This window comes from Syzygium oleosum, unplaced genomic scaffold (genome assembly GCF_021117445.2).
Source record: "Syzygium oleosum isolate NSW1041296 unplaced genomic scaffold, Sole_v2.1 Sole_v2.18, whole genome shotgun sequence".
NCBI lineage: Eukaryota > Viridiplantae > Streptophyta > Magnoliopsida > Myrtales > Myrtaceae > Syzygium > Syzygium oleosum.
This window is the reverse complement of record NW_026607502.1, coordinates 2,701,687-2,845,865: the sequence shown is the minus strand read 5'-3', so window position 1 is coordinate 2,845,865 and position 144,179 is coordinate 2,701,687. Positions and strand designations below refer to the sequence as shown.

The window sequence follows — 144,179 nt, the reverse complement described above, 5'->3', positions numbered from 1 at the left end:
CTCCCTCATGGGGTTGGACAGCTTCCTCTCCGACGCCTGCAATTCCCCCATGGCTTTAGTCCCACCAACCACAACCTCAACACACACGCACACACCCACAAAGCGCAAACACACACAGAGCACACAGAGCACAGAGAGAGAGAGAGAGAGACCATGGCGGTGCAGAACAGTAGAGCAGCAGGAGTTGGCGAGCGGTGATGGAACTGGAAGTGAGGAAGGGCGGAAAGCTAGGGTTTTTGTGAGTTGGTGCGTGGGCCGCTGGGGTGGGTGAGGACGAACCGGGTCATCGCGATGACCCGACCCGACCCGAGATGGTTGCGTCGGGTTTGACCCGCTCGTGCTTATAATGTTCTAATTGGCGGGAAATGGGTGAGGATGGGCGATCAATACGACGAATCATTTTGAGCGAACCTGTCACCGCCGGCACGACCGGACCGGATGCGAGTTTTGAAGAAAGCCGGAGCTATCTTTGCATCTGGTGCATCGGTCAAACCTACGCTGAAAATCGGGATTTTTCCGAGATCGAGGAGTAATTGACAGATTCGAACTTATGGCTAATAGGGTTTCGAAATTACAGGAGGAGTAAGTATTATTCAATATGGCGAACCACCTCGGAGGTACTTGATGAGGTGTAAGTTATAACTACTTAAAAGTGTTTTTTACTATTTTTTTCATCACCGGTGCTCGAAATCGACTCGGCTCAATTCGTCGCATGAGAAATTTTGATAATGATGTGTTTGTTTGGAATTAAATTTAAATAAAAGTTTTTTTTTTTTTGCGATCCAACCGCAATTGAAAATATATATATGAATCTATGTGTTAATATTTGTATATAGCGAAAATTATAAGTATACAGGGTTGAAATAAATCGAAGTATGTCCACAACGAAATTTAGATTAAACAAAAAGGAAAAATCTATCCAAACAGGTTATAGATTGCTTAACATCAATGTTACAATCCATGGCCTATTTATAGGCACAAACTAAACTATAAATTTCCTATCAAATGTACAATATAATGAATCTAGAAGTTGACCATGTACAAGGTTAGGATAAATCAACAAAAATTTCATGAATGAATTAAAATCCCACAATAATCTTATGATCTGCTTGCATCCCTTCAAGCTCAAGGTGGTTGTTTAGGTTATTGGTCAATTCCCTTTACCCGCAATATGGTATGGCCATTTAGGAGGCAAATTAAAGCATAGGAGATCGCCTTACTTCTATGAACAAATGCTGCCAACCTAATTTGGTGCAATTAGGAGCCGTTTAAGCGGAGGAGAGATCGCCCTATTTTTACAAACGGAGTTTAGAATCCAATTTTGTTGCTCGATATATTTTTATTTTGAAATAAGTGCAGTAGAGGTCCTAAAACTTATCGTAAAAGTATGGAAAAAGTTTTAAAACTTTCAAAAAGTGCAACCGACTCATTAAACTTGTTAAATTGGTGTGGTCAAATCCTTTCGTTAACTCTCCAATTTGACTAACGAAAAATGCTTGACATGATTTTTTTTTATTTTCTCTTTCCTACGTGGCGATAAGGTTAGTTAAAGCCCAAAAATGACATCGTTTTTATCCGAATCCTAATTTTTATACCAAATCTTAATTAAATTAGGTTGCAAACCAAAAAAAATATTAAATTAGGTTAAAAAATCCGAAAGTTTTTTTTTTAAAAAAAAAAAGACAAACTGAAAACACAAAAAGGAGAAAAAAAAACACCAACGGATGCAGGCTAGGCCCTCCTCCGCTTGTGGCCGCCGATCGACGGTGGGGTGTCAGCAATGACCGGCGAGGGTCGATGACCCTCACCCAGATCGAGGAGAATGTCACAGCCCTCTCTCGAATCTAGCCCGGCCCTCACCAAAGGTGCCGGCGACCCCGCCGGCCATCGTCGACGCCCCACCGGCGATAGGGCGGTGGCCACAGGTGGGACGGCTAGCTCAAACCCTCTGCCCTATATTTTCTTCTTCTTCTTTTAAATAAGCTTTTTATTTTTTAAACTAATTTAACTAAAATTTAGTTTAAAAATCGAGATTTTAATCAAAACGACGTCGTTTTAGTGCTTTAACTAACCTTAACACCTCATAAGAAAAGAGAAAATAATGAAAAATTTAGCTACGTCAACATTTTTCGTTAGTCAAATTGGACAGAGTTAACGGAAGGATTTGATTGTACCGATTTGTAAAATTTTAGGACTTGATTGCACTTACTGAAGGTTTTTGGGAATCAATTGCACTTTCATGACAAGTTTAGGGACTTCAACTGCACTTATCCCTTTTATCTTTTATGAATAACTTCTATTATGTTCTTGGTTCATTTTATTCTATCTACGTGTCCATGCACGCATATATTCGGCATAAAAGCACGAGTGATCCCTGAGCTTATGTACATTAGGTCCTTAAATCATTTTTTTGTGATTGGATCCCTAGATAATATACTTTTTAGTTCGAGTAATTTGTTCCTATAACAGAAAAAAAAACGGGAAATTGCTAAAGTTACAGTTTTTTCGCAATTAAAATTTACATGGGCGATGCGCATGCTTATAACCCACCAATTGGAGATGTGATTGGAGGGACGTTGAAAGGAAAACATAGCCGTTGCTAAAGTAATTTGTGCTGTGAATGACTGAGATCTTCGCTACAGAAAATGAACAAAAAGCTCAACCAAGATGCGAGTCCTGTACTTTGCTTTCATGTATAGGGGGCTTGTGGGTTGAAGTCCAGAGCACCACCATTGCAAGTCCAAAAAAATGCAGCAACTGCAATTGATGAAGGACTGACATTTACATATACATTCAGACAAAGCGGTTTGAGAGGGAAAAAGGGCTGCGCTCCAAAATTTGCAGTAAAATCTGTAGATGATCTTGTAAAGAACTCACAGTTATATGTACAGACGAAGTATGAAGAGACAAAAAGCACCCGACAAGGCAAATCCACGAGGAGACAGATATCAAGTTGTAAGGAACGACTTCCCCAGTTTTTTCTGCGAATCAAAGACATCGCTGTCGAGCTCCTCTTTGTAAAATGTAAGAAAATTTCGAGAGTATACTGACCCGGATCGCCGCTACCATATCGTTTCGATCGAGGGAGTCGATCCATGCATGCGGCGATTTCGATGTTCGGGAGAAATTGCCGAGACTAACAATAGCACGGTTCGTGCCAAGACCCCCCCAGAAGCAGCACCGTGCGGCGACGACGAGTATAGATATCCAAGAATTTAAAAAGAATCTCTCTACCATCACCCACACCACCTTCTAGAACATATTTACACGGAAGAACCACGGGAGTACGAAAGCTATTACCAGACACGCCATCAAGAAGTTACAAAACGGCTGTCCCCGCCAACACCCTCCTCCTTCCGGCGAGTTAATATCGGTAGATCTTCTTTCGTTCCACTCCTCCATAAACCTATCATCTCCGACTCCGGAGATATTTTGAGCAGTTTCGCCACATATTTCACAGAACCTGCAGTGAAGAAAAAGTTTTAGGAAGAACAATAAGCTTGAAAGCAACTTGCCCTTCATACGCCTCGAAGTTCCAGCAATATGTTGAGCTTCGAAGAACATTAAAGCAAAAGGACGGTTCGAGTCCATGAGATAAAATGTGTAAGCTTGATCACAAGAACACATGAATAGATGTGAACTGCACAATTAATTCATCCAGAATCTCTCGGACACATGCAACCGAACACTTCTTCTACATCTTCTTTGCATATAAGAAGCCACAAAATTGGTTAAACGAACAAAGCAACAGATCTCTAAAGCAAGTGCAGGTCTTCTAAAATTAGGAAATAAGATTATCCAAGCGCGGCTAAATTATAAATGACATAACCAACAAGCAGCAGCTACTACTATAAAAATGTACTAATCCAGAAGAAGAGCAATAAGCTGTTTCATTTCTCGGACATACAACTTTTACAGGCCACAATTTAGTACCATCTCAACAATGACTAGAAAAAAAAAAAAACTATGAACAAAATAAAAGGGCGTAAACAGCAAAGATTCGCCAATAAGTACTGGCTAGCACGTCTAAGCGCGGAGAATATCGAACATGAGAAATTGCAATGACCAAACTGCTACAATAGGAAGCCTAATTAAAAGAGTAGCCTGTAATACTAGATTCCCACATCATTTAGGGCATCTCTTTAAGATTCTCACATCCACAACTAAAATTGACAAAAATATCAGTAGCCATTGAAAGTAGCAAACAGATCATTGAAGGAAAAGGTCCCATAACCACATGATTAGCCCCATAGATTGATGAGCTGAATCGTCAAAGAAAAGTAGTTATCTGTCCTAACATGCTAAATCCATATTCCTGACAATCCTACCTACCCCTACTATTCTTCAACTAATCCCAAAGGATAAAACGATAACAAAAATAATAGGAGACAATTGACCATCCCAGTTAATAACAAAACATGCCCATATTCTTAATATCGTGGCCAAATGTATTGTTTTCTTGTTAGAAGAACCAGATCCTGGAGAGTCTTCACTGATGCCAACAAACTTGCTGCCGGGGCTTCATGAGCAGACTCTAGAAATAATTGATGGTGTAGGTTGATCTCCTGTCACCAGTATGGTCAGTAGATGTATACTATAGCTAAGGATAAGAATGCCTATGTTACTCAATTCAGTACCATGTAATCTGGGCAAATAGCCCCCCTTTAGCCTCATAGAATGTAATAACAGCTATTTCATAAGACAGTGACGCAAGAGTCAACCTAATCTAACATTACTGCAACTAAATCATCAACTTCTTACCATGATAAGCTCTTAACACAATATAGTCAGTAGATGTGCTATAGAATACCTAATAGCCAAGGATAAGAATGTCTTTGTTACTCAATTTAGACCATGTTATTTGGGCAAATACACCCTTTTAGTCTCACAAATGTAATAACATCAATCTCAAAGACGGTGACGCAAAGTCAACCTAATTGGGGCATCTCGCCTTCTATTTTTGTATAACCCTCTGCGGTGGTTTAGATTATTGTCCTTTCATTTCTGTGGGCTATTGTTTGGCCTTGTTTTGCAACGCTTGTGTCGCTGCTGTTGGCTAGTCGGTACACCCTTGCACAGTCGGGACACACTCGTGTCTCTTCATGTGCGGGGTTTTTGTGTTCGGCTACTCTTTGTAAATTGCGTTGAAAAGTTATATCAATACTTACCTTACCAAAAAAAAAAAAAGTCAACCTAATATACCTCTACTACCACCAAATCATCAACTCCTTACCACGCTAAGCTCTTATCTCCAGTATGGTCAGTAGATGTGCAATACTTATATCTAAGGATAAGAACGTTTATGTTACTCAATTGACCATGTGATTTGGGCGAATACCCCTGTAAGCCTCATAGAATGTAATAACAGCTATTTCATAAGACAGTGACGCAAAAGTCGACCTTATCTACCTTTACTGCTACCAAATCATCAACTCCTTACCATGCTAAGCTCTAATCGCCAGTATGGTCAGTAGATGTGCAATACGAATATATAAGGACAAGAATGTCTATGTTACTCAATTTAGCACCATGTAATTTGGGTAAATAACCCTTTTTAGTCTCACAGAATGTAATAACAGCTATTTCATAAGACCATGGCGCAAAAGTCGACCTAATCTACCTCAACCAATACCAAATCATCAACTACTTACCATGCTAAGCTCCTGTTTTCCAATTGTACAATGCGTGTTGCAAGATCTATCTATTTTTTATAGTGCTCTAATCGAAAAACAAACAAAAATACCATCCAATCTCGTAATGTTACCCTCAGTGATTTCAGAAACTTGTTTCTAGCACAGTAGGTCGAATTGCAAGCTGAAAAAGCCAACCAAAGAAAGATGGTTTTAGTTGACCCCAAAAGCTAAATTGAAACCTCCTTCCCTCTCAGACATAACAACACACGTATCATTTCAGAAGAAGACTCAATGAGAAATAGAAAATTTTCATACGCAGCTCGAAAATTAAACTAATACCTATTCCCTCTCAGTTTAAACCATGCCTCGGCACAGTGACCGTGCGCAATCCCGAGCTCATCTTTGCACCCACATCCTAGCTGAATCAATTCCATACTCGTTATTGCAGAAGTCATACCATCGTCCATGGTCATCCCCGGAATAGCATCCACCGATTGCTCAGAACTCAGATGACAAATCCTGCAAACTCTCTCCCCTTCACCGTTTTCGCCACAGCCACCGTGAATATCAATCAGATATGAATCATCCCCTTTTGCAGAGACATTCTTCTTTAAATCCTCCTCCAGTACCGTCTCGGACTTCGATTCTCCGGACCCCTTTGCTTCCGATTCTTGATTGACACCGTCCTCCTCAGAGCATCTACTTGTCCCTTGATCACCCACTTGCCCAAATGACCCATCACTTCTCTCTTGATGAACCCCAATAGCATTATCAGCCACTTCAACAGCAACCCCACTTGACCCCAAACCATTGCTTCGACTCTCTGATTGCCCAGCTTGTGCACTTGCCCTGGGACCATCCTCTAAATCAATCACAACATCGTAAGGCTCATCAACCGAATGCTCAGAATGCTCCCCTGTACCAGAACCAGCTTGATTCAAGCTTCCACCAGTTTCTGGATCATGTCTCATCTGATCCATCACACCACACATACCACCAAACAATGGACTCAGAAACTATGAACAGTCTTCCATCAAGAAAATAAGCATCATGGTACCGAATGAAGCCAGCAACATTTGGAATGCACTCACAGATCCATATCCATATCTACCAACAAACTCTTTCCCTATACAACAGTTTCTTGGAATGGATCGAAGAAGAAGCAATTTAACGCAGCACAGAAAGAGAGAGAGAGAGAGAGATAAAGATTGAATCTTTCTCTTGTTGAGAGAAAGTCAATGAAATCCCAAGCCGTCACTGACCTCCACCGTTTACTCCTCCCTCACGTTCGCCCGCATTGGCCCCCGTCACACAAACTGTCAAGAAACGGGTCTGTCTCCCAAGAAAACACATAAATAAACAATATTTGAAGGAAAACAAGATGTGGGTCGGGCTGCAATCCAACAGCTGCACCAAGTCCCTCCCTCTCTGCTCTCACGGGAGGAGACCCTTTTGCTCTGACCTCACGCACTCGGGAAGGAGAGGACGCACAGTGGGATTAGGTGAAGGAGAGCAGAGGAGAAAGAGCACAGAAATATAGGAAGGAGGAGGAGGAGGTCTCGTTGGATTTTCTTGAGTGGCGAGCGAGCGAGAAGGGCAACTGAAATTCACGTAATTATGGGGGGGGAAGGCGCAAAACAGGACAAAAGAATCTATCTTTTCAGGCTTCGAAACCAAATCCAGCGCCTGTCAAATGATGGCTGCTGTTTGGTTTTTATCTCTTCCATGAAAGCTTCTTTCTCGTTTAAGGTCAAATTTCCCGTTTTTTGGTTATTTTCGTGCCATGCCTCTTGTTGTACCACTTTCTTACACGATTTTTGTTTGATTATTATATTCATGTTCTATCTGAACTTCAAGGCGACCGAACGTTCATTGCCGAGCACGACCCGATGTCTACTGTAACGGATCGAATGGCACGATGGTCTAGCGAGCATCGCGCCATGTATCACCAGATTTTGCGGAGATGCGATGGTAGCACGGTGATTAATGAAGTCACGTGACTTAACAACGTATCATATGTCATTCAGGCATTCGTTCGGCGGTCTAAGACACCAGAACAACCTTATTTTTGTCCCAAAAAAAAAACTCGAATTATGTTTATGAATTGCCTTCGTAAATTACGGTCATTAATACTGTCGGTGGTCATTTTTCACGGTATTTATTTAATTTCTTCATTTAATAAAACTATACGTCGATCATTAGCTAGTAGGCAAATCAATTTGAACATGTCATGTTCATTAGGCACAGTTGAATCACGTTGAATGTGGCCGGCACACCAGGCTATAGCTGGACTTTGGAGATTTCTTGCAACCCAACAAAATTAAATAAATAAATTATATCATCACCGTTAATCAACTTGTTCATCTGTAGCAAATGGAGATTTTACCTATACATAATATAATATTATATATTGTATATTGTATATAGCATGTAGGAGACGACTTTTGCAGATCAGGGAATGACGTTTTCTGACTTTGGGATAAGAGATGATGGGAAGTGTGAATTTTGGTGATGAGATGATGTGGTGGATGGGATTGGGATTCGCGCCCAGTTATTTGACCGATCGTGTGATTAGGGGCTCTTAAGAATCCCTAAATACGTCACATCGATTGGCTTTTTGACCATTCCTTTTTAGAGTGCTCAATTTGATGATTATTAAATCACAAATATCGTCGTCACCCAGGATTTTTCCCTATGTTTGACCATACTTTCACAACGTGGCAATATTTACGGGCAATAAAGTTTGTGCCGCAGTTCAAGTCCGACGCGAAAAGAAGAAGCTATAAGAGAAATCGACGAGGAATGATAAGAACGCTAAGGATTTACGTGGTCTGATCAGAGTGTCGGCACTTATTTCACGAGAATGGCTAGCTGCTGAGGATTGGGAAAATATAAAGTTTACGATTGCTCGGTTGCTCAAGTGTTTCCTTAACTCTAAATTACAGAAACCCACAAGTGTCGTCTCACAATCTCTTACGAAGAACTCACCCGGAAAACTCACGGAGAGAAAAAAAAAATACCCTAATACTCGTCTCTGTTCGCTTCGGCGTATCGTACTCGGATAAAAATCACAACCCTTCAAGAAAATCTACTCGAACTAGAAAAACCCACCCGAATTATGAAATCACCGAAGCTAAGTAAACCGACTCGAATCGGGTTTTCACCACGGGCTCAAACTCGAGGCATCTGCTTAGCAATTTAAGCTCCTCAGATAATGACAATCACTAGGATCAAACTGCTGCGAACATCGAGAGAACTGCCAGCACGCCAGAACAGGCTCGCTCGCACGTTGAGGACAAGACCCGAAGGAGTCCCAAAGTGGGGTTTTGGTAATCCTCTGGCGGCTACTGAATTTGGGGCACGAATTGGATTGGAGTAAAAACGATGGCTGCGAAAAGCGGGTTTCGCACAAGACGGCTGCCATCACATTTTAAGTGGGGAAGTTGTGCCTATGATATTTTATCATTGGTTTCCCAGCAATTCCGTGTTGTTTATTTTAGGATCCGTTTGGTTCGCGAAGATTGATCGATTTGGAAAATATTTTTCCGAAAATAATCGCTCATGCCGCTCGAAATAATTATCCAATAAAAAATGTTTTCGTTATCGAACGACCGTCTTATGCTTCATCATTTGTGCGGAGGACGAAAAATATTTTGTATTCATGGATTGTTATAAGTGATACGGACTCGCCTTTAACTTGCCTCTTTTTATTCTTCGAAACAGAGGGGGGGGGGAATCTAATTGCATTTCTCTAAGGAAAATAAAGATCTTTTGTCTTGCCGATGAACTGGGATTGATATTATCTCGCGACGACATTGATACGACATGATTCTAGAGTGCTGTCGATTGAAAGGTCGCTTTTGGATGGCGGCCGGACGAGGATAGCGAGAGCCAATTTCTGTCACGGGAGGCCACGAATATTCAAATGACCTAAGTCCTGTCGAATTTTGGACACGAATCCTATGTGAATCAAGCAAGTCCATGCCCCACTGATATCTGGCCTCCCATTCCACTTGTGAGGTCCATAAATTAGAGAGAGAGAGAGAGAGAGAGAGAGAGAGAGAGAGAGACATGGGATTAAAAGGGAGTCACGCCCCACCCCCTTGTACACGTTAACCACTCCATTTATGAAAGACAAAAGGACAAATCAGCTTTGCCACTTTAACACGCAATTGCATGTGCAAGTCGAATTAGAAATGATAAGTGAAATGTGACGAACAGAGGATCACCGCATGCGAAATGAACGGGGCCGAAATATAATTTTGATACCATGTAAGAATGTCCGATCCAGAAACTTAAATTAATAGATGAATGAAGATTACGTCTATATTAAATTCTGTAGAGATGTGATGTGAGATACTTTAACATGAGGTCATGAAGAGATAATTACACACAGATGGTCCATGAATTTTGGCATAACGTGTAATGTTATCACTGAATTTTTAATTTTTTCAATGTTGTCCCTAAATTTTTTTTGTGTAAATGTTCAATTTAATCCCTAGATTACATGAAAATATCCAAATGTTATCATTCCATTTATTCAAATTCATAGACAACATCAAATATTTTCATATAACTTAGAGACTAAATTGGACATGTACCAAAAGTTCAGGAATCATATTGAACAAATTAAAAATTCAAAAACCACATTGCATATTAAGTAAAAAGTTTACGGACCATTTGTGTCATTTTCCCGGTCATGAATTAGAGAGAGAGGGAGAGAGAGTAAAATTGTGTGTCGCCAACTTGTCCACGTTAACCCCTCCACTTACGAAAGACAAAAGACAAAATGAGCTTGCCAACAACATGTCTCAAAAAAAAAAAAAACAAAATTGTGCATGTGCTATTGGGACTATTCATGTGCAAAGTCTGTAATTAGAAATTAATTGGTAGCTATTGAAGATTTTTTTAGCTCTTCATAATATCTTTGCAAGGACAGATATGGATTGGAATTGGCCCAAGATGATGGATAAAGAGGTCATTACATTCCATGCCTCATTATTTAAAATCGTGTAAATGTAAAATATGAAGAAGAATGGAGATATCACACGAATAATGAATTTACCAACTTCGATCGGACTAAACGTTGAATACTAAATTACATAAATAGTTCCTAAACTTTGACCTAATGTGCAATATCGTCTTAGAACTTTCAATTTTATCAATTGATCCTTTAACTACTCCTAAATGTTCGATTCAATCCTTAAAATGTCAATTTGTACAATTTTGCTCCTCAACTTTTCATAAAAAGGTGAAAAATTTTCATAATCATATTATTGTCCAAATTTTAGAATATCATTTCATTTCAATCTATTTTCGACATCGATGAAAAATATGGCTATCTTTTTATTACTTTTTATCTTTTTTTGGTCTTTATGAATATTAGGAGAGTTCAATTTACACATATTTTAGCTTATGATCTCAATAATAGTAAAAATAGAACCTCATTAGAGTTGTATCGGGTTAATAATCGTGCTACTTTGATTTGCTAATTTACAAATATAACTAAATTTAATGAAGAAAATACGAAACACAAAAAAGTGATCATCGTATCAATCTAAAAAATTAGGAATAAGATTTAGATTAATATAAATACGAGAAATCTATAGAAAAATTGACGTTGTCATTAAATATTCTTATGAGAAAACTTATTTTAAAAATAAAAGGAAAATGAATTCGATACGACTCTAAATGATATTTTTTTTAACTATTGTATAGATCACAAGTTAAAATAATATTAAATGGAACTATAGTAATGCTCCTAAAGACCAAAAAGGTAAAATGGAATAAAAAGATCAGGGCAATAATGTAATCGTAAAAACTTGTGAAGAGTATCGAAGGATTGATTTGACTTTGTGATGAAAAGTTGAGGAATTAGATCGAACAAATCGAAAGTATAAAGACTAGATTGAATATTTATATATAGTTTAGGGACCACATTGAAAAAATTAAAAAGTCCAAATAGATTAAAGTTGAGAGACTGTTTGGTCTATCTTCCCAAAAATCAATAAAAAAAACCCGTGATGTCACGTGAATCTATGACGTCATCAATGTGGTCCTTATGTTTATTTATTTATCTAAAATGTGGTCCCTGTGTTTGAGGGAGTTAACCAATGTCGTCCTCCAGAGAGAAAAAATACGTGTTGGACACTTCCAAAAAAGCAATTAACTTATGATTAGAGAAAAGACTAGGGGCATCAAAGTCGTTATCTCCACGTTGTTCATCCACTCCCATAATTAATTAGGTGTCAATTATACTTTGTGTGCTAAAGTTTGAAATAAATAAAAGGAGAGTGAGCCATGGTGAAGTAGGGATTTTAAATGAGGGGGAACGAAATTCTAACTACGATGCAGTTAATATTTTAGTTAATTTTCGGTACTAACGGGTACCTTAACGAAATCGACTCAATGAATTGGTAAAAGTCCAAAAGAAATTCACTAAAATGAAATTGAATTTGATGTACTAGCTTCTAAATTTTCCTAGTTTTTTTTTTTGAAAAAGGGTTTTGTAGTCTCGCTTTTTCCCATAATCGATTAAACCATAAGTTTCTTGAATTTTTTAATTAAAAAAAAACCGCCCCCTAAGAGCACAAATTTATAACATAAAACTTGCAAAAAAAGAGTGAACAAATTGCTCAAAGTAAATAAAAAATTACCTAAACGTGTGAAATTCTAAAAAAAAGTGCTGAACATACCTATTAGCTTTTTGGTCATTGTAAATTTTTTTATGTCGCCATTTAAATGGTATTTGCGATTATTTATAAGATGATACGTGGTGCTGTATGAAATATTTACGTATTAAAGTGGTTGGAAGTATTCCTTTTTTCTTTTAATTTTCATCCGGTGTTGGGTGGGGCTTTCTTGAAGTTCTGATTTTAGTGATTATGACTATTAAGATTGCCAACTTTGGTTATTTGGAGGTGCTGGATGAAAATGATTATAGTCAAAAGTTTTACATTAATCTATAAGTGAGGGTGCGTTTCTTTTTTCGACCAAAAAAATGTTAGGATTAATTGCACAAACACAACGAAGAATAGAGAGTAGAGGCAAATAAGAGAAATCGAAACATAAGATTTTATCCTGATTCACCCTTAAACTAAGGCTACGTCAAGCAGAGGATTCTACTATTTTTAGCACCTCCCACTTCTCTGTGACATCCCTCATTTACAAGAGAAAGAAATTATATATATACTCAGTAGCTATTCATGAGCTCAAGCCCAAATATTAATAAAATACAGGCTCAAATTATAAAAGTCCTCTGGCGTTGCAGGACTTCCTTGATTTCCTGTCGATAGGGAGTACAACAAAAAAAAGGTGCGTTCGTTTCATAAAAAACTCACAATTTGGAAAATATTTTCCGGAAAATGATTAGTTATATCGCTTAACAAGTCTAGTCAATTAAAGATTTTTTCATTATTAACAACAATTATGCCTAATTATTTTCGTGGATGATGAAAATATTTTTCTCGTTCATTCATTTTTGTGAAGGGTATAACCAAGTATTTTTTGGGCCAAATCTTAAGTTTTCCGTGAAATAAATACACCTTAATACTAAGATCATTCATCTTATTTTAGGAGTAAAATTTGTGTATTTGCTTGGGTGGCTATAAAACCTTCGTAGTAAGTTGTATATTCTTATTTTATCAAAATGGAAAATATTAGCTAGCAAAAAGTCGAAAAAAGTTTAGGTGACCGATCGAAAGAATGGTTTGCTATGTCATCTTTTTAAATCATCACTATAGTTAATATTAATCTTATAAAAAAAAACCATGCATTTGATGTTTTGAAAACCCTAAGTGTCTTTGGTCAATTGAAACTTTTAAAGTGGCGATTTCAACACCAATATTTGATCTAGTGGAGCCTTGTTGGCCGATATTCCCTTCTCGAGACCGACCCGTTTTGACCCGACCGGGTCAAACTTTTTTTTTATAGAAAAAAATAATTTTTTTTTAAATCATCATGGGCAAAGATGGGTGTGGATGATGTCTCGCCACTAGATTCGGTCCACTTTGGTCTACTTCGAAAAATCGTAGATTTTTGTTCCTGCGTATTTTGGTTTAGAAAATAAAAATTATATTTCGATGACAATTTGATTCCATTGGCAACGTGCCGGCAAATATACTAGTACCATATGGAAGTACAACTGACTCAGTTTGACCCATTCAATAATGACAGAAAAAATATACGAACAAAGGGAAAAAAAATTGAATCAAGTTGCGAATATCTTTGAATGGAACAGCTCATCGTGAAATATCTTAAATACGCGTTCGACTTATCGCTTTCGATTAGAACAATTGTGATGGATCAACAACCTCACGATTAGAACAATTATGATGGATCAACAACCTCACCTGATCAATTTTTCCAACTCGTGATTATTTGGAAAGTCCTAAGTAAAGTGGAAGTCAATTCAAACTTTGGATACATAAACTGTCCAATGTCACATCTTCATTATTTCGATAGATCTCTCAAATAAAGGGAAAAACTTAAATCAAGTTGCGAATATCTTTGAATGGAACGGTTCATCGTGAAATATCTTAAATGTGCGTTCGACTTATCGCTTTCGATTAGAACAATCGGGATGGATCAACAACCCCACTCGATCATTTCTCCAACTCGTGATTATTTGGAAAGTCCGAGTAAAGTGGGGGTCAATTCAAACTTTGGATAACCTCTCCAAAGTCACATCTTCATTATTTCGGTAAATCTCTCGTTTTAAGCTATATATACACGGAATAATAAATGGAAACCCTAGAGAATAGTCATGTTAAATTCACGAACCACGAGAGGTGAGACAATATATTTGAGAAAAGATATATTTGTACGTGTTTAGCCAATCATTTCTGTCGATTCAAAACATATATATTGGTAATGATTTTAGCTATTTTTGGGAAGCTAATCACTCAGAAGGTTTAGATAAAATGATGTACATAGACTAAATTTATGTAAGACCATTGACAAATTGAGGGTCTATCTTTTCAATCGGATCCCTGGATTATCCGAATAATCACTTCATTTCAATGCACCTCTTTCTCGTTGTTTGCCAAGAATTGAGACAGCAGAAAAAGGAGGGAAAAAATAAACAAATTTATTGCATTAAACCCATATATAATAGTTGGGTTAAACACATATATAGTAAGTTCAATGACAGGGGTGACCAAGGTTTCACATTGAACTCTGTTCCATTCCATCACACCTTTAACTAGATTAACCACACACAGCTCTCACACTACCCTCTGGAAATGATGCTTTTCCTCATACAAATTCATCGGCAATCACAGACTGTATTACTTCACGACGGCGGGAAGAAACGGTTGAGGTTGAAGGGAAGAGTGTAGAACTCCTCGTTCCGGCTGTCTCCTTTGAACGTCCGGAACTTGGCCCACCACGGCATTCCCCGATCTTTGGCACTGTCCTTGTACTCTAGAGTGTTGTCTAAGAACACGGCCACGATCAGCGCGACCGTCGGTGACGAGAAGAAGATGGTGTTCAAGAAATCATTGAACTGCAGAGAGAGATAGAGAGAGAAGGCTTAAGGTAAGTCTACTTGCTGCCAAGTTATACAGACAACAAAGAACAGTACTTTTTATGAGAATTATCTACAATTGCTTGTGCCATCAAAAGGGTCATACTAAAGGTCCAGACGATGAGCTCTTACCCATATTGCCTTGGTATGAGCAGGACCATGGAGGGCCTTGGATGTGTATTCTCTGAAGTACTCGGGAACAGACAAGCCCAAGAAAAGAGATACGCCCACAATGAAGAGATTCCTCATTGAGTTCATGTTTGTGAACTGCAAAAATGACAGCCCCACAGAAGCTGGAAGAAGGCAAATGCAACTGTTAAATAATAATCAGATGCTAAACTCAAGATACTAGGATATTAGATGTAAACGGTTGGGTGGATTATCACTGTGGTTGCACTTACCAACAAGACCAAACAGAACGCAGTACACAGCGGCGAAGATCGTAAATGGTATTGAAGCAAACAGTGCTCCAAATTTTCCTTCAATAGAAAGAAAGTATGTCAGAGAAGGGAGACGAAATGAAGAAGTCACAATAAGTTAATAGTTGAAGTATTATCCCACATCAATTGACAACGGGTCCTAAATGCTCTTTATAATCATGTAGTCTTCTCCACCTATCAACTTAAGTTTTTAGGTTAGACTTTCTAACATTAATGCTCTATGACTCACCAAGTATCGAGAAGAAAATCATAAAGCCTGCAGAAATCTGAATGACCCTACGGCTTCCGACTCGAGTGCTTCCAAGAAGACCTACATTTTCTCTGTGACATCAAGAACAAGCATAGTATTGAGAAAAGGGTGAAAATGAAGGAAACTTGATATCAGGTTAAAATACCACTTACACTGAGACTGTCGAGCCCGTCAATGTCCCAAACATTCCATCCAGCAATATGCCAATTCCCTGTGCGCGAAGAAACCTCACGTTAGTTCTTCGAAATTAGCCGATTTTCTGCTAATTATAATTCTGATGAGCCAACCATTTGACGAGTTTACTCGAACACTGCTTTTATCGGGCAGCAAAACTAGGTGTGTTGGTGTGTGCGTGTGTTAATAATTTCTTCTGGTCTAAATGAAGTAAAAAAACCAGGCAACATGCTGGACCTGCCATCCGATGCCGCGGCTAAGAACATGAGCTGGAGGAGGTGTCGCACTAGCCAGACGAGATGCAGCCTTGTATGCTCCTGTTGACTGTCAAAAAGACAACCTCTTAGGGTCACCATTGAACTAGTGACATTGAAATGGATTGTGCTAAATCTTCGTTTTATCTGATTAGTACCTCAATTAATGAGACCAGCACGGCAGCCATCATCCCAAAAGCATGTCCAGCATCAAATGTAGGCGCACCCCACTGAAGAGGGTATGGAATCTTTATCCTGACAACAACCAACTCTCATATCAAACAGATGTTCCGTGTTTTTCACTCACACAAGTTGGGACTTCAGCTAGTCATAAGATTTCTTTCTACTAGATTTGGCTTATCCTAACAAAATGCCAGTGATCCCCCATCATCATTGTTGGGACTTCAGCTAGTAAAAAGATTTCTTTCTATTAGATTTGGCTTATCCTAACAAAATGCGAGTGATCCCCCATCATCATGCTTGAGTATACACCTATCCGCTATTGGTGCATCACTCGTATGAAAATTATAACTGTGAAAGGTGTTTTCCTGTTTCAGTGCTTGGTGTTCTTCGACCAGCAACTATTATATTTAACCCCTCTAAATGTCTAAATGCACATCGGGTAAAGCCAATTTCTTTGCTCTCTCAAAGACTGCGCTGGTTACAGTAAATGCTTTAGCCTATGTTGTGAATTAAACTGAGAGGAAAAGTGACTGACCATGGAGCAGAGGATATCAGGTTGGCCCTGTCAGTCCGGCAATTGATTTGAGTTAACTCTGGATGATGTTTGTATGCACCGCTTGCCGTCAAGAGGTGTGCGTACGCCCATATCACAGTGATTGATATAAGGAGGGCAAACCGTTCGAGTACAGGCAGTTGTCTTGTATGAAAATTCTTTAAGTACTGTAACAAAGTTCATAAGAAAGAAAAAGATGAGCAGGAAGGAAGATGAACCCGTTGCAATACCATATATAATGTGATTTTTTCTCATAAACAAAAAGAAGATTTGCTCTCACATACTTTTAATTTAAAAGGGTGATGCATATTGAATCCTATAACTAACGTTAAATACTTCTTTGACAAACAAATGTTATTCGAATTATTTTTAAATATCATGGGAAATGGTTTAAACCATCTCCATTATTTTTCATATAGAGTAGGATTTGTCTGAATTATACCTCAACGAAATCAATTAATTGCTGATATAGGTGTATTACCTGGGAGAAGGCTATAAACAAAATAAGCATAGGGATGCCAATTTCAACACATCTTCCAACCTGAAAGATGAACCATGAGTGTAAGATTAATGAATAAGGGTGATTATTCGCTGTTGGAGGAATCCACAAATTCATAATCAATGTCAGGAAGAGTGCAGTATCCTACCACGGGGAAACCTCGATCAAACAGACCAAAGCCCACCAACGCAATCACAGGTACCATACCTAGCGGGCTGAAGAACCTGCATTGTAAGTTGCATACATTAGAGATTATGCTTCTGTCAACTTCATTAGTAGATGGAAATAATGTGTGGGATAAAATCTATACCGGGAACATATTGCCCACATCTGACTGTACCCAAGAATGATTTGGATGCTTGATGCTACAATCAGAGCGCCCTGAACTGCTCTCATCGTACTAAGGAATCTCTAGAAATATACGGACAGTTCTAGTCATGTGAGCACTTGAAGATGCTTTATAAGTTTACCTATTAAATCCAGCATTGTCTCCTAGACAATGCTGTTTCATGTGGACTTAACTATGGGGGCAAGTAAAAATCTTCTAACTTACCAAATGATCATCCTCAATTCTTGCTAGTTTGGAATCATGAATTATCGATATAATAGGGACCATATACGCATAAGAACCTCCTATAACTGTTGGCAACCGGGTTCCAAAAAGCGTCTGTAGGAGTGTATTAATTCCCTCAACAAATAGCAACGTCTGCACTACTCTCACTTTGTCACCCTGGCCAACATAGAAACCAAAAAATTTCAGCAATATAGGGATAGCAAAGGTCCCCAGTAGATTTTCAAGACAAGTTCAATTTTTACTTATTCTCCAGGAACAATCACTGAAAATATTAACCTATCATAATGACAAAGGAAAGAGAGCACTTTGGTCAGATTGATGGCTCATGTTTTTAGGCCATTTGAACGAGTGCCCTAAAAGCAGTTGCAAGTAAGTTTCTATGTTCAAAATCATTGAAAACAGCAGTATGATAAATTCGCACATACAGGATATGCAAACGTGCAAAAACTCACTTATAATTCGAAATCACACTGATTATAGCTTCGCAAGTGAGATCACGGCGCTTGTCAACAAATTCTCCGAAATAAGACAAGAGTGGTGCTGACTGCTGTCACAGTTTCGGGGTAGCTACTGAAAAATCTCCAAATTCTTTGAATGACTTAAGTTATGATGCTGACGTATCCTTATAAGCTTCTTGCAAAATGAAATGACTAAGAAATTTGTGAAAATATACTGACTGAACTCATCATAACCGTGATTATTTACTGTAAATCTCTCTGCAGTTATTGCAACATTAGCAAGAAAGATGCTCTGCTCGATGATCTATTCCCACAATCACCACTCAACAGATAAATGAAAAGATTCACTAACGAGAGAGAAATCAATGAACGTAGCTTCACTAAAGATGGAGAGGAATGATTACAAAAAAAATACGAGTAAATGAGATCAATCAGTAGAGAAGAAAAAACAGAGATAGAATCTCACATCAGTGCCTCCCATTAAAGGAACCAAAAATGAAGGGATCATCACTGCTGTTCCCAAGGCCAAAATGTAGTGCTGAAAGCCCAAAGCTATCGCTTCCACTGGTTGCAAGTGCAAAAATTTATACTCATCAAGTTCAACAACAAGTGCGAAAGATCATCGAGCAGTGGAAATGGGGTCACAACACGAATTAATCACAGATTATAATAGCAACAAGATCCTAAAAGAAAAAACAGAAAGAAGGAGAGGATTGACCAATACCCCAAGAAGGGTTGGAATCTATGCAATACTCCAAGCCCTGAAGTTGGTCCATTGGAGGGTGGCTTATTTCTTCTGCTTTCGGAGCCGCCATTGCTTCCAGTTCTCACACTCTGAAACAACTCCTCTAATGCCTCTACGTCCAAATGGGTATCCCCAAAACGAACCACAGACACAAATGGGCACAAAAATCTTGGTCTTCACTGATGTAAAAATCGGAACTTGAGGCAGAATTCGATGTCCGTCTCTAGAGAGAGAATGGACCCAAGAGAGCGACCGATGATAACCCAAAAGAGAAGCTTAGCAGAGAAACGAAAAAGCTAAAAGCGAGAGCATCGAAAGGTGAAGACTCGAGAGCAAAAGAGAGAGGAAAGAACGCAAGCAATGGGGGAGCGAGTGTGTGTGAAAGGTCTGAGAAAAAACACCAAGCACTTGCCGCCCACTTTAAACCCCACCCTTTTTCTCACAAGAAGTCTTAAAATTTTGCGAGCGTGTGAGAGTGAGTCACACCAGCATCGGCCTCTTTCGGATTTTGCAGAGGATGGGGAAAAAAGAACCGTTAAGCGTTTCTCCTGCGCTTGTCCCCGAATTGCCCCTGAAGGAACACGACTCCCAACTCCCGTGAGGAGTCCAAACTGGATGTGACCGTTGCCCCTTTCGTACTGTTTCCCCCTTATTAAAATCGGGCTTTAACGTGAGAGACCCCAGAGGGGGTCTCTGTCTTTATTATAATCTTGGCCCGACGAAGAGGACGACAGCAGGCAGAAAAAAGGGTGGGCTGTGATTTGTGAACTGTGGCTTCCATCGTGCACGAGGTGCTAGTTTTTCCTCCTTAAAAGCAGAGAAAGAAAAAGTAGGACGAAAGAGAGAGAGGATGTTAATAAGAACCCTCGTAGCCTTGTCTGATTATGCATAACACGAGCGAGATAGTATATTCGGGAATCGCAAGCTGTTCTTATACGGGTATTTAACAAAGTCGTTGTTCTTTTGGCGTGTTAAACGAGCGTCTTGATACATTCGATACGAAAAGCGATTGATTGAAAACTTAAAAAAAAATTTCTATTATTCGGTTGCTGAATAAATTTCCGAAGACACTCGCATATTTCTGTGGGGATGCTACAGCTACAAAGTGTATGTTAACTCCTCATAAAATATGGAGCATGTTTTTAAATTTGTACTGCTGCCAGAAAGTTGTGCTGAATGCCTTCTGAATACTTAAATGGATTGAGGAAATGTTAGATTTTCAAAAGGCCGGTTGTATATGTCACAAGTAAGGGACTATTTGGTAAAAACTGAAAATTAAGTGCTGAAAATATAAAAAACTGAGTTCTATACAATTGAATTATAAGATTCCGTTTGTTTCGCGAAAAATGTTATATTTTTTTTAAATGTTTTCCAAGATGTCATTCTCCAAGATTATAACAATATTTTTTTGTGCTTGTCTGAAATCTGAAAAAGAACTAGAAAATACTTTTCCATCATTTGGAGAAAAAAAATTTGATTTGATTTTTCTAAATAGACATACACTACTCGGACACTAGTAACTCATGCACGGGTAACCAAGAAACAAGAGCACCAAGGTCTCAGGTCCGACCACAATAGACCTTGACCCAGGCATCTGGAACAGGGAACATGCATTTAGGTCCCAGGCATTAGCATGCGCATCAGTCCCGAGTCTGCAGAAGCTAGGCATGAGAATCCACTACCCATGCCCCGCTCCCTAGCACCTCGCCCCGAGTCCGTAGAGTCTAGACCCGAGGGCCCCGATACATGTGCCCCTAGTCACCTAGGCCTTCAGTCCATTGAGGCCGAGCTGGGTCCACCAAGGCTAAACGCGGGAACCTAGTGCCATGGTCCAGGACTGGGGCACGGGTGTCGAGGTCTCGTGCCCAGCCTCGATGGTTCTAGGCTTAGGCACAAGCATCAAGATCTTGAGCCCAGGCACTAGGAACCCAGCCACAAGCACTAGGAAGCCTAGTTGCCGGGGATCCGAGCACGAACTTTTGGGTCTTAGGGCAAGCCTTTTTGGACTCGAGTTCAGGCTCCATGGACCAAGGCCCAGGGGTTAGGGACTCGGGGCACAGGCACTGGGGCCCTGAGCCTAGCCTCTATGGATTTGGGCTCAGCCTCAATAGACCCAAGCCTGAACACTAAGGATCCGAGCATAAGCACTAGGGTCTTGGCTCAACCTTTGTGGACTTGGGCCAGGGCACCGGAGAGTCGGGCAATGGTGTTGGGTCCTAGGCACAGGCATGGGCCCTGGTGCCCCCAAATTCTATGGATCCAAGCTTGGGCACCGACTTCTGGGTCTAGCCTATTTGGACTCAACCTTTGCCTTAATGTACCCCAACGGACCTGGCCCTGGCCTCTAGACCCAGCTCCGTTGCCCAGGTCCTGGAAACGAGCATTGGGATTCGTGTCCAAGCGCAAAGTTCCTAGTCCAAAAGCTAATATCTATTTATATTTTGGAAAATGATTTCCGATTTTTCAAAGAGAAAATCATTTTCCTAAATTTAAATATAGATTTTTTATTGACTAGGAAAGCGTTTTCCGTTGACTCATTTTTAAAGGAAAAATATTTTCCCTTTCCACAAAGCAAGAGTCACGTCTATTTGATTCCCCCTTTTAAGTGCTGAATTAATTTGAGTCCTTTGATAATTATCGCAATCAAAGTATTGGATTTTGGTGATTTCGCTACGTTGCTTCATTGGTAGCAAAAAGGTGATTGAACGAGATTGAATACAACCATGAAAAAGATTACAAGAAATTCTCCATTTCTAGTATCATGAAAGCAAGTTGGTCATGGACAAAAAAAAATATGAAACCCCTCAACTGTGCCGAGGATGCAAGAATCGAAGTGAAAACTGAAATATGTATTTTTTGGGGATAAATACAATATTTTCCTTATTATTTTTACCCGTTATTCAATCAAGTGTTCAACATTTTCTACTGATAATAATGTCCTAAGGTCACCTTCTGTCATTGGAAAAGTTCATGTTCATTTCTAAACCGTGGCCCCATCAAAATTTTCAAATTTCTTGTCGTTCCAAGTTTAAACGAGTATTATTAGGAATTTCTTAAAAGATGAGTAATTATTTCAAAATCAAGAAATAATTTTATTTTGATATAAATTGAACAAGCGAAAACTTCATTATTAATTCTATTTATATTTTGGCAATATCAAATATGCATTGAATTCTTACGCACATAAACTGGCTTATTATGAGAGATTCTTAAGGTAAGAATTTTGATGTGCTAATCGTCCTAAAAAATCAAGAGCTAGTAATATACGAAAAAACAAAAAAAAATTGCACTATTTAAAAGATTATTAAATTAGCCGCAAATCTATTGAAAAAAGCTGAGTATGTTTCCTATTAATTTTGTGAAATACAACATCTTTCTAATGAGAACAAAAAACAAAATATTCATGATTGCATGTCAGTGATTAAAAGAGAATGAGTTTCATCATGCATTTGCTAAAAATAATATTTAGGCCTCCCCAAGATAATTTGCTCAAGATCCGTTACGTGGGTCACCGTGTTTGAAGCCATGATGCATGTTGACCCGACTTTTTAGTAGACGCACTCACTTTTCTTTGCTCCTTTTTAAGCTTTTTGATTCCTAAGTATGGGGGTGGGGGTGGGCAAGATAAACCGCTCAAATTGTGATCAAATCGAACCGGATCGGATCAAACGATTTCGTCCGATTCTCGGGAATATCGGTCCGGTTCCCGATTCCTAAAAGTGGAACTAGTTTCCGGGCGGTCCGATTCCCAGTTTTAGGGTGGGAACCAGATCGAACCGGACCGATAAATATACATATTTTCCTAATTTGTTCATATATATATTTATTTATTTATTAAAATTTTTGAAAAAAATAGAAAGCCTAATCTAATTTCCTCAATTCCCTCTTACCTTTTACTAATAAGTGATTGGTCCAATTGATTTAGCAAAAAAAAAGTGATTGGTCCAATTGGAACCGGACCGGACTGATGATCCGGTCCAATCCACAGTCCTAAGACTAGCCGGTCCGGTCCCTGATCCTAGTAACTGGGAACCGGTTCAATTCTCGGTTCTTGGGTTGGACCGGACTGGATTGGAAACCGTTCACCCCTAAGTGGGGGAGAATATTTGTTAGGACATTACCAAGGAAATGCCAAAGGGAAAAAAATTCTCTAAATTATGCCGACTATGATATATTTATCATAAAATCTTTTCTATGACACCACAAATCCCAAACTTGTACCTGTGTAACATATCTACCCTCCGTCAAAATTCTGTCAATGAAAATCATTAAAAATCTTCCTACATGGATGCTAAAAAGGCAAATAGTGTTGACATGCGTCTATTAGAATAATTAAATATTAAATTACGCCTTCATCTATCAGCTTAAGCTTGCAGTAGTCCCACAAAATCTTACATGATATCAAAGTAGGAGATAATGAAATAAAAATGACATTATTTTGATTAAAAAATCATCTTATATCATGGTGGGCATAGTTTATAGTTTTTCAGTGGATTTTTCCTCGAGAATATCCTCCACAATTAGCTCATTACTAAGCTATCATGAACCGTGATTCTCTTGGGATGTGTTTTATTCATCATTTGCGAAAGGATTTTAGGTCTCTAAAGGCCTTTACACCATAGTCGAGATGTTTGGCGACGCGATTCTTGAAGGTCTTTGAGCTAAAGTAAACATTTCCAAAGTCCTTTAGCCCAATGCCAGTCCCGCCCAATATCGGAATGCCGAGCATTTTCGGAATGCCGCTTCAAGAGCTAACGGAATTTTTTTTTCCTACTTCCATCTTAGCCCTCGCTAAACTATCGAAATTCCAATAATGCCCACATACTCGCTTCCCTTCGAGATTTCACGAGCAAATTCCAAACAGAAATTATAAAAAGAATACCTAATGAACGATTCTACATAAAAAAAATTTGCGCATTCCGAAAAGTTTGAAAAAGAAAGGACAGGTCAAATTGTTTGTGCCAGAAGAAATCCAAATGAAAATCCCATGATGAAAACAGGGTTTGCCAGAACGTCATTGTCCCATACTTTTGTTTTTCTTCGCCCTTTTGATCTGATCTTGTCATCTTCCAGTAATTTAAAGAGAGACAGAGAGAGAGAGAGAGTCTGACTAGACCCCTACGTGCGAATTACACAGCTTTGCCAAGATCTATCTAACGACTAAATTTTTTGCCCATCTGAGGCGCGACGGTACGGACAAAGCAGCACCTTAGAAACCGGTGCCTCTGCACTGTACGGATCGCCTCTGCACAGACCCGTCGCCATTAGCCTGCGCATGCTGCATCCCCTGGAGTTAAATGCCATGATATCATTAACCCCATTCTCTGCCCAGGATCTCTGTATCCCGTGCTTTTCTTATAGACGTTTGAAATGGTAAATTTGATCATAATCAATGTAGTCCTGATGGACTTTGAGATTTCTCATCTGTCCCTGATCTTAAAGACTTTACGTTTCCTTCTATCAATGATTTTGGCCCGGATGAGCCTACGCGGCCAGGCTCGAAGCATATTTATAGCATGTCTGAACGGATCAGACAGATTGCCGAACCTTATTATCAGGTCTACTTCCAATTCAAGTATGGGTTATTTTCAAGCCGTGAATGAAATCTAGATCGATAGTAAATAAAGAGCTAAGTCCAAATTCAACGTTCTAATAATTTATAGTGACTTTAGCATTTTGCATCCCAAGTTTTAACTAGGAATTCAACGCTTTTAACTCACCCATATATATTGTGGTCATTTCATCACCAATAATTACTGAAACCACCGGATTATCGTCGCGGCAATTTTAGATTTATGGTGTCGGTGTGATGTCTTATTGGTAGTGTGTCGATAAGACACGGGAGTGAAAAAGGAAAATAAAGAGAAGAGATAGATATAGGTAGACATGATCCGCCACTACCACCCGCCACTTACGAGTTTCGGCTTCGCTAAGGGTCATCTCTGAAAGAGAGAGAAAGAGAAGGTCGGGAGGGGGGGGGGGGGCCAAGGACCCTTGTTTGTTACTTAAGAGTTAAGATTATGTCTGCAAAACTTTTGGAATATATGATTGCACATGCACCTAATTTCAATTTTGGGGTGTATTTGTTTCGTAAAAACTAAAAAAAAAAATGATCGTTTGTATCAATTATAAAAATGTGCGAAAAATATTTTCATCATCAACGAAAATCTTTAAACATAATAATTATTGTCGATAACGTACGCAATTTTAGACTGACTATTTCAAGTGACATAAGCGATTATTTTTAGGAAAACATTTTGCTAAATTATTCATTTTTTGCGAAACAAATGGAGCCTTAACTTGATTAGTTTTTCTTTGCAAGCGGTTTTAAATTCCATGTGCGAGACTATCTATTGCCCCTCATTCTTCAATTGGCTTATATTTGAAAGAGGGTGATGCAAATGTGATCCCACATTCCTCAAATGTAGTATCCCAAAGGACTTGATATTCATGTAATCTCGAATTATCGAACACCTTTAATTGTAGGGTGTATTAACATTGTTGCCCATAGTGGCGGCTCTTTTTTGACAATTTGTTAATGTAGTCCTTTCTGCCCAGAAATTGTTGACGAGGACGTCAGCTACCTTAAGTGGCACGATCGGTGCTAACGTTGATGATTTTTGCCAATGTAGTCCTTCTGACCAATTTTTTTTTTTCAACTAAGGCCCGGTGGCCTCCGTGAGCCACATCGAGGCCGCATATCAGTGGAGGGAAAAGAGAAAAAGTAAAAAGGAAATAAAAAATTTATAAAAAATTCGAAAGAAATTGTAAAAATTATTTACTCTAGCGTCAGTCATGCCACGTAGGACGGTCGACGTCCACATCAGCGATTGCCGGTAAACATTGGAAGGAAAGACCAAATTGATAAATCGTTCAAATGATTAATACTAAATTAGCCAAATCGAAAAATTTAAAGCTGTATTAGTATCCGTACATTAGGTTTATAATTTTTTTTTTTTTTGATAAATTTCTCCTGACTTTGCGCTATTTGAGTGTTGATAGACGTCTTGCCAAAGTCGCGGGAAACGGTAGGGCAAGGTTGTCAAATCGGCCGAAAAAAACAAAAGGACTTTTAAGAAGAAACTGATGGTGTGGTTTTGCTGGAGGTAACTAGGGGCTCTTTGGGCCCATGCACATGAGGATGTGAGCATTTTAGGATCTAAAAAGGGTTTCTCACAAAAGCATGTGCTTATCTTCTCGCATGTTAATTTCTCATTAAATTCTTCTAAAAAGGAGGGTGCACTCATCTTTTCGATCAATACCCAAGTTTAATGACCGTGTTTAAGCGATAAACTTTAGAATGCACATCGATTGCCCCGCAACTCTTACGGACAATGTTTCCATCAAAGGAAATTTCCTCCAACCATTTTTTAATCCGTGGCTTACAATTATGGGTACCGCCCATATTTATATTGGGTTAGTTTAATATTGGCGTGATGTCCATAACCCGTAATCTACGAATTAAAAAGGATGATCTTTCTCCCGACTAGGGTTTTGATAATGCCACACACTTCGTTTTCATATTGGATTCCTTAGGAAACTTGGCATTGAGGTGAGCTGGAGAGCAAGTTCTGGTTTGTGCTTTTCCATGTCCAATCATCCATCGCAACACACGACTCCCTTTCCATGCCAATCCCGCCTAATTAGGGCTGCGAAACCCGAGGAAAGAAATTGAATTTTTGGACGATCATGGCAAAAGTTCGACACTATCAATCGGTCGAAACCTCGTCTTCTTCGTGTAACTGTAATAAAGGGTACGATGATTGTTTTGTTGGGGTCGAAACAAATTTAGGATCCTATGTTTCCGGATCCGTTATGCATGCTCATCTTCACCAAAGTAAAAGAGTCTACTTCGCATGAAAGAAGCTTTTTGACTGCTCAAGAACTTTTAGTTGGGCAAGCGGTTTATCTCCTAGGAATTCTCGTGTATTGGGATTGATGCTGCAAAATAATTGAAGAATGTTAATCCCGTCCACAATGCTATGTGTCAAGGGTGCACATATGATATTGATAAAGAACAGCATTATTGGACCGAAAAAATTGTCTAAAAAGTTTTAAACATATTATATTTATGCCAATTTGATCTTAAACCTTTCAACTATACAAATTCCGTCCTAAACATTTTGATGATTTGATAATTTGGTCCCAAACCTATCAATTGTGCCCATTTAGTCATAAATATTTTTGATAATTTGCTAATTTTTTTTGTCGAAAGTAAAATATTTCCTTCATAAATTAAGATTGTAAAATGATACATAAGAGATTCAAAACAAAGCAAATCCTAAACATAACAAAGTACAAACTATTGTAATAAGCACATTGTCATCCCACAAGAACAAATATGTCTCGGCATCAAAACAGAACGAACAGAGGCCAATTACTGAATCCTGCATTTATCATAAGTGATGAGCACACAACATAATCTCTTTTTCCAATAACTACGGCTTACCCAGTGGGCGGTGCATGCCAATATTCAATGTCCTCAGTACCATCATTGCATGGAGACACCAAAAACGGGTTGAATAACACCATTACCGTACGGAGACACTAAAAATAGGCTGAATAGGCTCTCGGATCTATATCTAGATTGCTAGAGATTGAACAAGCACAAAAATGCATCTAATGAACTCCCATATTTAAATATAGATAGGGAGAAGAGCTTCTAGTTCTAGATTTAGATCAAGAGAGAAGAGCTTCCAAAGCTCAGATAAGTCGTGTAACCACTTCCAGTGCAGCATGAACTCATCATAGTTCTCCTAGATCTTGTCGGACTTCTTGGTTTAGAGGATGTAGCAGGTTTATTTCTAATGACGAAAGCAGAAAATACGCCCAATGAGCAGAGAAGAGCACCGACAACGAGTAAAGAAAAAAACAAACAAAAAAAACTAGATGAAAATAATAAAACTACCAAATCAGATCGAGAGAGAAAATCTCTATTCAAATTGAGAAGATGCAGCCTCCCTCGACTGAGGGGAGCTTGGAGTGGCAGAGAAAAAGGGAACTAGAGAGAGGTGGGTGAGAAGAGAAAGTGGGTAGGGTTTCTCTAAAGGAGCTTTTTTGGCACAATTATTTCTCAGCCAATTTATAACCTAAATCTTTCGATGATTTATTAATATAATTATTTCGGCTAATTTTGATCGGAAATGAGTTACATGATGGTTTAGTTAGCGTTGTCCATCCTACATGGCACTACCACGCTAACATGGACATTTTTTGCATTTTATTAATTTTTTGATTTTTTTTCTTTTTTCTTTTTCCCTTCTTCCCTACACTGTCCTTAGCTAACAGCTGTTGTTGCCCATTCGTGGATGGCCCTTGCCAGACCCAGGGAGGTCTGCGCTTGCTAGATCTGGCAAGGGAGGCTGTCACCTAAGGCCGGCGATGGCGAACAAAGGGAAAAAAGAAAAAAGAAAAGGAAAAGACAAGGAAAGGAAAGGGAAAAAAAGGGAGAAAAATTTCAAATTTTTTTTTAAAAATAATTGCAAAAACTGTCTGTGTTAGTGTCAACTGTGCTGCGTATAATGGACGATGTTAACTAGATCGCCACATCAGATATTTTTGGCTAAAATTAGTCGGGAGGACTAAATTAACAAATTGTCAAAATGTTTATGACTAAATTGGCACAATTGAAAGGTTTAGAACTAAATTGGCACAATTGAAAGGTTAATGATTAAGTTGATAAATTGGCACAATTCTCAATTATGTCTTGATTTCCCTATAAAATAATTTCAGTAGAATTTTTTGTCTCTCAATAATATTATGTTGTTATGTTATAGTAAAAAAAACTTGCTCTATTAAAGACGTAGAGTTGCAATTAGATTGTGATTAATGTAGAGAGGAGAATCAAATAATGAAAATGGCAAAAAATAGCCACATGGATATTTCTCTTAGAGGCTTCATGTGATGTGGGCTTCAACTAAGCCCACGATTGAGGGAAAACCATAAGCTCCTACTCCTTGAAGCTGGGAGAGATATGGTCAACACAAAAGTTAGCTGAACTAAGCCCACGTTTGAACATTCCTTTTCCAGGTAGAGGGGTGATATATAGTCAACACAAAAGTTAGCTGAACTTTTGACAGATTTGTCCAATATCTACCTTTCTTAAATAGAGCTTTACCACATATCATTGGAACGCCTCAAATTCTTCAAACAAGACGTTACCCTTTAAAGAACTCTTACGTGGAGACAAGGAGAAACGACTGTTGCGAACTTACCAATTGTTTAGCGATATGATCAAATTCCTCTTCCCAAATTCGTTGCAATCCTCTTGTTATAAATACTAGGTGTGAGAAGTTTCAGGTTCCCTATAGATCTCACCTGGAACTTGAAATCTATACCCGTTAGAGCAGGTTCCTCATTATTTGAAATCTGAAACCTACCCTGCATACTTTGAAACCTATAACCTATCCTGTAATAGGTTCTAGGATTTACCCGGTTCCAGCTATATTATTAATTGAACGATTGCAGTGAATCATCACATTTTATGACCACCACATGTTATTACAATCTACTGACCACAACTTATATTTAGACACACAAAAATATATGAAATATTAATAAAGTAAAAGTCTTAGTCATAAAATGGAAGCTTAGACTAGTGATTCCGGATTGTATACTTATAATCGGATGACATGGAATACCGTAGGATCGCGCAAAGACATTGACTAAGTAAAACACAGGTTCTAGGTTCCAGGTTATCCATCGAAACAGATTCCCTAATTTTTGGAGCCTGAAATCTACCATGCATACATTAGAATCTGAGAACCGGATTGGTAGGAACCGTGCTCACTCTTAATAAATACAATCTCGATCACGCATTTGAGATTTCTCGTGCCAAGACCATTTCAATTCACATCCTATTCACAACCACATAAGGTTTTCGAAAATAGTTCAAGTTTTCAAATCGAGAAGGTCAATACAATACACGATAGAGCATATCTAGGAGTCGAATGACCACATCAACCCCATTACAACCTTTCAAAGACGTATCATCCTAGTGGATGTTGTGTGGATAATTGGCATATTCTAAGACAATCCCATCACGTCGGTAGGACTTGTCAATTTGTCATGTGTTTCTCCACACCATCTCATCTTATCCAAGAGTCCGATTTGACCACACAAGGACTTTGTCTATTCTCGAATTCAATTTCCTCCCAATCCACCTCGCATCTGTGACTCGAGCACAAGATAATTCGTTTCCCACATCACAAGTTATCGCAACAAGCATCGCAGACTTCTAAGCCATCTTACGTACCGAAGAATACAGATGATCTTGAGCAATATTTCACTAGTGGAAGTAGATAAAAACTACCATCCGACACATCGTATCTTACTCGTAGTTGTGTTGTATTGCGGCCATTTTGTAATCGTTTATGATGGATGTGCTTGGCAACATAAGAGCATGGGGAACAGGGAGTCGAAATTTGTGGGCACCCTGGCCTTATTTCTAGGAACTTCTAGGATAGACCTGTAGAAGCTCAATAATTTGGGGACCTGTCCAACCAGGTCCATGCTTTGCTAAGAGGAGGACCCCATTGCCTTCCAAAGTGGTCCACACATGTGTTTTTTCAAAACGACGAAAGCGCAAAGTCTTGCGACAAATCATGAAAGCATCTGCTTTGTTGTACTTTAATCGAGAAGTGGGTTTGGTGATCCCCTAGTGCCGATTTTCAAATTCTTTCTCTTCGATGCTTTCCATGATGATGCAAACTCATCTGACATTTTGGATGCGATTGTCAAAGCTCGGGAAAAAACTTCGAGCCCGGCGCAATGAAAAAGAAATTGAGGGTGTGTATCCGGGCCCGCTCATAGTCGAATGTTTTCTTTTTTTTGCATTGCGTGAATAGAATAAGTTGTTGATTATGTCGAACGAATAATCAACACCCATCTCATGAGATCTATGGTCCATTTTGCAGTGGACTCAAATTACCTGTAATCTCGTCACGGTTAGGGGTGTACATCGGTCTCGGTCCAACCCTAGAACCTAATTGGACTGGCCGGTTCTAGGTGATTTTCGCGGGAACTGATCCGGTTCCCAGTTCTGCAAATTAGGAACCGGCATTAGCCGGTCTGGTTTGTGGTTCCTTGTTGGGAACCGGACCGGCATGCATTGTTTTTATTTTTCTTATTTTTGCTTTTATTTTTTTTTCTCTTCTAGACTCTAGTAAAGTAGCTTTACTAGTTTAAACGGTAAAACCCTAACTTGAACATAGCATCACTCTCTCTCTCTCTTGCCTCCCGCTCTCTTTCTCGAAGTTTCTTGTCTGCTTTGTATCTATATTTGGTGGATGTCCATCTATCGTCCTCTGGGCAAGATATAGAAGAAATAAAAGAGAACAACGTCAGTTCTTAGGTGAAAATGGTTGGTTCCTGATTTCACAAACTAGGAAACTCTCTATACGGTCCGGTTTCAAGTTTCATGGTGAGAATTGACGCACACCCTAGAACCAATCACTCCTAATCATAGCCATGGGCTATTGGCCCCGCTCTCAATGGTGGATTCTTAAAAAAAATAAGTGCGACCAAAATTCTAAAACTTGTCATCAAATCTCATAATGTTCTAAAACTTTCAATCTATTCAATCAAATCCTAAAATTTGTTTGATTTGTGCAATCAAGTGCCTCCGTTAATTCCATATACTGATGTGAATTTTATTTATTTTCTCATTCTTACGCGACCATTATGCTAGTAAAGAGGGCAGCAATGACCAAATGGACGCAAATTCTCTCCTCTAAAATTTGATTAAACGAGGTATTATTTTCATTTTGATGTATATCGATTACACATAACACGAAAAAGGGCAGACGCACCATAGATTACAGATTCGCGGGCATCTTTAATCGGATCTTTCGATTTCCAACACAAGGCAGGGGGATCTGCCCGATGATATCCCCTTTCTTTTCTGATATTTTTTTAACGACGTCCGTTCAATTTCTGACGTGTCTCCAAATCACAGCCGACCATCGCGTTGACTTTCTCTACTCCCTCCCTCCCCCCCAAAATCGAACGGGGCGATCCGCTCCGTGCGCGACCGTTCCCCCGCCTACGCACGCAACGGCAACCGACAGACGCCCGCCCCCCCACGTCGTTTTTAAAAAATCATCGCCTGCGTGCGAGCGCAGGCCCATCCTTCGTGCGCGCCGCGCGATCGCCCCGCGGCGTCAACCGTCCGATGTCACGACCCGCGAAAGCTGCAATCCCGATCCGACGGTGGAGATCCCCGGCGCACGAAACCGCGTGGGGGGACACGTAGATCGCACGCGGCGGTCAAACGGGGGCGTTGACCGTCGGTTCGGGGGGGGGGGGGGGAAAGCGATTTCCTGGCCCCTCCAAATAGAAAACAAATAAATAATAATAAAAAATTCCTTTGGAATTTTTTATTTTTATTTTTCCAGAGTGGGGAAAGAGCCGTTGCGATTGGTGATGACGTCAGGTGGCCGAGGTGTCCCGTCGAGTGTTGCGTAATAAATACCTTCTCTTTTTTTTTTGTCGGTCGAATGTGTAATAAATACTTAGCTCTCCTTAAATTCTCCAATTTAAATACCCCTTTTTTTTTCTTGTTGGTCGAACGTGTAATGAATACTTAGGTCTCATCAATAAGTGTTTCACCAAATTTTTCGTGCCACGTCGGCAACATTAACTGGGGGGACGTGTATTTCTTGTGGCCATTGGAATGCTGGGAAAAATGGCAATATTAACCCGAAGGAAATTGACTTTTCAAATCCTTTTCCTCTTTTTAATTCCCGGATTTAATCTGTCGACGAAGACCGATACGCAATAGAGATGTTGGTTTTTCGGGGAATTTCCGAAATTGTAGAATGCTTGCAAATCAGATGTATATTTTTTTTACAATAAGATGCGTTGGTTAAATTTATTTTTCGAAGAAAAGGAGCTATTAAAGAACCTTTTTTTCCATTTATAATTTGGTACGGTTTGTATAAACTAATCCACGGAAAAATGTCTTCATGTTTGGCGAGAATTTAAGTGCAAACTTCAAACAATGATTTCCGCTATTGATCGTGGTAATTAATTTTTCAAAAATCAATGCGACTCGAGAACCTGATTGGAGACGCCGGTGCCGAGATTGAACCCGGACCCCGGCCTAAGAAAATGCGACTAATGGAGGAGTTCGAAAATTCTTTAGAAGAGGAAGGGGTTGTTTCGAGGGAAGGAAATAAAATTTATAACTTTTTATTTCTTGTTTTTCCTTTAAAAAATAATTATTTAAATTTCAGAGAAATTATTATAAAATTTTCTATCATAAATATCATAATACTCGTTTTTAGGTAATTTATGTTAAATAAAAATCAAATCTAGCCATAAGATTTATAAAAAAGTTAAAAATTGGAGCCACCTTATGTTGGAAGTAAAGAGATGATTGAGAAAGTGAATTAGTCTCCTTAACAACGGATGCACAAGTACCTTCAAAGTTTAGTCACTTCTCCAATATCCTCTATCCAATAATTAAATATAGTTCCGCGAAATTCGTCCCAAAAAAAATAACTTTTTTCTATTATGAGAAAATTAATGGAAGGACTACCCTGAACATTTTCATATAATTCAAAGATTAAATTGAACACGTACCCAAACTTCTGGGATTACATCGCACAAATAAAAAGTTCAGGAATCAAATTGTACGTTGGGTTAAAGTTCATAGATCACATTCTTTAACTAATTATATCCCGACAAAACTAGTTAGTGAAGAGATAATAGAGGAAGAGAATGGCTGATGGGATAATCGTTTAGGTCGAATTGCTATAATAGCATTTGATATTTCTTTGGTAGAAAAATGGCTACGTAGCTATGTTCTTGCCAAAGATATGTCAATTCGATCACCGAGTAACTACTTCGAAGATGATCAAGTCCATTCGGTAACATGTCAATCGAATCTGTCGATGTGACACGCCGGAAAGTCAACATTTAGTAGCACTGAATTGGTGTGAATTGGTGCCGAGTCAGAAAATGAGTTACTAAAATAATAAAAACAAAATAACCAAAAAAATAAAAAGACGGATAAATAAATACTAATGCTCCATTTGTTTCGCGAAAAGTGAATGATATAGAAAATATTTTCCTTAAAATGGTCGTTTGTATCGTTTAAAGTAATTAATTAATAGAAAATAGTTTCATTATCGCTAATAATTTATGTCCAAACATTTTCTTGAACGATAAAAATATTTTTCATTCATTCATTTATGTATGAGATATAAACGATCAATTTTAAGAAATTTTATTTAAATTATTCATTTTTCGCGAAACAAATAAAGTCTAATGATGGGGGAGCAAAACCCTTGTGTTCTCTCTCTCTATCACTGTCTCCTTATCTGATTTCTTTTTAGATTTTTTTCTTTTCCTTAATTTGCATTTTTTTGAGTTTTCACTTTCTTTTTTCCAATGCGACACCACATTGGCACAACACATGTTTAAAAACAATAAAGAAACGCCACATGAAATTTTTGTTGTGCCAAGTCGAAAAAATCGACCGAGTGGCCACCGAAAAGACTTGATTTACATGAATCCAAATACATTTAGAATTTGATCGGACTTTTTTTAAATGGTTAGGACGATGATTGCACTTTGGTCGAATTCAATTTTTCTCAATTCTATCTATAGTAAATTCGAGACTGATGCTAATATGACAACACTTTCCTTTTTTATAGGGATAATGACACAAACAGTCACCGAACTTTGACTAAATGTGCAATGTGGTATCTAAACTTTAACCTAATGCTCAATGTGGTCCACGGACTTATAATAGATGTTCAATGCAGTCCCCAAACTATATGAAAATGTTTAATGTATTCCCTGATTTTGAATTAAAGGAAGGACTACCCCGAACATTTTCATATGGTTCAGAGACTAAATTGAGCACGTACCAAAACTTCAAGTACCGCATTCTTCAAATTAAAAGTTCAGGGATCACATTACACACCGGATTAAAGTTCGTGGACCACGTTTGAACAAATTCAAACTTTAAGGACTACAATGCATATTAAGCCAAATTTCAGGAATCATTTTTTTTCGTCATTTACCCCCCCCCCCCCCCTCTTTTTTTTTGGTTATGGCTTTAGGATTAGAATGTCACCCAAAGGTGGCAAGCAATCCCCCATGGGAATAAATAGCAAGAAAAGGGAAAAAAAAGGAGGGTGAGAGAGAAATTTAAATGGAACAAATTAAAGGGGACAGAAAGTAAATGGAAAATCCTAGCATGGAGCCCCAATAGGAATATGCCCTCCCCCAAATTGCTTTAAAATTGGCTCAAACACAAAGACCATCTTTCTCTTTCCACACCACACTCCCCCCCCCCCACACCTCAAAACCTAACACCACCGTCATCATCACCATCATCATCACCCCTCTCTCTCTCTCTCTCTCTCTCTCTACACCATTTCAAGAAAACCCAAAGAACCAAGAACAAGAACCAACAAGCAAGAACCAGACCCACCAGCGGTGGATCGCCATCGCCTCCGGAAGACGCATCACTGAAGCTCCCCGGCGCGAATCCCGGCTTACCCACGTCCTTGCTTCGCCCCTCCAAAGATCCCTTCCCATGGCGGGCACCGGCGGCAGCAACCCCGCGGCCTCCTCCTCCTCCTCCTCCTCCTCCTCCGGCGCCGGCGCCGGCGCCGCCAGGTCCGGCTCCAAGAAAGACAGCCAGCCCCTCCTCCTCGGCCGCTACGAGGTGGGCAAGCTCCTGGGCCACGGGACCTTCGCCAAGGTGTACTACGCCCGCAACGTCGAGTCCGGGGAGGGCGTCGCCATCAAGGTCATCGACAAGGAGAAGATCCTGAAGGGGGGCCTCGTCGCCCACATCAAGCGCGAGATCTCGATCCTCCGCCGCGTCCGCCACCCCAACATCGTCCAGCTCTTCGAGGTGATGGCCACCAAGGCCAAGATCTACTTCGTCATGGAGTACGTCCGCGGCGGCGAGCTCTTCAACAAGGTCGCCAAGGGCCGGCTCCGGGAGGAGGTCGCGCGTAAGTATTTCCAGCAGTTGATCTCTGCCGTTTCCTTCTGTCACGCGAGGGGCGTGTACCACCGGGATTTGAAGCCGGAAAACTTGCTCCTTGACGAGAATGGCGATCTCAAAGTGTCGGATTTTGGGTTGAGCGCGGTCTCGGACCAAATTAGGCAGGACGGTTTGTTTCATACGTTCTGTGGAACCCCTGCGTATGTTGCCCCTGAGGTTTTAGCTAGGAAAGGCTACGATGCCGCTAAGGTGGATATTTGGTCTTGTGGTGTGATTTTGTTTGTCCTGATGGCCGGTTATCTGCCCTTCCACGATCAGAACATCATGCAGATGTATAAGAAGATTTATAAGGGCGAGTTTCGGTGTCCGAGGTGGTTCTCGACCGAGCTATCTAAGCTGCTCACGCGGCTCTTGGATACGAACCCGGAGACCAGGATCACAATTCCGGAGGTAATGGAGAATAGGTGGTTCAGGAAAGGGTTTAAGCATATCAAGTTCTACATTGAGGACGATAAGGTCTGCAGCGTGGAGGACGGGGAGGAGGACATGGGTTCTTCATCTGACCAGTCCTTGTCCGAGTCGGATAGTGAAGTCGAGATGCGGAGGAGAATCACGACATTGCCAAGACCCGCGAGCTTGAACGCGTTCGATATCATATCGTTCTCCCGGGGTTTCGATTTGTCGGGGTTGTTCGAGGAAGGGGGAGACGAGACGAGATTCGTGTCGGGAGCACCGGTTTCAAAGATTATATCGAAATTGGAGGAGATTGCGAAGTTGGTCAGCTTCACTGTGAGGAAGAAGGACTGCAGGGTGAGCTTGGAGGGGTCGAGGGAGGGAGTGAAGGGGCCCTTAACAATTGCCGCTGAGATATTCGAGTTGACACCGTCTTTGGTGGTGGTGGAAGTTAAGAAGAAAGGAGGTGACAAAGGAGAATATGATGAGTTCTGTAATAGGGAATTGAAACCCGGATTGCAGAATCTGATGAAGGAGGAGGCAGCAGCATCATCTTCTTCTTCGTACTTGCCATCCGATTCTGAATAGAGAGGGAGGAGAGAATTGGTATGCTTTTACCTCTCTCCTTTGTCTGTGCTAAGCTTCTGTATCATATTCCTCATTCGGATTTTTCTTTTTGATGTGTTTTTCTTTTTGGGGTGTACTTAGATGGGGCATTAGCTGTTACTACATAAATTAAGGGCTATTCTTGTATCCAACAAGGGTAGATTGAAGTATGAAAAGTGAATACGCAAATTTCTTTTATCTTAGGTTCTTAGCTCTCTGGAGTGTTTGGCATTGCCTTATCTTCCATATCAACATTATTAATGGCAGGCACGGTGTTTTCCCTTCTTTGTATTTCACTGTGTAGTAGAAAATTTGAGATTGATTTCCTTATCAATCTTAAAATGATAAGCATAAGCTCTTAGAATATGCTAAAAGTCTTCTCATTTGCATATATTTCTTGAGAAGCAATATGTTAATACCATTCCGCAGCTCATTTTGCTATTGCCGTAAGTTTCATTTGAACAAAACTCTTATTTTTAGTGGTGACTTTGATCAGTAGAATTGAGGTATATAATTTTTAGGATGTTAGTTACACACTTTGGCTCTCCATCTATTTTTAGGTCCATGTAGTAGTTTACTCGATATTTTGTTTGGTTCTACATTTGGAGTTCCTAATTTCCAGTTAAGCTTGAATACAAGCATGTTCTGACCTGCAGACCTGACCTGAAAAGTGGTGGAGTCTGGATCTAGACAATTTCCTTTTTTGGGACCACTCGCTACTAATTGGAGTTTAAGAAGGAAAGTATTTTGTCCTAGCGCGTTGATGTAGTTGGCCATGCCTTCCCTTTCATATGAACATTAATAATGGCGAACGAGCCTATTTTTCGCTCGCACACTGTGTAGAAGGAAATTCGAGATTGATTTTTGTAGTAACCTCAAAGTGATAATAAGCTCCTAGAATATGCTAAAAGTCCGCTCATGTGCAGAAATTTCTTGACAAGCAATATACGATTTTCTATCTGCAGCTTGTTTAGTCGTTTCGTTCAGGGAAGTACCTATTGAGGTTTTTTGTACACCTCTTATTTTTTGTGTTGACTTCAATCGGTCAGATCGAGCTTCATTGTTTAAGGTAGTTAGTTGCATTTCTCCAGCTAGCTTTTAGGTCCATATGGTTTATTTGATAGACGCAATTTCAATGTGGAGTTCCTCATTTCCATTTAAACGTGAACGGAAGCATGTTTTGACATGAGAACTGGCGGAGTGTGGACCTGGTGTTCGCGTCTGTCGTGCTGCTGAAGTCTGTAAAAAGAAGATCTATGTTTCCTTGGATTTGGATGTGGAATCTAAATTCAGGACGAAGAAAACGTGCCCAACACCAGGAAAGATCACAGAAAGCCCATACACAGGCAGACATTTAACACAATAGAACATCATAAAAAGAGCTGGGATATTAGACCTTGGTTCAAAGGTTGATTGAAATTTGGATTGAACATCTTCATTCTTTTTGCTAAGATGGAGACAAACGTAAGAGAACATGATAAAAAGATCTGTAGTGTAAGACTATGAGCATGTTCATCTGTACGACTTGTTAAAATGGAGAATGATGTTGCTTTGGTAGTTATTAGCTTGGACCTATTTTGGGTTGGTGGACAATGGGGACTCCTGTTCTGTGAAAGATGAATTTGGAAGACAGTGATGTGGGACCAGATTTAGGTAGACACTACTTTATAGAAAGCATGAGAAGTCAACATCTCTACACCAAGATTTAGGTGGGGCTTTGATGGAGAATGGGAATGGCATTGCCAAAAGAGGGCTACTTGGGAGAAATCTGTACAGTGTGCATTCTTTTTTTTTTTTTTTTCCCTTCATTTTTTTGGGGACAAATTGGATTAGTTTGTAGTTTGCATATCCTCTTGCCTGTCCATTAAATGCACGTTGCCTAAACACGAGGGACAGATCATTTGGATCTGACTGCAGCATGTTGGTGTTTCCTACTTCTTTGTATTCTCCTTCTTATTGGACCATCGGATGCACAAGAAATGCACATCTTGGAAATGAAAACATTTTAACGACGTCACGTCAACATGTTACGTGGTATAAGTATTATTCATCGCAATGGGCTCGTGGCTCATTTGTTAGGGTCAATGAGGGACTGTACTAGGTTCCTCTTTGTAGATTTGTGGATTGCAACTTTAGAAGAACGAGGGAGATATACGACAGTCCACCCGCCCGCCGCCTTGGAACCTTGCAGTAGCATCAAATATCACAATGAACACGTTCTGAAAAAAAAAACACGGCCCGTTCTGAAAGGAAAAACACGATACGCGGATTCATCTTAATTTAATGATTAAGCATGTCATCTCCTTGCATGATGATGGTCGCTAGTTCTCTTCTTCTTCTTCTTCTCTTTTTGGTCTCTACCTCGTGCATCACGTCTTCTTGTACCTTGTTCCATGTGTGTAAGGCCCGCGCTTTGTCAAGCTCTTTGAAAAAATGCCTTCATGGTTGAGACTCCCTGTTTAGCTGCGATCTATACTCCAATCTTTTCATATTGAAGCGCCTTGTGAAAGTTGAATTCCTACTTCCATAATTTGTTAGTGGCCTTTGTCCTTTGATTAATCATTTGAAGTGTGATATCAGTTGGTGGACTTTTCCAACTAATTTATCAAGTTTCTAACTTTAAAACGACGCCTCAAATTTATCACTATGTCGATATTTGCGTTGACATAGAAAACTTAAATCTCATTAGCGTTCTTGGTCTTGATTTTGTAATTTATAGGTTATTTTTAAAATGAGTATATTTGCTCGGGAGAATTGTCCAAAAAGTTGTAATCTTATTGTATTTTTGTTAATTCAGTCATAAACCTTTCAATTTTACCAATTGAGTCCTAAATCTTTTCATATTTTGCTAATTGAGTTCTTCCAACCGATTTTGACCGGAAATCGCTGATGTGGATGTGGATGTTGGCCATCTTATGTGACTCAGCTGGCGCTAACGTGAACAATTTTTAATAATATTTTGATATATATATTTTTATCTTTACAATTTTTCTGATTTTTTTCTTTTTCTTTTTTTCCTTTCTTCTTCATGTTGTCGATGGCCGGCCACCGGTCACAAACGATGGCCAGATGGGTTGGTCTCGCCTGGGTGAGGGTGAGGCTGCCTTGGCTTGGGGCGCCTTAGCTTTTGTGAAGGCAAGATGGGAAGTTGCTTGGAGGATGAGTTACCGGGCCATGGCCATCATGCTCACTGAGATCTCAACGGCCACAAGCTTGACGAGCATGGAGGAGTGTTGAACTGGCCGAGAGGGGGTTCGATGGTGGCGGCGAGGCAGTGTCCTGTGGTGGAGGTTGCGTCGAGAGTGGATTGGTGGCCGAGCCTTGCCTAGGTGAAGGCAAGAGCTAGCAAGGTCGACCCCCGCCCGGCTATCGCCTATGGCTAGTCGTCAGTCATTGGTAAAAGGAAGAAGAAATGAAAAAAAGAAAAAAATCAGAATTTTTTAAAAAATATTATTAAAAGATGTCCACGTCAGCGTTGGCCATGTCACATAAGACAGTTGACGTTTACGTTAGCGATTTCCGGCCAAAATTTGTCAAATAGACTCATTTGGCAAAATTTGAAAAGGTTTAGGACTTCATTAGCAAAATTGAAAGGTTTAATGCTGGATTGACAAAAATGCAATAGGTTTATGACTTTTTGGACAATCTTCCCAAATTTGCTCACCTTCAATGTTAATTACATAGATGCAATTTTCTAGTTTACTATTTGTAAAAGATGGAACCACTGAAATCATTGTAAGTCTATGTGATAAAAAGAAATTTCAGAAAAAAAGTATAGTATAGCGCATGCTGAATATATTAGTGCCGGACTGCCATCCTAGCTTGCCCTATATAATAAACTCATGAATGTCGGAGACAAATATGCTATCCCACAAACACGCGGAATGGCTCCTTAGTCTCTAGACAGCATGAGCTTATTCCACTAACCTCTTAAGTTTCAGAAGTTTTTTAATCCACTAGATCCACAAAATGGCAAGTGGAGAACATACTCACATAACTAATTCACCCTATCAAGCTATCAATGCAACCCTAGACATCTAATGGCAGCAGACTTCGAGGAAGAGGAGGGAAGTGTTTAGAAAGACATAGGAGACGCGAATGCCATAGAGATTATTTGAACTCGGTCCTATATATTATATACACGGTATCTCATTATCTCTTGAAATTTAACTTTAGAGTCACAGCATGGCAGCCTTCATTTCCATTACATTGCTTTCTATAACATACTTTGAGATTTTTTCGAGAAGAAGAAAGATTAGACATTTACACTAAAGATTCACATACTAGATTTTATTTATCAAAATGATGTGATAAATTTCCGTTGGGTCCTAAATATACCACGAGCTCAATGACCACTTATAAAGTATCATATTATTTAGAAAACTAATTCAATAGATGGGTCTCCGTGTTCCGAGCATTCTTAGGAAATAAAAACCTCAAATGAAGCAAAATGTAAAGTGGAGATGCAAAGCACTTTAGTCTGAGCATTCTTAGGGAAAAAAAACCTCAAATGAAGCAAAATGTAAAGTGGAGTTGCAAAGCACTTTAGTCTGGATAGGGCTGGCATGTTGGTTCGAGTGTTAGGGGATTTCCATCGTAGATACTCAAAACACTCGTTAAGATTCAACCAACTGCGTGTAAACTATTTTAGGTCAGAGTTACTTGCACATTTTTTAACGGGTCAAAGGTTTGAGCTTAATCGGTTCATGGAATTTGCATGGTGCTCTATGAGTTTTTAGGTAGTTGGTCTATGCACTCTTATCCTTCGATTATAAAAGTACTTTTATATCGAATATGTCGAGCTATTAGTTATATTTTGGGGTTATCAAATTAATATTTGGATAACAAGAAAAAAGAAATTCGATTCTGACGTGTTTTGAAATCAAAGGCTGTTTTGAGTGCATCTATCTTCAGAATCAGAAATGACGTTTTCTTTTTCAACTCAAACACTAGGATTATCGTGCGGGAAACAAAGTCGTCCTTCGGACATGCGTGTGTTACAGAAACTCCAGCTCTGCACATGTTTTTTGGGAGTAAATGCTGTCGTGCCAGTTTCTACATGTGGAAATCTCCAAAGAGAGAAGAAAACAAAAGAGGCTGCGCACGGCAGAACAAGAGAACCTCATGTCCCATTCCCAGGCACGTGAAGCCCCTCGCATCCGCACCTGCTTCTGATGACGGTGATGGCGTGGCATTATGCGAAATGATTCATATTCTGAACTGGGAGAGGTTGTTGTTGTTGAACATGAAGAGCGTCACTTGATCTCAGCAATATGAACAGCTATAGTTGTCCATCATTGTTCTTCTTATAGAAGGCGTCGATTCAACAATGATTCGCACAACTCATGCGGGTGATGTACAGTAATTTTCGACTGTCTTCGATCATAATATGTACTCACCGATAACTACGCGGAGCACCAAACGCCGTGGGGAGGGGTTGACACCTCGTACCCCTTGGTGCGTTTGCGCCATTGACGTCGAGGTCAAACTCGGCCTCTCAAAGATGCTCGTTGAAGGCATTATTTCATAAAAGCGTTCAAGATTCATCTTTTCTTTCTAACATAGGTATCTGAACCTTCGGCTTGAACAAACTTTGCATTTACACATAAACCACATCACCCGTGTGCATCAGCTAACGCACCTCTCGGGGGATGGTGAGTGTTGCCTTCTAAGTTACTCTTGAGTAAGAGATAGTATGCTTTGAACTCACGATCTATCCTGCACAAATCAAGCAATGGAAGCTTGAGTTCATGAAACATCACACGCTGCTTAACCAAAGGCGATTGAGGAGTAGTCATATCATCATTTGCAGCAGATGCTATTTAGGCATATCAATTAGCAAAAGATTTCATCTTAGTTTTGGTCAATCCAGCTTCCTAGTGCTAATCCTAATCGTGCGCGCACTAGGATGGTTACACAAGATACCGGTCAAATTAGCAGATTTTTATGCAGTCCATTCTATTAATGTGATCAATAGAATCAATCGCTGTTGATCTTGAAAAATGTTTAAAAGAAGATGAAAGATTGAATCTACAATGGAACTCTTATTAAAAAATTAAAACTTCATAGGTTTTCTCGAAACCTGACGGAGAAATACATAATCCGGGTCATCTGGTTTTCTAGGTCCAGCAGAATCCGGCAGCGGCTTCACCATCGATTCAGCCTGAGTCGGATGGGGATAGATTGTATGTTGTGGTCTCCCGACCATCCACATGATGTTCTCCCAACCATCCACATGATGTTCTCCCAACCATCCATTTGCCAATATATAACTCAAAACTCAAACTGAAATGCCCCATTGGTGTTCTGGCTTCTTTTTGCAAGAGTAAAACGTGGCCACTTCTGCTCAACGATGTCTCACGCTGAGTTTTGTCTCGAGTCTTGACATCAAGCTTTTCGAAAAAACAAAGGCCAAGTCAGACCAAGCATTCACGAGGCAGATTCGTCCAAACGAATTCCAAAAGCGACTAAAATGGAAACTCTGTCGGCTTCGTCCTTGCTCAAAAGCTCTTGTCAGCTTTAGGTTTCGGTCCAAAAAAATGTTATGTAGACATGTCTCGGTATATTCAAGTTCCAGGTAGTCCGTACCACGAGAAGATGGTACTAGGGCTTTGGAATGGCGATTTTAACGGAAGCCCTATTGCTCTCTGTAGATGTTCGACGAAGCCACGGAAGAAACATGTGTCCTGGAAACCGTCGATTTACTGGCTATCATCTTATGAACCGTATAACGTACTCGATTGAATCTGGAAATCTGCCGGCACCCGTATGAGATTCGTTTCGTTATCTATACTAGAGTCGTGAAATAATTTCTCGCCATTATATATCCGGTTCGATACTTAAAGCACTTTGGACCTTGGCCATTGGAGATCACCAGACGAAGATGCCTCATTACTTTCCCCATAGATGCAAGCTCTTCTGCACCAAAGTGAAGTATCCACCGCCTACACAGCCCGTCTCCACCATCAAAACTGCCGTCCGTTCTCCGAGTCACCAGAGAGGTTGGAGAGATAGAACATTGCCAGAAAGAGAGGTAGAGCGAAGAGAGAGAGAGAGAGGGCGGAAGGTTGTCTGAGTGATGAGCAATGGCATGAGAAAAGATGCGGATATATAGATGATTATTTTGTGAATGCGCGTGATATGGACAACATTCATGACTATCGGGTAATGACGGGATTAAGAACAAATGTTGAGATTGCTCCGATTCCATAATCTATATATGATGTGATGGATATAATCAATCACAGTGAAGAAAATTACTCATATGTTTTAGTAAAAACCCGATGCAGGACAATCTTACAGAATCTCGCCATTGGGGCATCCTAAATTTTATAAAACTATTGACCCCTACACGACAGAAATTCCACATATCCTTGTCACAACCGCAGAGGATAAAGACAGACGATAAAAACATTACACTCAACTGCATGCCATGTAGTCTCACCCTCAACTCTCCCACTCACAAATGGCAACTAGCGACCAACAACGTTCCTGTCGCTGCTTCCTCGAGTGGATGAACCTCCAGGAGTCCGACCTCGCTGAGCTCGTCGAGGCTCTCTCTCTCCGTGATGACCCTGGCAACGACGCTCTCTCTCTCCGTGACGACCCCGGCAACGACCACTGGAGGCAGCTCGTCCGGAGGAACGTCGAGCACTTTGAGGAGTATATTTAGGAGTGGCGCCGCCTGGCCCAGGAGGACGTGGCAGGGTTCTTTGCACCGGCGTCGAATACTGCCCTGGAGAACTCGATGATGAGGCTCGCCGGGTGCCGGCCTTCCATTTTCGTGCGGCTCATGTACGAGCTGTGCGGGGCCGAGGTGGAGGCCAGCCTGAGCGAGTTCCTCGAAGGGGCGAGGACGGGGAATCTTGGGGTGCTCTCGGCGAGTCAGCTCGCCAGGATCAATGCTTTACAGGTACGAAGACAAGAAATTGGGTAGCCATGGACATGTGTGTAATTCTTTAACCTAGATTTCTAAGATTTAGGACTGAATTCTTTTAACCTAGATTTCTAAGATTTAGGACGGTAATTCTTTACAACTCGCCAGGATCATCGAGTCACGTTAGCGCTGGATGGACTGAATTGGCACAAATGCAAAAGATTTAGGACTCAATTGGCACAAAAAAAGGTTTAGAACTGAATTGATATAATTGCAATAGGAAATTTCACTGATGATAAACTCATTCCGTTGACATGAAAGAATATCGCGGTTGTATTACCTTCTAAAGTTATATCTTAAAATTGATAAATCCCCGATTTCTTTCTTTGAGTTGACATGATTCAATATAGTCTTAATCACATATAAAATCGCATGTCATGTATATATTCATATTAATGTATCTAAATTACGCCATTACAAGACATTATCTTCTATTACTTTAAGAATTTTATTTTTTGGGCCAAAATAAATAGATTATTGGCAAAAATAGTTAATATCGTTGTTATTGCTCCTAATTTCTTTGACTCAATTCATTTGTAATTATAGCACAAGTCGGATTGGGTTAGGTCCGGATCGGATTGGACATGGATTGCTACAAATGCATGTTTATAAAAATATGTTAATATGAATTAAATGGGTTGATTTGGATAGTACAGATATTTGATGCATCCAAATCCGATCGATCCGATCACCACCCGTTTGGCAAATCTAATCTTAATTGCTATGCGACCATGCATGTGACCCACATATATACTTACTTCATCCGCAGGGAAGGACAATCAGAGAAGAGGAGAAGCTGACGAGCCGGATGGCAAGCCTGCAGGAGAAGATTGCCGACGAGCCTATCATGACGATCACGAGGAGGACGAACCGGGCAGTGGCGGAGCTGGGCGGGGAGGCCGATGCGGCGCTCGATGAGTGCGGGGGGGACATGCGGGCGATCATGGAGGGGGTGGACAGGCTGAGGCTGGACACCCTCAGGGAGACGGTCGGGCGCTCACGCCGGCACAGGCCGTGGACTTCCTAGCGGCGCGCAGGAAGCTCCACCTCTGCATCCACGAGTGGGGCAAATGGAGGTACCAAGGAAAAAGTTCATTAGTTCAGTCCTACTCCTAAGCACTCTCCGGAGGTTCAAAGTCTCTCTCCCGCAGAATCATGCAGCTCTCCTTTCTCTGTTCTTGTTTTTCCATGTGGTAACATGGCGTCGAAGGGGTGCGTTTTGGTTTTGAAGAGCTTTGCCTTCCCAGTTGCCTATGTTTTGATTGTGTGACACGTGAATAATCGGTCTGTCGCCGCCGGATGCAGTCGTGGCATGAGCGGCGGGCTAACGCGCCGCGTGCAGTCGGGGAAAAGGCGTTTTTACTGTTTTTACTCTGATCATCGCATCAAAGCCCAGTGAGGGTTACTCAAGTCATTAGCTTATTCATACTTCTCAATATCTGTTCAAATCACTGCATTGCCACTTGATTTGAAGAATTAACCAAGACAAGCCCGAAATTCGCGAACTCTATGAATGGATTATGAAGATCTTTATAGAAACCCGTATGCGAGAAATCGAATTTGAAAACTGGACAAAATAGAACCGAGAGACCGAAGTCAGGACCTCTAGCGCACTTCCGTGGCAAAATGCAGGTAGCAGAGAAGCTCTTTATTCATGATCGAGCGACGATACACACACTACGAGACCAGCGAGGCGACAGAGGACTAAGCTGCTTAATGGAAACAGCCTGGTTTCTCCACTTTCGCCCCTCATGTCGTGCCGGATCTCTTGAGAAGAGAACAAAAGGGCATTGAATAAAATTGAAATTAACACCCCAAAATTGAGTTGTAAATACAGTTGAATGAACAATTGTCCCCAACTCTGCAGGCAAATTGATCACACTATCATCATCAGTCTATCCCTACAGCTACAAGCAAACCCAGAGCCAGGAGGTTAAAAAGGACTGTAATATGCAAAGATACAGAAGATTGACTCATAATCAATGCAGACAAAATTTGCTATCTCCTTCTCAAAATAAGACACAAGTACATGATTGAATCTCCCCCTTATTTTCGTGACGGACCGAGAATAATCGTCTGCAGATCTGTCTCTGCTGACCACTTTCATGAACTCGACAACCTTTTCCACATATTGAATGGAATCCCAGCAAAACCTGTAGTTATACATGTTGCTTGATTCACTTTATAATCGAGGACATGGAACAAAATGATAATTCCCTGACCAAAAAGAAAAGAAAAGAAGATTTCAAGGATCATGATCTCCAGGAGAAAATCGATAAACCAAAAGACAATTGTGCAAGCACATAGATACTGCTCTACGGCATCTAAGAGAACACACTGATACCTTCTGCTATGAAATTCTCAAAGTTTACTCAGCATATTATTCTTGAAAACTCATTAAAAATAAACAATCCACTAAACACACTTTACGTAACATCTCTTTAATGACAGCTGACAGACTAAAAGACAAGTGGTCGAAAACTAGCTATAAAACCAGTTTCTATGTTTCAACAATGTAACAACTTCCCACAGAGTGTTTGCCAGCAATGGACTCTTGCAACTTAAATAAAGATTCAACAGAAAAACTAGAAGCAATGGACCAGATCAAATCCTGTGTACTTAAATAGAAAAATACCAAAATGGCACAACTATTGATTAAAATGAAAAAACTAACATGAACACCTATCATCCAACACGAAAGATACCTGTACTTCATGCATTCTGCTGGACTTGGCGGTGTATTTGAAGCACCCAATCACCATAACCATTAGTGCCGCCCATCTGGTCCTCAACCAGGTTTGCAAGGAGAAGAAATCCTTCTCTTGGCTGCTCACCTTGTCTTACAAGATGACACAAATGGTAGCATGAAGGATCAGTCTCCCTCAGCTTCTTGATCAGGGCAAAGAGCCTTTTAGACATTTCATGGTTGAGTTCCGTGAAGTTAACCTGATTCTAAAGATAAAAACCAAAGTTAAAAAATTAAGAAGAAGAAGAAAAGACAAGAAAGAGAAGCCGATAGACCAATTTGAGATTATAAATGAAAAAGTAAACAAGGCAAAAAAGCAGAACTAAACAAGAGGCACCTAATTATTTAAATAGTTGGTAAGTGTTGAAATTCTTGTAATAGCATTGGTAACTTTTCAATGCGTTACTGACTAAACAAGCTGCTGGTCAAAATATCGTCACCAGCACGGGACAATGTTCTGATTTCTACCGAAAGAATCGTCCATACATTCGGCCCGAGTAAGAAGCAACAGTGGACGATGACGGCCGGTGCTAACCACACACACGGATTTTGGATGATTTATATTTCGGAATCTGGACAACTTTAATTAGTATAGACAGGATGAGTGCACACATAATTTACAAATTGATTTAAATGATGTTTAGAACAGTAGAACCCATCTGTCAGGAGAGTTGGTCACACATATCTGCACCACAATGTACTACTTTGATTCAAAACCATAATATAAAAGAATAGCCCACATGGTGAAATAGAAATTACACATTCACAAAAGGTGTAAAGTCAATCTCAAAGCAATAAGTATCACAATATATCTTAGTTGCCACTTCACTCATCCCAAAAAACACTCTAATTGCTATTCATCCATTTAAAAGTCTCCCACTGTTAATTTTTCACTTCACAATAAATTTCAAGACAGCCACAGTAACTCTAATATTCGAGACAAATTACCCATAGTTCTACTGAAACTTTATAGCTCTATTTTTAACATCTGCAGAAAACATCTGCTCAGCAGCAATTTCAAGGACTCGCACTTTTTCCCAAAGATTGATATCACTATACCACTTTGCGGTTTTGGATCTCCCAGACCATTCCAGCTGGAAATATCACTCTGATTTTAGTGCCTCACCAGTTTAAATCCCAATTATAGCACACTGACAATTTCAGGCACAAAATTCTTTTGATGAGTAACCAGTCTATGCATAAATAATAGACAATTTTACTTCCCTCCTTTTCCTTTTTGGAGTGGGGAATAAGCCAGCTCAGTAATTAGCAATAGCGCCCACGCAAAAATGAAACAATGTACTATTCATAAGCTCTGTCAAAGCTAGAGCCCTAACAGCTTGCATTTGTCCGCACAATTTACAATTTTTTTTAGTAAATGATATACATAAAAGTCATGGTAAATAACTTATCTATCAGCAAAACCTCCATTGATTTCCTCCTCTCATCTCAGCTGTTTCCATTGTCACAGCCTCGCACACCCCCACCCCACCTCGCCCCAAAAAAACCCAATAAAAAAAAAGAATGTGGCTGTTCCACTACTGCCTCAAAAATTTATTGCAGACATCTCTACGTCAGCAATTCCAACTTGGTAATGCACATATAGTTCAATTCCCATTTCCTTCGCAAAGCACTGATCGTTCCTTGAGTACCTCAATTGACTGTTCCATTTATCTTTTATCGAAGCTAGTCCACAAAACATCAGTCCATCAAGAATCTGCTAATATAACTACGCTTCCGATGAGATAACTCAGTCACCATCAATCCTCCATATACTTCACATCTTGCAGAGAGTATCGAACCAATAAAACTAGCATTTCAAATCTGGTATAAATTCAGGTCAACAAACTGAATGTTGAATTTATCCACAATCCTAAATTAGTATATTCACTCGATAGCCATGCTGAATAACTCTTTGCAGTGGTATATTTAGGGGGGGAAAGGAAAAAATAACAATCCAATGCAAATAAGTATGGCTAAAAAACTAACCCTTGATAAATCAGCTGCAAAGTCTTGCCCCAACAAATTCTTGGACAAATCGGGTGAAAGCATTCTACCAAACCATATAATAAAACGAAAGCCATCATCAAACAAATAGAGCCCCCTGGAGTCTAAGCTCTCTGCAGTCAATGGTAACCTTTTAATTGTGTTCTTAAGCTCATCATCCAGAGAAGATCCCTGCAAGAATGTTGCAGACATAGTATCAAGTACTTTGAAGGACCTACAAAGTGCTATGAGGAAAACACAATGCAATCACGAGATTTTGGAGGACCATTACCTTCATCAGATACTCATCAAGCCTAATTAAGTCTGGATATAAAAGTTTCAACAATTTTTTCACAGGCAACGCCATCACGGTGTAACCGGCTGCACTACGTTCATCAAGTGGCACATCGGCATACCCTCCCCTTAGGATGGCTGATTTACAAAGGGCCAAGCCGTATAAAGGTAAAAACTTCAAAGATTCTGGATATATCATCCTGCCTCCCAAACGATGCTGCACTGCGTAAAGATTTCTATATTCCTTGAGTGCTTTGACTATCCTCTGCTGGATAGCATTTCGTGCATCCTCCAACTTATTAGTCAATGTCTTCTCAATTGCTACAGTGCATAGACCAAGGTGAGATAATCAAACCTATATTTACTTAAAATCGAGCAGCAGAAGTCATTCACAGCATGAGAAATCTTTTTAACTCTACCTAGCCTACTGAACAAAGATATGATGGCACCCGTGTCTGCCTGACGGTACATTTCTCCTAGATCTGTTACGGTGGGAGCCGCGGCTGTGTGTACTCTAATACGCCTTTCTCCACAGGATGCAGTGTATCTTTGTTTGTTAAGGGCATCCAAACCTAAATGTCCATAATACAACCAGAATGCCCTAATTCCAATCGTAGAAGCAGTGCAAGGGCTTGAGATTGTAGAAATATTACCCAGAAGTATGCTGAAACATGTTAAACGTGAATCACTGTGATATGACAAGAAAACTAGTATTCATCAAAACCCAGAAACTAAGCCCCGTATAATGTAAAAGCAGATGTGAACTTCTCAAGTTACTCATGGTAACAAGATGGAAATTTGGAAAGTAACTGTAAAGCACAAAGTAAACGTTACAACAGGAGGTCGCCTGATCACCACAACTGTCCCACTCTAATCTTCCAATTATAATCTTAAAAGTGAACACAATTATAAGGACCGGGGAAAAGAAAACGCGTTAAAAAAGATATACACAAGGGACTATATAAGAAAGGAAAAGAGCATGAAGCATATGCAGGTACATATATGGATACAATAGGAGTGAAAACAAATTGCAGATAAATAACCATCCTCATTGAAGGATACAGCAAAGCAACTTGGAAATATGCTGTTTGGGTTGTCAGTAATGTATCTTCAAGAGATAGCTGCATTGCATATGCTTTATCACAATCCACAGCTGGAAGTGCCAATAAGTCGGTGGATCTTAACATAAAATTTCCATGGTAAGATGTGAAACGAATTCCTGCAAGTTTCCATCAAGAAACAAAGTAACTACATGTTACCCAATGCACACGAGCAAATTAAACTGCTCAATAAGCACTTTTGAACATCATCCACAAACCTTTCCCACATCTTACGCGCATAACGGCCTCCCAGGCAGTTTCCCTCGTGAGATCTCTGGCTAACTCGTGTCTCAGCTTCTCTCTGTGAATATCTGATTGAAAGCTGGGATAGTAGTAGACTTGACCCCCAGTGTATTTCGCGAGGGTTCCTACATAGGTATAATGTGACAAGCATTAATCTTCTGAAGAATGTATGATGCATCAGATGCATACATCAGCAGCTCTATGTTATTGTGCACAGGAAATGGTTATAAATATACCCTCATTGGATGTCAGCTAAATCTAAGCATCATTTCACATAGAAGACTAACTACTGAGGTCTTTATAACAGGGCAAGGGCAAGTGGAGCTCAGTGCATGAAGCTCCGGTGCTACGCAGCCTTACCTTGGGACTTTTGCAAGTAGCTGTTTCCACAACTCGATCTGTGACCTCCAGGAGGTCACATGGCAACAACTTTACTGTTGCCCAAGGCTCCCCTTCGAGGTCTTTATTAACAATATAATAAAATCTATGATCAATCAATAGAGGACAACGGCAAAGCTCGATATTAGAGCTACTATACTTCTATGAACTCCAAGGTCTTCCTTCGAGAAACAATATTTATTATGAGCTTCACAATTAATGCACAGCAACCATAGATAGTCCAAGAGCATAAAATGTTTCTTAACAAATTACAAGTAAAAAGAACAGAAAATCTTGATTAGATCTATTGACTTCCTTTCACCCAGTCCTGTGCATCGTATTAGACAGACAACTAATAATATTTAAAGATTCTTCCAAAATATTAATGTGGCCCAGAGTCATAGCAACCCTAGTAGAAAACCATCTTATCTCTAGTTATGCTAAATAAGCAGCCATAAACATATCCAGCACCAATGTCAGACTCAATCAATTTGTCAATCCTCATTTTGATGAAAAGTTAGGGAAGCTGAGGATATACCTAAGGAGGCTATATCACCGTACTTTTCATTGAATGCGTATATATTAACACCAATCTGGTACTTAGAGAAATCAGCAGCCATTTGCTTGTAAAAGGGATCTTCTGGTACTCTCAGCGTATGTTCTTTATCTGTTCCGTAAACACGAACATCATCTCCCCGCAACTTCAAGCGGCCAAAACCAAGAGATGGCAGTGTATTCTCGAAAACAAGTAATTTTCCCCCAAGTTGACTCTGCAGAACAATGAAACGTCATGAGCAGTGAATGAATGATTTGACAGGAAGAAAAGAAAATTTTACAATACATGCTCTAACTGTATGCAGAAATGAAAGAATTATGATAAGGTAGGAAAGAAGAAGGAAATTATAGCATACCATAACCATAAATGCCGCCTTGAGAGCTGGACCAAAAGCAGATTCCACATTTATGTTGTTCTCAAACATCGATGGCAAGCTATCAAGGAAAGTCTCCACAACTTCTCTGGACTCTGACAGGTTGACAAGGAGATCATCTGGCAGTGGGATAAATATATCATCGAGATCTGAGACAACCATCATCTGAGGTTGGGTCAAGGATGACTGCACAATTGAAAAACCCAGTGTCAATCATAGTGTTTAATTAGATGGTACGAAAGTGTCTACTGAAATCAAATGGAGTTCCTGCACAAGTAGCACACAGATCTCTTACCTTCAGATTGTAAAAATGTATAGTGCTGTCAAAAGTTATGAACCCAATCTGTGTCCTGGGGAAGCCCGGAAGATTATCTAAACAAGACTTTATAGTCTCGGCCACAACCTGCAAGACATTAATCCTTCCAAAGAGTCACATTACATATATATCACGATAGGAGCCTATGCGATAAATCGCAAGAAAAAAGCCCTTCAGGAGATAAACATTCGAGCAAGAATGAACTAATTCTGCCCGAACTTTCTAAAAGCTTACTTCTTCAACCGAACTGAACAAGCGCCAGTTAACCCCTTTCAGGTAACTCATTAAATCTAATGCTTAGCTGACATGCACAGTAAATAGTTGCATCCACAGTCAACTACAATCGATTAAAAATTGTAGAAACACACATATATCGAGATGCAACAAAATCACGAAACACACATAGCCATTGTACAAAGCAGGACAAATGGCAGCACGACTACGGAAATTTTGCTTCATGCTCACCTGTACCATGCCACTTCTAACTGCAGATATCGAAACATCAATGAGGAAAAAATAGAGTGGCGGCATTGGAGGCCGAACCATATATTCAGTTGGAGCAACAAATTCAACACTGCCCTTTGTAAGCTCAGGTCGCTGATCCAGATCAAGTCTTCGGCCAGTAGAGTCCAATTGGGCAAAGTAATCACCGGGAACTGTAGATGACAGTAAAGATGGTAGATCATACTAATATGAACCATAAAAGAAAACACTTTGCAATAAAATCATCTACTTTATGGCTGCCACACGGTTTACAAGCTGTGAATCGCATATTGGTGATATGTACTTGGTAAATAACTCATTAATGTAAATTATGTCATAGCAACAAACTTTTAAATATGAGACAGTTCAAAGGATCATTGTAGTCTACCCAGGAAGATACCACAAGAAGCCACAAGACTCAGTTATAGCTAGTGCCAAAACCCAGAAGGGCTATTATAGCACCTTCAAACAAATCTTGCCCCAAAGAGAAAAATGTGTAAAATTGTGATAATCTTTTGAAGCTGCTATAAATTTTGTCATCATTACAGCCCTGAGCCATGGTATTTTAATTTTAGACATTGTGCATAAAACTGTTAGCAGGGAAGAATAAAAAGTTAAATATTTCTCACAGAACCTCCACCTTCCAGACAAAGAAAAATTTAAAGAAATCAAAGGTCATTAAAAGTTCACAAATTATTGCCCCTCAGGATCCACCAAAAGGAAAGCAGCTTGCTTGATTGGTTTGAATCCAATTCATGAAAAATATCTTAAGCATCTGATTCAGCTTCAAGTTGATGTCTAGAAGATTAAAGGTGTCAATGCAAAGAAAAAGAGGCCGGCTGATCCACAGGCAATTATCATAAGCAGGAAAAGGACAAGTTCAGAATTCCAAGCAACGTTTGGAAAAAACCACAACCAAAGCCCAGGCAGGCAATAGCACAACTTCTAGAAAAAACAACACAAAAGGCCAAACATCCAGAGAGCCTGAAGTCTAAAAAATTACCCTCATTCAATAAGGAGCAGATGTTGCAGCGCCACTTTCTCCCTGCTTCAGCAAACGTCACATATGGATTGACATAGGTGCGACATCTCCTGCAACGAATAATGCCAGTTGAAGCAAAATTCACTATAGGAACTTCTTCCTGAATAACAGCAAATAGCAACAAAATAAGGTGACTGTGAGATTCAATATATACAACTGCTCACAATTGCAGAAAAAATTTATGCTTTTCAGTTCAGGGAATCTCACCCCATCAGGAGATTCTGCCAGAGGACAAACAACTGCTCCAAGAGGTAAGTGCCACCTTGAGACCAAAGATTGAGAATTTGGTATGGCACTAGTTGTAAGCCTTAGAAATCTAGAATGACAATTCATGGGAAACATTTCAGCAAATGACTTGGGCTCCACATCGCCATCTAGTGGTCTTGGCAAAGATTTTGAATCAAGTCCAGGGTCCAATGATCCAGGTACAGACCCAAGAGAGAGGGAGCTGAAATCTTCAAGCAGACCATGAATGGGACCTGTGGGGGGTCCAAATCCCGGATGCTGTGTTTGCAGGGTCCCTGGAGCTGGTGGTGGTGGAATATACCCTCCTTGATGTGCATGCAAAGGGGGAGACGATACTGGTGGAGTCGGCACATAACCTCCTGGGGCACTAGCAAATGGAGATTGTAAAGTTGAAGCTGGTGGAGCTGTTTTAGACTGCTGAGTCACATATCCAGGCATAGGGGGCGGTCCACTTGCCCTGGGAGCAGAATACAATGGGCTCGCCTGGGGCATGTTTCCAACAGGGGGCATAATATTTGCTCTTGGAGGAGATCCCATCGGCAGAGAAGGTACATGTGTTGGGGGGCGAAAAGATCCAGGCTGAGAATATAATTGAGCAGCAGGAGATTGAAATGGTGGCTGTCCAAGAGGTGGACCTTGTGTAGGTGGTGGTTGTGCTGTCCCCGGGAACTGGGGTGAACTAAAACGTTGGAAAGCTCCAGAAGTGGGAGGGGCATATGAAGTCGGTGGAGGTGGTACTGATGGATCACTATATGCAGATTGTGGAGGGGGCCGGAAACTAGATCTGTCTGATCCAGCCACAGGAACAAAAGGTGAACGAGGCGGAGCCTGAGGAGCAGCAGCTGTCGTAGGTCTAAAAGTGGAGACCCCTGGTCCGACCACTGGATTCGTTGATGAAAAAGGTGTCGCAGCAGGAGGCGAAGATGTAAAAGGCGAAGTGGGCCTGCTAGTGAAAGCCGAACGACCTGGATTTTCAGTCCCCATGGAATTGATCTGATAACCTCCTTATTCAACTCCGAATCCCTATACTCCCATACATAAAACCTGATGTAAGAAGATATCTTAGGATTTGAACAGTACAAGAACTAGCGGCATCACATGCCAAAATCTCATTTATAAAAGCAGAAGCACACACAGTAAGGAACCGCGATCAAAAGAAAAGTAACATGTACATTGCTACAACCATAACTCCTGATATGCACAATTCTTTTGATCTAAACCAAAACTCTATCGCAATTCTCTAGTCAGTGACCAAGCAGCAAGCATCCAGAGCTAAATTGAAGTGGTAGCCAGTGAAAAGACACAATACTATGTTCACCAACAATCCAAGCAGACCCTTATAAGAGACAACACCACATCGCGATCGCCGCCTCAACCGAAACTCTCTCCCCCCCAAACACGATATCGAACGCAGTACACATAAAACCAACACGGCGGTCAACAACCACAACAGCCTAATTCTCCGGACAATCCTAGGCACCAGAGAAGCTCAAAGCCAAAACCTTTTTCCTAAAAATAGAAGCGTCCTCCCCGTCAAACAATCCACACTCAATCGACACGGCCGCATCGCCGACACGCTGATTATCCCAGATCGCTCCACTAGGAACGGAATTCTAACAGAAGCCAAGGCCCCACAGCCGATCAATTTCGACAGCGCGATTTCACACCCGCAGAGGGAAGAGGAGAGAACCTCCTCCTCCTCGACAACACCGAGGAGGACCTTCGCGTCCGCCCCCCCCAGAAAGCTTACCTGATCGGCGCGCCCCAAGGCAGGCCGCTGAAACCCTAGCAAATCTCCGACAGGGGGCGGGGGCCGCCGGCGACGGCGACGGCGACGGCAGCGGCAGCGGCGGCGGCGGAGGCGGCGACGGGAGCTTGCACCGTGCTTGGCTGGGAGAGATCGGGGCGCGATCGGAGGAAATTCAGATCTTCGCGTCCGCTAGAGAGAGAGAGAGAGAGTAGAGAGAGAGAGAGAGAGAGAGGGACGGAGGAAGCTGAGAGAAGGATGATGAATATTGGAGCCGGAAGGACTCCTCAGAACTGGTAAAGGTCCACAGGCCCGTCGTGCTTTGTTTTTTACTTTATTTTCTTTCCTACTTTATATTTTCTTATATACATATATATATACATATATATAGATGTTATTACTTACTCCTTCTTTCACATGTGGTTTTACACCTTTTTCCCGATTAATAATAGGGATAAGTGTACCGAGAGTCTTAAAACTTATCACGAATGTGCTATTGAGACTGAAACTTATCACAAGTATAATCGGGTCTTAAAACTTAAAAAAAAAAGTATTATCAGTGGAAAAACTTGATTAGACCAATTTAACGAGTAGATTGCACTTTTTTTAAAAAAAATTTAGGACTTGATTGTACTTTCTTGATCAGTTTTAGGACTCGATTACACTTTTATTATAAGTCTTAGTACTTGATTACACTTTTTGAATGTTTTTTTACCTTAATTACAATTTCCTGATAAGTTTTAGGATTTTTAGTACATTTATTTGTTATTTTTTATGTACACATATATCCTTTTTGACATCCCCATGCCCCTCCCGTGTGGCGACATGGGGGTGAAAAAGGGAAGGTCGTTACTCCTTTTTCCAAATTAATAATAATATAAAAAAGACAATTGAATTATTGGTCGAATTTCTTTCTTTAATTTTGAAGCATCATTATTAGGGCTGTGCAACCGGACCAGCCCACCTAAAAAATAGGTCCGAGAACCGGTTCCTGTTTGAATCGGTCCGGGAACCAATTTTATTTTTTCGAAACCGGTCAGGTTCCCGGGTCTAAGTGAAACCCACCCGGACCGGTTTTAAGTTACTGTAAAAAAACCCTAGCATTTGTTACTCTTAGTCTCTCCCTTGAGTCTCTTCCAGTTTGCGAGTCCCCTTTCTGCTGGTTGCTCGCAAGAACTTGTCGCTGCAACTGCTCGCCGCTCGTCGCCGTAGCTGGTGTCGCTGCAACCCAGCTCGTTGTCACGGCTGCTCGCCGCAACCCAGCTCGTAGCATCTCGTCGCCGTGGCTGCTCGCCGCAACCCAACTCGTCGCCACAGCTGCTCTCTGCCTAAGTCGCCGTAACGCCGCTCATCGCCGGAACCCAGCTCGTCGCCCCTCGTCGCCACGGCTGGTCGCTGCCTTAGTCGCCACAACCCAACTCGTCGCCACTCATCATTGCAGCTGCTCACCACCTCAGTCGCCGCAACCCAGCTCATCCAACCCTTACGCCGCTGCGAAGGTCAGCTCACGGTTCCCCCCCTCCCCCCCCCCGATCCTACTCCCACTACTACTGTTGTTTTTAGAGCTCGCGATTTCTGTGTGACGGCGAATCGATTCGCTTGATTCGGTCCCCTGTCGAAGCTTGGATCTTTTGGTGCCTCGTGTGAGATTTTGAGGGCGTATTTTGGTTGTTTTGCTTATGTGCCATAGCATTTATGGAGGAAATTTACCTAGAAGCTAAAGCTCCTGGAAGCTTCTTGAATGTTTGAGTGAAACCTAATTAATGAAAGATAAGCTTCCGAGGTACTAATGATAAGACTTACTGGAGTCAGCAACATCTAGTTTCTCAAATTAGTTTTTGTTTTTGCTTGAGTGTTGTTAGAGCCATATCAGTTCAATAGTTAGGTGTGATTTGCATCTGAATTACAGGATGAGAATGTGGTAATAAAAATTACTTGGAATTTATGACTAGTATATTATACAGGACCTGCAAGATCTTGATCACATAGCTATGAGACATGCATTCATTCGATCTGTAGCTATGAGACATGCTGAATATTTCTACTGGTAGCAACTTGATGCTGATTTCCTCTTGAATTGCCTGTATGCATGCATGCATGCAGGAGAGAATTCATGTATGTGTCTTGAGTGCAATTCTGTATGTGTTTGATGAAGGGCCGGAGAGGTTTTTGTTCTCACCTCTCTGTTTCTTGCCTGTTCTCGTCCGGCTTTGACATATTTTGATGCATGCCCTTTGATCTGGATCAATGAGCAACCCATTGCGAAACAAGAACGAAGAGTTTGACTTTGGTTCGCTATGCTTTGTGGCTGTAATTGTTGTTGCACAAATGAAGAGTTATAGACTTCTTATTCTATGATTGTTGGTCCTATATTGTTGTAAAATTTGTCTTCTGTAGATTCCTGACTTTGTATAGTTTAATTTCAGTTGATGGATCAAGACAAAGACATATCAATGCAAGCGGATGGATATAATGAAATGAGTCCTCTCATGGAATTGCCATTCCATGAAGCTGCTGAAGTGGACTCTACAACCGTGAGTGCGACAAACAAGGTGAGGGTACCTAACTCCCATCCTCTTCTTGGTAAAAAGCGAGCTAATCAATCAGAGAGATGGGATAATTTTTCGAAAATTATAGATGAGAACACAAAGAAAGTAACTATCGTAAAGTGCATTCACTGTGAGAAAGAGTATAAATACTCCGTTGATCATGGAACATCTAGTATGTGGAAGCACTTGAGAACCTGCAAAAAGTATCCTCATACAGATAAGAAGCAAATGTTGTTTGCACCACGTAACAAAGACGTGGTTGGCGAGGTAGGGAAAAATACTGGTGATGGTAGTGTCTTAACAATGTGGACGTTTGATCAAGGACGTTGTAGGCACATGCTTGCTAGGATGATCATTATTGATGAACAACCCTTTTCCACGGTTGAGCGTGTCGGTTTTCGTGATTTTGTCACTGAATTACAGCCTTTATTCCAACATTTATCATGATTTACGGTGGCTAGAGATTGTATGAAGTTGTATTTGAGTGAAAGAACTTGTTTGAAAGCTTACTTTGGTAAGCTTAATTCTAGGATTGCACTCACAACTGATATGTGCAGTTTCCATTCAAAACTTGAACTATTTATGTCTCACTGCACATTTTATTGATGAAAACTGGAAGTTGCATAAAAGAATCATCAATTTTGTAGTGATGCATAGTCATAAGGGTAGAGAGATTGGGAAAATGGTGGAGAAATGCATTTACGAGTGGGGAATAGAAAAGAAGGTGTCCACAATAACCGTTGATAATGCTAGTTCTAATGATGTGGCTGTTGGTTATTTGAAGGAAAAACTTTCAAAGGAAAGGTATTTGATCTTGAATGGTCATGTTTTAAATATGAGGTGCACTGCTCATATATTAAACTTGATTGTAAAAGATGAATTGAATGAGGTGCGTGATTCTATTGCACGTATTCGAAATGTAGTTAGGTATGTGAAAAGTTCTCCCATGAGAGCTCGAACATTTCAATCTTGTATTAAGAGTGCGAGGATTACATACAAGGGTTCAGTTTGTCTCGATGTTGCCACTAGATGGAACTCCACTTACCTAATGTTAGATACAGCAATAAAGCATAGGAAAGCTTTTGAAAAGATGGAAGACGATGATTCATCTTTCTTAAGGGAGATTGACAATGATTCTCCTCGAAATGAGGATTGGGAAAATGCCATCGTTCTTTCTAAGTTTCTGAAACAGTTTCATGATGCCACCAAACGGATGTCATGAAGTTAATATGTTACTTCAAATGATTATTTTGAGGGTATAGCTTTTTTGTATAAATATTTGAATCATGCGGCGAATTCTTTGGATCCTAAGCTTCAAGCTATGGGTTTAAAAATGAAGGAGAAGTTTGACAAATATTATGGGAGTTTGGATAAAGTAAACATCATTGTGTTGATTGCGGTTGCGTTGGATCCTACAAAAAAGTTAAATTATGTGAAGTTATGTTATGGACAAATTTATGATGATGAAGCGAAAATTGATGAGATGCATGATAAGGTGAAGCTTGCCTTGGAGCGTTTGTATGAATTTTATGAGCAATCATTTGTTCGTTCTAGTAAACAACATTTTGGTGGTTCAAGCGTAAGTACTAGTAGTAGTGGGTCCAATGCCAATATTGATAACAATGAAGGTAACAATGAGGATGACATCCAAGCTTGGCGAAAAAGCTTTCTTCACCGAAGAAAAAAGTGCTTAATGAAAACAAATCTGAGCTTGATTGGTATCTTGAAGCCGAAAGTGAAGATGTCATTAATCTGGACCTTTTGATGTGGTGGAAGATTAGTGGGTCAAAGTATAAAATCTTATCTTTGATGGCTCGGGATGTTTTGTCCATTCCCGTGACTACCGTTGCTTCGGAGTCGACTTTTAGTACATTGGGATGTGTGCTTGACAGCTTTCGAAGTTCTTTGACTCCTAGAGTGGTGGAAGGTTTGATTTGCACTCAAGATTAATTGAGAGCCATTCGCGTGCCGATTAATGTTGAAGAGTGCATTGAGAACACGGAAAAGTTTGAGTTGGTTAAGTCGTGTATATTTCATTATTTCTTTTTATCTTGTCATTCATTCACATATTTATGTATTAAGTGAATACTTTATTTAATCTTTTTTTTTTTTGGTTTTTAGATTTGGATTGTCTTACCGAGGATATTATCATTAGTAAATATACTTTCTTTTGTGGAAACTCCGATTTTGTGGTGAGTAAATACACTTCATTAATCGGCATATTTGCATTTGTCTTTAGAGCATGATTTCTAGTTGATTTTTCTTTATGTATGAATTTCAGGTTTTTTACCATGCTCGTGATGGTTCTAGATAGTTGCAACGCAAGAACTTTATTGGGTCTTGCTGTTTCATCATTTTCATGGAGCTGTGGCTGAATTGGTCTCTTAGGATGGGTCTTGTTATTGTCTTCTCCTAGGAACAGTGGTGCTTTTTCATCATTTTCATTTTACTAAAGCACTGACTTTTCATTTGTAGAAGTACAGAGTTATTGGAGGGTTTTAGCATGGTTAGTTGTTTTGTGTGTTATCCATCCGCTGTGGGTGAATATTTGGTGAACTTTCTTCGCTTGAAACTAATTAACATGATTATGCATTAGCTGATATATTTTCATCATTTTCATTTTTATTACTTCGAGAAGCGCAGAGCACTTGTGAACATGTCAAGGGGAGCATGTCAATTGCTAGACATGGTGCTTGTGGATTGTTTATTTTGCTCCAAATTTCTGAAACCAGAAAAAAAAGAGTAGGTTATCGGGTAGACCCTGGAACCGGACCGGAAAAACAGGGTAGATTCCAAAACAGGGTCTAGGGAAAACGGGGTAGGTTCCAAGTTTCAAAAACTGGGAACCGATTGTAACAGGGTAGGTTCCAAGTTTCAGGTTCCAAGTCTGGACCTTACCCACCCTGGAACCGATCACCCCTAATCATTATGGCTCGTTGGGCAAACATTTTCCTCTCGGTGTTTGGATTTGTCGCGACCTAACCTCCCGAGAATGTACCACCTAGGGGTTCGATTAATGAATTATTAAGTTTAAACCTAATTCGAGCCCTCCCAAGCTCTATCAATTCGCGACTTAGGATTTAAGTTCTTAACATACAAATGTTTTCGTGCTGGAGTCGCCACTAATTTATATTCGGTAGGTTGATTAAAAACCTAAATAAAACATATGGAGATACAATTTATTTCTACGAACCAGAGATTTTAAGTTCGGGGATTTGATTACGCTAGAGCTAGTCTAACACCCTTTTGGTACCTTTTCTTTTCAAAAATCTTTGAGTAAGCAGTCTGGAGCTATTTTATGACCTAGTTGTTAACATGTGAGGTGACCATACAACTACGCAATCCACCAATTTAACACCCAATAAAGAAAGCATTAAACAAATTACTAGCTTAGGAGAATAACATACATATTTACTAGCTTAAGAGAATAATGAACATTTTAGCAACGTAAGTATCTGCATTATTAACTAGAAAATCGCACAGACAATCCTAATATGATTTCTAATTAACAAAGCAATTCACACAATTTGTTCTTTAGGGTTTTCTCCTTATTTAAATGAAGACTAACCTACGTGCAATGACGTGAAAAATATGACATGTGATTAATTAAACCTAACATGCAAACTATATGTCATGCGACAAAATTACCTAATTCTAGTGACGGACAAATGATGTATTTTTGGTATTTTTCAATGAAATTCGGAATTAAAAAATGCTTAAATTAACATGCAATCTGTCGTAGAAAAGGCAATTTAATCTATCCTAAAGTGACTCATTTTTTGGATATTTTTATGAAAAGTCGAAATTCTAAAATACCCTAAATATTCTATTAGGACTAGAATAACCCCTAATTTAAACTAGGAAATAAACTACCCTAAATCCCAATTTAAATTAAGAAATTATCCTATCTTCTAGATATATTCGGGATTTCCTAAACATGCAAATTTTTAATTTAAATTCTAACTAATATTTTTGGATTTTCTTTTTAAAAGGGAAATAAATTAAACAAAGAGAACAATCACATGCCAACCATCCACATGATCCGCAAAACCCATTTATCCTGTTCAAATTAGGAAAACAAATTGGGTTAGTGATCATATCCACAGGGTCGTGGATATCGATGGAAAGCCGATCGTTTGAATTTAGAAAGCGAATAAGATATATTATCCTATCCAAGTGGTTATGGATAAGATAACAATCTTCCGTACCGCCGCGTATCATACCTTAGAGTTAAGGTCGACTAGTCGTTCATGTATGTTGCTGAATTAGGAAAAACTTCCAATTTGGGATATTTTAAATATTGCGGATATCACATGCATTATCCTAAAATATCTAACAATCCATCGAAGATATCCACAAAATATTCAAATTACCAGAATTAGGAATTTAAAATATTCTGGAAAATATACTGGATAATGATCTTACCTAATTTTGTGGACATTTCCAAATTTGAATCCGTGTTGCGATCGGAATCACGGATCGGGACGGGATGGCCGGCGGCGGGCATGGCCACGAGGACGGCGGCGACGGTGAGCCGGCCTTGCGCAAGACGGTGTTGCTTCGGTGTGGACAGCGGCTCGCGGCCAGGGGAATGACTCGGGGTTAGACTCCACGGTGTGGCACCTCTCCTTTATGAAGTCCACACCCTGAGATTTGTGGCACGCTTGATGAATGTCGGTCAATCTGCAAGAAAGAACAAACGTGGACTGCAAAGCACGGGCAAAAAACAAAACTTCGGAGTCAGTGGACTCTCCTTGATGGTTCCTAAAGCCCACGAGAATAGACCAAAGATTCTCCTTCTCTCGATGTGCGCTGAACAGAGAAATTCTAGTTGAATTCTCCCTTTGACTGCCAAAGAAAAATCACCACCGCTTCAACCCCTCTCTTCTTGTTTCGAAATTTCCACCAAAGCTCTTTGACCACCGCTTGGACTTTTGTCTTTGACCGAAGATCTGACCTTTCTGCTTTGTGAATTGTGGCGTCAAGAACTTGAAGGAATGATGGTGGAAGGGTGGTGGTGGTGATGGTGATAGAAAGATGGTGGTGAGGTCGGTAACTCTGAAGTGCAAGCGTGAATCGATGAGAGGAAATATCTATGCCGTGTGTGTTTATGTTATGGCCAAATCTCCCGTGTGGCCTCTCACTCTCTCAAATCCTCGCTTCTCCCTCTCTGACTCTTACTCTCACTCACGTGTGTTTTCACTTGCATGTTCTAGAAATTCTGAACGCCCCCCCTCAATTGCGAACCCTAACACATCTATTTATAAGAGTTAGCTAGGGTTATCTTGCAAGAGGCAAGATATATTATTTCCTAATTTCGATACTTAATGTAGGCAATTTTCTGATTATTTCCTCTAGCTAAATATTCATAGAATAATATGAATTATCCTCTAAGTATATTATTTAATAATTCGATAATTCAATTATTCCAACTTGGCATTTGCCAACGAAAATCTCAGCTCTTATAATGTCCATGGGATTGGCTAAGACTTTTCTTGAACTTGGGCTTAGTCCAATTTCATTAAGTTCAGAGCCATCCATTTAAGTCCAGCCACCGCCAATCCAATACAAATATGTAATTGAACTACATGATTCTAAACTATATGCTATGCAATCTAATTTTAATATTTTTGTTTTGGGGGTTAGAGATTAATCCCTAATTTTCTATGCACCGATTATTAAATGGTTAGCCAAAATTTAGGTGTCAACAGAATCGCTTAGAAAAAATGAGTCGATGGAAAACCTATGCTTAAATTCAAGAATAATGATTTCCACCTTCAAAAATTTTTAAAAAAATCATTTTTCAAAATATGTTTTAGACATCGGTACTTGGACCAAAAACTCGGCAGCCCAGCTCCCATTCCTAGTTACTTGGTAGCGGGCTCGAGTACGAAGAGGCTAGGCCCGAGGACCCCGATGCTCATGCCCAGTTCCTTGATCTCGAGCCTAGGTACACAGATTTCGAGCTTGGGACACTAACGCTCGTGCCTAAGTCCCTAAGCTAGGGTCCATAGAGAACAAGTCTAGGACTTGGGCGCCTGTGCCCAAGTCTTCAGTGCCCAAGCCCGGATCCATTGAGACCAAGCCTAGGTTTAAAGAAGCTAGGCACAAGACCCCTGTGCCCATGCCTAGGTTCTTAACACTTGAACTCGGGTACCCAGCGCGTGAGCTCAAGTCCAAAGAGGCTGGGCTTAGGCTCCAAGTGCCCGTGCCCAGGTTGCACTAGGGCTCGAGTTCTCGATGCCCGAGCCAAGGTCAATCAAGGTTAGGCGGCCCCCTTCCAGGCCAGGCTCGGGTCCATGGAAGCCAGAAATAGGGGTATCGAACTCAATTGCATTTTCATGACAAATTTTAAGATTTTCAGTGCACTTATCTCTTCTTGTGATAGAAATATTTCTAGTGCTATGTAAAAAATGAAATATTCCTTGACTATGTAAAGGATGAAAAAGAACTTATTTCAAAATGGTTATATCAAAGAACACTCCGATATTTGTTGATGAACATTGGCCATAACATAATATAAGGGGACGGTACAATAACTCTTGGAAAAAATCTCAACTAATTGTCCTAAACATCTTGTGGAGAGTACTAAGGCCTCGTTTGGTTCAGCTTTCCTAGTCCGGAAAGCCGAAAGCTGGCAAGCCGGACCAGCTTTAGGCTTTCGGCATTCCACAAATGCTGACTGTTTCCAAAAACAAAAAAAAAATTCTTCAGCAAAGCGTGGCCGCCTAGGGTGGCCAGATAGGGCGGTCGGCGGCGAGGGGCTGGCGAGGTCACCCGACCCCAGGCGGCTGTCGCCGCCTGGGTAGCGCGACCCCGTTGGTGCCTGGGCGGTCGCACAACCCCAAGCGACCGTCGCCTGAGGTCACGCGACCCAGGCGGTGACGGCCTGAGGTCGTGCGACCTCAGGCCTCCTCGGGTGACGGCCGTCAGCGCTAGATCTGGTTCATCGGCGGCTGTAGCCCTTCGCCGGAGCCAGCGAAGGGTACTTAGGCTCCGTTCGTTTGGCGGAAAATATTCTCTTTTTGGAAAATATTTTCCTGGAAGTCATTTTCCTGGAAAATGTTTTCCCGGAATATAATTTTCTGGTGTTCGGCGACCAATATGAAAAAGTTTCGGAAAATATTTTTCACCGCGACCGGGCTGCGACGTGGCGGCGACCGGGCGGCGGCGGCGGCGAACCGGCGGCGGCGGCGGGCGGCCGGCGATCGGCGGCCGGCCAACGGTGGTGACCGGCGATCAACTTCCTCTCCCACGGAAAATATTTTCCTTCCCATGGGCAATTTTGCCTTCAATTTGGGGAAAATGATTTCCTCTTTGCGAAAAGAGGAAATCATTTTCCTCAAAACAATGAAGGATTTGGGGGTGGGGAAGGAAAATGTTTTCCCACGGAAAACATTTTCCGCCCCCGAACACCGGAAAATGCGGAAAATATTTTCCGGAAAAATATTTTTCCGCAAACGAATACAGCCTAAAAAAAAAAAAAACCTCCCAAAGCCCATTTGTAAAAAGGAATTTACCAAACACAATTGCATTTCCCCAAGTGGCTTTCAAATAATTTTTTACCAAATACCACTTGCATTTCCCCAAGTGGCTTTTACTTAAAGGTATTTGCATTCCCCCAAGTAGTATTTGAAAAGCCGAACCAAACGGGCCCTAAATGTTCTCAAACAAATGCAATCGAGTGTTAATTGCTTCAAAATTCGTGAAATCAAGTCCTAATCTTGTCAGTATTGATGTATAATTGTCGAAAAATCGCTCAGTCCATTTAATTAAGCATGACTCTGATTTTGTATTCGTTAAAAGACAAAAGCGTCTTTGTTTTGCATAGATGGCATGTCATGATTAATAAGAATCAATCTCATCTTTATACAATTGGAGTCTTACAATTTGCTAAGAGAGCGAGGGTTAATCCCATAGAATAGACTTCAACGATACTGTTGAACTTTTGAATGGGTCAAAAAAGGCTCCTAGGTTCGGGACAAATCTAAGCCAACATCCCTTAACATTGTGAAAAATTGGGAATTTTCAGTTAATACCCTCAAAATTTTGCCCCTTTCTGTGATTATTGTGTATTTGTGAAGTTTTTTTTTCCCTAATTTTTTTTCTTCTAAAGGCAAGTAAGATATTTCTTAAAAAATCAGTTTCTTCTACTTGTGGTCTAATTATATCCATTGAATCACCCTAATTTTAATGAGTTACTTCCGAATCACCCCAATTCTAATGAGTTACTTCCGGCTATTACCAAAATAATATGCATCATCGCGAAAAAAGAGAGAAGAAGATCTATTCATAAAGTGAAAGGAAACTCTCTAACAGACTCTAATACCTAGTACAAAGGATCGTTTATTGATAGAAAAGGGCGCGTTTCTTTTCTATTACATCGGAATTTTTCCAACCTCCGATATTTAAGTATTTAGAACTTGCAACAATTCCAATATTAAAATTTCCCTTTGAGGAAATATTCCTCAAACTCAATTTGCTTTAGAGTAGGTTCTTTTAAATTCCTGAAATCACTCTTTATCTCCTTTAATAAAGTATATATTGAATTTGATAGAATCTTTAAAGGATCAATTACAAAATTTCATAACACAGTCGACAGTAGCTTCTTCATCAGGCTCATGTAGCATATGATAGCAAAGCACGCCCTCGGCCCCATCCGCGTCGCAACCTAAGACAGTCCAACAACTTGCTTCAATCTTCGACTCTCAAGCTCGTTGTCATATATGGGAAGAAAGAAGATGCAGGTCTCCATCTACACTTGACTATTTCTTAATGTTGTTCTTGTTGCACTTGACTTTCTCCGGACTAATTGATTTATCCTTTGGTCCAACTCTAGGTAAAGAGGAGGATCTAATGACCACGAGATGATGGTTGAAAGAAAGTGGTGGAAGGCTAGGAACTCATGGATATATGCAAGACCAATAAGACCTGGTTTTTCTTCGGACTATTAGTTCATAAGGATGGGTCAATGTAGGGTTAGTTTGTTGTGGAAAAATCAACTGTGAAAAATGAAATCAGATTATGAGGCGTGATAACACTGTCTTTAAGGAATTATTTGCCCTACAACGTTACTAGTATTTACTGGTAAAAATCCTCAAGGTACAACAAAGTCTCGGAATGAAATTACCAAATAGCAATTCTGGTATTTCTCCAAGAACTCTCAAATAGGAAACAATTGGAAAGAAGACTGTATATCTTTAGATAAAACGAAAATGGAAGTTTTTCTATTGAACGGAAACGTTGAGTAATTAATAGCAAAAAATATGTATAAACAGAGACAACCTTTTCAGGGTTATAAGAGAAAGACAACCTTTTCAGGGTTATAAGAGCACCTAATAACCGTTAGGCAAAAATAAAATTCGGAATTAAATAATAAAAAAATAACCGTATCTATTGATATGACACAAAGGTTATTAATATTCTACAACTATAAATCCGAATTTTAATAAATAAATAATAATAATAATTGATTAGTGCCAAATCTGTTCCATGTGCGTGTAAAGTACTAATCTCGCATCTGCATGCGGGTATAGTAAGGTCCAACCCACTAAGCCCATCGTTTTCATCTTTAATAATAGAAGACTTTCACACTTATATATTGGCTCACGCATACTCCCATATATTCTATATGTGATAAGGCACTTCGAAGTTTGTTCTTCCAACACCATTGAGGGAGCATCTTTGGTTAAAATATGTCTTGATAGAAGAGTGGGTTTGTTTAGGGTGGATTGCTTGGTTAAGGGTTTTTAGGCTGCTGACCATATCTAAAATCTGTACTCATCAAAACACTTGCTTGAGCCATGTTACAAATCTATGAAGGTGGCAATTCACACTTTCCTTCTTTTCTCCATTGTGTTTCATCGACTTTTACTATGATTAATCCGTTTAATATTGGACATGGTCTGTTTAAAGTTATGGTTTAGTGGTTTTTAGGGTCTGCTTAGGGTTTCAGGGGTTATTTAGAGTTTTTTTTTTGGGAAGGGGGATTATCAGGGTCTGCTTAAGGTTTTTGGATTCTTTAGTGTTTGGGGTTACAATGGTCTATTTAGGCTTTAGAAGTTTATTAAGGTTTAGGTGTTAAATTTTGGGTTTGAGGGTTAGGTTTTGGCTATTAAATTACAGTGCAATTGGTAATATATGGTCAGTCAAAAGCCATACGACTACTGAGCAAAGGCTATGTATAGCAATGCATTTGGCAAGTGAACTTGACTTGCATTCTGCATCTGGTAGAGGTGGTAAATGGGTCAATAACCCATTTATTACCCCATATATAATGATTGTGGATTATTAATGGGTTGGCTTTAGTTTAAGAGTAAACTTAAATGGGTCATTAATTGATTGGCCTATTAACTTAATGGGTATTAAATGGGTCACAAATGGGTTACCCAACTAGCTTAAGTGAATAATAAACATGTTATTGTCATTTTTTTTATTTTTCTATTTTTTTAATTTATTTTCCTTTTCTTTTTTTTTTTCTTTTTCTTTTTTTTTTCCTTCTTCCTCTGTCAGTGGCTAGCCACAGGTGAGGGACAAGCTTGTCGGAGGTCGGCTAGCTTCGCCGACCTCAGCGAGACTCGAGCTAGCCGGCCTCCGGCGAGCTCGTCCCTCGCCTGTGGTTGACCGTCGCCATGGCCAGCCACTGGCGGGGAAGAAGAAAAAAGAAAAAAAGAAAAGGAGAAAGGAAAGAAAAAGGAAAAGAAAAGAAAAATAATTAAAATATGATTTTTTTAAAATAAAAATTTAAAAAACACATTTTCATTTTCCTGAAAACATTTTCTAGAAATGTCATATTTTCTGCGAAACAAACAGAGTCTCAATTTTTTTAAAAAAAATATATGAAAATTGTTCACTAGATTTGTATTGCAATAAAATGTTTTAACAATATAATTTTTTAAAATAATTATCAGAAATAAGCTTTCCTATATTTAGTTAAATGGGTCGGGTCGGGTATGAGTTGGGTATATGTCAAGAAATTTGCTTTGCAATAAATGGATCATAATCGGGTTAAATGGGTCACGTTGAGTTAGACCATCTATGACCCGACCCAAACCCGATCCGATTCACCCGTTTAACAGGTCTACCCTTACCCAACACTGTGCATTTGACCAGGGGTCTGCATAGTAACGTTTCTGTTCCTAGAAACAATTTCTAAACAGAAATAGTTTTTTCTATTTCTATTTCTTGGAACAGTTTCTGAGAAAAAAATAGCGTTTAGTAACTGCACAAAATTTCTGTTCCTGGAATAGAAAAAGAATAGAAACGCGTTTAGTAACTGCACAAAATTTCTATTCCCGAAAAAAAAAATTATTCTTAATTTTTTCATATGATTATTTGCTTAAAGTTTTTTAAGAAGATAACTTCTTTGGTATTTTTTAATCACTTCAACATTCATAAACTCATGATTTTTACGTTTTAAAAAAAAACACTTTTATGTGGTCATTATGAGAGTGGCATGGCCTAAAAAATAAATCATAACATATATGATATAAAATCGGATGACCTTAATACGATTAACAAAAATGTATCCATAATAGTTTACAAATACATTACAAAAGTCATGGATGACCTTAATACGATTAACATAAATGTATTCATAATAGTTTACAACAAACATTACAGAAGTCGAAAATACAAAGTCATGGAATCTCATCCATATTATGATCCCTTGCCATTTTATTTGCAATATGTTTTCTAATCACGTTTATCTCAGCTACCCCCGTAAGTGATGTATCGTCTGCAACCTCCATTTGTGTAGGTCCGAACGGGTACTCCGGATCTCCATAATGGGAAAAGTTTTTGTCCATCTTGTCTTCCTCACGAATGTAATTATGGAGAGCACAACAAGCAATTACAATAAGTGCTTGCTTTCGAATTGAAAATGGAGGCATGTGTCTCAAAATGAAAAAGCGATTCTTTAATGCTCCAAATGACCTCTCAATGACATTCCTAAGTGAAGAGTGCCTATGATTGAACAATTCTTTCGCTATTCTGGGCCGTCTCCCTCTACCCCTATAATCGTTCAAATGATACCGTTCACCTTTAAACGGAGTTAAAAATCCTGGAAGTGCTGCATAACCAGAATCTACCACATAATATTTGCCTATAAGAAGGTATAAATAAATTTGTTATGATATGCAACAGTTATACAATCATAAAGAAAAATATATCTTGTAGACAACGAAAATACCGAGTGGTGGTCGAGGAAATTGCAATCGAGGAGTCTCGAGTGCTGCTGAGAGCACCCGACAATCATTGGCAGATCCTTCCCACCCAGCATACACGAAAGTAAATTTCATATCAAACGAACAAGCACACATCACATTCTGTGTGGTACTTCCTTTCCTACCTCTATATGGGATTTGCTGCGATATAGGGATGGAAGCATTAATGTGGGTGCCATCAATAGCACCTACGCAGTCCTGAGATTTTATGAAAGTCTAGTGTTACACATGATTATCAACTACATGTATTTGATTGTGTATAATCAATATGAAAATCATACCTTGAAGTAGCGTTTATGGTTAGGATCCATAAGAATCTCCTCTGGGACAACATCAAAGGAAGATGGTTTGATAATTTCTTTTGACAGTTCAATAACTGCTTTCAACACTATATTAAAATACTTGCTTATTGTTGCTCCTGAACGTTGGAATCTTTCACATAAATCTCTATTGGAGTTTTTGTGACCAACCAAAGATAAAAATATCCCAACTTGTTCATCTACCCTTATATATCGACTATCTTTCAACAAACCTCTTGCGCTCATTAAACCACATAGGTTCAGAAAAATATGTCTCTCCATCCTGAAGGCTTCATATATCCTATCTGAATGTCCATAAATAATCTCCCTTACCCATTCGGGTCCTGACAATTTACTATCCCTAATAGGTTCTTTGGTATGAACAGACATGTCCAATTCAAGAATATTCAACCATACTATCATTACGTCAATATCAATGTCATCCAAAACCTGTTTAACTTGTGCTACCTGCCCACTGGACACACTATTTTGTCCCCCTTCCATAGTACCTATGCCATAACACAAATACAAGAACATCAATATAGATATACGAAAAAAATACCCAATAACAACAAATAACATAAGTTCAACAAATAACTTAAGTCATAAAGTGAAACAAACCAAATATAAAAATTCCATTCAATCCATCGTACCCAAGTCACCACACATGCAATAGTCTGAACATCAATATCTTAAAAAACCAAATAACAACCAACAACATTAGTCATACAGTCAATGAAACCCCACGCAATCCACAGTACATTTCCTAACATCTACTAAAGACATTGGAGAAGTCCATGTCTCCTTTCAACTGGTGATATGATGAAAGCCTCCCTCCATGCGGGACTAACGCAAGCTCGTTCCACTGCCTTGTTGTAAAGATTCTGCTCTAACTCGGGCATGCTTACCAGGACTCCAATCACAGCAGCTATAGAGTAGGGGTCTACAGGTGGTGATGCAACCTGTGAGGTGATAGAGCCGGTCACAGATTGACTTGCCCTAGTTTTGATCAAATCTTGTAAGGCTTTGCAGGTGCTACCAATAATAGAAGAGTGACTCTGTTTTCTCCTCTTGGTATTTGGAGTTCTATCCAACTTGTGCTTATCATGAACTGGAGTAGCAGTTTTGTCAGATGTAAAGACTCCCTCATCAACATGGTGTTCACTCACATCCTCTCAACTTAAGTCTGCATGACCACCATTTGTGTCACCTTCGTCCGACACCATCAAATCTTCAGCATTTCCCACTGCATGCTCTCCAGTAGCATATGTATCAGCAAATACAATACACAAGTCAGGATACTGAGGAAACCCATCTTTTTTGAATTTTACCCACTCACTATTATCCTGCAATTTTCACAATGATGATATACGTCAGTAAGACAATGAAACCTCTTGCCATGTACATGTACATTGATCTCAAAATGACCAAAGATTAAATGATACCTTCACATGACATTCCCATATACTTGGATCATCAACAACAACTGTTTTGTTGACATTATCCCAGCCAAATCCAGATTGTGAAAGAAGCTTCTTAAAACTACCATATTGTTTTCTCAGTTTGTTCACCTTATTCTTCAACTGCACTTGATTATATTGGAGTCTTGACCGTTTATTGAATTCAGTCCGTATGTTAGTCCACCCAGCTTTGTTGTAAGTAGAAGAGGTGCGATTTCCCTTTTTGACCTCTACTACCAACAAACTGACATACAAGTTGGTTAAAGACTCCGTCCACTTTGCGTTGAATGCCTCTTTCTGGGATGCCATTTAACCTTCACTAGTTGAACATCATATGAGTTCATGATAATCATATAGATGGAAAACCACTTTCTGCGTTGTCGAGAGATTAGGAAATCATACAGCCAAATACTCTAACCGGTCTAGCTACTCATAAAAAAGACTAGAAATTTAAAAAAGCCTAAAACAATATTCCAAGTCAAGAGATTATAAAGTCCAATTTGATTCCACAAGCATGAATACAACCTAGCATCAATAAATAATTGAATATGTGAATTGATATGTAAACACCTTAAACAAACCTTTGCAAGCCTATACTAACAGCGAAACAACAGCTGTCCACTACTCTTTTTTAGTATGACACTGAGACCTCACGATCCTGATGATCAAAACAGAGAATACACACGATTGACTAATGTGTATGAATTCGGCCATACAAGGGCAGAGAAACAATTTCGCGATTTGAATCTCTTCTGAGGGACACTCATTTGGCACGTGAGATTGAAAGAATCCCATGTAAATATAAAAGGAAACGAATGAGTTGCAATGGAACTCGACAGAATTTACGGGAGGAATCTTGCAATGAAGCCTGTGCTGAGTATCCTCTGCAGATTTTGTCCGTTGAGGAGCACGTAAAGACACAAAAAATAAGAAAGAACGAAAAGAACGGCTTCCCTGTTTCTAACGTTTTTTTCTTCTTTTCTATCCAATCCCTCCAATAAATACCTATCATCTACTTAATGAAACTAATTTACTATCAAGCTATTGTCCTTCTGCGACGAAGAACCGCGACAAAGCAAGACTAAGAAGAGAACTTGGAAGGCTGCTTTGTGGACAAAGAGCGGTTGGTCGATAACTCCAACTAATTGATAGCATAATGTAATCAACGCTACAGCATCAATCGACGCTACGGTTTCAAATTTACAAACAATAAGAGCAAATCCATATGCAGAATGCAGCCATTCAACTTCAAGAAGTGAGAATCAAACTAAAGAATGTACAACCACAAGGAATCGAAGCGAAAAACCTGGATTCGACTGAGAGAAGCAACCGAGAGAGAGGCGAGCACGATTGGAGCAATCGACAGCCGAGCGAAGAAAGGGCGACTGGAGAGAGGCGACCAAAGAGAGGCGACACGACTGGACAGGGCGACCGAACTGATGCGACCGCCGGAGGCGAGTTGTGTGTAGATCTGGACTGGACGAGAGGCGACAAAGGTAACGCCACCGAAGAGAGAAGACGGGACGGAGGCGACAACACCGGAGAGAGGCGACCGGACAGAGGCAACACAACCAAAAAGAACCGACCGGACGGAGGTGACGCCACCAGAGAGGGACGGCGGGACAGAGGCAATGCTTTGGAGGTGGTGAGCTGGGAGGAAGAGCACTGCGTTGGAAAGACGAAGTGAGAAAAAGATAGGGTTCAGAAAAAAAATGTTTCTTTTTTCTTGTTCCGAAATCAGGAAGCAAATTTTTTTTGCTTCTTATTTCTGTTCCAAATCTATTTTTGGAACACTTTTTTGTTCCAGAAACAAAAAAATAGATTTTTTTGTCTAAACGGATTTCTGTTCCGGGGAAAAAAAAACCAGAAAAACAAAGAAACAGAAACGTTACTAAACAGACCCTACGCAGCTTTTGCACTTTGCCTTTGGAATAGTATTGTTCAGATCTGCACTTGGCTTTGCACCAAATGCATTTCTGGCCAAACAGGACGACAGCAGGCTGTATATGACCAAAATAGGATGGCGGCGGCGGCATCAAGCAAGATAGGTCGAAATTCATCATCAAACACTTGAATTCATTAACCTAAAATATTCGCATTATTAAAATGGAGCATACAACACATATGAACTCATCTGCTCACAAAAAGTAATAACCACAAGTTAGTTCAAAACCATGTTAATCAAAATAATGATCACAGCCAAGCCCAGAACTGGACTTACGCATGCTAGCATACCAACATTCTATCACCAAAAAATGCGAACATTTTTGCCCCAAATTAATTTTTTGACATCTAAAATTTCCAAACTAGTACACCTATGACAATTTTACCCTCTGTCAGTTTCCGTTAAATTTTACTATCGAATTTTTAAGTTGGATGTCACGTAACTGTTGAATGGAGTATCCAGTTTGGGCTTTTACCCTCCGTTTATCATAGATGTACCGGTTTGTGATTTTCGTGATATTAATCCAATTTAACGGAGGGTAAATTTGTCACAAATGCACCGGTTTAGGGTTTTTTGTGGTCAAAAAATTAATTTAGGGTAAATTTGTCGCATGCATATTAGTTTGAGATTTTCGATAATAAAAAATTTAATTTAAAATAAATTTATTACGAGTGTATCGATTTAGAGGTTTAGATGATTTTAACCCCCTTTTAATATACTATTTTTCTGGTATGCGATTTCGGAGTTGTCCCAGTGACATGACGTCAAAGCATGGCGGGAGAAATCAGAATGGGGATAGCCCGAAACGACCTATCGAAGCGTTGCAGGTGCGGCACAGCAGTGCACACCTTGTGGGGACCTCGGGCAGCCACGAAGGTCGTCCCGGCCCTCCACGTGGCGCGTCGGTTCACCCCACGGCCTCCACCTTTCACGTCCAGAGAACAGAGGAGAATGGGGGATCTCCACCACCACCACCGCCACCGCCCAATGGTCAAAGGTTGAAAACGCCATAAGTCCTTTTGCATTGCATGGGCATGGGGTACTCGAGAGACAATTACAGATGGAAAAATGAGCTCCGGGGACAAATGAGAACGTGTCGCGTCTTTAAATTCATCAACTTACGAAACCTTAGACCGATTTGGTATATCTAGTTCTAAATTCATTCGGGTGATTCGTACGTCTTGTCAAATCCCTGCTCACGCGATGTCAAGATGGAAAATTAACCGTCTTTAATCTTCACACCCATAACGCGACGGATCTTCTATTTCCATAAATGTCAGGTGCTCCTTATAGTGTCTCGATTAATCTCTGTTGAATCGGGATCGTCACCGGATCATTGAAAGATTTATCGAAACATCGAGGGAAGCAGATAATGGTCACTTGAGGGTAGCAAAGCGTGAGTTTAACCCATGGGATGGACTAAGTTCACGTCCCACTTTAGGGCATACACAAGCCACGCACTTGCAGAACTCACCACTGGCTACCTCCTCGTGGCGTCCCCATCCACCCTCCATCTGTTCCTCCCTCCCCCTCCTCCACCGTCCATCTATCTCTCTCTCTCTTCAAAACCACAGGCTCCTTCTCCTTTAAATCTGCTGCAGAACCTCTCTCTCTGTATCTCACTCTTTTGTTGTTGTTATTCAATGAGGACCCAAGCGGAGGAGAAGTTCTCGGACTACTTCGAGAAGTGGGTGTGTCGGCTCGAGGAGTACTGTCACCAGCTCCACAGCGCGTCCAGGGAGACCTCCATCACCGAGCAGGAGCTCCGGGCCCTCGTCTCCAAGCTCACGGCCCACCACAAGGAGTACTACACCGCGAAGTGGGCGGCGGCGGCGGCTGCGGTGGGGGGCGGCGGCGACGACTTCTTCGCCTTCTTCTCGCCGCCGTGGTCGAGCCCGCTCGAGAACGCCTACTCCTGGCTCACCGGGTGGAAGCCCTCCACGGCGTTCCGCGTCCTCGAGGCGCTGCGGGCGCAGGGGGGCACCTTCGTGGCGGAGGACCAGATGAAGAGGCTCGAGCAGCTGAGGGCCAAGATCAGGCTCGAGGAGGAGAGGGTGGAGCGGGTGATGGAGCGGCAGCAGGTCGGGGTGGCGGAGCGCAGGATGGTCGAGCTCGCACGGCTCGCCGGCCGCCGGGGCGAGGCTGCGGTAACCGCAGCAGCTGGGGGCCAAGTGGACGTGCTCGTCGACGCGGCGATAAAGGGCCTGGCGACCGGGCTGGAGCGGATCATGAAGGCCGCCGACTGCGTGCGGCTCAAGACGCTGAAGGGGGTGCTGGACGAGCTGAGCCCGGCGCAGTCCGTGGAGTTCCTGGCGGCGATCTCGGCTCTCCAGGTGCAGCTGCGGCGGTGGGGGAAGAGGCGGCAGAGCCAAGTCGAGCACAGGTCGAGGGAGACTGCTAGCAGCTCGAGAAAGAGACGAGCTTTGTAAGATATCATCAAGTGACGTTTCAAAGCTCGGTTCAGAGGCGGCAGATTACTTTGACTTTTGGTGTTTTGGATTTCGTAGGCAGCTTCGTAGGCGTGACATTATCTTTCCTTTTCTTTTGTAAATCCGGTTTTGCTCAGTTTTAGTGTGGTTTGCTTACATAAATTTCGTTCGAGCTTTCTATGTCGAAGCCTTTGTCTCGACCATCTCGAAATTTCGAAGCAGCCAGAGAAAGGAACACTTATTGGACACGAAATTACTCATGCATGTAGAGCCGTTAAATGGGTGGGGTTGAGCCGGGTGATCGGGTGAAAAATGATTTTGCTCAAATTGGCTCATTTAACTCGTTGACCTATTTCGATATAACATAAATCTAGCGACCCATACCCGATCTAAAACTCTTCGATATTTAATTCAATTAAGAGAAATTCATACTCAAACTGAGATGGGACCAAGAGTGAACGAGTTCGAGATCAAGTGACGGCGAGAGACAGTGAACAGAGAGTTATAGAGATGGGTTGGATTTTAATGAGTTGTGGATTAATTTTAAATTCATTTATTACCCATTTACTAAATGTAATTAATCCATATAATAAATCAACCCATTAAATATGAGTCAAAAAATGAGTATATAACTTATTTTGAAAGGTTTACGATCTATTTTGATAAGTCTATTTACGCACAAAGAAATAAAAATTTGTATTCCCTTAATCTATAAATCAACTTTGATTCCTTAATTACCAAGTTAATATCATGCTTAAAACGAGACAGGACATGCATGTTGTCCCTGTCGAATATCTAAATTCGATCATATCAACGATGCAAGAAAAGTAATGGAAATTCGCACAACACAAGAATTTACGTGGTTCAGCAGGGGATATATTCCGCCTAACTACGTCCGCGAGGAGATGAGATATGTTTTACTAATAACGTAGAAAAGTGTACAGCCTTTCTTTCTCATTCCTTCCTGTCTCTCTAGAGACCTGTTTCGCCCTAAATATATATAGCGAAACCCTACATGGCACAAATTACAAAATTGCCCACATAGCCTAAAATATTTAACTTTCCCATAGAGATCCTTCTATGACTGAACATAAAATGCCTCTGGCGGCCCGGGGGCGCTGCCCCCGCGAACCCCACCGAGGCGGCCCCCCGGACCCCCACCCGCTCACCGGGGAGCGGGAATCCCGTGCTGTCCAGTCGTCAAGGGGCATTTCAGAATCGCCTCATAATCTCTTGGATAACATAATACAAGACATTAACTTCAACAGTCCCAAGGCATGAGATTGTATTTTGTCTTTTCCTTTTTTTTTTCCACGGTGAGTGAAATAAATTAACATGTGAATTTTTATGGGGAAAAGAGGAAGTTGGATTCACTGTGGTACGGATGCAAACTGCAAACTGGCTGACTTCAGCAGCCGTGTGTAAGTCATGCACGGTTCTCGTGGAGGGAATGGCTTTTGAGGAAAAAGAGGTAAAAGACTTCATAGACTGAGCTCTCTATACTTTCAATTTTGTTAGGAGCTCAAGCATTTCATTATTACACATTTACTGGTTTTAACCATATGTATATATATACACACACCAATCATTAAGTTGGGAAAATGACATTTAGGGTAAAGCTCCATGGCTATATTATTGATTGACGTGGCACGACCCATATGAAATTAAACATGTTCGAAGGGTCAAATTTTATTTACATGGGAACAATATGAACACAACCGATCCATTAATTGTGTCTAATAGGATGATATGGTTATGAAATCGGTCAATTTTTATAATCCTAAGCCCACTAATCTCGAGGCCAAATCAAAATTTAGGGAGAGGGAGGGAAGGGACAGGGATGAACCATAGTGATATGATAAAAATGAATCGGCTAATGGATATATTAGGTGTGTAGCTGTGATATAGAATGCTTTGGAAGCGTTTGGTAAAAAGCTTATAGCTGCAGCTTCTTCGCAATTTCAATAGTTCCACAACTGCTTCCACAAAATTGCTTCTAGTAGAGTTGAGGTATTGTAACTTTTAAACCTTTTATGCGAGAATTATAATAATTTTTTTAGGAATTTGAAAAAATAAAAGATAACATTATCACAATAAGTTTCCTAAGATAATTAAAAAGCATAATAATTATGACATATAAAATAATAATATCAATAATAATATTTAAAGAAAAGAGGTCGTATAGATGTTATAGTCATCAATAGATGACAATGATGGTAATTATTATTGTTGTTATGCTATTATGGTAAAAATGGTATATGCCAAAAACTTCAATTACAAGCACAAAAAATATAGAATAATGTTATAGGCCTTTTTTCGTAATTTTGATAGCCATAATAACATAACAGCTTTTTATCAAACTGATAACTCTATAAAAATAGAGTTATTTTATCTACTCTAGGCAATAAATAATGCAATATTTGTTAGAATATATTTGGATTTCCTTTTATTTACTTAATTTTTCCTTGTTTATGCAGAATATTGAGATATGGAGAAAATAAGGAAAATATGGCAAAAAGAAGGAAAGGAATATGCAATCCAGAGAAGAGTTAGAAGGTGGATATCACATTGGGAATTCTGCGATTTATTCCCTAATTTTATACGAAAAAGAAGCAATTGTCTTGTGAGAAGAGTCTTGGATGTTATCATATAAATAGGATAACTTGGGGGAACATGGAGTTTTTTTCTTTTAGATCGTTTTTGTTTTCAGTGTTCTGAGAGTTTTTCAAGTATTTTGAAGAGAAGACAAAAGTGGTGACAGAATTCTTGTTCTTTGATTCAAGATGTTCGGTTTAATTTATATTTTCGTTTTTTCTTCTATTATGTTCTAATTTTCTTTGTTAGAGCTACGATGTAGCCTAACCATGATGATATGAATTTCATACTTTTTATGCTTTGCAAGTAATTTCATTCATGTGAGTTATATATTATTGTGCTTAATGTGTTTAGGTGACTGGCCACCACTTGAATGATCTGATGTGCATATTTGAGACTGAGAAGTGATAATATGTAATTGCTCCTTATAATATATAACCATGATTTAAATGTGGATAGAAATATACCATGTTATTTGTGTAGCTTTCGGTGATAAGGTGGTCCAAAAGATTCATTGTAAATCGGGAATATTCACAGATTTTAATGCGCTTATGTTTATTTAAATTCACATAGAAATATAGTGAATTGATAAACTGAGTAGGTTTGCTATACCTAGAGATAGGATAGTAAATAGACTAGGAAATTCCGCTATCACATGTTTGATATTGTTCTTGTATGCATAATGATCCGAAATTCATATATAGTGGTTATGGTGAAATCGGATGCTCTAACATATTTTACCTGATTGATTATCTGCCTTTAGTTTATAAAATTTCGTTTTTAAAAATTGTCAATTTTTATTTGTTCTCAATTATATTTTGATCAGTTAGATAAATTTTAGAATTAGTCCACTTTTAATATTTAATTGGTTTATTATCATCAATCTCTGTGGGACGATACTCTTCTCATCATTATATTACTTGTTCAACACGTTCGTTGACACGTACAGAATTTTACGAGCACAAACGCATTGATAATTTGTAGCTAGAGCACAACACAACATGAATAGCCTAGCTGCAACAATACCAAACGGGTCCTACATCTTATTTAGAGAACAATCTTATATATAAAAGGGTTAATACTACAAAAAATCATAAACTGGTACATTTATGATAAATTTACTCTATTTTAGTTTCCGTTAAATTTTATTGTCAAAATGCCGAATTAGACGACACTTGACAGTTGATAGATATACTGGTTTGGGGTTTTAACCTCCGTTTATCACGGGTGTACTAGTTTGTGATTTTTCGTTGTTTTAATCTAATTTAACGGAAACTTAAGGATGGTAAAATTGTCACAAATATATTAGTTTGGGGTTTTTTATGGTCAAAATATTGGTTTGGGGTATATTTGTTGCATGTGTAATAATTTGGGATTTTTTATGGTAAAAAAATTACTTTTGAATGAATTTGTCACGGGTGTACCAGTTTGGGATTTTTCGTGGTATTAACCTTATATAAAAATCATATGAACGGTTGGTTTGCTAAAAAATAAATAACCGAATCAATACAAGACATAACCTCATCCACGATCGAGTGGTTGTAGAGCAGTTTAGCACTTTGTTTATACGAATTGACATGTTAAAAACATGTACCAAAAAATAAAAAAATTAATACGAACTTAAAATATATCAAAAGTTACATTTTAAAATAATACGACTTGTCATGATTAAACGAAGGAAAATGACAAGCTGACTGCACCGTTACTTTCGGCATCACTCATTTTCTCAAGGAAACCGAATGACTAGCTTGTCTTGTACTAATGTACTAAAAAACACATAATGTGTTGCTTTTACATTCTTTTTTTGTTCGGGTGAAGCATTTGTTGCTTTTGTTAGCATCTTTTTTTTTTTTTGGACGGACCTTTGTTAGTGTCCATCATGGAGTTTTTTGTTGTTGTGTATGTTGATGTAAAAAAATAATAATAATAAGAGACCTGCAAGTCTATAATATATATTGTTCGTGTCGCATATGTTTTCTTTCCTTCTTCTGTGTATTATTATATACCATTAATTTTTTATTTGGGAGTTAAAATTTGCTTTTCAAATTTGCTACGTGGACTTGAAGCCGTGCCATATGAAATTTATTTTATATCAATATTAAGTTATTGAATTAAACAAAATCGTTCATTTCCCTCTTTTATAAAATGCATGCAATCTTCTACTAATTAAGCTAAATTATTAATTAATCAATGTACGGTAGCCTGTTACTTTTGAAGTGACACTAGAGGCTCAAACTGCACCGTTAGTTTGAAGCACTTACGGCTCCGTCGTTCTAGGGAGTAACGGAGACCTCCCAGCCACACATCCCACGTCATGGGATTTTGGCAATCTAGTCCAATTGAAATGTTTAGGGCTAAATTAGTACAAATACAATAGATTTAATAATTTTTTGATACTTTTCCCTGATCATATTTAAGTAGGATGCGTTTGAGATCCCTATTTAGAATTCCAACTCAAATTTGGAGCCGGCTCGATTTTCATAAAGGATTCACCAGTTTCGAGTTTGAAATAGGGTCGGGCCTCCCAAATCCACCACGTTGCAGTCACTATCCAAGATAAATTAGTAAAAGATTGGAGGCATTTTACGCTAGAGGGAAATGAATAAATTACTTTTGATTCAATAACTCATACATATCTATTAGACGATTCAAGTCCACATAGCAATAGCATATGCAGAATTATTCCGAAGGGCCAGATAAAAAAAAATTGCAAAGTTATTAGTTTGAAAAGAAATAAAAACGAGTTAAATCGGTTTCATAAACTTCCGTTTATGCAATTAAATGATGATGTCGCATATTATGCCTTGAAATGGTTTATTGTTAATATAAATAGTTAATACCATGAAAACCCAATACTGATATATTTGTGACAAATTTATTACGAATTAATTTTTTGACCACAAAAAACCCCAAATTGGTACACTTGCGACAAATTTACCCCAAACTAAACGCAAACTAATATATTTGTAACAAATTTACTCTCCGTTAAATTGTATTAATACCATAAAAAACTACAAATTGGTAAATCTATGACAAACAGAGGGGTAAAACCCCAAACTGGTACACCCGTCAATTGTCACGTGTCATCCAACTCAGCAATTTGATAATAAAATTTAATATAAACTAATGTAGGGTAAATTTGTCACAGGTGTACCAATTTTGGGTTTTTTTGTGTGGTATTAACCCTGTTTGATTTAAGGTTTTAGTAATTTCTTGTTGTTAATGAATGTACACAACAACACTCTCGTATGAATTTTTTAAATGGTCTACAATGTCAATGAGACTATGGAGAAAAGGTGTTTATTATCTTATTTGGGCTAATTGTCCAAAAAGTCCTAAGCTTATTATAGGGCGGTCAATTTAATTTAAACATTTTAGTTGTGTCAATTTAGTCCTAAACTTATTGACGATTTGTCAATTTAATCCTTCCGGCTAATTTCGATCGGAAATCATTAACGTGAAAGCTAGTTGGCCACCGGCCATCCTACGCGGTGTGATCAACGCTGACGTGGACAATTTTTTCATTTTTAATTTTTGTTTTCCTTTTCTTTTCCTTTTGCTTATGATCGGCAAGGGCAACCCTCTCCGGATTTGATAAGGGCTCTACCCTCGCGACCTGGCGAGGGTGGCCCTTGCCAAATCCGGTGAGGCTGAACGTTGCCTGTGGCTAGTTGCCAACCATGGCCGAGTACTAGCCATAGGCGAAGGGAAAATAGAAGGAAAAAAAAGGAAAGTAAAAATAAAAATTTAAAAACTGCAAAATTGCTATGTCAGCGCCGGTCGCACCACCTAGGATAGTTGGAATCCACGTTAGTGATTTCCGGCCAAAATTGGCTGGAATGACTAAATTGTGTCAAAATAGTTAGGACTAAATTGACAAATCGTCAAAATGTTTATGACTAAATTTGGACAATTGAAAGATTTATGACTGAATTGGCTGCTACACAATAAATTTATGATTTTTTGGATAATTTTCCCAATCTTATTTAGTACCACGATCAATTGAACTTATTTTTTTAAACAGATTTTGGTAGTATAATCTGGCAAGAGTACAAGGGCGCCAGAATCACACATTGGAGTGAAAACGGAAGAAAGTACCCGCACCATATGACTCCCTTGACTCATTTGAGGTGGGATCTTGAGCCTCTGGCAAAGGGATGAGCATTTCGGTCTCGGGCACCTGCTTGGTGTCTCGCTGGAAGCGCCATCTATCGATGAAGGGACTTGGTTAGAGAGATCATATATTGTCCGATAAGACTGAATCGTCCACTTTAAACTTTGATTAGCGATATTTTCCACTTCGAGAAGGCCTTCATATGGCAGAATGTGCTCTTTGCATAGCCCTTAAAACTCCCTTGACTCATCAGAGATGGCATATCAAGTCAGAAACTCAGGTATCATGAGCAGTTTCATGCATCAACTTCCCTGTTTCCTTGTCATTCTTTGCTACATTTTCATCATATTATATGCCAAAGTCTGTTTTATTAGCTGCTGGATCTGTGTACTTAGATCACATCGATGTCTCTTTAGTTTAGCATAATTGAATAACAATCACGCTGTCAAAGTTCTGACAGTGACAGGTGCCACTGCTTAGTGCAATTACAAAATGAATGGCTAAAGTTAGTGCAAAAGCTTCTGACAGCCCTTGCTGGAACAGGACTTTGGGATGAATAATTTTCAACAATTTGATTGGCCCTGAAAAGAAAAGCCACTTCTGATCAAACCATCTGGGCTAAATAATCATTAGGCCCATCTTGAATCTCCCAATGAAGCTTTATTATTATTATTTTTTAAAACCAGTAAGAGCATAATAACTTTTTTACTTCTAGACATGTGAACAAAGAGGGTATTGGACTTTTCATCTTTCATTCTTTGATATTTGGACAATAACTTATTAATTTGCTACATTAGATATATGAACTTTTTAATTTTAGGCTTTTTATGATGCTATTTTTCTTCTTAAACAAATCAATTTTCGAGAAAAAAAAAGTTCGGTGAAACTAGTTGCATGTGATAAATCACTCAACCATCTCACCTGTTTTCGATGTGCCACACTCCTTTTCTCCACAACTCGGCCTTGAGGATGTGCACAAGGCAACTGTTGGGTTCCGGAGTAAAAAGAGTCCCAAATCGAAGAGATGTAAGATGGTTGAGTGAATTATAACATGGTTTGCCAAGATGCATGCGGCCTTACTCATAAAAGGATTGGGGGTGGGGTCGGAGAATATCAGGTTTGGGGTTCGATTTCCGTGAGCATCGCACATACATGTACATAGAAAAGAGGAGTGAGATAAGAAAAAAATTATAACGTGGTTTCACGGTCTCAAGGGTAGGATCCCCTTTTGCTTGGCATGCTGTGTTCTATCAATTTCTGAACAACTCTCTTCCATTGATCGATCTCTATCGCTTTTTCTTTGGCCTGAAGAGGAGAGAGGGCATAAGTCCTCGACGCCGAATTGTGAATCACATGACCTGTATGATCTCTGGCCGACACCGCCCTTGACGCACTCCTTCCAAGCACGGCTGTGTCCATGTTAATCTTAACCGCACCTCTCGGGGGAGGCTTCCATGACACAGTCTCCTGGCGATGTTGCCGCCTCTGCCCTGAAACTACAGGCACGAAGTCTATCAAAGTTCCGGAAATGCGTTGGAGCGGCGATGGGATATCGGAAGCGACATGGTTTGCAAGGATATGATTACGATGCTCTCCACAATCCCCGATGAATTACACCAACCATACACTGGAATCGTACAGAATCGATTCCAGGCGGAAATCCAATGGAATGAAGAGTGAGGAAGACAAAATGAGCTTGACATCAGGACCATTATACTGCAGAATATCCTCGTCCCATCCGATCTGCCTCCAAATGATTCTCGTGATCGGACAGTCTTCGATAAATTGCAATAAAGGTAACTAAATGGAGCTTCGATCTGAACTGCGCAGTGCTCCCTAGTCAAGATTCGACGTTTGTAACACGATTAGAAAATCAAGGTAAGAGGTTTCTTGGTGCCAAGAAGTAAGAAACATTCCTTGTCACAAGTACAGTAGAAGAATTGCATTAAAAGACCCTTCGGAATATTGTACAACGGAAACTCGGGTTGTTATTCTTGAAGACGCCACCAATCAAGCATGATCTATTATCAGAGAACAAATTGTTTCAGATACATCGTTCAGAGAGAAAAAAAAAACAATCTTCCTCTCCATTTGTTTTGTTTTCTTTGTTCTGGGAGTCTGCTTTGGTACAAACGCGGAACCTATGAGAATGTGTGTCCAAGACAGGAACAAAAGAATGCCTGCCTGGGGCGAAAAATGAAACACAAACAATGAGAACAACCTTCAAGCTCTAGGAAATACGACCCGACTTCAATTCATGGGCTTTCAGCGCATCGCGGCGGCAAATCGGTTCCGCTTCCACTGTAGAGGATGGTACGTCTTCTGGGTCTCTTCTATCTTGGTCCAGGGGAACTTGTGCTTCGCCATCTTTCTCCTCCTTGCTGCTACTCCCAAGTAATCTCCTGAGTTCTGCAATAACCAAGATGCAAGATTAGCTAACCGAGTTGTTATTATCTTTGAATACCATTCTAGGATATGATTACACTTTGTTAGTCTTGTATGGTTCGCAATGTTTCCATAATGAAATGGTTAGACAAATTGAGTTGCTTGCTACAGAAAATTAATCTTCTTCCAGTTAAAGTTCAGTTGATGCTATGCAGGTACTTAAAAAACTTGCAGACATGGTAAAGTTAATTGTCAGAAAGATGTAACTGAAAGATAAGGATAGTTACCTCAATTTATTGTAAACTATCTAATCATTACCTTAGATTATTCAGTACTCTTGTCAAAATATCTACCAGACACTTAGCTTTTCTCTAGTTCCCTCTATTTTTCATTGCCAAAGATTAAAGAACATGAGGATGGAGACTTCCATACCTGGAGACAGAGTCCTTCATCGACATCACAGATGGGATAATCACTCGGACAACAGTACTTAGTCCCGGTGCAGCAAACTGCATTCTCGTACTCACAGCAACCGTAGATCAGGCAATAATCGAAGAACTCGAAAATGCAGCAACATGTTTCGTCCGTGGGGCAATAAGAGTAGTCTCCGCATTCACTCGGCGAGGGCGATGGGGGAGGAGGAGGAGGCGGCGGCGGTGTCACAGGCGGGGGCGGGGGAGGTGGTGTTGCTGGCGGAGGTGGGGGCGGCGGGCTGGTCGGAGATGGCGAGGGGGAAGACTCTTTGGTCGGATAAGAGGCCATTGCATTTATCGCGCAAACACCGTATTCTATGTCGGTGTTTCTCAGGATATAGAAGTACCCATCGATTCCCCAATCAGTGCCCCACGAGTTCTTCACTATCCAATAGTCTTCGCCGCTTTCGGAGCCGTACCCGACTATCAAAACCGCGTGGTCAATGTCATCGGGATCATCCGAGCAGCTACCATTATAGATCCCCTGTTTCAGAGAATACATTAAGGAGTTAATTAAGAACAGATCATGCATAAGTTACAAAATATGAAGACAAATCATATGAGACATACCCCTGTGTACAGTTGGAAATCCACTGCTGATCCATCCATGCCCACACTAATTGGCTGTTGAACAACTGCACAGAGAAGAGCACTGTCTGATTCAGCCACATCTTCATAACCATCTATGCTCACCACTTTGTTCTCCTCCTGATCACACAAAAGAAATCAGGTAAGTTAGGATAAGGTACATTAAAAAGCGTCAAGTTACCAATAGGGACAAATCAATTATATCAGAATCAGGTCTCTTGAGAGAATTTTAGTATAAAATTATCACGTGTTAGTTGGAATTTTCAAGTGATTGCAAATTCGCTATGCCCTTTGACATTCATCGATGTAAGGGAAAGGACACGGACCTTTGAGGTAGTGCAACTGCCAGTCTCGCCATCAGTGCTAGTGTAAGGGTAGTCGGCTTCAGAGTCGATGCCGCCGTTGTTAATGACCCACTCAAACGCATAGTCCATGTAACCGCCGTCGCACCCGTCGTTGGTGGTGTCGCAGGACACGAGCTCTTGCTCCGAGAGGCTTACGAGGTCTCCGGTCACCAGGGCGTTGATTCCTTCCATGGCTCCTGTGGAAGAAAATGCCCAGCAACTTCCTGCGAAAATCATTTGACCAAGCCACAGATTTTGTGAGGAATCTTTAGTCACGGACCATGCCTGTGGTTTTTCTCAATCACATGCCGATGCTCTGGTTTGCTTTTCCGAGTCAACAAACCAAATTAGTTAAGATGAAAAAGATGGATTGTCTTGAAAAATACTAGAACTCTTGGAATATTTTGCTCAAATTTGCACCATAACCTGCCTGAGCTTGCGTATCAGAAATCTTGCACTCGATTTCAATACTGCCATACCAGTTTCACCATCCGTTGACCACATATTTCATCTTGATCCAGCATAATCTAGTAATTTCGATCACATTAGGGACAACGATCGACCACACATGGAGTGAAAACATCTACGAGATGCTTGGATGTATCTTATTTGTCTGATGCCACTAGAATTTAAAATGTGCAGCTTTTAACTTCAGCTAAACTTTCCCACCTTGGTCACCGCAGTTACTGACGAAAGATAAAATGTACAAATGCCGGATGATTTGACTTTTCTATAATGATTTGACATTGAAAATGATTTGACATCATCAAAAAGTAATCGGAAATTATACCAGTGAGAAAAATGTTGCTAGACTGACTTACCACACGACCCTTGATCCTTGACAGCAGTGACAATCCCATAATTCCTCCAATCCAGGGAAGAAGGAGCATCACAAGTCTTCATTTTTCCCTTCAAGCTCATCTTCTTGTTGTTCCACTTCTTGCTCGCCGGCTTCTTCACCTTGGACAGATGAAACTCCCTGAACTCCTCGCTGCTCAGGTCGGCGAACTTGTTCAGCCCGACCCGAGGGGCCGTCGGGGACTTTGAGCTCGAGCTCCTCTCGATCACGTACCTCAGGTTCTTCTTGAAGTTCGCCAGCCTCTTCTCGGCCTCGGCCGCGTGCTTGTACACCTTGTTGTGCTTCTCCTTCCATCGCCGGAACAGCTCGAGCACCCGGCTCTCCGAGAGTAGTAGGCTTTCCTGGTTCTCGCCGCCAACGATCGAGTATTTGCTGGGGAGATTCGAAGTTGAAGATAGGCACAACACAGATGCCCAGATCAAGAACGCTAGGATTAGGTGATTGGATCCCATTTCTGCCCAACTGGGTGAGTCACAGCTGCTGAGTGTTTGGTCCAGTGCATCTCCATAGTTTTACTTTATAAAGTTGGAGAAGATCATCTGCATTGCCATCTTCCCGCCTACCAGTCAAGCTCCATGAGTTCTAGCATTTATTTTCACCGGCCAAAACAATTTAAAATCGATGTGGAGGTGACCAAAATGACATCTTAGCCAGTTGAATTTCCGGGATTTTTGGGGGCATTTTAGTAGTTATGGTCATCTGTATTGGACTATAACATAAATAATTTTTTCAAGTAAATTTAAGTTGGTCATATAGTGAGATATCGCCGAGTCAGTTTCTTGTGTGTCCCAAGAAAATGTTAGTTGGTGGTCTGCCTACTATTCAGACCCTCGGAGGAAGTTGACCTAACGGTCAAACCTGTTTTATTAGATTGGATCATTGTGCAATTTTGTTTAGATTAAATGGTTTTCTTGATCAATTTTTAGTGTCTAACCTGGTCTAATCCAATCACGGTACAACTTTGGAAATGAGCCACGCATGATGCTGTGAGGACTTGTTCCACTAATTTCACGAGCTATTGATATGTACAGAACAAAAAGTTGAAGAACCTTGATTACATCCCACCAGTTTTGACATAGGTACCTAGGAAAAATAAGTTTAACTCTAATATGCGCGATATAGTTAGGTAATTTGAATAATCACAACCCTTTTGAGTACCACACGTGCATAGCATAAAACATACATGTGATAGCATTCTTTTTAACTCCCCTAGCAAAAGAGCATACGCTTTGCGTGGAAAAGTAACAAATATTGAATTTGTTAAGAAGAAAACAAGTCATTAAGGATAATATTGAATTTTTGTGAAGTATGAAGGAGTTAAACTAACTAGAGATAAGAAAAAATCTAAATTGAATATTGGAAAGTGTCGAAAAACCAACAAATTTTGGTTTGAAGTGTTAGAGATCAATATAAATTTTAGGTTGCGATTTTATCTCTCATTTAATATCATACTATCATTATCCACCATGGACTTTTTGTGTAATTTAGAGGGAAAAGTTTGAGATCGAAGCCATTTTTTAAGTGTATTGTAATGTACATAGAGAAAAATGTGTCTATTCATGTACATGGTAACTCTACTTGGTGACTCAACATTTTGAGAAAGCCAAAAGATTGTTACATAATATTTTCTCTATGTCATTTGGGATATTACTATATCCATATTGATTAAAAAATGGTCCTCATTTGTTAGTCATATTTATTTGTGTTAAGATACCAAGTAATTTTGCATTGTTCTTTGCTAGCTTAAACTATTTAAGAAGAAAATGATTTACTCAACTTCATCATATTATTAGAGTTAGAGGTCACAAATTCAGTTCTTCATAATCCCCATCACCCATTTGTGGTTGCTCTTCCTAATACGTCTTGTACGAATCCTTTAGGCTGCGTTTGGTCGTCTGAATTTCTAGCAAGGATATGATTGGATATGATATGATATAAAATTCAAGGGATTTGTTACATCCTATCTACTTGTTTGACGAATCGTAGTAATAAAAGTTGGATATTTTCACATATTACCATGTCCATTATTTGCTATGAACATCATATCAGTGTAAATGAACCTGAAAATTGCACAAACAGAGATAATGAAAATTTCTCACGACACTCTTACCTACTTCATTTTTATTTGCTCATTATTTTTATTATTTTTCACTCTCTTTTTAAATTATTTTCTTTTTTATTTCTTTTTTTTTCCCTCCCATCATTCTCTAATAAAATTTTATTAAATAGTAAACTATAGAAATATACCTAAATATATGCAATAAATATAAATACTAAATGTATTTATAAATATATAGATGAAATTTATATCATAAGATGGAAAATGAATATATAAATAAAAATAAGAATAAATAAAAACGAATTTATTGTTATTTTGAATTTTTATATTAAAATTCAAATATTATTTATATTCTAATATAATTTTAATTTTATTAATTTAACAAGTTTGTTATTCGAGAAAAATAACTTTTATATTATGGATATTAGAAATCATATTTACCTTTATCCCACCTCCCCCATGGGATAATTTTATCCGGGCTATATCCCTTCTATATCTGACTTTATCCTGTCTTGGACAAGCATCAAACATAAGATAGGATAAAATCTATTATATTTCAAATTTTATCTCGACTATCAAACGTAGCCTTAAATTTCATCACCTACACATTTTAGTTCGCATTGATCATGCTTTTGTCCTATCAGCCATTGCCCGAGCGTAATTCTCAAGATACAAAGCTATGTCGCGCTGCCCGAGTCTTCAACAAATAGAAGGTGAATTAGATCATGAAATCATAGGTCACCATTTATTTCCAAAATAAGGAAGCGACCTTCTGAAAAATGATGAGCCAAGAGATATCATATGGTGTGGCTATAAATTGAAACGGCATGCCTTTCTGTCCAGCATTTACTTGCTAAACGGGGGATTTTTAGTGGCTCAGAAAGGAACAAATTCTCCCTCCGCTATCTTCAAAGAACATTAGTTGGGACACCCAATTTTACAGCTGGTCCAAAATAACAATTGTCATAAAGAAGTCCAGACTATCTGGTCAATAATGAAAAGAAGGTGCATACTGATCAATGCATGACAAGGATATCTTATTAAGTATGGGCCCTAGTCAGCTGGCCAAGTTAGAAAATACAAGATTGGCATTGGGTGAAGATCTTCATGGATTGAAACAGGAGAGAAGTCTCCCTCAATCAAGCAAAAGTCATAGAGACTAAAACTCCAACCAAAAAGAAAAAAATGATAAAAGAAGAGAGAGAGAGAGAGAGAGAGAGAGAGAGGGAGAGGATAAGTATTGAAGTCATTCACATTTCCTTAACGTTTAAGAAACTTTAGAATAGCATCGGAAGCTTCTTAGGGTTCTAGAGTTTGAGTGGATTCGATGGTCCAAATTATTGAGAAGTGTTACGTTATTTTAACATTCTGTTTATTTTGCGAGAAATGAATAATTTAAAAATATTTTGTTAAAAATGATCACTTATATCGTTTATAGAAGTGAATGAACGAAAAATCATTTCATTGTTCACGAAAATGTCTAAACATAAATTGCTATTGATTATGAAAATATTTTTCATTAATTAATTATTTCAAGCGATACAAGCGATACAAACGATTATTTTTAAGAAAATATTTTTTAAATCATTCATTTTCCGCGAAATAAACGGAGCCTAAAAGAATGTCTAATTTTCTTTGTAATTGTAATTGTAATTGATATATGTACTTTGTTTATTGGTATTAGACCAAATCATTTACATCTTTCTTGGCACTGTTATTCTCTCAAGCTAGACGCCATTTTTTTTTTTTTCGAATTTTTTCATTCAATATTGCATATTTGAAAGTTTGAATATCGCTGGGGATGGGCACGGGGCGAGACGGGGAAGGGGATTATCGTTTCCGTCCCAGCTCCGTGGACAGTGACGGGGATGCCTCCTCGGAGCGACGGTGCCAATTATTATAAAATAGTAATTATAATACTACTATAATAATAATAGAAAATGCCTTATTATTATATTTTGTTTTATTATATATAATGAAAAATAATGGTATCACAGTTATGGGTGGGTGCTAAAAAAGAAAAGGCCTCATGGGTTGATTATTTAGAGTCCAAACAAGCTCTAACCTTTACAAAATAATTAATCGACATGCGACAATTCAGAAGATGGAAATATGGGAAAAAGAAAATTGTTCCATTGCATGTTTAGAGAGCTTTCCCAACTTGCACCTCCCGTATAAAAGCAAGGCCTGTAAGAGAAAAAGGTGTTCAAGTCTTTTTTTTTTTTATGTGTCATTTCATATGTTTATTTCATTTATTATTTAATATCGCGATAAAATAAACGAAATAAAATAATAATTTATATTTTTCAAAAAATACACAAACGGGGCGAATTCAGAGGTCGGGACGGGGCTAATACCTTCCCATTCCCGCCCCGTGCCCTGCCTAATGCTCCGGAGGGTATTGTTTGCGAAGAGGATGTGCCCCATTTCGAACATTGTTCCGTGAGGCATGGATTTCCCGTGCCCTTGCCGATCCCTTAATGGGCTTAATTCCTTAAAAAACCTCAACTTTAAGTCCAATTTCAATTCTACCTCAAAATTTTTTCTATCTAAAGAAAATTCTCAACTTTTACTTTAGTCCTAAATTTGCTCACGCGTCCGAAAACCGCCATTAATTTCAAAATTATCAATATCATGGTTAGTTAGAGGTTTATTATCAGATTGCGCATCGTTCTCAATACCCTCACCTTTGTATAGAACAACAATAGCCCCCTGATATTGATGATTTTGAAGAAACCGATGACGATCTTTGAACGCGTAGGCGGATTTATACTTTTGTTAGAATTATTGTTCTGAACTTTTAACGTGAAATTCCCGGTCCACCGTTGATGTTATTCCAAGCAAAGAAGACAACATCGAGTCTTTCTTTTTCGATAAATTAATTGTGCTTTAAGTATCCAATATTCATACGATTTCCCCATGATATATGGGAGTAATTTGATTTTGAATTTTTGCTAAGCAGGTAGTATTTCACCTAAGAAAATATTTGATGGTGGTTTAACTGGCGGGAATACTCGGCCACCATTGGACTAAGATATTGTCTGGCGACGTGGCTAAAACATTTATCTATCAATTTATTTATTTTATAAGTCCTTTCCTTTATACAATTAATTTTTCTCGGGTCGTGCGAAATTGGTGCCTGGTGCGGTCTCGAGGGGCAAATGGATAAGTCTTAAAGAGAATTTAAATCAAGTCAGAACTAGAAGCTCTATTATCCACTAGTCATGCTCACTGAACCGTTAGGTTGGAGAGTAGGGCCCAATAAATTATGTTCACGAAAATTTGAAAACAATAATTGCTTTGTTTTTAATTAAGTTGATCATCATATCTTAACACAAAGGTGCATTAGCAAAGTTATGTTGAGTACTATAATCATGCGAGATTACTGTTGGATCGTCTACAAGTTTCGATATGTTAAGATGAAGGCGTGTTTTGATCTTTAAGACTCGCGAGATGATTTTATATGAAGAAACGAATCTGAGATGTGGATATTCCAACTCTGGACCCTCTTGCCTTGACTTTACATCAATTCTTTTTTTTTTTTGGTCGAATGACATCAATTTTAGACCATAGCAATCCGTCTGAAATCCTAAGTTGGGGTCGGGCCTAATGGGGCAAAACGTGTCCACGAGTTCTGGCAAGACACCTACGCAGTTTGAATCTTATACAAAGGTATTTATCATTTAGCAAATGAAATCCGCGAGGCGAATAGACCCTGTCAGGTGGACCTGAGCAGGTCCTTAAACTATTCCATCCTAAGCCTCGTTCGGATTTCGAGATCCTCGAGAGGTAAAGCAATTAGAGGGTAATTCCCTCCTTTCAAGGAAAACAAAGATATGCGAGTAATTTGGAGGGGTTATGAGGTGTGCGGGTCCCGGCATGTTAAATAAGGTGTGCATCTGTGGAGTTCGCCCCAATTGGAGGGGATAGACCGTGAAGGCCCTCACAAGGGGTGCAAGCCACCTCTCCTTAGTAAGGTTAATTTAACCAAAGACCAAGGATCAAAGAGGAGCCCCTAATGCGACTGTCGCACCACATGGCAGTAGCACATGGTATAACAAGTCAATCGAAAGGAAAAGATTCCATGATTTCAACGCCGAATAGGACAATAAGCATATCGTTAAAGTATTTAAATACTAAGCAATATGCTCATCTAACAGTTTAAGCTTTTAGAACGAGTGTTCCCACAAAATCTTACATGGTATTAAAGTATGAAGTTCTGATTTCAAATCTTTCTAATCCTTATTTCTACGCTTTAGTCTTAGGTTGCAATCTGACCTACGTGTGAGGAGAAGTGTTAAACTATCTAACTATTAAACCACACCTTCATCTAACAGCTTAAACTTTTAGAATAGTTGGCAGTGATCATGCGAGTAATGTGATTAGTCGGTTTCTTTACATCAATCATGTGGCCGAAACATATAATTCATTTGTATCAAGGAAAACTTTTAATTAATGGGCCCGAAGCAATCTTTTTTTTTGTTGAACTTTTTAGACCTACGTGTCTGCAGGATTCAACATGAATTTCGATGGGAAAATTTTGTGGTCTCGCGGCCAAGACTGTTCTCTTCCAATTCTAGCCTTTAGATTAAGAGAATAAATTTCGAGCATTGGATGATTTTAAAAAGATATCAACTTCTGAACATTTAAAGGAAATTACAGACTATAGGATTGTCAGTATTATTGCTGATATGAGGAAAATTTCAATATGTAAGGATAAGCAATCACTGGTACAACCCGTGAATTTACGAATGGTGAAGGAATGTTATGATCATTGAGGTACTTACTACTAAGAGTTGGACAAAAAAGTTTTTGTGATAAATTCAAGTCTTTTACAATATTTCATGAGCCAGAATATTCGACCTGGTAAATTACAATTTGGAAGATAGTTACTCGATTGCCATTTACAAGGATTTACATGAAATCTATAATTCTTGAAGGTAATTACTAAGTACTGGTACCATCACTTGTGCCAAATTGAAACATTTTACTGTGCTATTGCTAAGTGTTAGTATTTTCATCGCGGCGAGATTTATGGTCCAATTACCATCCATAATGGCAAATTACTATTTATAATAAGTGCATTCAAGTTACGATGATTACAAGTAAATTACGATCCATAAATTAAATTACGATCGACGGGTGCGACGATTTCAAGTAAGTGACAATAAATTCATGAAAATTCATAAGGCATATGGATCCGGAATTGGTAAAATATTTCATTAGAAACTCTCTTGGATTCTGTTCAGGGTTTATGGCACAGTTGAATTATGAAGGACTATGTTGCTTATGATGAACTTTCACTAGATTTGTTTGATGGGCTTGGCAGCATGCAACCCATCATTTGGGCTTATTCTCCGGCCCGTCGATCCGATCCGATCCGGCTCACACTATGATAGTCTCACGTGGGGTCCGATATCATACGTGTAATGCTGATTTGAATTTTTGATCCTTTTCCCAGAATTTAAAAAATGAATTTAACAACACACTATAGTGAGATCTCACCGAACAACACGCATTCACTGGGATGCTAACCTTAGGGGTAGGGCTATTACGGGATTGAGTTCGCGTATGACCAAAGAACTCGACTGGGTCCGATCTTCGACCATATGGATTTGACGAAGGAATGTTTTGAGCCAACCGAGACCGGTCTATTTGATTGATCGTGTCAGAAGGGAACTAGCGACAGAGACCATCGCAATTATATGACAACCGAGGTCGTCCCGGGTAGAGTAAATTTAAACGTGATTTGACTTAGTGTCGGTCACGGGTCGAGCGTGTAATCCCAATGAGCCATCATTAGCCAGGAGATAAGCTAAAGTTGCGATTGTTCAATTTTAGTCATTTCTTGGAATTCGGGCGGGAATCGAGAATTTTGAAAGTGACAATTTTGAGTGGCCGATGACGTTTTGGCTTGGCCAACCTTGGGACCACCCATTTCGCAAAAAAATGAATTTTGGTTCGGGACCGGAAAAATTATGATTTTGCCCTCGGTCACCGACGTTGATTTTTAGGCCGTATGAGATTATTTTTCGAGGCCGATGTCATTTGGGGTGGCACGCATTTAGAGTTGTTTCGGTCAAAAATTGGAATTTTGGCTCGGAAGTGAAAAATAATATTATTTTATTCCCCAGGACTTTGGTCGATTTTCGAGGGCTTAAGAGGCTATTTTTGCGATTCCGACGCCATATTATGTTGGCCACACACGTTTGGGGTTGGTACGGGTGAAAAATGGAATTTCGACCGGGCCGAGAAAAATGACCATTTGCCCTAGGCTAATTTTGGGGTTCCGAATTTTGGGCTATTTTGGGGATTAATTTAAGGCTATATTTCAGCCCAATAATTCAGCCTAGTAAATTACAAGAATGTCCCTCAATTATTGGATGAGGATTAATGTGAGCCAAGTATTTGAGGGCATTTTGGCATTTAGGAAAAGTTGGTCCAACTTAGTCAAATCTCCCCTCTCTCTCTCTCTCTCTTCCCATTCTTGTTCCCTGCCGGTCACTCCTTCCCCTCACTCTCCCGTGTTCACTCTCTCTCTCTCTCTCCCGTCCTCCCCTTGCTCGGCCGTGGATTCGCCGGAATCGCCGCACGCCGCCGCCTGCCGTTCGTTGCCTGGCCGCCGCGACGCCTGTTGCTGCTCTTTGGGCCGGCTGCTCAGCCCTTATCCAGCCCATTCGTCTCGCCTTTCTTAGGTAAGTGACCTCCCCAAATGTCGCCTAGGACCTTGGTATTGCTAGGCTCGTTTAGGACTCGGTTTAGGGTGAATTAAGTGGCTGTTTTGGGTTTAGATAGGGGCTGGAAATTGGTTGTTGTGGACTGATTTGGAGACTGAAAATATGAGGTTTGGGAGGTTCGGATAAGGCCGTGATGATACGGAACGATTACGGTTTGAATTCGTGTGATTTTCGGATTTGTGACTACTGTACCCGTCCGGTTTGCTATTTTTTTGGAGAATTTTGGGGGCCTAATTTGAGGAAGTTTTCTTCATGAAAGTTGCTTCCAACATCTTGAAGTATAACATACTTTAATTTGGGAATTTTTGGAAATCATTTGAGGCCATTCGGAAGTCCATCTTTGGACCGAAACAAAACTGCCCGATTTACTGTTCACCCGACCTTCTGGTCTGTTCGAATTTTTATAAATTTTTCCAGGCCTATTTTCAAAATACTTCCTTCACAAAAATTGTTGGGAACATTTGTGGCTATAACAGATAAAAATTTCAAGACTTTCCAAAATGATTTGGATACTGAATGAGTTGTATTTTGATGGCCTGAGGGGCTGTCCGAGAGAATCGGATTTTGTCCGACTTTGAGTGTCAAAACGAGGTGGTTACGGTTAAAACTGGGTTTCTAGTTCTTCACGGAAAATGTTCATCGAGATGTTTTGTACAACATATCCAAATTTCATAATTTTTGAAATTGATTTACCATTTATTTCAAATGGATTTCTGTTACTGTGCAACTGCCCAATTTGGACCCGATTTTGTATATTCCAGGTTTTTCTCTCTCTCGGACTGATTAGTGGCTGTCCATTGAGGTTTAATTGGGCCTTGTACGGCTAATGTGTGGTTTGTTCGTGAATTGCCATGTGTGAATGGTTGGGCCATGTAGTAGCTGATTTGGGTGCATTGAAGTAATGTTCGGATATGGGTGATCGTGTGGTGTTTGTGTGACGAGAACGTGTGTTTGTGAAGTGTATGTGAGATGTGAATTGGTGCGTGGCTATGTATGCGTGTGAGGTGTGTATGTTTGGCCGTGCGATTGTTGGCCGTGTGTAAGTGTGGTTTGAGTGGAACGAGGATATGGAAAGGTAGGATTGGTTGGAAAAGGGGATGATGCGTTTTACGCGGGCACGGTAATTAAGGAAAGGGAGAGGTAGGATTCCGTCCTGAGGCGTGTTCGTTTACGCGGGACGATGCCATCCCTGACGAGATGACGATGCCCGGCCCGACGAGGTGACGATGCCTGACGAGGTCAGAAGACCGTTGGCCTGATGCGTTTTACGTGGGCGCGGTAGTGGTGGAAGAGTTGGGAATGAGCGGAAATTGGCTTGAGGTGCGAGGCTTGAGAAAGTGACGCATGGTGTGAGTTAGTATGCGAGTGTGTTTGTATCACGTGATGTGATGCTTAATTATGGGGTAGAAACTGCTAGGCACGGTATGGGATGTGCCCAAGTGGTTTTTGTTTTATAATTAAGGCAAGTGCGCGTCTGTGATGTATTACTGTGCACGTGAACGTGCATGATGGATTCCAGGTAGGGTCGTGTGTGGTTGTTAGTTTGGTTGATTATGTGTGTTGTGCGTGTTTTCGTCTGGCGGTACGTGAGTTGCGAAGAGTCGCTCTTGGTGCCCAGTGGAACTGCAGGTGAGTTTCCGAAAGCTCAAGCCCGAAGAATCAGGAGCAGAATGGAAAGGAGGATGACCAGTAGGCTTTCCCTAGGGTATTTTATGGGTTGTTTAACTTGGGTTATCCGATAGTGAAGTTAAGATAACCAAATCCCTGATATTTTGTTATGACGGTGATTTCGGATGCTAGTTTGCTGCATATATTTGTAATATAATGTTAGTTTTTGTGGTGCAGTAATATTGTATGAAATGCTGTTGTTATTGTTTGTCTGTTCTGTTGTTCTACCCCGTTGTCGTCATCTTTTTGTCCGGGGTTTTGTTGTATATATATCCGCTTCCGCATGTGGCTCTGATGTTTGGGTTAGGTCGGCGACGTTCCTGGGACGTCGCAATATTTCGACCGAAGCGGGATGTCGCGAGCTCGATGGGGGTTCGGGGCGTGACAATACGAGCATATGGTATTACACATGGTATGAAGACCCAGGTCCATACAAGTATTTTCTGTTGAACCGACTTGGGTATCGGTCTCTCTTCACGGAAGCCCCACCGATCCGACTAGTCATCGCCCCGGACGTTTTAACGTTTCGTAGATGACCGTATCGGTAGATAGGCTTGCACGACACCCCGCGGGCCCAAAGTTGGGCCGGTCACAGCAAATGGGCCCGAAAGGTTTCCCAAAGCCCGGCCCGGGCCTGGGCCCAAGCCCCGAAGGCCCCCGCCCTCCATATATATATATCATCTCTATGCCTCCATTATTAGCCTACACAATTGCCATTCATTTCTTAAATTATCATGACCTTCTTGAAATCAATATGTTCACTTGGAACTAATTAAATTCCGAATTTCGAAATTCGATTTATTTATTTGTTTATTTTTAATTTCCTACCAAACGCTACTAATTGAAGCTTGCCTCCATGTCAAATAATATCACAAACACAAAATTTCAATTCACTAGATTAATTGTTTACAACTCCCTTAGCTCATACATCCAAGGCAAACTCAAGCATCAAACACTAGTCGAAGCCCTCTCTACAGCTATACTCAAGCCTTATGAGCACAAGACATCTTCTCTGAGACCTTGGCCAAAGACCTAAGATTGCACCCGATTATCGTCTCCGCGAACGACCGCGTGTCCTCTTCGTTGCCATCTTGAGGCACGTCCACCACGTACGACTCTATGACGGTCGTCCTGCTGTCGTGCGTCCCGGCACTGTCTTGATCGTCCTCGTGCAATGTCGTGGTGGACCGGTAGTTCACGAGCCGGTGGTCGCCCCCGATGATGCTGAACACCATCACGTGCAGCTCGTTGTCCAGCAGCTCCAGCCGTGAGCGGTTGCGGTGGGCTGGCAGGCCCGAGATGACCGTTACCCTACGGACGCTCCCGAAGGTGCTGCGGTCGCCCGCCACCACGTGGTGGCTCTTGACGAAATGCTTGTAGGCCTACGGGTTCGCGAACTGGTGGACGAGCGACCAGACAAGCAGGAGCGGCGCGTGGATGGTCTGGGTCAGGCACTAGCCGCACTGGTTCGGGGAGAAGTCAGGGGTGTGGTAGAGGCGGACGATGGCTTGTGTTTTAAGGGTGTCTGGCGACATTTTGTGTCTTTTTTTCATGGTACAAAAGTGCAAAGACATGGTATGACAAGCGACACAGGCTTGAATTTAAAGGGCGGTTAATTCAAGAAAGTAACAAAAATGGAAAATTTCTTAGGGTTTTTAAGACTGTGCGCAGGGCTTTTTGGTGGCTTCAGGGAGAGTCGGTGGGAAGGACACTTCATTGGAATTTGCAAACATTTTTGGTTGTGGCTCGTGTTAAGCCGGCTCGTTGCTGAACTCATAATTGGATAATATTGCGTGCTATTAAAACTTGTTAGCATGTCGTTTTTTTGCGTGCTATTAAAACTTGTTCGTGCTAAGAATGGTTTGGATGGGATTGGAATCTACTGCACTCGCTGTTAACTAAAACGAAACATCAAATGCTCATGGCGCGAGTAGGGAAGGCAATACCGGCAATACACCTAAGCCAAGGTCCCCCCTTCGCAAGTTAATCTAGTTTTCTGAGACCCGCTTCTGAAATGTTTGGTTTAAGACGCTTATGGAACACCAACTGCCCATAGGATGAGTGGGGAAGGCAATACCGGCGGAACACCTAGGCCTAGGCTCGTCAATTATAGATTAACCAAGGTTTTCTGAGATCGATGATAACTGAGAAATTGAATATATGATCTACGACTTGCAAAGCAATTCCTAAATCACTTGGCCAACCACCTAGTGAATAACTTTGGCATATTTATTGGTGATTATTTATGGAGAACATTATCATGTCCAAACAAATCACTCGACCAGTGATCCAGTCACCACCCTCCTCTTTGAGAATGAGGAGGTGAGGCGCTCGAGCCTCGCTTTGGACAGTGTTTTTGAAGTTGTAAACACTGTCCTCTTGAGGGATATATAGGGTTATGGACATTCTTAACTTCCTGAGAAAAACATTAGATCTGACCAAACAATTTTGAGAGAAAAATCAAGAGAGAGATGCTGGAAAGTAAGGCTTTGGGTCAAGCTAATAAGTTTTTTTTTTTTGGCCAGATCAAGCTAATAAGTTAAGAGTCAATTAATTGCTCCACACCTCATAATTCTCTATCATGGGATGATCCCCTCACATGTGAACCTCTTTTGTTAGGGAAGTTCTCTCTTAATCCAAACTTTCTTGTGCACTTGCATATACCTTAACTTGAAATTCATCTCGTTGTTGTGCATGTCCTCTGCAGCTATGCATCGCAATAACCATCATCGCCAAACGGGATCGCGATAATACATCACAAACCTGTGGGCTTTCATCCAGTCTTTTTTCCACTAACAATAGCGATGCAATCTTCATCTAGGTACTAGGTTGGTCATAATATTTCTTCCTTAAGATATTCAATTAAACACCAATTGACAATGGGAGCCTACTAATCAACTGTTGGTTCTGATGTCACTTGTTGGTGGAGTACAATAGAAGTCTAATACCAATGATTTGAGAAGAAGTCTAAATATCGACCCATTGTAGGATACGTTAATGCTTAAACTCTTTAGTTTATGGGGCAAGTAGGATATGGCATCTACTGCTCTACACTATATCAAATCTTTAGTATGTAACTTTGCCGAACACCCTCACAGGCATTACTTTTAAGTAGAGCTTAGTTTGCGCACAACTATTCCCATGAGACACATATAACACATGATTATATTCTACATATGCCTGGACCTTTTTAACTTGCTCATACATACTGAATTCACATATTGCCACCGTGAGATTTAATGGATTGCTCTTAATTTTAGAAACCTCAGCGGCTTCTTTTCCCCTACCTGTTTTTTAAAAAGTCTCATCGGCTTCTTTTATCTTACTTTAACCTGTTGATGTAGTATTTGCTACACAGCAACGCACGCATAAGTATCATTTCTGTACAGTTTTTGTATACAGACAATCTTGCAGAGCTCAACAATGTTCATCCACTTTCCGATCGCGTGTCCTCGCCACCTTTTCAAACAAAAAGCGCCAAAAGAAAGTAAATGAAGCTTCGCTCTTTCAGTTGCACACTCTTAAAATAATACATCTGTCATCCACGGATGGTGCCACGTCAGCTGTCTCTGTCCACGTGGCACTTGCCAAAAGCTTACAGGACACGTAATTCCAGCTGTTTGGGCACTTTTCTTGCGTTTTTGTCGATTATGCAGTCCTGTGTGTCCACGTATCGCCTTAGTTTTATAAAACCCTATTCATTTTGCCCTGAACGTGTGTTGTTCAAGTTAGTGCTGGTGGCTGAGGTGGAATAATCAGAAAGATGCTAAAATGGAAGCTTGTTCACGTGGATGCTCATGAAGATGGTTGAGCCACTGTCGTCTTCTTTGGCATCTGCTTGCTTCAATGAACTTGGAAGAGTAAACAACCTAGGAAAAACCAGTCATCATCCTCCAGAGACGAGCGTCCTGACTTTAGGAAAGATGCATAAACATTTGACTTTTTGTTCGCAGATTGGGATATCAGAAACGACGATGGTCTAGTCATTGATGACAATCTCTCTTTCTAGTGAACTTTTTGTCAGCTTATTAAGGATTTCTCTCTTTGTTGAATTAGAGAAAATGAAGAATGAACCAAAAAAAAAAAGAACAGATGAGTGTTCTTGAAGATTGGAGAAGGCATGCCTCTTATGCATGTGTGATACGAGGATATCATATTCACAGCATTCTTTCATGGGGGCTCAATCGTGCTCAATACATACCATATTCATATTGACATTTGTACCTTACCAGACTTTTTGTTTTTATAAAACGAAAGTCAATCTTCAATAGTTAAAATATGAAATTGCATTCACTCAAATTTAGGCTGTTACATCGGTAGATAGGTCTTGTGCAATCTCAAATATAGAAGGGTGCCTTTTGAAGTATTGTAGGCACAAAAAAGCGGTGATCGAAGTGGACGACATCGTGCTTGCCGCACGCTTGAGATCAACAACTTTCAAGGTAAGATTGAGATCTTCACTAATTAGAGAGTAAATTGGGTCATAAACTTGAAATTTGAGGATGGAGATGTGTTCCCCCGGTCTCCCTTCCTTCTTGCCCAAGCAGCCTAATCCGCAAGCCCATTGGCACGTCTCATCGCACCTTTGCCCCTCCATTGCCACCGCCACCGCCCTGTCTCGCGGACTCTCCGACATAGCCATTGTAGCTCATTCTCTCTCTCTCTCTGTATGTCTGTATCTATGGGGGTGACAGTCATGCAATATGGTTGCCCGCCTCAATTGACCCCATATCAAACGTTGCTTCATTCCGAATACTTTCGGTCCGAGTTTGCAAGCTCAAATTGCGAGTTTGGCGGAGTGTACGCGCGTGTGAGAGGGAGAGATACAAAGAGGTGGACGGCGATCAACAGACAATGGTCGCAGGGTGCAATTGCGCTATGATGGGCCTTAGAGGAGTGTGAGTGGTGAGGCACAATGGACGGCGGGAAGTAAAACGATCGCAACAAGCACCACCACAAGGAGAGGAGGGCATGTACGAATTTGTATCCGTCTACTAAAACATGAATTCTACGAAGGCTAACCTTTATCTTTTGATCGAAAACCTCAATTGACTTCAGGGTTAAACTCATCGTCAGTTGAAAGACGTACGATAGTTGGATTGCATTGCAAACTTACAGAACCCAAAACATGAATTCTACGAAGGCTAACCTTTAGAAAAAAAACTGAACAAGGTGGGATGCAACTTCATAACTTCATGAGCCATGAGCTTCGAGCCTAGAGATTTAAACACGCGTTTAAAATCGATAAATATATCTTTCATGATCGATTCGACTTGGTGCCGTAGGATTTTGATGAGGGCTCTGATATCACGTCAGCAAGAGGCAAATCGATTGAAGATGCTCGCATTGCATCGGAAAAAGCACAAGCCATCAATCCGTTATTTTATTACAAAGGGATGAAAACGAAACTGGGTTAATCGGATTTTTGTCCGTCCACGCCCTGATAGGTTTCAATCGATTCTCGATTAAGTTTCCATTTTGAAGACCGAGTTTGAGATCCCATTTAGCCATACGTCGGTGAAAAATAACGAACGAACAAACGAACGATCGATCGACCGGTGGTGTCCGGTGGTGTATTAGACGATATATCATTGAACTCTTCTTTAGGTTCGGAAGAGTTGGGCAATTTTGCAGGTTTAGGTTGGGTTCAGGGTCCTCTTGTCCCAAGATGAGCCGGGCTTGGTACTCAAAATTCCTCGAACCATGTCAGGTTTCGAACGTGTTTGGGATGTTCTGCGATTGTGTTTGGATTAACTCAGGACAGGCTCGGCCATCCGAATCCTGTCACGCTTCCAGCACCGTGACGCACTTGAAGATCTAACATGCGTAGAGTCAACATCTATCTGTAGAATAACCAGAGTTAACTACGATGCTTCGCGGAGATCCGGGTCATTGGGTCTCTGTGCTCGTGCCACGAGATTAATCGTTCATTTAGGTTTTTTCGCCAAGCCCCAGGGTTATCAAAAGAGTAACATTTCAGCGATATCATAGTAAGGAGTTCTCAGTTACTGATTACCTCAGCATGGTATAATCGATACACTATCTCAACATGATCAACAGTAAAATTTCAATTAGAAACTAATAATTTAATAAGCAAGCGCAATTTTTTATTTGGTTGCATTTAAAGAAACTAACGATTTAATATATAGGTCCCACTTGTTTCGACACTCATTTGAAATTTGTCACGTCAACTGAATTTTATTAAATTTTCTTAGTACATTTCGCATTTTGTGTATGGTTTCTTATTTAACTGAATATGGTGGACATTAACAAAGGCAATGCTACCAAAAAAACCAAGGACATATCAAGTCCAAATGTCAGCAAATATTCCTGTCTCAAGATATTCAAAAACTGCACATCATTATAAGATAAGATCGGCCATGTGAATCGAACCCCAAAAAAAGAAAGATTTGCCACGTGGCATCGAGAAGGTGAACCTGATTCCGTGGAAGGGAATATTTTTTGCAATATTTTCTACCACACATGCTTAATTAATGACATTTGGTATTATTCTAAATAAATTCACCAACGTAGGCACAAAAAGAGAGAGAGAAAGAAGACACTCCCGGACTTAAACATGAAATTACATGGAGGAGAATCAAAGATCATAGTTGTGACTTGTGAGCCAAGGTGTATATGTTCCTATAAACTGCATTATTCGAATATCGAAATGAACACGAGATATTTCTTGAATTTTAACTATCACGAGCATAACTTACGATGAACGACCGGAGTCGGGTTGGGTTCGAACTCCATTCGATTCGATTTATCAGGAGACGATATTAACCTACTGATTTAATCTGACTTATGAGAATCATTAGTCTGTCGTTCTCATCTCACAATTATTTCGAAATGACGCCTCGTTCAATGGATCTTGTGCACGGATCCGTCTTAATGTAAACTAAGGGGGTCACTTTCAAATAAATTGATGATTAATTTGTCTAGAAGTAGACTCTTTGAAATGACATCGAATGACATACTAATGTTCTTCTCTTGGAACCACCTTACACGCATCAACTGCACAGTCCCTTTTTTATTTTCCTTTTCGTTTCCCCCCAAAAAGTGCACACAGGTCCTTGAATTTGCGTTGTTTTTCCATCGTAGTCCTCAATTTTGCCGTTCATGGAATCAAGTCCTTGATTTGTTGACTAGCTATCGAAATCATATTTGCTTCGTTGTATCTTAGATTATTGTAACTGCATTTCAACATACAAAAGTCGATTGTCCTCATTGGCACCAATTTGTTGACATCATACTTTTGACTAAGGGAAAATGACACAAATGATCCTTAAACTTTGACCCAATATGTAATATGGTCCATAAATTTATAATTTGTTCAATGTGATCCCTGAACTTTGGCTCAATGTGCAATATCGTCCATGAACTTTTAGTTTATTTAATGTGATCCCTCATCCTTAACTTTTGGTACATCAAACTAGTCCATTTACTATTTGAAAATATTCAATGTTGTTCCTGAACTTAAATTAATGGAAGGATAACATTAAATATTTTCATACAGTCTAATAACTAGTTTGAATATTTACCAAAATTTCAGGGACGTCATTGCACATTGGCCTAAAGTTCATGGACTATATATATTGAATAAATTAAAAGTTTAGGGATTTTATTGCATATTGAGTTAAAGTTTACGGACCATTTGTGTCATTACCCTTTTTGCTATCAACGACTAATATGTTGTATTCAACAATTCAAATCTCAAATAGAAGGACTTGATGGAAAAACTCTACAAATTCGTAGATCTAGTTGCACAAATTCTTAGTTTAAAACCACAATTTAAAGATAGTATAAGTTCAAGGACCAGATATGTACCATCTTGTTTTGCCATAATCAACCACATGGCCAATTTGACCTTTTCCTTATGCTGATATAAACTATTGGCCTAATTGATGTTAGAACGATGTTCGACGGGGAACTTAAACAGTAATGTACCGGTGGTGTTTTTATTTTTTTTCGAAAGAAAATTATATTCATTGCTCAAAAGGATACATGAGAAGTACATAGACCTTTATGGCACAACAAATCGAAGCAGAGTAAAGCTCATACTACAACAAAACAAAGCCAAATCTAGAAAATAAGGAGGATTAACAGAGTACCAGCAGAGTTAAGCACGCACTTGTTCTAAAACATATTTGTCAAGCAAAGTAATCGGCGGACAATCAATAGATCTCGTCTCATCATCAGTGATGAGTACACATCGGAAATTCCTTCTCCAATAACTATGGCGTTGCCAGTTGGTGGTGCATGCATAGGTTCGGCTTCCTTTACATCATCGCCATACAGAGACAACCAAAATGGGTTGAAAAAACATAGATTTAACTTTTGGAAGAGCAAATCTTCGTAATTTAACGAAACGCCAAAGCTCCTGTGATCATCATTGAAACCGGAGGCAGGGGACCTGTACATGGATAGAGATCGAATCCCCGAAAATATTATTAAACTCCCAAATCTAAATCGGGAGAGAAAAGCTCCTAAGTCTAGAATTAAATCAGGAGAGTTTAAATTCTCATATCTAAAAGTAGACTGGGAGAAGAGAGTTCCCACATCTAGATCGAGAGAGGAAAAAAAACGAGAAAAGAAAAAAAAACTCAAATAAAATCAACGGGAGGGTACGGTGAGACTAGCTTAAAACTCTCCCCATGGCTGAAACTTGAAAAAGACGATGGAGAGAGAAGAGAGAGGGAGAGAAAAAATCTTTTGAGATGCCAACTTTCCGTTGTGTTGGCTTTACGCTATTAGGAGGATCTAACTTGTGGAGATGCACGGGACCAATTAAAGTTTACTCATCAAGACTTACATTTTGTATCGGAATTTGTTTCAAAAGTTAAAAAAACAAAAATATGACTCGCAAACTACCTAATAAGATTAAAATAGCAGCACATATAGTCGGAACATTAGAAAATATGGAAAAATCATATACATGAAAATCATAGAATTTTTTATTTTGTGAATATTGAGATTAGTAGTTTTATTATCTCAAATATTAATTGCAATAACCATGTCAACATTTCTAAGTCACTTATTTCAATCACTTAATATGCATACTTAATAAATTACCTTTTTACTTACGCTACCCTTTTTCCATAGTTACCATAAAGTTAGACAAAAGTAATGTTAAAATAAAACGGATAATATAAAAATAAAGCAAAAGTGTGGCCTTTGAAGAAAACTTTACTTAATTAAGAAATTCTCGAGCACCCACGTTGTTCCTTTACAATTCAATTTGTTGTAGTTTTTTTTTATTTATTCGAGTTCATTTGAAAAATAAGAATCAATAGAAATTTGAGTTCGGAAGAAAATTAAATATCATGGAAAACCCTCAACAGAACATCATCTTGTAGTCACATTCACTATGCTCGCATATCGGCGATCACCATTGCTCGACTTTGCAGATCCAACTAGAGTACCTGAGCTAGGATGTTGTTGAGCTGGGTGTATTGACGGATCCACAAAGTTGAAAGAAGAAGACGTGGTTCTAATCTCTCGAACGGTGCTGATTGTGGGTTCGTGTGTTCACAGCGAAATCCGGGAGTATTTCTGTTTCGTCGTCCGCCAACAAGATCTGATACCATGTTCTGCGGTCCTTCTTTGTCTAGTTTTTCAGTACTTTCTGAACGTTCTCTAGATCAATCACAACTCTTTTGTTTGCTTAAATTTGAGGAATGGTCCGTCTCGATTGCAATGTACTCTCCCTTATTTCCATAAATAACAATGATTCAGAAAAATCAAACTCTTATTTTTTATTTTTTTTCTTTAGCTAATTCATTAATAGATGGAAAACTTAGTTAACCTATCTATAAATGCTGGGTCATGAACACACAGAGAGGGCAAAATCAATGTCAACTTACTATCAATGGACCCTCCGGGTCACACCTCACACATGATGCCCACCAACATGTGTATCTGTAGCCTTGAATGGGGAGGGCCCACTCTCTTGATGGTACTTAAAGGAAACCCTAAATTAACATTGCAAATCAAGTTTTTTTTTTCTTTCCACTTTGTATAAAATGGCTTATTTAAAGTTCCATCTAAATGTGGACTTCGATACATGCCATGTGTTCTACCTAAAGTCTTTTCAAATCACGAAATTTCCAAGCTTAGATAAGGTTAAATCCTATATGTGTGCACAATAAAAGCTACGAGATTCAAACCTGGCTAGCTAACTTGTGAAGTTTCGGTGCGCTATTGCTTATCTCTCTCTCTAGGTTGGGCCCGCTAACAGATGGCAATTATGTGACATCAGTCAATCATAGTAGGAACGAGTAGATTAGGTGGAACATCTTTCCTGGTGAAATGATCTCCAATTTGAATACTATCAAGAAGAGAGAGAGAGAGAGTCCATTAAGCTACTGTTTTTGAAAGTGAGATTCAAGAAGCACACCCAAGTTAGTGATCTGAATCTCCTGGCCTAGATTCCCACTTGGTAATGGTGACTATTACCTTCGCTGAGGTCAAAGACTAGGAAACGAAAACCCTAGCAAGGGAAAAAAAATGATGATAAGAAAAGGGGAAATCACTTAAGATAAGGTGAAATGAGATCCATCAACACACCTCACTTTCCAAGGAAAGCCACAAGCCCACATGATCTTGCTTGGGGATATTGAAAGCTCACATACCCAACCTCTCTCAAAAGAAGATTTCTCTCCACCCTATTCCCCATCCCCTTCAATCCTATCACCCCCAAAAGCTCTCTCTCTCTCTCTCTCTCTGACCCAATTGCAAAAAATGGGATTTGTTTGAGCTCGCTTGGCAATTCCAATCATGTTGCAACATGTGTCCCCAATGGGAAGCCCACACCCCCGTCAATCCCCAAGCACCCATGAAATTATTGGAGTTAGTGAAGGGGAAGAGGACGAGGGCCCTAAAAAAGATCGATCCAAAAGGTAAGTACAGAGCAAGGTGCAATTATTCATGCCATGAATTTCATCCCAATGGAAAAAGTCAAGAACCAAAAGAAATTCCCTCCCCTCAAAAAAGCAGAAAAAAAGGGAGCGGAAAAGGCCGCAATACAACGTCATTCGCTATACATTACACATACCATATATATGAACATATATATTATTTGAGGTGATTGATTCCTACTCATCTCTTCGAGGTAGGAGAAAAGAGAGAGAGACACTTCTCTCTAAAACCTCTTTCTCTTTAAGATTTCTTCATTTTCCGTCTAACCACCGAACTCTCTCTCCCCAATTTTCTCCTCGCTATTTCCAACATGAGGACATTGGATAGAGAACGAGAGGGAAACTAGAGTCTAGTTAGATTGAAAGAAGACAAAAAGAAATCGAGGAGAGTCATGAAGAACACCATAAGGTGTTGCATCTCTTGCATTCTACCATGTGGAGCTCTCGACGTGATCCGGATCGTGCACACCAACGGCCGTGTCGAGGAGATCAGCGGCACCGTCCGCGCGGGTGAGATCATGAAGCTGCACCCCAAGCACGTCCTGAAGAAACCCTCGTCGTCACCGTCGGAGGACGGGGTCGTCCCGAAGATAGTTGTAGTGCCACCGGACGCGGAGCTCCAGAGGGGGAAGATTTATTTCCTCATGCCGGTCCCCTCCATGCCCGAGAAGACCCGGTCGAGATCTTCGAGTAGGAAGAGCAAGAAAAGAGAGTCCGAGGGCGGCGACGCGAAGTCCGCCATCGCTATGACGGCGAACCTCCTCATCTCTGACCGGTACTTGAGCGAAATACTATCGGAGAAGTTGTCGACGCAAAGGGATCGCAGGCGAGGCCGTGCTGCCGTATGGAGGCCTCACCTGGAGAGCATTTCTGAGGCCTCGAGCGACGCGTAATTGGTGGAATTGAATCATGTCATGGTTTCCGGTCCATCTTACTAGGGTTAGAAACTGCTTCAACCCTTTTCTTCCCCCTTCTTCTTGTGCTTCTTTTGGTACATATGGGCAGAGAAAAGATAAAAAAACGTGAGATAGTTCAATCTTTTTCATCATAAGTTGCATTGATTTGTGATGATGCTAGTAGAAAGTCATGGCCATACTCGATCTCGTCAAAATGCCAATCTATGTTTGGACAACATCGGTTTTTTTTTTAATTTTATAATTTTCCTTAGGAGCTTCATACATAAGAAATGTAATTTTGCTATGTTGAGATATCAAGTTGAAGGTCTTGTGCTTGAGTTGAGGGTAGAGAGATTGTGATTTGAGTATCCTATCAATCTGTATGAATAGAATTTTGGAAAGGGGATTGGGATGTGATCATTACACCGTGGCATTTTTGGTGCTGTAAAAACCTTATTATAAAACTGTTTTTTGGCCCATGATTTCATGAGAGTGGGAAATGATAACATACTTCGATGTTGCACGTTCGCTCATGCACCCCGTCGGTGACGCAGTTCACATCTCATCCCCACGAATTCGGCCCTAGCGCAAAATCAGTGACTACCAAATCCACACAAGTTTGTCCAGAAAAAAGCTATAGAAAAAAAAATTTAGGAAACAGACCGAAAATTACATAATTTGTGATCTAATTCACGTTAATTTGAAGGCCAAAAAACAAACGATGAGTTTGAATGGTGTCGACCTAATATATTTACTTTTTTTACTTTTTTTATTCAATCATTAATGCGATTTCATAGGATCACATGGAGCGGAGATTTCGTCGCTCGGTCGAATCATTGCGAGTCCACCATCTTTTTCGAGATCCCTCAACTATGGTAGAAATTCTCTCCTTTAAATAAATGAGGGGAAGATTCTCTTTTTTTTTATTCTTAATTTCCTTTTTTTAATATGCAAAAGGGTCGGATTAATTATTAATTAATTTAGTTTAGGTTATCAAAGCGGCTTTGAAATGGATGGGGGAATAGTAGCTATGGGAGTCCCCACATTCCTTTATCCCACCCATAGAATAATGGCACTATGTAGCTTTGCACTATCAAGTGGGCTTGTCTTTTAGAGCATTTCGTTCCTTGGAGAGATGATTACATAGGGCCAATACGCACAGCATCTTGCGCCACAAGGAATAATTAAATCATAGTGCAGTTTGACCTTTTAACCTTGGGTAAATAAATTGCCAAATCTTCGAGGGCGAGTCTTCTCGAACAAGCCCAATTTCTCAATTGTGACGGTATCGTTTAATGTGACCTACGGATTACAAATGTTGCGATTAATGAATTCTAAATCATTCACCCGGAGAAAAATAAAAAAAAATTAGTGTATTTATCTCTCGATGATGAGCGTGGACGTTTTTGGGAATATCAAGTTTTTCTTTTTTCTCATCATTTTTTTGCATCAAACTCATTCAAAGTGATGATTTCCCAGCTCCCCTCATTTTGGGGCCAGCAGAAAAGGCAACACAGCTCAGATATGAATTATATGTCGTGTCAGAATAGCACTGGGGCAGTGCACTCCATCTCCTGGATCATGCTTATTTTCATTTACTTTAAAAAGGAAAAAAGAAATTTGAAAATTTGAATTCGATATATAATATGCAAATATAAATTTCCGATATTCAACTGATAAAAATCAAATCGCAAGAGCCGTAAAAAAAAGAAACAAAAAAAAAGCACTAATAAAATGTGCTTTTATTATTCATAGACCAATAAAGAACATCGAGGATAATATCTAATTAATTAACATAAAATTATTATGATTGATATTAGGTTCATTTGGACCATCTTCTTGTACAAAATGAGTGTGGTAGAACCTCGCTATCACAAATAGTTGGCATCGATTACATAACCCAGAATTATTTAATCCGCAATCTAAACAAAATAAAAAATCAAAAGTTTAATAAAAAACAAAGCGTGAACATGTATATGATATTTTCCCAATTTCTGGGTACCCCACGTTTTGCCCACTAACCAATTATTTTAAAAACACTAAACTTTTTTCATTCAATTCGATCTATGCAGTTGCTGGCTATTGGACCCACCCCCAATTAATATTAATGAGGGGAAAATCAAAAGATATATATTTTGTACTTAATTCTTTTTGTGGCGCAAAATGAAGGAAGCACGAAGAGGAGAGAAGTATAGAATATTAGAGGCAGCAACTCAGACGGCGCCCCTCGCTTTGGATCCATCGGGATGGTAACGGGTCACTATCCTCACCTTTCAGCTTCCTTACTTTTCAGAGAATAAAATCTTACAATTGATTTGATTTCTTTCGAGAATCTGTTCGTGTTAGCTCGCCGGACCAAACTTTTCTCCGATTAGATTTGCCGAGGTTGACAGAGCCGATGAGGGGGGAAAATCCGCCCCCGTACCTCTATGTGAATAATATATCAAGTACCGAGCTCGAAATCGTGTTTCCGAAGTTTTCCTCTTCTCATTATGCCAAGGCGGTCCCCAAAACTGATTGGTTGGATTTCCAATTCCAATCCTTTAGAATTGGGACTCACAGAGATGTGTAAACCGAGAACCGACCTACCCTGAAACCGATCACTTTTGGTTTTCATGATAACTCAGTGCTTGCGTGATGAGATATGTCGTGAAAAGAATGGATCTTTCGTTATCTTCCCATTTAATTATAGTTTTGTTAGATTTATCTCTTTTTTGTCAATGTTCCTCGGAGTACTTGCATGTCCATTATTCTCATATTGAATTGCTTTCCATGCACTTGATTATTTCACCTATGACCCACTTGATCATTTGATTACATAGCATTGTTATGCCATTGGTCTCTTATTAATATCTCAATGTCTTTTTATTGACTCGTTATTTCAATGTATACACATTAGAAATTGATATTTTGAACCTAGAAAAAGTCATTTGTTTGATCTAAAGTGTTTGCTCTGCGTCTTCATTTTTATTCATATAGTCTCTCAATATCGACGAGATGGTGATCCGCTAAGGAAATTGAATATATGGAGATATTCTATTGATAATTATCATAAACTATATGTTGTTACTCTTTTCTTTTTCAAATATCCGCAGTTCAACGAGTTAGTGAACCTTTGTAAAAATTAAAATAGATTTTTTGCCAAAAAAAGTAGGAATATCAGTTCTCACTGTACAGTAGACTAAAAATGTTGCACAGTCAGTGCATGCAATAAAAAAAATGAAAATGAGAAAAAATATCTCACATCTTCCACGGGAGATTGGGAGAAAAAGTGAAATGATGAATATCAAGTTTCTAATGGTTATTTAAATTTTCTAATTATATGTTTTCATACGTTTCCTCTCGAAATTTTTTTAATATACATGATAGATGTTAGTTGTAGAAGAATTTTGGATTTCATTTTAGGCAGATTTTAAAAATGATGCATTTTTACTTTACTTTTTCTACATCTACATCTATTCGTCACTTCATTTCCATTAAAACCATTAAAGCAATCATAGTTTTTTCAAATTTTTAATATTTCAGAAATATCTTCGTCTCCCCCCTTTGTTTGCTTTTTTGTTTTCCCAAATAGTTTGCCTTTATTGATTCTAGCCAAATAAGTGTGAAAAGTTGCTCAATCGATCCTAAACCCATTATACTGAAACCGATTGAGTTCTACACCTTTTAATTGAATCAATGTAGTCCTAAATTTTTGAGAAAAAGTACAATCATGTCTTAAAGGCCAAGTCTCGCCTGATTTATTTAATGTGGTAGTTCGATCACCATTGCCAGTCGTACATATAATGCCGACGAGTTGAATGGACAGATTTTCAATGAAACTTTTCAAGCATTATGTTTGATTTTGTCTTCCTAACTCCTCTGTCATTGTCCACGCATAACTTCTATTGGCACCACTGTGAATCAATGAAGACTAAATCCGTTAAAATGGGTCTTAAATTCATATATGACCTATATTTGGAATGGATCATATACGAGTCACTTAAAATTTGAAGAGCTTACCCTTAATGGGTTGTACAATTGAAAGCCTAAAATAAATGGGTATAAATGGGTTCAGTTTAAAACCTATTTCCAACCTACTAGAGTTCATAGTCTCTTCTCTCTCCCTCTTCGCTCTCTCCTTCTTGCTAGTTGCCATCTTCTCTTCCTCCAACCTAGCTCCAGCTCGCGTCTCCAGCTTGTACCTTAGCCTCTTGTTCGACGCTTCGAATTCTTTGACCCCTCTTCATCGATGTGGCAATCTTGGCGGTCTTTGATCAGATTATGCCCTTGAGTACCGGGATGAGGGACACTGTCTCTTGTATGAGCTTGTGCTTGAGGAGTGACTCGTGCTCGCGGAGGTCCTCAACGAAGCGGAGGAGCTTGAAGATGTCCAATGGGCAAGGCTGGAATTGGGTGAAGGAGTGGCCAAATGCCGCCTTCTAGGAGGAGCTCTTGGCTGAGCTCGGAGACGGCGGCTTCGGCGGATCATTGAGGACCAGATATGACAGTCGTTTTAAGTCAATCTTTTGCCTCAAGCATGCATTTGATGGTTGTTCATATTTTTGGTAGGTAACCACTTTTGCTTTTCATCGTTTACCGGTGATTCCATTACTCTCTCTAAACATTTGTTGTTTAAATAAATCATACATTCATCTAACAGCTTAAGCATTTATAACAGTCGGCAGTGGTCCCACAAAATCTCACATGGTATCAGAGTCGAAGGTTTTGAGTTCGAATCTTTCCAGGCTCTATTTATCTCCCCAATTAAATATTTCCATGCTTGGTATCAGAAAAAAAAAATTAAGTATGAGGACAGTATTAGAATATTTAAATAATAAATCACGCTTTATCTAACAACTTAAACTTTTAGAACAGTCGATAGTGGTTTAACAAAATCTCACAGATCTGAATCACCTTCTTAAAGTTATCTTTTTTTTTTTCTCTTAGATAAGAGCTTGTTCTAATTCCAATAGACAATGGATACTAGTGCTATCGCGGTCCTATGTGTTAGTTAGCGGTTCGTGCTTCGAGGTTTCAAAGTCTTTCAATTGAGCAATGTATACATGTTGCTGAGGCTGTTCACGATTTGAAATCGAGGGTCTCTCTGTGGTTTAAATTCGGAGCAAAGAGGGCGAGGTCTGTGGAGGACGGAGCGTTGGCTATTCAAGCCGGAACGTTAACTGAGGGCTGTAGAGGACGATTGTGAGAAGTGGGGATTCGTTGGGAGGGGGCCCTTGCGTACGCGGCGTTCCAAGCAATGGCCGAGGAGCTGTAGTGGTTTAGAATGGTGCTGACACAGAGGAAAGGGTGGAGTCGCATAATGGAAATTTGATGAGATGTTTTTTCTTTATTTTAAATTTGCTAAACGCTTGATTTGCTATAGTAAAAAAAAATTAAGTTATGTTGGTGGGTTTGGGTTAATCCTGAGTTGGATTAGGTATGGGCCATCTAAATTCTATAAAAAATAAATGGGTCAATGTGAATTAAATAGGTAAATTTGGGTTGAACCCATTTATGACCCACCCAATCCAAATTCGATCCACCCATTTGCCACCTCTCATGAGGATGCATTGCATCTCCCGGGCATTATTTAAGTATGAATTCAACGAACGTGTGAAAGGTTAACAATGATCTTTTGTTTTCTTTCCGTTTTCTATTGTACTTTTGTTAGATTCTTTTTTTGTTGCTCATTAATAATAACACATGCATTACTTGATTTACATATACATTGATTTGGTTACATTGAAAAAATGAATGATTATGGATACAATTAAATAGAGAGATATGGTCGCATAAAATGAATTTTTTAGGAGTCAATAAAAAAAATCAACCGAATAATTTTCTTAAAAGAAATTGATTATTTATCAACAATTCGATTGATAAAACTAATTTCGTCGTCAGACTTATTTCTTTTTACCTTAGTTTGATAAAATGAACTGATTTGATAAGAAAACATCAATTCAAGAAAAAAAAATCAATTCTATAAAAGTAAGAGCCTTAGACAACATAAAATCTGTATCTTTAAGCATAAGTGAGCATTATTATCAGTGGGGATATGGTACTTAAAAGTTATAGAAGACCTCTTCTTGATAGCGGACTAATCAAATGCAAATTAATTGTATCATTTGGCAATATTATCATAGAATTCCAATTTCTCACTCTAAAGTTGATTTTCATATGGTAAATACATTTAGAAAGATGGATTGAATCATTTAAATTTGAATTTCATTACATAGTATTTCCAAAGGTTTATGAAAAAAATAAAATTGAAGAAAAAATATAAAATTATAATTGATTGACTTTGAAATAAAAGAACCAAGGACAATTTCACGCATACTAGATTAGTTGAAAAAAAGTATAAATGATAAATATATGATATCTTATGTTTTTTGAGGAGAAAAGTAAATGGATAGGAATAAAATGAAAAAAAAATTTGGAAAAAAGAAGAAGAAAACACTAGAGGCGCCAATGTCAAGAATTGAACCCTCGACCTGGCGACAAATGCATACACCACTGTCACTAGAGCTGATCAGTTCCCGGACGGGTCTCTTTCTGGGCCTAGAACCGGAAACCGAACCGGTCCATTTTATTTTTTCTTTAAAAAACCAAATTTCTATAATAAAATATAAAAGTTAAACTTATTAACTACAAACATGTTTGTCGGTCAAGTGGTTATACTGATTATAATGTTCCCATAAAACAAAATGCGGTTATACTGTTGTGTCCTCATGTTGAAGACCATAGTTCATTTCTAGATGGGTACAAAAGTATATATTTTTTTTAAAGAGCTATAAAACCGGTCCCTTTTACGTTTTCGGTTAAAAATCAATATTCTATAATAAATTACAAAACATACACCATTGGACTACTAAAACGTTTGTTGGTCAATGTGGTTATATTATTGTGTCTTTATGTTGAAGACCATAACTTATATCTAGATTGGTGCAAATTATTTTTTTTTAAACTCCGTTTATTTCGCAAAAAATGGATGGTTTGGAAAATATTTTTATAGAAATGATCGCTTGTATCGTTAAAAATAATTAGTCAATCAAAACTGTTTTTATGACCGACAACAATTGATGTCAAATATTTTCATGGACAGTGAAATTTTTTTTTTCGTTCATTCATTTTTGTAGTGTTACAAACGATTATTTTGAGGAAAATATTTTACAAATCATCCATTTTTTGTGAAACAAATGGAGCCTTAAAGAGGCTTAAAACAAGTCCAACCTGAGAACCAAAATTGAGAGCTAAACTGGTTCTCCCTAGAACCGACCTTAAACCGACCAGTTCGGTCCTTTTCCTGAGTTGAACTGGACCTAGTACTCACCCTCAATTGTCATTGGGCTAATCATGTTTTAGACTTGTTAGCACACATATATAACGGCCAAGTCAATGGGTTGGGTGGCCAATCAAAGATTGACATGTGAGGTTCCACGGTGGGGGTTCGAGGGCTTCTCTCTTGGTGTACCGCATTATTTTATTTAGGGTTAATATTATAAAAAACTCCAAATTAATACACATGTGATAAATTTACCTAAAACTAATTTTTTGACCACCGAAAACCTCAAATTGGTACACCTATAACAAATTTATCCAAAACTAATTTTTTGATCACCAATAACCCTAAATTGGTAATTTTGTGACAAATGTACCATCTGTTAGTTTCCGTTAATTTGGATTAATACCATAAAAAAGCATAAATTGATACACCTATGACAAATGAAGGGTAAACCCCAAACTGATCTACCTGTTAACTGCCACGTGTCATCCAATTCAGCAATTTGACGGTAAAATTTAACGAAAATTAACGGAGAGTAGATTTGTCACAAGCCATCAATTTGGGATTTTTGGTGGTAAAAAAATTAGTTTGAGGTAAATTTATCATAAGTATACCGGTTTGGGGTTTTTCATGGTATTAACCATTTTACTTAAATATATCCCAATACCGTGAGCTATTTGATGAAGCACATTTATTTATTAAGTATAAATTCCCTAATGAAAATGGAAGAAAAGAAAATATGTTGAAGCCATAAACAAAATCATCACATAATCAATTATACACAATACAAAACAACTTGCTTACTAAAAGTTAATAGAATATGAGCATTCAAAAGTTCTACTTCTTGAGGTTTGAAGAATTGGCTCAAGAATATGAAGCAACGCACGTATGGAAAATCGATCTAGAATCTCACATATACACAGTAACTCTGGCTAAATCTCCTCTCTTTCGTTGAGGAGAACCATTGGTGATGGCTGCAATGTTTACACTTAACGAGAGAAAACTGATCACCACTTGTCCAACTCGTTGGAACTCATGCACAAGAGAAGGGAAGAGAGAGAAGTTCTTGCAGGTCTTATTTCTTCCAGGACACATTGAGAAGACGACTACGTAGTCCGGAAACACTTGTATGAATACATAAGTACAGTGATCACTTAAAAAAGAAGAGAGGCTGTTGGGTTATATGATGGTCTATATAATCATGCATGATGTCTATGCAATTTTTCACGATAAAATAGGAACTTACATATAATTTAAAGCATTCCTAGAGTCATCAAAGTCTATAACTAACTTGAGAGGCTCCATCCGGGAGGTTTCGCTCTTCGATGTTCGTCCGATCCAGCAGCTTACCGGGTCCGAGTTATCTGTGGACGACTTGACGTTATTACTTATGGGTTACGAATCAGCAGTAGATACATATTGAATCTATGGAAATATGGTGAATATGCAGACAAATCACTAGCAATGCAGTTTTAGCCAAATGATAAGTTTGCACTCCTGGAAGGATGCATCTCTTCTCTGCTACAATTGAAAATATTCGTGGCAGTCAGTATTGAACGAAATATCCCATTTAATTACGCTTCGTGGTTACCGTGGATCACAAACATGATACCGGACTCTCGTGTTGTGTTTTTTGACACCGAATGAAAGCGGGACGGGTTGAATTAATCAGGGTAATTTCCCAATCAGTCTTAAACTCATTGTGTACGGATACCAATTCAATTTTAAATTTTTTAGTTGTGTAGATGTTGTCCTAAACCTTTTCATGAAATTCCAATGTAGTCCTTCCGGTCTATTACAGCCGAAAATCGCTCACTTGGCGTCCAGTCATGGTTGGTTGTCCTACGTGGACAACTTGTAAATCACCATGTCAACGATTTTTCGACAGCAATTTGCCGAAAGGATTACTTTGAAATTTCACCCAAAGGTTCACGACTGCGTTGGCAAAATTGAAAAGTTTAGTACCGAATTGGCATCCGTGTAATATGTTTAGGACTTAATTGACAATTTTCCCTGAATTAACCTAGCAACAAATGAGATGAGCAAGAAATCCACAAGTGAAATACCTATTGCGGGGAGGACGACAATGGGACGCCGAAATAAGACTATGGTTAAACCCGTACGTAATTGATGTGAGATACTTTACCGGTTGTGATCACTTTCGAAGGCACAATATCATGTAAAGACGCCACATCAATCAAGCGTATGGGGCCTTGCATAGAAGTATACTTAAGTAGTGACCTTCAAGGTGAGTCTCTCTAATTGCAAGAATTACTTTATAAATCTCTACTCGATCATTCTGCGTGGGACTTTGGATGGTACTAAAGTGAAATGCCCAACACTATGAAAACCTAAGAAAAGGGTTTAGCATCGGTTAGGAGTGAGAAAGAGAGGAAAGAGAGTGTCTTCGTACGAGTAAAATATAGCCCACAAATGTGCATATTAAAATTTTTTATTTCTTATTTTTTGGAAAATATCTAAAAATATTTGTGTGGGTTCATAAAATGAACCACTATCATAATATGAGTTCATTGAGTTCCGCTATGGTCAAATTTCTTGTTTAGAGAATTTAGTAAGTCCAAATCTACAAAACATTTGGGTTGATTAGACAACTTTTCAGAAGTTGAGTGGAGACATACCACCTGGAGTCTGTTGTGGTACAACTGTTTTGCTTCAACTGTGAAAAGAGGTGCTACAACTTTTGTAGGATATTTACTAAACAACTCACAGCCACATTACCTTCAAAATTATAGTAACTTATAGTAACTTTTAGAGATCTATCCCACCCAATTTTAAGGTGTCACATTCTCTTAAAAATGTATTTTCTAACATTCAAGTTACATGTGAGTTAACAGTTGGCTCTATTATTTCCCAAAAGCCTAAAAACACCCTACTATGTAAGATTGAGACCCACTCTATCTAATTATAGATACTACATCTCATTTCTATAGGTATTTTTATAGAAGTTGCTTAACTACTAAGATTGAAATTCAAAAGAGTCATATCCCAACTACTCAACGGGATAAGTTAAAGATCACTAAACTTGACCTATTCTACTTAACCAAAGTTACTCTTTCAATAGAATTTTTTAAACACGCAGCAACTAACAAGAATACCAAATGTTTCAAACTGTCAAGCGATGAAGATGCCAAACAGAATACCAGTTTGTCAGGGAAGACAGAGAATGTCCGAGCAGCACCAAATCACACGAAACAGACTAACAAGACCATTGAAGCACACATAGACGCACGAGGGATACATGGTTCTGCCATCATCAGTTAGAATGCTAATTTTCATCGTGAGAGTGACATAAAGTTAGAGCTCAAATGCTGACATTGAGTTATCTCAAGCCCCAAATTCTTATACATCTACTCTTGTCAAACCCCAGAAAGATATCAATCTCAGATGTTAGATTTTTATTGCTATTTGAAAGTAGATGGCATACTACTTAATATATAGCAAGTCGGACCAAGAATGTTAGAATATTTTGAAGTTTATGTTGATCTGAACTGTTGCAAAAACAAGCAATCGAACAATATAATAAATAGAACAAAAAATTAAGTCGGACGCCGGATTTTACGTGATTCAGTCGGTGAGATCTACTCTACAGGTAGAGTAGCACATGATTCCATTATAGATTAAGCGATAAAATGGAGATGCCACCACACGCATGAGTCTCTCAAATACTCTCGGTGTTTCCTAACACCCAATTACACTCGATAACTCACAATGTTTAGTCCTCATAATTCCTCATGAAATAATCTCTCAATCTCACAAAAGAATTACACAAATCTTACCCTCAAGATTTTCACGGCTTCGAACATTCTTGGATTGCTTTAGGGTGTAATTTATGAAGAAACAACCTCTTGAATGCTCTTCATGAAGAAGATACACTTCTTGTGTACAAAAGAAAAACTACTCAGAAAACCACTTGAATAGGATACCTACTTATGAATCCAACTCCAACTAGGAACCAAAGTCAAATTCAAAAACCTACTTGCATTGCCAAATCTTTAAGGGCCCAAGTTCGAGACATATTTTCGATGGCACATAATCATTGCCAGCCTAAAGGTTCGGTGTAATGCCAATCATCAAGCAAGATTGAACTGTTAACATACTTACTAAATCTCTTGCTTTCTTTCCTATTTTAGAACAAGGACCATCAAGCTGAGCTCTATCGTTCATCATTAAACCGGGCATCATGACTATCCGGAAACCTCATAGACTATAATGCAACTCATCAATATGATTTGGTCTTGAACTTAATAAGTAGATGGACGAAAGGGTAAAATCAACTGAAAAACCATGAAGTAATGCTATAAATATTTATATTTTGGAATCTATAGATTAAAGATTTTGGGGTAAACAACTGTAAGTTGGTTTTACAGCTAGAGATATCGAGTTCAATTCTTTGTACCCCTTTCACCTATGTTTCATGTTGTACTCCAACAACTTAATCCTTTAGAATAAATGGCTATGCATTGAACTTTATGCTAGTATAATTGTTGATATAGTTGATAAGACAGGCCTTGTGTATATCTGCATCTCCATAACTTCAGCAAGGAATCTGATGGATCATCATAGCAGCCTAATGAGATGCACCATCAAAGAAGAGACTGCGGGTGAAGAAACATATGGCACCGATTGCGATGGTCGGAAATTTGGATTGAAATTTATTAATGCAAAAGAGTACTTTACTTTGAAATAAGAGGGAGTTGGGCCCAGCATGATAAACTCGCAACATAGATTTTTAATAATTCGACGTACGAGGAGTGACTGTAAAGATAAGTCCCAAATTGCATTTCCATAACTAGAAGGAGTGGTTGATATATCTAGGTCTAACTAGGTGTGTAAATGCAGATAATCGGGGCTCTCTCTTGGTCTCCCCATTGTGAAGGTATTGAGCTTTTCCGTCGCTTCCCTATTATGATACAATTTTGTAACTACCCGGCCTGATCAAAGTATTAAAGTCAAAACTTGTTTACGGATGGACTTATGAATTACAAAACAAGCCCTCTTCTATTTGTGGATTTGGAGTAGGAGTGAGCAAGATGGATCACCCAAACCGGGACCAGACCATACCGGACCGATCGGTTTGGTTCGGTTCTCGAGAATATCGGTCTAGTTTCTAGTTCCTAAAAGTGGAACCGGTTTTCGGGGGGTCCAATTCCCGGTTCTAGGGTGGGAACCGGACCGGACCAGATCGATAAATATATATTTTTCTAATTTTTTCATATATATATATTTATTTACTTGTTAAAATTTTTGAAAAAAATAGGAGGCCTAATCTAATTTCCTCAATTCCTTTTTGCCTTTACCAATAAGTGATTAGTCCTATTGAAATCGGACCGGACCGGTGGTCCGGTCCGATCCACGGTCCCAAGACTAGCCGGTCCGGTCCCCGGTTCTTGGGTTGGACTAGACCGGATCGAGAACCGCTCACCCCTAATTTGGGGTGCAACATCTCCTTTACTTAAATCACTAAACTCAAGGAGCCGCACCTTGTTTGAGCTCTTTTGCCCAGACCATCACTCTCTAGCCTCGCTGGATTATCTCTAGGGGCTTAATCCACTTCTGTAACTATACATATACTGCAAGGGGACTTGACCCTACCGACTCAAAGTTGCATGCGCAATCATTTACTCTAAAAACTACAGTTGTTAGAGTACAGTGAGTTATATAATTCATAGTTCAACAAGAACATGATTTGCTGCATCTGAACCAAATACACAGCCATGATGGTTAACTTGGTAGGTTGATCTATAACTAGAAGTAGTGAAGGAAAATTGATGAGGCAAGTGTATGGGGACTTCACTTTCAAAGAAGGGTTGGAAGGGTATCTCTGCACTCTCTGGTATATGCCGTTAGAACTAATTAACATTGAAAGAGTATGACGTTAATGGATATATGTCTCTCCTATGACAAATGACATTAAATTAAGAGCAAGATTACTTCGGCACATAACAAAGAGTATATCCAGACTGTGCTCCTAATATATCTAGTGAAAAACCCCAAATCGACACCGGAAGAAAATAGTCGTGGTGTGAGCTTCCTTGACCCCGTAATCCAAGGTTTATTAATCTTTCTGATAGTCATGCGCTGGATTCTTGTGGAACTTTCAATGGCGACAAAGATATCAAACCTGACACTTATTCAAAAGTTTTATTAACATCACTCCACGATGGACATCGTATGTAGTATGGCGTGATGTTGATCTAATCTGTGTGCTCCCAAGAAAATGCAAAACCAGAGATAGCTCGAAACGAAGATGTCAAACCAATGGAAAGAACAGAAGAAAGGACATTCGTACGAGACAATTCGAGGACAGGTACGACTACACATATATGAAAAGAATTTATGACAAAGAACGACCGTACTGCCATGCAAAATTCTATGCATGGTCTTGTGAAATTTTTTTTATGTGCTGCCCAAGAAGCAGCAGATTCTCTGACATTGCCAAAGAGTGATTCCTTGGGCATAACAAGAATAAAAAAAAAGGACATGTTCGTGAACTCTGATGTTGTAGCTAGCAACATCTAAGGAAGAAATGGTCGCTGAGTGATTAAGGAAAATAATATATGCAAATTGTAGCTACTAGCGACAAAATCGACATTCCTTCCATGTTTAACATCTAATCTATAGTTTAACACGCAAGCTATTTTATCCCTCATGGCCATCTATGGGGAACACAAAATCTCACAGAATCACAAAAGTGACAAAATCATTGGGAAAAGAAGTTATGGTTTTTTTTTTCTTAAATCAAATTATGGAACTTAAACAGTGCTTCTCATTATATGAGTGTGAGAGAGAGAGAGAGACTTTATACCTCTCTATAATGATATATGCAAATATTAATTGTTGCAGTCGCTAAAGTTACTCACCTGAACCTTTGCACTCAAACTACATACTAAAAACGTAACCGTCGCTAAAGGAGTCTTTGATTTAGGGTTTTTGGAGATTTCAGCCTTAGGGTTTATGAGTGAAAGAGAGATAACACCTCCATAGTTGAAGATCAACCGCTACTTATCGGTCCTTGAGCTATCTAAACAGCAATAAACCGGTAGGTATTTCCCGTCTCCGATAGGTGGATCTGCGTTGTGTCATGATAATTTCGCGACCAATTGATAGTCAAAATTGTTTCTAGTGTTGATGCTTCTGTGAATTGGTCTTGGGTTAGGTGAGGATTGAGTTTTCACGGGTGTTACTTTAAGCAACGGTCGGAATATAAAGATCAAGAAAATTAGCTGGTTTGTGCAATAAAATGCAAATTTAATTTACCTTCCATGAAGCAGTGAAAGCCGAGCTGTTGTCACTAAGAAAGCTTTGATTGCTTGGCTTCATCACTCATCTTGATCGGATTCTTCCTTTTCTTCTTCTTCTTGTATGGAATCCCTCTGGCCTTGGCCTGACACTCCTTGACTTCCCTCAGGTACACTCGGATAGCCCCGTTCCCGAACGGGTTGTTCTCCGGGGCCCCGCCGTTCTCCTCGTAGGCTGCCCGCAGCCGCCCGATCAGCGCGTCGAGGCTGCCCCACGCCTGCCTCAGTGGGCACGTACAAGGGGCGGGTGGGTCGCGCTGCCCGAAGAAGACGCACCCATGCAGGTGGACCTTGGTCTTCCCGAACTGGTCGAGGTAGCGGAGGAACTCCAGCACGTGGTTGCAGTTGCACTGCGAGAGCGCGACCGGCGGTTTCTGGTTCCGCAGGTACTGCCCGAAGGTGTTCCAGTCGCGCCGCTTCTGGGACTCGTAGCGGCTCAGCGGGGCCGGCGACGGCAGCGTCGGCTGGTCAATGGCCGATCGAGATGATCCCTCGGCTATGTTTCTCTGGATTTCGGTCGACGACATGATTAATTACACGAAAGTTTGATTCCTTTGGGGGAATTTGATGGCGAAAAAAATGGAAGGAGAGAGAGAAGAGGCGAGAGAGAGAGAGAGAGACAGGGAGAAAGAGAGAGAGCGCACAAATGGAGAAGGATGAAAATCACATCATTCTTGGGTATTACTGAGGAGACAAGTAATGGGCCCTTGGGAAGCTGCTTTTCTTCCTTCTCTTTCTCTCTCTTTTTCTCTCTCTTTCTCTCTCTCTCTCGTTTCGTTCTTTGGTCCTTTAATTAGTATCGCGATTTTCCACTCACTAAAGATTATTTTTATATAAGAGTAAAGCGATTATGAATAGCCATCAAATTCAATCACTGCAATCATTGTCTTTTCATAACGATCGTAATCACATTATCAAATAAAGTTCTGTTACTCCGAAGACGGTGCAGACCAAATTTAATTGTCTTGTTCTATGTGAGGCTCGTATTTTTCTCTTATAAATCTTTTTTTCTTTTATTCAAGATTCACTTGGTTTCGGGATCTTTAAGTTTTAGAGGATGGTGGTGTTCTAGTCGGAGATTGATTAGCTTGGTTTGCTCCAATCCCGACCGACTTGATGAGCTAAGAGAAACTGGATTAGACATGCAGGGTTACAGATACAGTGAGGGGGACAAACTTCAGGTGGGATTGGTGAGGATGGACGCTCCCAAAAATTGAGTTCTGGGGTCAGTTTTGATCAGTCATGTACTAGATTTATGGAAACATCATGTGAAAATTATATCCTGAAGGTGAGATTCTTGATAAGTTTCTTTTTCCTATGTACCCCCTGTAGGCCATTGACGATGATGTTTAATGTGATTTTTTTCCTTTTAATAGCTTTTCATTTGCTAGGACAGTGGTTGTGTTGGTGCGTCCACATAACATTTTGGATTAGAAGACAAAACAAGAGCATATAATTCCCATTCGATCGTACTTCTCCCATGCCACTGCATTCTGTAATTATCCTCATATCGGATTCCACTATTTGCCCTATAAAAAAAGCTACTTTAGAGTTATTATGATAAACGCCGAGGGTTGGCATAATTGATTGGAGCTTAGGAAATTTTCAGCTTAGAAACCCAAGTCCATTTGTTCAAATCTCAATAACTGCATGCAAACTACTCTGGGCTACGGTCATTAATATGAGCCTAAAAGGCTCGAACTTGACCGATTTATGAGGACTTGCAAGATGTTCCTCAGGGCCTTCAAGTAACTAGACTTCTATGTTCATACCCCTAGATTATAGAAAAAGGCAGCTACTATAGCACTTAGCTAATTTCTTCAATTAGCCACTCTCCGTATTTGTCTTCCTATCCCACAACCTCGCCAGCCAACATCACCATCGACATCTCCATTCATCGCGACGACACTCATCCAGCTGGTGTACAACGCCATGGCCCCTCTAAGTCTCCCCCTCACTCATCCCCTTGCCAGGGACCTCGTCTCCTTCTCTCTCTGCTCACTCGCATCTGCAAGTAGCTCGACCCTCCTAGACTCCTCCTTTGTCATCGACAAGCATGAGCGAGAATAGCAATGGCTACGAGCCAGGATCTGAGCGAGCTTGAACCTCATATCTCAACCCAACCCCTAGATTTGAGATTGAGACCTTTGCTCAGCCTCAAACTTAGGTCGATTCGAGGTCAAGTAGGGTCGACAAAGGTTGCCCATCGACCTTAGGCCCAACTTTTGCGGAGAAGGGAAAGAGGAGAGAGATAGGGACACAGCCAGGTGGGTACAGGCAGCTACTGGAGTGGCGCGTGGCGTGAATCCAATGGTAGATGGCGTTGTGACAAGAAATAGATATAGTACCGACGACATTACTGCTTCTCCCCCATCAAGTACCTCTCTCTCTCTCTCTCTCTCTCTCTCTCTCTCTCTCTCTCTCTCTCTCTCTCTCTCTCTCTCTCTCTCTCTCTCTCCCTCTGTTACACCAATTGGGGTGATTGAGGGTCCCTTTTTGCTCGAGAAGGGGTCACACAGAGCCTATAGGATCAAAGGGTCGTAACCCATCCACTGGTCCAACCCACCAATAACGTTCCACCATTTTAGTGTCCCACCTGGTTACAAGCTTGAGTCACTAAGCTCAACCTCTCATCTTGCTCATATGCGGGGATAGAGATAAGGGTGCAGCTAGGAAGGTCTAACGGCTCAATGGTTGGCATCTCTCCTGAAGGTAGGCCACGGGGTCACTAGCAATGTTGTGGGCAAAGGACAGTAGAGGTGGTGGGAGGGCACTGGTAGGCTAGGGCATAGCAAGGATTAAAGAGAGTCTCAAAATACATGTGTGAGTTATGTTAGAGAAGTTCCACATTGGAGAATCGATGTTGTGTGGAGCAGTTAATATATCTTAGTTAACTCATAACTCATTGATTTAAGTTTTTGAGTAAATATGGATCCAATTGGATATGTCGATGGGTTTGGACTTGGGCTCCCTCTTGGCAAACTTCCCAGATAAAGTTATTTGACTTTTGCTGGGTGCACTTAACAAATGGCATTAGAGTCGATTATAGATTGGTGGGCTCCCAATCTATTTTAATGTTTGGTGAATATCTCAAGAAAGCAATTTGGTGACCAACGTAGCTTTTGTTTCGGTGGTGAGTGTTGTGGTATAGTAACGCGGGCCCGATGGCGGATTTCATGGTTCAGTTTGAAGAAAAAGTCCAGGGATGAAGTTGCGCGTTCATGGAGTTTCAAGATGAGATATCTTGATGTAGAAGGATACTTGGATTAAGGGAGAGCGGACCTAATACTAAGCTCACACTTGAGGGAAAGATTATTAGAATGCATGCGTGACTTGTTTTATAGAAGTCTCATATCAGAGAATTGATATCGTGTGGAGTAGTTAATATATATTAGTTAGCTCACAACTCATTGGCTTAACTTTTGAGTGAATATTGATTCAACTGAATATGTTGATCGGCTCGGACTTGGGCTCTCTTGTGATAATCTTCCTAAGTAAATGTATCAGACTTCTGCTATACCATCTCAACAGGATAAAGATCTCTCTCTCTCTCTCTGCGCTAGCCCTATCGGGGTGATTGAAGGTCACTTTTTTCCTGACAAGGGGTCAAACAATGCCAACATGGATCAAATGGTCTTAACCCATCCATTGGTCCAACCCATCAATAACGTTCTATCACTTTAACGCCTCGCTTGGTTACAAGCTCACGTCACTGGGATCAGCCTCTCCTCTCCTCTTCTGCACAGATGTACGTGTCCCCTATTGCTAATTTCCTTTAAACTGCTTAAATTCATAAACTCACTAACCTTTCTCAAGTATCAGTGCAACATGACTTTCTAGAAGAGGCTATACTCCAATAAAATAAGTGTACGAATCAAATAAATAAACATTTTCCCACGGTCACCGCCACCTCCACTAATATGATAATAATGACAACCTTGTATTGGCCCTTGGTGGTGGTGTTTTTCCTTTTGTTTGTCCACTTACTTTTTCGTTTTTATCGTTTTCGCTGGCCATGTTTCCTCGGACGGTGTCTTCATCATCCCCTTTTTTCCCCTCTCTCCAGAAATTATTTTTTCACCTCGCAATCACAAAACCCTACAGAACAAAAGCGACATCCTCGAAAATCCTGTTTTGCAGATTTCCAGCTCTCGTCTCTCTGCCAAGGGTTGGTGGGTGCACGTGATGCATGATGCTGCAGTGACAATTTCTCTATTCACCACAATAATGCCAACAATTCATTTTCAAATTATATTTAATTGATTCTTGAGTGGAAGTAATTAGTTCCACATTTATTGGCGGGACTAATGAGATGGGTTTTGATTGCGTGTGGATTTGGTGGGGAGGTTCGAGCTTGCGAACGCGTTTCATACTGTGTTGCTTGTGATCTCTACAGTTAAATTATAAAGTGTTCGAAATTCAAACTTAACCAGTCCGTGTGGCCATTGGAGGAAAAAGGTCCTGGTTAGGGTCTATAGAGCTAGTGGCCATGATTGAAGCTGGGAAACAACCTTTGGGATTGGTAAGGTTTATATTGGATTCGACCCTCCACTGTACACGTCCTTTTTTGACAAAAGCACAATGTTTGAACACCCAAGACATATAAATAAATGGATGGGCATATAATAATGTATGTGAATGATTACAAGGTAGTTTAGGGTACGGCCCTCTGTTGTTTCTGTCTTCAATAAGAGAGCTAATCTATTCACAGGTTGATTTATTTCTTTTGGTCAAAGGCAAAATCAAATATATCCCAGATCTTACTCTCGTGTAAAGATTTTTCCCCTTAAAAGGCAATTGCTATTTATAACTTCATTGGACCTGTTAAAGGTATGCGTCGGAAAGTTTTAGACAAAAAAAAGTCATACATGGAGGATGTGGTGTACGATAGATCTGTTAATATATTATGATTGGCTCATAAGTTAGTTACTTAATATTTTTTTGTCAATATTGATCCAACTGGATATATTGATGTTTCGACGGAATTATTCTCACGACGAAATATAATTCACCGAAAGTCGTTTTTCGATTCTTAATGAGAGAAGACCGGATTCTATGGCAACTCCGGACAGGAGATATCCAGGCGTGAACAAAGAACTTGCTTGTTTTGATCAGCAATGCAGATTCAAACTGAGACAAGATCCAATCAATAAGAACTTCAAACTTTATAAACAATTCAGAGAGATCCGTTCGGTTACCGATTGGCGGCATCCGAACTCCATCGACACCGTATTACAGAACTATTGTGCTCAGAACATAAATGACTACAACTGAGGAAATTGAAAGTACAGTGCTGAAAAGTAAAGATAATTGAAAGATAGTATTTTGATTGTGTGTTCGCGAGTGGGCTTTTTCTGGCTGTCGAGTGGTATTTAGACTGAGAGTATGATAATCGTCTCTCTAATGCCATCTACCAATACTTACCATTGATCCCATCTTTACTGTTCCTTGCATGACATCTGTCCACTAACCGTTTGTTTGACTTGGTCCTAGCTTTGACACCTTCCTTCCCCATGAGGTAATCGTCGTCGACACTACTCTATTTCGACACTTGTCCTTTCGTGAAAAGTAACTGTCATCGATCCTTATCCTGACACTTGTCCTTCTTTGCAAGATAACCGTCCTCGATCTCATTTTATTTTGACATCCGTCTTTCTACGAACAGTAACCATCTTCACGTGCATTTCTTGTCGACAGCTTCGATAGCCTGGTTTTCTCATGACAATCTTCATCGATGATCCACAGTACTAAAAATCGGGCGGCACTCATTCTCTACGACGTCAGTCATTTCAATTTCAAATTCTTGAATTTCCCGCCGGGACATTCCAGTGGTTGCCAGCTGTCTACTATCATAATTTTGATAATTAACTTTTACAGCTCACGTCATCCTTCGACAAGCCACATTTATTTTATCACTTTGCTCATCCCCTTTAATTATAATATATTAGATCGTCGACGACCTAATTAATTTATTGGTGTCAACAATTGACGAGCTTAGACTTGCACTCCCTTTGGATGATCTCTCGGTTGAAAATATCGGGCTTCTACTGCGTTAACCTAACAAGTGGTGCTAGATTCGATGATTTGAAGATCTCCACATGAAACATGCCACAGTTAAGCAATGCAATACGAGTTGTTTAGAGACCTGTTCACGATGTGAACTGAACTCGTGATCTTGTGAAACTACCTTGCTAGTTTTGAACTCAAATTATGATACTTGATTGACATTCTAACAACAAAACGTATATAAGGTCTCGATAGAGCACCCAAATTTTTATTTGATTGTTTTCTTTTGGAGGAGAATTGGTATAGTTTTATTTAATGATTACTACACTCATCGTTGTGCAAAAATTGGAATTCGACCTAAGATAAAGCATGTAAACTAATCCTAAATAGTGAGGCAAACGGTAGTCTTGAGAATGTTAAAGTACATAAATTATTATTCTAATAATACATATGACTATGATATCATTGCCGGTTTATCTAACTCTCCTTCAAAAGGAAAAGAGTTTGGGTCCTCTCAATAAGAATATGGATAAGTGTATTGGAAGTCCTCAAAATCGTCACAAAAGTACAATCAAGTCATAAAATTTATCAAGTTTGTGCAATCAAGCCCTTAAACTTGTTAGCATTTTTTGTTTATCAGATTGGACGGAATTAATGGAAGGACTTGATTGCACCGACTTGACACGTTTCAGGACTTAATTGCACTTTTTGAAAGTAGTAGGACTCAATTACAATTTTGTGATAAGTTTCAGGACTTGATTGCACTTTTTGAAAATCTAAGGACTCAATTGCACTTTCGTAACAAGTTTTAGGACTTTCAGTATACTTATCTTATAAGAATAAGGTAACTTAGCTTTAAAGACTCGATTGCCCTTCGATCCCATCCAAGGAAATGTCACTGACAGATCCTCCATTCCACAGAAGCCCTGCATCAGAATTCAATAAAATTTTCTGGAAGTCGTCTACTTATCAATTCTCGTAGCTTTTGACAGAACAAAGTTCATTGCTTTTAGGGATAGGTTTGAACGCCAAGCCAAGGGAAAAGGGCTTCTGCAACTGTGCAGTTCAAAATGGGGCCATGTTCGAAGTTTGAAGCATTGATTCCCCTTGACCATCATTTGACAAGAACATGGTATTTGGGTAATTTCTATATTGATCGAGTTTTAGATTGCACATGCCGTCAACCAATATGGTAACTTTATCTACATAAGCATCATTTCCTTTCCGCAGAATACCCCTACCCTGTTTCAAACATCATCAGACAAAGACCCTAAATCTCCAAGATCGTCAAAACCCTAAAGCCAATACCGTGTGTCGCTCGCTGTCATTGGCTGCTAGGGTTGCCTTCGACGCCGCCCATGGAGAGCTCCTTTGGCGGCAATGCTCTTTTCTCTCTCTCTCTCTCTCTCTCTCTCTCTCTCTCTCTCTCTCTCTCTATCACTCTGAGTGAGTGTGACAATGAGAGAGGAGTACGAGGTTTTGGGATTAGTACGAGGTTTTGGGATTTGGAAGTAGGTTTGTTTGTGGTGATGTAAGAATGGAGAATTTTTTATGATTTTTTAGGAAGGATAATTTCATCTTTTTAATATGTATTTTTGCACTGGTATGGTGAAAATTAATGGTTTGACAATAAGGGCTGCACAGTAAAATGGGGTAAAACTTGAGGATATATATATTGAACATGTGACATATTTTTCAACTGCATCTTTTCTCACATTGAATTACATCGTAAGACAACAAATATTTTTTTTCTTTTCTTAGTGAATTTGCCTACGAATGTCGACCATGATTAAGAAAGAAAATGGGAAAATTGCCCTGTTAGTCTTATACAAATTGAACGGATGCCAGTTTAATCCTAAATTTTTCCAATTTTGTAAACATATTTTTTGCCAATTTTGAACGGATGATATATGAAATGATCTATGGGAAATCCTAAAAATCACCACAACAAAGCAAGCCCATAGAGCTACAAAACAAACAAAATCTAGAAATCATTAGAGCATGGTTGGTAGATATAAACACACGCTCATCCTTTAAGAACAGATCTGTGATTGCATCCAAGTAAAAGAATCGACGGCCAATCACTGATTCACACATCATCATTAGTGATGAGCACATACCAAATCTCCATCTATTGTTACGTCTTTGTCTTTCGGTGGTGTGCGCCTAGGTTCGGTATTCGCAATACCATCATCGTATGGAGATAATAAAAACACGTTAAACAAGCTCAGATTTAAAACCCATGAGAGCGAGTTCTTTATATGTTGAACGAGTACAGTTTTAACACCAGAACTGCTGTGAACACCACTGACACTAGAGGGGGAGTACTTATTCATTGAAACTCCTATATCAAGAACTAGATTAGGAGCGTGAAGCTCCCAAATTTATAAGATTGGGAGCGTAAAGCTCCTAGATCTAGATTTAGATCAAGAGAGTAGAGCAAGAAATAAGAGAAAATAGAAAGAAAAGCAACCAAAGAGGGAGGGGAGCGAGAGAGTTAGGTTAAATCCCTCCCCTCCGGAAGTTGATGGAGCAAAGAAAGGATGAAACTCAGAGAGAGAGAGAGAGAGAGAGAGAGAGAGAGAGAGAGAGAGAGAGAGAGAGAGAGAGAGAGAGAGAGAGAGAGAGAGAGAGAGAGAGAGAATGGCAAAGGTTTTATTGCATATTCGGATTTAATTTTACCAATTTAATCCTAAACCTTTTCGCGAAAATTCAATGTAGCCCTTCCAGTCAGCTTTCACGCAAACGTGGTGGTCCAATCATTACTGGTTGTCTTATGTAGTACATCGCCATGTCATCAATTTCCGGTGAAAATTGGCCAGAAAAACTACATTGGATTTTTGCCAAAGTTTTAGGACTAAATTACAAAATTGGAAAGTTTATGACTGAATTGGCATCCGTATAATAGGTTTAAGACTGATTGGATAATTTTTCTAAAGAAAATGAATAAGTTTTGAGGGCAAATGATGATAAAGGAGAGTGCTGCTGCCTAGTAAGGCCACGAATGTACAAATCTGTCTACCAAACAACAAAAAGGAAAACTTTTGCACATTGTTAGGTTATGGTCCCAAACTGCTCTTCCTTTCCACAAAATAACTTGATGTCAAATGAGAAATAACCTAAATCCAGCAAAACATGAAATGGAGGAATAATTTCCAATAGTGACATAGGTTCCTTGCAAAAGCTAAAGGGCTAAAAGATACTGAAAAGGAGATATTTGATTCAAAATTGCAAGACATCAATGTGGGATGGGTCCTTCTCCCTTCTGTGTGTGTCCTTGATGTGTCATGATGAGGCTGTGCTTTTGGAGCCAATGACACTAAATTACTTTACATGAAAAAGTGGTTTTGGCAATGCTTGACGTGGCTCTTGAGGACCTCCATGTTCTCCAAGAATAATTATGTCTCTCCTTGAATTTATTGAGAGAACTGGTCAATCAAGTTTGACCATCACAATAAAAAGAATAAGGATTACATAGGGAACAAAAAATGAAAGAGAGCTCACCACCAAAAGCTATAAGTTAGAATGAGACAAGCCCAACATCTTATCAATGTACTCTAAACTTTTTATCTAAGCAATTTGAGACTTTGGTTGTGCACCATCTTCTCTAAAAACTCAAACCGTTAGAAAAGAAACAAGTTATAATTAACAAACCGGAGGCCAAATGCACCAATCGGCATAGAATTCTCCATATAAGGAGTAGTGTGTATCAATGTCCTTAAAAATATACTGATATATATTCGCTAAACATTCAACAGTATTCTTGACCTTTCACCAAGAATCATTAAGGGAAAAAAAGGCCCGCCTCTAGACCCATAATGTCTACCTAGTTCATTCTAATGCGCTTTAGCAATTAATAACTGTATTCATCAAATGCTTCCAATATAACGCATCCTCCGGTTTAAACGAATGTGAGGAAGCAAGCATATGAGAGAGAATCTGCTGAAATCATGGATAATGTGGAATCCTCAACAGTGTGAAAAAACCCTAAAGAGTCACCTATTCTAAAGCAGAACACTGTTTAAGGAGTTCCCTTTGTCTTCCTAAAATTATTGATTCGGTTCCACCTTCCCATCAGTAAGGATTCTCTGTCCTTCCTTTGTTTTCGCCTTCATTCTATTCTTGGAGTGAGAACCAATCTCACAATAAAAACCAAAGCATCGATAATGTCTAGTTTTTGTGTCCTTGTCTTTTGGCTTTTCATGATGACACATTTGGGTATTGTTTCAAGGTAATTAAATTCTCCTTGATCTCTCTTTCTGAAGAAGCCAAATGATTCTTTCACTTTCTATTCCTTTTTCGAATGCATTTACATCGGCCAATTACTTTCAACTCCTTTCCTATGCATTTATAAACCCTAAATTTCCTAGGTTGAAGAAAATGTGGCCCACGTATAAAGCATTGCAACGAAATTTCTCCTGCATGCATATATCTCGACTCAGTGGACGGTGGGGCATTCTTTTATTCTGCGAGGAAGAATAATCTGTAGAGGGCATTGTTTTGTCTTGTCTTGTTTTGTTTCTTTTCTTTTAGTTATTTTGCACGAGAAATTAAACTCTAAGGGGGAGCTTAGGAGACCCTTCGTCGCCAAAACTTCTGATTTCTTTCTTTTAATCCAACCTCGTCCTCTTGGCATTGAAATTCCATCAAAATTTAACATGTAAAAATTTATTTAAAGATTGTCTGGACAAGAAGATGCGATCTAAGATTTTAGGTTTTGAGTTATAGCAGCAATCATTGTAGAAGTGCACTTGTGAGTGGCAGTACAGGCGAAAGTGGATGTTGTGGGGTAACAATACGATCCCGAGTTAGAGATGATGATGCTGAGGTGCACAACCACAGTGCATAGTAACAAGATGGAAATTAAGTTGAGATGTACTAGTGCAGATGATTCATTGATTGGGAAGGAGCGGACCTAACAAAGGAGGCTTGCACATGAGACTCAAGAGTGAGACTGTTGAGGTGCACGTATGGGAGTGTGCTAGATAGAGTCCCACATCGGAGATCTGATGTGATTTAGAGCAGTTAAAATCTGAAATCATTTGCTTAGACTTGTTCTCGATTTTTTTTATATATGTGTGTGTGGAATGAGTTTTGAAAATAATCAAGAATTCGGTCACTCCATCCTTTATGCTTTGGTGGTGACCTGCCATTATTCCGGTTTTTTATCCTTGGTTGGTGGCTTGTGCCTCTATACTTTGGTGGTGAACCTTCTTTATCTAGTCCATCTCAACACACCCATCCATACACATAACCCAAAAATTCTCCATTTTTGGAATAACTCGTCCTACGCACGCATCAAGTGATGATGCTGGAGCAACCGATTCAATTAAACAATCCTTAAGTTCCAGCTTGATTTCATCGACTAATCTAGTGCAATCGATGCTCATTCAAGCAATGGCAGATTTTTGTCATAACTTGATTCGGTGCATTGAGAATGGAGTTATTGATGTGAAGGCTATCGACCAAGTTATCGATTAAGGAGTTGTCAATTCTTCCTTTTCCAATTAAGTTCCATTTCACCAAGACTAATTGCCGATTTCAAAGCTAATCAACAATATATAGATGGGAGGCTGTTTATAGAAATTTCCTTGGATATATGTTGATCTCCAAAGATGGTTGTCTTCTGGTTAAGGCTGGTGGACGAATTTTGGCAAATGGGCTGAAGAGTCAAGATTTCTAGTTCCTGTGACTTTAATTTTTTTCTAGTTCCCATGTATTTAATATTTGAGAAGTCCCCATGTCTCTTTAATGTTTGTCTATTTCCTATGTCTCTGTCCCTTTATAAGTAGATGAGAGTTCTCAAATGTAAGACTTGAATATTGAGAATATATGAGCAAATATCAATTCCTAGTTTCTTTATCCTTGGGAAGTAGATTCTTGGTGGTAAACCAAGAAGTGCTTTACCCTTGGATATTGGTTATCCTTTAGGCTTTGGTGGTGGGCTTTTATATCCCAAAGTCCCTTATCCTTGGCGGGTAAACCAAGAAGCCCTTTACCCTTGGATATTGGTTATCCTTTAGGCTTTGGTGGTGAGCTTTTTTATCCCAAAGTCCCTTATCCTTGGCGGGTGGTTCATCCTTTAAGCATTGGTGATGAAATTCGTCAATCCTGATCTTTATCTTTGGCTGGTGGTGCGTCCTTTAGGACTTGGTGGTGATCATAATCTATCTTGAATTTCAATTTATCCATTGATATCCATCCCCGTACACTTTAAACTATCCATAATTTCTTTGATAATCACTCAAAGCATCATTTCGCCCATCTTGCACTCGCATCACCTCAAGAGTAGAGACCCCATGGTGGTCTCGAGATGGGTTTGGGACAAGGTTGGTCATCACTAGCCTTTCTCTTTTTCATCCCTTATAAATACCTTATGTCACGACTGACCTCCGTTTTTTTATCAACATAAAAAAAGGGTGTCTCGCTTGGTACGTGCTACGTCTAGGTTCGGGACTTAACCCGGGCTCTCCCAAGCCCATACTATATCGCGACTTAGGGTTTAGGTTTTTAACCTGCAAGTGGTTTATATCAAGGAGTTGCCACTAATCGATTTGGAGTGGGTCAATTTGAAACCCAAATAAGGTGATGGGAGAATCACCCTATTCCTATGAACCAGAGATTAAATGAGTTCAGGGATTTGGTTACACTAGTTGGATAACTAATGCCCTTTCGGTACTTTTTTACCCTGTTCATTTCTGAAAACATTTATTAGGCAATTTGAATTATTTTTAGGACCTTTCTCCTAACATGTGAGGTGATCAAACGAGTGCATAATCATAAACGATTATCAGTCAAAATAGATATGCAGCCTAAGGTTCTAGTTCTAACTAAGGCGGACAACAACTAAAACAAAACAATTCATGCAATTATATTCTAATTAAAAACATGCATAATGATAACATAATAAAAATATCATGCAAAATACAACCGTATTACCCTATAGGTTTATCTAATTTAAACATGGCAATTTGTGCAATTATAACGACATGCATAATAATACAACAATAAATTAAAACCTTCGGATATATCACATAATTTAAAGAAGAAAAAAATTTAATTTTAATTTTTTGTAAAAAAATAATAAGAAGTAAATACGGGAAAGAAGAAAAAAAAATTTAATTTTTTTTAAAATTTTTTTTTTAAATTTTTTAAAATAAAATAAAATAAAAATATTAAAACTGGGTCGGGTCAGCGGATCCGGGTCGGTCAGAACCGACCAGGGTCAACGGACCCGACCCAACGCGTTGACCCGAGTCGGATATCCGGATCCGAACCGGGTCGGGATCAATCCGGGTTGTTGACTCGGGTCCTCGACTGGATCGGGCTCTTCGCCCGACCCGGATCCGACCTGACTTCTCCCCCTCTTTACAAACCCGGCTCCTCCCCTGTTTTGTCCTGCACCATGTGGGCTCGCGGGAGGCGGCCGAGACGCCGCTTGTCTCGGTCTAGCGACGCCCTGCTCCGGTGTCGCCCTGGACAGCCTAGACCGAGGCCCGACCTCCACCTAGGCCTCCGTTCCCCGGCCAACTTTGACACCGCCGGCCGGAGGTACCTCTGGTAAAAAACGAACAAAACGACGGCGACGGCTAGGTTGTGGCTGACGACTGAACGACTGATGCCCATAACGCTAAACATCACAGGGACGCCACCATCGAACCCGACACGCACAGACGACTCGATCTCAGCCAAAAACCGACTAAACAAAACTAGATCTCGCTTAGGCATTTCATCGAACAACTAACGTGCATCAACAAAAACAGGGGTCTCCGACCTCTCTCGGGGCTCCGGCCAACTCCGGCGACTACGGCTCGCTCCCGACGGCGACTATGGACCGAGAGGAGGATCGGTATGGGCCGGGATTCGCGCCTAACGGCCGACGCGAGTCCCGGCCAACCTGCATACAAAAACAGGGGAAAACAGGGGGTGCCGAGAAGCCACACCTGTGAAGACGTGTCTGGGGGGTCGCCGGAGGTCTGCGGGCGACGGCGAGGCCGGCTGGCTTCGTCTTCAGCTCTTGCAAACACTCGACTCTCACTTTTGCTCTCGGTTTCTCCTCCTTTCTTCTCTTCTTGTTTTTTCTTTAAACCGGCCCCCATTCCCCTCTCTCTCTCCTCTTCTCTGGTCTCTTATTGCCGACAACGACGACGCCAATCTCTGCTCCATTAAATGCTTTGCACCGGCCTCAGCTCCTACCATGACTTTCGTGGCCAATTTGCGCGGTGGAGCGGGTATTCCGCGCTTCTCCAGTGGCGGTCGGGACAAAGGAGAACAGAGGAGAGAGAGGGGAGGCCAAACCGGGGGAGGTGGAGAAGAAGGAGCTGGGTCGGGCCAGGCCCAGCTCACGCAGAAGGGGAAGAAGAAGAAAGAAAAGCGGGCCAAGCCCGCGCGGGGGAAAGAAGAAAAGGGCCGGGTCGACTCGGCCCAAACCGGATTTTTAAAATATTAATATTTTTATTATTATTTTAAAAAAATTTTGAAATTTTTGTTTAAAAATTATAATTAGTGCAATTACCATTATCATGTTTAATATCTAGATGCAATGCAATTGGATGAATTTTTTTTTTTTTGGAACTAAAAATTAAATTCCTAATTTTTGTATAATTAACTTTGGGCAATTTAAAAATAGGTGTCAACACCTTAAAACCCACATTGGATGACAAAGGGCCAATGATGTTATTCATAAATACAACCCGTATCCAAATGGCACCATCCTTTTGGTGCTTTTTTGGTGTGAATGTAAGTATTATAAACCAGATGAAGTACAGCAGCTTAGGGGCATCCCCCAGCAATACAAAAAGTGCTAATAATTCAAAAAGATGGGGGTAGGAAGTCTCCATATAGTAGCTAATACAACATTTGTCTGGGAAGGTCTAATTTTCGCTCTACCTCTAACATTTTTACGAACCTTAGCCAAAAGAATATGAAAGTTAGTTGACTTGTTTTGAAACCGTCTGCTGTTGCGCTCCATCCAAATGCAATATATGGTTGCTAGAAAGGATAACTTGAGGAGTCTTGCTGCCAAGTCTTTGCCTTTTGTTGCCCTAATCATCCATTGAAGTTCTTCATTCCATCCTCCTAAAAGGCGCCTGAACCCATGTTGTGCTAGGATACAACGCCATATGTTGTTTGTCCATTCACACTCGAAGAATAAATGTGTTCTGTCTTCAATACCAGCCCTACAGAAATTACACTGAATATCAACTGAAGGTATCCATTGTGCGACGATTCTTGCTGTAGGTAGTCTATCTCTGCAAACTAGCCAACCAATAAAATTGTGTTTGCTAATGCCGCTGGTCCAAATTAGGTTATACCACTCCACATCTGGTCTCACATGTCTAAGTTCATCATATATATCTTGGCAACAGTATTTTGGGCTCGGTATAATCGATGTTAGAACGGGTCGCAGTTTGAGAAGACATCTCCAGCTCCAAGCCATACTGCCCTTGATGTCGAGCTGCATAATTGGGGTGCCTCTGCATTTGGTGTTGTGAATCCAAGTACCCCAAAGGGAAGAGGATGGAAGATTGATAAGATTCCACAGCATGCGACCTAGCAATACTTTGTTCCATAAGTTCAAATTAGGCAATCCTAATCCTCCTTCCTTTTTAGGTGAGCAAACTACTTGCCATGCAACCTTGTACGAGCCATGATTTGCTGAATTATCAGCCCATAAGAATTGTCTACCTAATCCTCCTTCCCTTTTGGTGCTTGACCCACGAGGAATTGCTTGATTTGTAAAAATGGTATCAGATTAGGATGCCATCTAGTATATCGGTGAGAGTAGACAGATAAAGCCTAAACCCAATTCAACCAAGGCAAGGAGAGTCGTCGTTGAGTAGTAAAGGGCTCAAACAAGATGGGACTATTGGCAAACCTAATGATGGAAGGGGTGGAGAGTAAACTGAATCGCGGATCGATTATGGGGATTATTGCCCAATGATATGGGCCAACAATGAGGACGTCAATGCTTTAAGTGAGAGAGTTTGTGATACTCTAAGTCCCATAATATATGGGAGAGAGCTTGTGATTTTAGTCAAAATTAAAAGTACCTACCTCCAAATGGTCACTATCTCGTGTAATCACTTGACTATTACTTTTGGGGCTTGACTTATGTAAAACGAACTGAACCATCACATCATCAATAGTTACTGTAAGCAGAACATGACCATTAGAGGTGGCCACGGGCCGGTTTTGGCCCGGAATCGGCCCGGTCAAACCCGGGCCCGCGGTTCGGAACCGGAACCGGCCCGTGGCATACTGTCCCGATTCCGGTTCCAGAAAAATTTGAACCGGCCCGGAACCGGTTACGAAAAAAAAAAAAAAAAAAGGCTGCAGTGCAGCAGAGACTGCGATGCAAGGCCATGCTACTGGCTATAGCAGAGCCTGCAGCGAGGCCGCAGCCCATTGCCATGCAACGGGCCAACGCCCAACGGCCAAACCCAAAAAAAAAAAAAAAAAAAAATTTATCCGTAGCGAGGCCCCTGCTGCGGGCTTGTGCCTTGCGGCCCGTTGGGGCAACGGCTACGCCCCAACGGGCATTTTTTTAATAAAAAAAAAAACACATAACCGTTGCAATTTTGCAACGGTTATGTTTTATTTTTTTTAATTCTAAATTTTCTTCTATTTTTTTCCTATAAATTCTCTCAAATTCTCACAATACACACACAATTCTCTCAAATTCTCTCCAATTCTCTTCTCTGAAGTCTCAAATTTTCTCAATACTCGAAATTCTCTCAAATTCTCTGAAATTCTCTCAATTTTCTCAATCCACACAATTCTTTATTAATTCTCCCAATTAATCCGCTCAATTCTCTCAATCCATTCGAAAAATGGCAAGTGGAAGTCGAGTGCCAACTGGCAAAGGTAAGAATATCGCGACGGAATCCCATCATTCTTTTGATCCTCGTGAATATGCAGATTTTCAAGATGATGAAATCAACATTTTTCACGATGTGGAGCTCGTCCTGACGCAAAAAAGTTTTCATCCTCCTGCTGAAATATCTACAACAAAGGAAGCGGAACGGGAATTTACATCTGACATTTGGAATCACTTCACGAAAATGGAAAGGTTTGATATCGGTCAAAAAAAGTATGATATAATTTGTAAATATTGTGGAAAAATATATAAATATACAGGTGGACAAGGATATGGAACATTTAAACGACATCTTATGAGCAAACATCCAACTGAAACGGGAATCGATATCGGGCAACAACAAATTTCCGGGTACGTCAATCCTAACACTTCCCCTTTATTTCGTTTTAATGAAAAAACTTATAAGGAAGAATTAGGCAAATTTATTTCCGTTGAGCATTTAGCATTTAATTTTGGAGAAAGATTTGGTTTTAATGAATTTGTACAAAAAGCATGTGCTCCACAAGCAAAACGTGTTCCTAGAAATTCAATTAAACGAGTAATTAAAGATCTTTACAAAAATGGAAAAAATGATTTACAAAAATTTTTTATGCAATTTAATGGATGCGTGCATATAGGTAGTGATATTTGGAGTGATCATTGGCAAAATCATTCTTACATGGGCATAACATGTCATTGGATAGATGACGAGTGGACTATTCAAAAAAGAATTATTGCATTTAGAGTTTTCGATGATCATCATACGGCAAATAATATTTATAGAATAATTAGGCAAGTTTTAGAAGAATATTATTTGCTTAACAAAAATTTTTCAATTGGTTTTGATAATGCCGCAGCAAATACCGCTTCGATTGCCGAGTTAGAAAATATTTGTAAACCCGCTTTTGACGGAAAATTTTTTCACATTAGATGTGCTTGTCATGTTTTAAATTTATGTGTACAAGATGGTTTGAAAACTCTTGATATTTTTCTTCAACCAATAAAAATGGCGATTCAATTTTTATGGAAACATCCCAAAAAAATGAAAGAATGGGGTAGATTTTGTAGAGATAATGGCAAAAAGCCAAAAAGATTTCCAAGAGATGTTCCAACTCGTTGGAATTCTACTTTCCACTTGCTTAGTGAATCTTTAGCATATAAAGATTTATTATGTGCATTCATTTCTAATAATATACCTGAGATTAATTTATACCCACAAGAGTGGCATATTTGCCAAAAAAATTTAGATCTTTTAAAGGTTTTTAATGATGCAACTTATACTTTGTCTGGTGTTTATTATCCTACTACACATTTATTTTTAGTAGAGTGTACTAATATTGTCGGAACTTTTGATGAATATGAAAATGATGTTGAATTATAACATACTATAGTTGCAATGAAAATGAAATGGCTTCATTATTATAGT

At 39.7% G+C, this 144,179-nt stretch overlaps 9 protein-coding genes and 3 pseudogenes across 15 annotated transcripts in view; 3 read left to right on the top strand and 9 right to left on the bottom strand.

Annotated features, from left to right (window-relative positions):
- LOC115682099 (60S ribosomal protein L11-1) overlaps positions 1–310 on the bottom strand; it is a 2,110-nt gene extending 1,800 nt beyond the window's left edge. Inside the window, exons 1-2 of the mRNA XM_030606237.2 lie at positions 153–310; positions 1–36 (exon numbers count right to left, since the gene is read on the bottom strand). The exon at positions 1–36 is cut by the window's left edge and continues 72 nt beyond it. Of these exons, the coding sequence (XP_030462097.1) occupies positions 1–36; positions 153–155 (39 nt within the window). The 5' untranslated portion in view covers positions 156–310. The remainder of the gene's footprint in view (positions 37–152) is intronic.
- A 2,527-nt stretch (positions 311–2,837) lies between these two features.
- Positions 2,838–7,177, bottom strand: LOC115682098 (uncharacterized). The gene is made up of 2 exons (XM_030606236.2): positions 5,973–7,177; positions 2,838–3,463 (listed from the first exon to the last, which is right to left on the bottom strand). Exons 1-2 carry the CDS (start codon positions 6,623–6,625, stop codon positions 3,253–3,255), a joined length of 864 nt encoding a protein of 287 aa, XP_030462096.1. The 5' UTR covers positions 6,626–7,177; the 3' UTR covers positions 2,838–3,252.
- Positions 7,178–14,703: 7,526 nt separating this feature from the next.
- Positions 14,704–19,666, bottom strand: LOC115682095 (nucleobase-ascorbate transporter 2). The gene is made up of 14 exons (XM_030606233.2): positions 19,269–19,666; positions 19,011–19,108; positions 18,066–18,242; positions 17,823–17,923; positions 17,661–17,736; positions 17,495–17,554; positions 16,996–17,180; positions 16,436–16,532; positions 16,261–16,347; positions 16,002–16,060; positions 15,829–15,920; positions 15,561–15,638; positions 15,292–15,452; positions 14,704–15,138 (listed from the first exon to the last, which is right to left on the bottom strand). The coding sequence occupies exons 1-14, from the start codon at positions 19,357–19,359 to the stop codon at positions 14,926–14,928; spliced, it is 1,575 nt and encodes a 524-aa protein (XP_030462093.1). The 5' UTR covers positions 19,360–19,666; the 3' UTR covers positions 14,704–14,925.
- A 15,998-nt stretch (positions 19,667–35,664) lies between these two features.
- LOC115682109 (CBL-interacting serine/threonine-protein kinase 12-like) lies at positions 35,665–37,683 on the top strand. Its single transcript, XM_030606245.2, has one exon. It carries the CDS (start codon positions 35,839–35,841, stop codon positions 37,297–37,299), a length of 1,461 nt encoding a protein of 486 aa, XP_030462105.2. The 5' UTR covers positions 35,665–35,838; the 3' UTR covers positions 37,300–37,683.
- Positions 37,684–47,043: 9,360 nt separating this feature from the next.
- Positions 47,044–57,065, bottom strand: LOC115682066 (protein transport protein SEC24 A). Of its 4 annotated transcripts, none has more exons than XM_056319568.1 (15): positions 56,888–57,065; positions 56,767–56,848; positions 54,978–56,039; positions 54,732–54,870; positions 53,711–53,901; positions 53,225–53,332; positions 52,912–53,115; positions 52,539–52,770; positions 51,598–51,747; positions 51,342–51,498; positions 50,699–50,826; positions 50,278–50,600; positions 49,989–50,177; positions 47,959–48,205; positions 47,044–47,470 (listed from the first exon to the last, which is right to left on the bottom strand). In XM_056319568.1, the coding sequence occupies exons 3-14, from the start codon at positions 55,998–56,000 to the stop codon at positions 47,966–47,968; spliced, it is 3,084 nt and encodes a 1,027-aa protein (XP_056175543.1). In that variant the 5' UTR covers positions 56,001–56,039; positions 56,767–56,848; positions 56,888–57,065; the 3' UTR covers positions 47,044–47,470; positions 47,959–47,965. The 4 variants fall into 4 exon arrangements, with proteins under 4 accessions (XP_056175543.1, XP_056175544.1, XP_056175545.1 ...); XM_056319569.1 differs by having other exon boundaries at positions 47,044–47,406; XM_056319570.1 differs by having other exon boundaries at positions 47,959–48,199.
- Positions 57,066–70,951: 13,886 nt separating this feature from the next.
- On the bottom strand, positions 70,952–72,339 carry LOC115667911 (uncharacterized). The gene is made up of 3 exons (XM_030589438.2): positions 71,818–72,339; positions 71,503–71,734; positions 70,952–71,415 (listed from the first exon to the last, which is right to left on the bottom strand). The coding sequence occupies exons 1-3, from the start codon at positions 72,337–72,339 to the stop codon at positions 70,952–70,954; spliced, it is 1,218 nt and encodes a 405-aa protein (XP_030445298.2).
- Positions 72,340–72,611: 272 nt separating this feature from the next.
- LOC115667913 (uncharacterized) lies at positions 72,612–73,689 on the bottom strand (annotated as a pseudogene).
- Positions 73,690–76,831: 3,142 nt separating this feature from the next.
- Positions 76,832–77,876, top strand: LOC115682127 (protein DOG1-like 4). The gene has a single exon (XM_030606270.2). The coding sequence runs from the start codon at positions 76,884–76,886 to the stop codon at positions 77,667–77,669; it is 786 nt and encodes a 261-aa protein (XP_030462130.2). The 5' UTR covers positions 76,832–76,883; the 3' UTR covers positions 77,670–77,876.
- An 8,487-nt stretch (positions 77,877–86,363) lies between these two features.
- On the bottom strand, positions 86,364–89,550 carry LOC115682082 (low-temperature-induced cysteine proteinase-like; annotated as a pseudogene).
- Positions 89,551–100,474: 10,924 nt separating this feature from the next.
- Positions 100,475–101,044, bottom strand: LOC115682043 (abscisic acid receptor PYL12-like; annotated as a pseudogene).
- Positions 101,045–110,195: 9,151 nt separating this feature from the next.
- Positions 110,196–111,783, top strand: LOC115682142 (uncharacterized). The gene has a single exon (XM_030606286.2). The coding sequence runs from the start codon at positions 110,803–110,805 to the stop codon at positions 111,301–111,303; it is 501 nt and encodes a 166-aa protein (XP_030462146.2). The 5' UTR covers positions 110,196–110,802; the 3' UTR covers positions 111,304–111,783.
- Positions 111,784–119,624: 7,841 nt separating this feature from the next.
- Positions 119,625–126,605, bottom strand: LOC115682125 (protein LIGHT-DEPENDENT SHORT HYPOCOTYLS 10-like). Of its 4 annotated transcripts, none has more exons than XM_030606265.2 (2): positions 125,849–126,598; positions 119,625–119,934 (listed from the first exon to the last, which is right to left on the bottom strand). In XM_030606265.2, exon 1 carries the CDS (start codon positions 126,414–126,416, stop codon positions 125,883–125,885), a length of 534 nt encoding a protein of 177 aa, XP_030462125.2. In that variant the 5' UTR covers positions 126,417–126,598; the 3' UTR covers positions 119,625–119,934; positions 125,849–125,882. The 4 variants fall into 4 exon arrangements, with proteins under 4 accessions (XP_030462125.2, XP_056175490.1, XP_056175491.1 ...); XM_056319515.1 differs by lacking the exon at positions 119,625–119,934 and adding an exon at positions 122,795–123,186 and having other exon boundaries at positions 125,849–126,605; XM_056319516.1 differs by lacking the exon at positions 119,625–119,934 and adding an exon at positions 122,795–123,137 and having other exon boundaries at positions 125,849–126,605.
- Between the last annotated feature and the right edge of the window lie 17,574 nt (positions 126,606–144,179).

Coding starts and splice junctions, on each gene's coding strand:
- LOC115682098 (XM_030606236.2), bottom strand. CDS start 6,625: ATGTGTGGTGTGATGGATCAGATGAGACATGATCCAGAAACTGGTGGA. Junction 3,464..5,972: donor TTTAAACTGAGAGGGAATAG/GTATTAGTTTAA, acceptor TCTTCACTGCAG/GTTCTGTGAAATATGTGGCG.
- LOC115682095 (XM_030606233.2), bottom strand. CDS start 19,359: ATGGCGGCTCCGAAAGCAGAAGAAATAAGCCACCCTCCAATGGACCAA. Junction 19,109..19,268: donor AGATTCCAACCCTTCTTGGG/GTATTGGTCAAT, acceptor ACTTGCAACCAG/TGGAAGCGATAGCTTTGGGC. Junction 15,453..15,560: donor CGTTCTGTTTGGTCTTGTTG/GTAAGTGCAACC, acceptor GCCTTCTTCCAG/CTTCTGTGGGGCTGTCATTT.
- LOC115682109 (XM_030606245.2), top strand. CDS start 35,839: ATGGCGGGCACCGGCGGCAGCAACCCCGCGGCCTCCTCCTCCTCCTCC.
- LOC115682066 (XM_056319568.1), bottom strand. CDS start 56,000: ATGGGGACTGAAAATCCAGGTCGTTCGGCTTTCACTAGCAGGCCCACT. Junction 53,116..53,224: donor TACATTTTTACAATCTGAAG/GTAAGAGATCTG, acceptor TCAATTGTGCAG/TCATCCTTGACCCAACCTCA. Junction 48,206..49,988: donor TTGCAGCTGATTTATCAAGG/GTTAGTTTTTTA, acceptor TTTTATCTTTAG/AATCAGGTTAACTTCACGGA.
- LOC115667911 (XM_030589438.2), bottom strand. CDS start 72,339: ATGGAAGGGGGACAAAATAGTGTGTCCAGTGGGCAGGTAGCACAAGTT. Junction 71,735..71,817: donor ACCATAAACGCTACTTCAAG/GTATGATTTTCA, acceptor ATAAAATCTCAG/GACTGCGTAGGTGCTATTGA. Junction 71,416..71,502: donor ATTTCCTCGACCACCACTCG/GTATTTTCGTTG, acceptor ACCTTCTTATAG/GCAAATATTATGTGGTAGAT.
- LOC115682127 (XM_030606270.2), top strand. CDS start 76,884: ATGAGGACCCAAGCGGAGGAGAAGTTCTCGGACTACTTCGAGAAGTGG.
- LOC115682142 (XM_030606286.2), top strand. CDS start 110,803: ATGAAGAACACCATAAGGTGTTGCATCTCTTGCATTCTACCATGTGGA.
- LOC115682125 (XM_056319515.1), bottom strand. CDS start 126,416: ATGTCGTCGACCGAAATCCAGAGAAACATAGCCGAGGGATCATCTCGA.